Source organism: Castor canadensis, chromosome 2, assembly GCF_047511655.1.
Source record: "Castor canadensis chromosome 2, mCasCan1.hap1v2, whole genome shotgun sequence".
NCBI lineage: Eukaryota > Metazoa > Chordata > Mammalia > Rodentia > Castoridae > Castor > Castor canadensis.
Genome location: NC_133387.1, coordinates 2,641,508 through 2,785,686, shown reverse-complemented (window position 1 = coordinate 2,785,686; position 144,179 = coordinate 2,641,508). Strand labels below are relative to the sequence as shown.

General features: G+C 42.0%; 1 protein-coding gene and 2 non-coding genes across 7 annotated transcripts; 2 read left to right on the top strand and 1 right to left on the bottom strand.

Moving 5' to 3' along the window:
- Positions 1-6,434: 6,434 nt before the first annotated feature.
- On the top strand, positions 6,435-6,628 carry LOC141420943 (U2 spliceosomal RNA). Its single transcript, XR_012445666.1, has one exon. It is a non-coding gene; the product is annotated as a U2 spliceosomal RNA (small nuclear RNA).
- A 19,317-nt stretch (positions 6,629-25,945) lies between these two features.
- Positions 25,946-134,789, top strand: Rbm33 (RNA binding motif protein 33). Of its 5 annotated transcripts, none has more exons than XM_020187488.2 (19): positions 25,946-26,407; positions 40,124-40,202; positions 47,441-47,489; positions 51,310-51,386; positions 53,423-53,738; positions 58,189-58,308; positions 62,407-62,578; positions 67,973-68,181; positions 71,916-72,198; positions 78,559-78,617; positions 99,434-99,566; positions 99,937-100,280; positions 101,445-101,783; positions 103,277-103,564; positions 106,291-106,935; positions 120,824-121,030; positions 122,976-123,164; positions 128,380-128,468; positions 128,864-134,789. In XM_020187488.2, the coding sequence occupies exons 1-19, from the start codon at positions 26,365-26,367 to the stop codon at positions 128,910-128,912; spliced, it is 3,690 nt and encodes a 1,229-aa protein (XP_020043077.1). In that variant the 5' UTR covers positions 25,946-26,364; the 3' UTR covers positions 128,913-134,789. The 5 variants fall into 5 exon arrangements, with proteins under 5 accessions (XP_020043077.1, XP_020043076.1, XP_073916161.1 ...); XM_020187487.2 differs by having other exon boundaries at positions 120,821-121,030; XM_074060060.1 differs by lacking the exon at positions 120,824-121,030.
- On the bottom strand, positions 76,249-76,354 carry LOC141421022 (U6 spliceosomal RNA). Its single transcript, XR_012445729.1, has one exon. It is a non-coding gene; the product is annotated as a U6 spliceosomal RNA (small nuclear RNA).
- Positions 134,790-144,179: the final 9,390 nt, after the last annotated feature.

Sequence of the window (144,179 nt, the reverse complement as noted above, 5' to 3'; positions counted from 1 at the left end):
GCCTTAATGTTTTTGGGTGAATTTCCCCAGAGAAAAACCTTAGTGCTCTGTTTTGGAGTTACTTTTGATTCAAAGGTTGACCCTTAAAAAGTAAGGTAGAATAAGTACAAACTTCCCGCAAAGTCCAGCCCAGCCTAAGAAGTGTTACTAGAAAAAAAAAATGTTATTAGGCAGTTTAAATTCAACCAGCACCTCAAGTTTCTCTAAAAAGCAGTATCCAGCTAGTAAATCAATAGAATAGTGAGATGACCTGTCTCCGTCCTCTTTCTTTATGCAACTAAAAACAGAAACCTAAAAACTTCTTCAGGGTTGGAGGTGTGGCTCAAGCAGGAGACAACCTGCTTTGCAAACACAAACCCCAGTCCCACTAAAAAACAATCCAAAACTTCTAAGAGTATTGCTTTTGCTTTTTGCAAGTTAAAAATCCCAGACTGAGAAAACTGAGGCTTTTAAACACTAGTATTAATAAACACTTATGAGTAAAGCTGCTCAATGGAAAATAAGATAGTAGAATGGGTAAGAATTCACAGAATTCAGAGGATTCTACCTATAAAAGGATGTAGAACAAATGCCTGATTTCCTTTTATCAGGATGCACTCTTTCAGACATGCAGTCGATTTTAGAGACTGATATAACAAGCCAAGAATAAAATTGAACTCTCCACGAACCACTGTCCAGCCCCTGCGTCTGACATGTGCACTGCCCAAAGCATCTGTCATAATGCATGAAACTTTATGCTTTGGCTTGTCAGTTCCTCTGTGTGTTTGGAATGTATTTTGTCAATCCTTTGTTTCTGAGATTTTTCCACTTTGGCATGCAGGGCTCTAGGTTTATCACTTTTATTTGGTGAGTACAGCATAATGTATTTTTCCCTCTTCCTCCTCCCCCTTCTGATTGGTGGTTAGATAGACTTTGTTGTATGCTTTTATTTGCTTAGGGGTTTTGTTTGCTTTTGCTGCCATCAACCTTCTGGTTCATGTCTTATTACACGTGTGTGAGTCTCTCTTTAGGGCATGTACCTAGCAGTGCCATGGCTGTGTAGAACAGAAGATTTCTGCTCAACTTCATTCAATATTGCCAAATTATTCAGCACAATGGTTGCTCTAGTTTATGTTTCTAGCAATGTCTACATCTTCACCAGCATTCAATGTTCTTCCACTTTTAACCTCTCCAAGCTAACAGGTGCGAAGTGCTAGTTCCTTGTTTGAGTTTGCTTATCTCTTATACAAAGTGAGGTTTAACAGCTGGTGAGCCAGCCAGGAGGGATGAGGATGAGGAGATCCTTACTCAGAAGCAGGTGACTTTATTCTTCTTTGACTCTGATAAGCAAGCCTACGTGACTCCTAATCAAATGGAGGAACTACCTTTTCAGTTGCACTATCTCATCCTGGATGCTTATCTTATAACACCTGCACCATTATGGGTGTTAAAATTCACTCCTCTGCTCTCCTGTGTCCAGGAAGATCAAATGATTACTTATCAACTTGTCTTTTGTATCCTAAACTGCAATTACAGGATTAACATGTAAAGATTTGGGGCTCTTTATGTATTTTCTCTCCCTCCTGCCTTCCTCTTGCTTATACTAAGATCATTCTGGTGTTCCAGAGAATTTTGTTATCTTAGCCAGCCCTACCTGGAATGTAACATTTCATAACTTTCAGATTCCTGGAAGACCAAAGGAGGAAAATGTGTAAAAGGGCCTTTAAAAATGCAAGTGACGCTAAAGTCTGCATAAGACCTGCACCTATATGTGGGCAGATGATCTTAATTGGTTTCATTTTGTCAGGAATATAGTTTGGGTTAAAAAACAAGGTAAAACAGAACCAGTAAATAGATGAGGAGCTGTAGAGAAGGTTACAAGTAAGGGAACATTTTCTAGATAAGAAAGTGTTTGCTATAAAAGTAAAGTTTTGTTCTAAAAGTCAAGAGTTGCTCCAAAATGAAGACAGGCGGGTAAAGATAAAACCACAAGGATAAAAGTAAGCCATATAAGGACTGTGGTAGGGTTTGTGATGAGGTACAAGTGAGGTAAGAGAGAAAGAGGCATAAGAAAGTTAAAAGTAAGAGAACATTTTCTGAGCAAGAAAGGATTTTGCATGGCAAAATAAGGTTTTGTACTAAAAACAAAGGACTGTTCAGTGAAAGTGAACAGATAAGGACAAAACCAAGAAGGTAAAAACATGTCACAGGGGGAATGTGGCAGGATTTGTGATGAAGTACAATTGACAGGAAATCCAGTGCTGTCTTGGTGAGTTTATGGAAGGCTCCAAATCCAGTTCACCAAGGTTAGAGAAGATAAAGAGTTGCATGTCACAAGGATGGCACCCTCCCCGCCACACACATCAGAAACAGAGGAGCTCATGGAATGGAGGCCTTTTCCCAGACTTCCCTGTAAGTTGGGAAATGGATAAGAACTACTATGGGGGGGAGGTCTCACCAAAACAGACCTCCTGTTGTATTTGAGAAAAATTAAATTTTCTGGGGAAACTTCTCACCCCTTAGAATTAACCCTTAAAAGACTATGCACTTATTCAACTCTTACCATGATGGCTAAGACAATTGGCTACCACCTATTTCAACAGAGAACAAATGCTTACCAGACTACTTAAATTAATTTCTAAAGCATTTTAACTAACAAAAGTTACTATAACCCAAGGTAAACTATTACTAAATACCTTAAATTAAAGAAAAGAAATGCCCTCTACTGATTAATTCTTAAACATCTCTCCAAAGAGCACACTGGCTAAAGATCTTGGTCCCTCTTAATCCTAGCTGTTGGTCTCAATGTGTCTAGTTGCTGGATTTGGAACTAATAAGGAATTCCAGGCAGCCCCAGAAAAAGGGCTTGGGAGTCTTCATTCTGGGAGAGAGGAAGGGACAGTCCTTTTCCAGATTGTAGTGAGGTTACTAACTGCACTCTGCAAGGATGGAGATATCCCTTGTTGGAGTCCAGTGGTCATGGATTGTATGTAAACAAGAGTTCTGGTAGGCTCCAACTGGATCTTAGGCCCATACCACGGAAGGGAACCCATGTTTGGTACTGTGATCTGGGAAAGCAACCTGTGGCTGGGAAAGTCATAGGCCCCAGCGGGGAAGCCTCTGCCATTGTTGTGTTAAACAGGATCCTGCTAAGGTCTTCTTTAGTATCCTTTAGCCACTGAGGCCCGGGAACAGCTCACTTCACTTGGAATGGACAGCAATGGGCCTTCAGCATATTTTCCAAGGTTACTTATACAGTCCCATCATGGGACTATGGTTCAGGAACTTGGTTGGAAAAAAAAAAAATCTAGGCCAGAAGTGGTGGTAAATGCCTGGAATCCCAGCTACCCAGGAGGCAGAGGTAGGAGGACTGTGGTCCAGTCAAAAACACATGACCCTATCTGTAAAACAAACCAGAAATCAAAAGGATGGGGCATACCTCAAGTGCTTGCTCAGCAACAGAAACAGCCTGACTTCAATCCTTATACTGCCAAAAGATAAAACCAAAACCAAAACCAAACAAGCAAGAAACCCTCTAAGGCTGTGCAGTACACCCAAAGAAGTGGGAATGGGAGATTGATTCCAACAGGATTATTGCTGCTGCAAACCACTGTTAATGGAGAACCTCTTCTTACAATGAGTGGTGACCAAGTGGCAACCCAAATCCAACTCTTGGGCTTCAGAGGTTTTACCTGTAAAGGATGAGTTATGCCGGTCTTTCAGTCAATACCACAGACAAGCATCTTTAACAACCAGGAACATTAGATCAGTCCACTACCTTGTTCTGTTCCGTCACCCCCGTCCCAGCCATCACCTCTCACAAACAGCAAGGAGAAAAGGTGACACACAGGTAGGGCAGGAAATAGTTTCTAAAGAAAAAAATCGTCTCCTCTCTTATAAGAAGGGGCCACACTTCTTCAGGGAGGAATGATATGGGAGTTAGGCAGGGAGTTCAAAAACATGATAGCTGAGAATGATGCCTTAGATGGTGATTAAAAAAAAAAAGTCACATCCTGGCCTGTTTACTTAAAGGAATGATTCATGACATTCAGCAGGGTCTTGCTGACCTGAAGACCCTGAGTCTGTAGGATAATTGGAAAAGGAAAGTCTACCCAAGGTCAAGGATTCTCTCACCTGACATGTGGGAGGAGTTGACATAATCCATCCCCAGAAGTCATGACACATCAACCCAGTTTTCAAGGACTGACCACCTCCATGTCCACAGACTCCCAAAAAAGTTTGAGGTCTTGGGACGCCCAGCACAGCGCTCCTTCTTGAGCCTGGCACTCTTCCACTTGGGCAGTGCACTTTGGTTTTGTCTTCACAAACCAAATCTGCTAAATTTTGTTACCCCAAATTTGGTAACATTAGGGTGACATGGTTTTAATGACTTCATAGCAAAAATGATCTTTATAGTGAGAGGGGAAGAAAAGCTAAATAACAAAGCAGTATAATAAAAGAATTCGTAATGACTGAAATTAGTAACTGAGAAGTAAAAAGGAGAATGGTCAGGGTGAAGTTCCTCCTTCACAGCAGCTTAGCCATCAGGAAGGTCACACACAGATGTCCCAGTGTATAGCAATGAGCTCATGTAAACCACTTGTGAGGGTCTAGGCCAAAGTACAGAGAAAGAAAGGATTCTCGACCCTCTGTACTTGAAACAACGGGCTACAAAGTGGGGTTCCCACGGCCACGTCAGGTTTGACATTTCCTGGAACAACTCATAGAAGGCAAGAAATCACTATGCTTATGTTTAGAGTTCAAGTATAGTGAAGAATAAGACACAGGCAGGACCAGCCAAAACAGCGACATTCGGGTCTGAGAGGTCCCCAAAGGCGAGAGTGCTTTCCTTCCTCCTTTGATGGTTGATGGTCTTCTTGCGGAAGTCCTCGGAGGACTCCCTGCTGGGGTGGCTGGCACGCCTGTGGCACATCTGCTTTGTCTTTAATTCCTGTTTTACCTTTGTCACCGCCTTCCTCTGCTTCTCCACATTGCTCCTGTTGCTTTTCTACCTTGCTTAGCTCGAATTCTTTTTGCCTTTTTCTTTTGTTTACTTAAGCACTTAAATCTACATATTCTCTTCCAAATTTACCCTGTCCTCTGTGTAAATTTTTCACCAAGAACGAGTTCTAGTCACCTCTGGTCTCTTTTTTTTTTTCTTTTCTTTTCTTTCAGTACTGGGGATTGAACCCAGGGCCTTGAATATGCTAGGCACATACTCTACCTCTTAGCCATACTACCAGCTCGCCCTAAATTAGTTCTAATGACTTCTTAGTTTCTATGTGATTTTTAACTTTATCCATGAGTTGTTGTGAGTATAATTCTTAATTTCCCAAACACACAGGATTTATTTCATCTTTTACTATTGGCTCTTGCCTTCATTCCAGTATAAAGAACACGGTCTTCATGATACAAACCCTTTGAAATGCGTTACGCTTGCCTTATGGCCTGATAACAGTGAACTTTTTCAGATGTTTGGTTTGTGCTCAAGTATGACTCCCTAGTTGAGCGATGTTTGCATCATCGTTCACTCTTGTTTGCTGTGGACTCATCAACCAGGAGAGCTTGACGCTTCCCACCACCCTCAGGATTTGTGAATTGCTACTTGTTGTTCTACCAAGTTTTACATAATGTGCTCATTGGCTGTTTATTTAGGTTCCAAAGTTCGGAATTAATTAATCTCCTACTGGAATGGGTTTTTTCATCATTAAGAGTTTCTCCATTTAACTTGGCCACCTGTGAGTTAGTACTGGCCTTGTGTTGCAATTTGGATTCCCTGGGAGGCTGACTTCCAGAATCTGGCATGTCAGGAAGTTACTTAGAAGTACTGTTGGGACCAGCACCTGGCACTAGTGCTGGGCGGAGGGTGCAGCTGGCTGCAATGGTGTGCCCCCCCAGCTCTTCCTGTGAAGAGCTCTGAAGCAGACCCTCCCCTCCAGTTATGCAAAGGGGGCCAAGACTCCGCCCCCCCCCACTAGCCAATCACTGAATGCAAGTGATATAGGGGGTGGGTGCCTTCAGCTGAGATTGCCCAGACAGAAGCAACCGCAGCAGCCAGGGGAACATGACCTGCCGGCAGGAGTCGGGCTTCCACCTCTCTTGCAAACTCTCCTGTCGCTTTGTGCTTTCAGCTTTCTGGACCTTGTGTTTTAGATGTGTCTCTTGTAAATATTATGCAAAGTCCGGTCAGATAAACTGCTTTTTTTTTTTTTTTTTTTGCAGCACTGGGGTTTGAACTCAAGGCCTCACACTTGCTAGACAGGTGCTCTACCACTTGAGCCACTCTACCAGCCCTTTTGGCATTGATTATTTTGGAGATAAGGGTCTCACTTTATGGCCAGGCCAGTCTGGACTGCAGTCCTCCTATTCGTGCATAGCTGGGATGACAGGTGCATGCCATGGCACCCAGACATGGGTTGAGATGGGGTCTTGTGAACATTTTTGTTCAGGTTGTCCTCTAATCAAGAGCCCCTTTTGGCTAAGGTCAAGTGTAGTATCTATTCTTATCAGTTTAACATCTGATACATCCTCCATCCAAGGACAATATATTAAATGGACTGTTGGAGCAGGGAGATGGAACAGAAGCTCGCTCCGCCCACTCCACACATTGACCTGGTATTATAGTGGCAGCAGGAATAGTGCACCCCTTTGAGGATTTAAAACAAAAAAAGGTCCTCCAGGATCTCTGCCTCCTGAGTAACTAGGATTACAGGCCTGAGCCCCTGTTCCTGGCTTACTTGGTGTTTTAATCTTAACCTTTTCATGGACAGAACAAGAACAAAACTCTACACTAGCTATGACATGATTTTATAGTTATTTAGATGTATCCTCACATTTATTTGCTTCTTGCCTAGTTATTATGTCAGATCTTCAGTCAGGGTTATTTTTCCTCTTTTTGAAGTACTTCTGTTGAGGGAGGTTGCCAGCTGAGATATGAGACTCTAAGGCAAATAGCAGGAAGCAATGTTTTATTGTGCCAGCACAGACTCAGCGGACTCGTGTTCAAAGGGGTCTCACCTTATATACCCTCGCAAGCAGGTTACAGAGCAAAAAGCAAGGTCTAATCCATAGATGTTATGTAGCAAGGAGGAGGATCAGAGGAAAACAGTCTAGGCCTGAGTCCTGAGAAAAGAGCAGGGAGGTAGGGATGGCATAGCAGAGAGACAGAACCTGAGAAATCTGAACACAAGGAAGGTCATGTGGCGCTGGGGAGGGGAAAGTCACGTAGCATTAGGGTGAAGTAGCCAATAAAATTAAATATAACCATATATGGATCAGACCTTGCTTTTTGCTCTGTAACCTGCTTGCAAGGTTATAGAAGGTGAGACCCCTCTGTTCTCAGGGCTCAGCCTTTGGACACGAGTCCACTGGGTCTATGCTGGCACAATAAAACATTGCTTCCTGCTAATTGCCTCAAGAGTCCCACATCTCAGCTAGCAAACTCCCACAACATTTCTTGAGGGTTCATTACTGAGATTGCAGAGATGGTGAGTTGTCACTTCCCTTGTCACCGGGGTGCATCCCCCAAGAACGCCAGGAGGAAATCCTACCAGGCGCTAATAGACAGCTTGATCTGGAGGGGATTCATCCTCCCTGCAAGTTGGGGTGAGGGCCTCGGATGCACAGTGGAACCCAGTGAGGTGCAGGAACCAGTGAGGGGAAGGGTGTACTGCTCATTAGACTGGTAAGAACCCGGGTTCAAATTCAGACCTGCCACAGGAGGCAGAAGGGGAGCCTGATCACCTCCCAAAGGGACAACCTAGTAACCTCCATATTTGGGGTAAAACCATGTCTCTCAGGTTCAGGGACTGGTATGGAAGTACTGTGCTGTGTGAGAGTGTGTGAAAATGCGAGCTGAGACACAGCCTAGCTGTAAAGTGAGTGAGGAGTCCCTCCTGCTCTGTGTCCGTCTGGCTGTCTGGTAACGGGAAGAGATGGGTGGAAATCAGAGTGAGCACACTCCCTTGGATTGTATGATTAATAACTTTAAAAAGGGATTTAATGGAGACTATGGAGTTAACTCCTAACAAGAGAAAGGTCCTTTGTGAAGTAGCTTGGCCTGTCTTTGGTGTAGGATGGCCCTCGGGTCATCCTAAAACTGTGATTAATGAAGTTTACAGAGTAATTGTGGAAAAAGAAAAAGCACCTAACAACTAGGAGAATGGGAAAAACCAATAGGCTAAAACTGGTCTTCAAAAACCAGACTTTGTTGTCTATGTTCAGGTAGCAATTTATTGGGCAGACTGAGGAGAAATCAGAGTCTTTCAGTCTTGATGGGTAGCTTTGGTGCCCCAGTTTGCACATCTTCACCCAAAATGGGCATCCTGAAGGAGGACTGAGGCTCAGTACTAACTGAGCTCTTACAAAAATTAACACAAGAAGGATGGACTTGCACTGATACATAAGATCTTGTCTGACTTGAAAGAAAAGGAATGTTGCAGAAGGGTTGTGAATGTAGAGAGAGGGAAATGGAGAAATGGAAACAAAATTGGGATGAGGTCTTCATGGATAAAGTGAAGAGAGAGAGAGGGAAAAGAGAGAGAAAAAATAAAATGTCATGAAATGTTTGGAGACAGAAAAGGATAAAAGGTTTAATACACTCCTTCAGTTGAGTTATGTCTTAAAAATAAAAAGTAAATTAAAAACTTTAGGATTATTAAAATATGCCAAAAATACTAAACTTGCTGGTACCTTTACTTCTGAGGAGCATAAACAGGGAGAACCTACCTAAAAGGGTAAAAATAAAAGGAGCAACTTTGACTGTTGCTGGAAAAAAAACTGTTCCAAAAGGTTGGTGCAGTAAGCTTGGTCTGTATTGAGACAGTCATGAGATGCTTATGTGTCCCTTGCTAATGGCTGGTCAGCTTATGCATCCATCTAATGGTGTGCTCACAGTGTGTGTGTGTAAACATCTTCAAAATGGTTCTTAAAATGCTGCTATAAGGTTAATATGGTACTCAAGTAACAAAAAAAAAAACCAGGGTATTTATTTTAAAGATCTTTGTTATAAATTGCTTAGGCTTTTTACACATAAATATGTAAACATCTTGAGAACAGTTCTTATTATAGAGTCAATGTAAAAATTATTACTCTGTTCTGCTGCTGCTGCTCTTTAAGTAAACAGGTTTTCAAACTTATTTCAATCCGGGGTTTCAATTCAGGGGTTAACACTGGCTTAGGCCAGAGGGAGAAAAAAAAAAAAAAAGGAAGAAGAAGAAGAAAAGGGGGACCACAGCAACAAAAATCTTGGAATTTTGGTAGTTAAAGAAATGACCTTCACATGTTTCATTCTGCCATAATTACAATATGGAATTTAATTCTCTCTTATAATACAGGGGTCTGTTGACAAATGCACTTTCTATAAATTGTTTTTATAAAAAAAGTAATTTTAAGGTTGCTTTCTTTCTGGCTTTTTTTCCCCATACAAATATAAGGTTCTAAGTTAAAAGGTTTTATAAATTAATTTCAACAAGTAACATGATATTAAAGATACTATTTTTAAAAGGAAAAGGAAAAAAAATACTTTGGGATAAAAAGAAAGAGATAAAGACAAGCTCCCCCAGGGGATACAAAATAAGTTGTCATAAAGGTACAAAGTAAGTTGTCATAAAAGATGGAGCTTATAGATACTTATGTAAGTGATTAAGTTGATTAAAATCCAGTTACATTAAAGGTTTTATAAGATCAAAATTTAATGTACTGATGTTAAACTAAAAACTTAATTCTCTAAGCTCATAACAACAAGGCTATCTTTAAAATATTATATTGTTCTTGATAACATTTACAAAAAAATTGTCTTAAAATGGTTTTCGTTTTGTCAAAAACAACCTGGTGCAACAGGTTAATCCACAAATTTGGCAAGACAACAAGAGGCAGCTGAGCACAGGGAGAACCACTGCACTGATATAGGGTTGAGACAGATTTACTTATGTAAAGCAAAGTAAAAAAAAAAAAAAAAGACCAAAGTGCACCCTCCAGATAGGATAAAAAAACAAACTCAAAAAGGAGCACTACACTGGAAGTCAAGACCTCCAGTTTTTACTGGACTCAACAGAGTGAAGGTGTTAGTCCTACTTTCCACATGTTGGATGGAGGGAATTTTTTGCTCTGAATGGCCAGATGGGACCTGCTATTTTAAGGGGGCTCCACTGACTACAGGTTGGTGGGATTCTGCTGTGTGTCATGAGCCATGTATTAATGTCAACAATCTGGGATGTGATCCCTTATCAACATCTGAGCCATGATTCTTGGCCACTGTATTTCCTGACTCCACACTTAGTCCCCATAAATATTTACCTGTGTTCTCTGGTGATTTTTGTTGGGGTTTACCTACTAAGGTAACTGAGTCATGTTCATTTAGGAGTTGGTTTATGTTGGAGTTAACAATGAAGACAGCCATGTTAGGATTAGACCCCTCCCCCCTGCAGATGCTTACCTTTATCTCCCTGGATAGATACCAAGGACAGTTGGGCAGACAGCAACCTAACTACAACTTATCTTTCTTGGTTGCCCAGCAACAATATCCCTTAGTGACCTTCCTGGTACTTCTCCCCCTATAGCTAGCCCAAGCCTGTGTATGGCAATGAGCTCTAGCTCTCTTGCTGGGGTTTCCCTCCACGGGGCTCCTGCCTAAACAATAACCCCTGTACTGGTGTTTGAGCCATCTCTCTGCCTCTTCCATGCCTCTTATTTTCTAACAGTTTATATAAAACTTTCTAGATGACCTCATGGTTAAACAACTGTTGTCTTGGGTGATTCTAATACAGTTGGTCCTCTATATGTGTCTGTGACTGGGCTATTTGGGTTTACTAAAACTGTTCTTTCCCCCTACAATTGATAAGGTTTTATGTTTTATTTTATTTTTTTCCTTTTATTTATATGTGCATACAACATTTGGGTCATTTCTCCCCCCTTGATAAGGTTTTAAACAACTGTTGTCTTGGGTGATTCTAACATAGTTGGTATCCTATATGTGTCTGTGACTAGGTTATTTGGGGTCACTGACACTGTTCCCCCCCCAAATGATGAAAAAAAATCTAAGGTTTTACTTCAAGAACAACTAAACTAATATGTATATATAACCTCTATAGAGTTGCGATGCTGTTGCTGGTTCCTGTATATTAAATATATTTATGTTTTTCAAGTATATCAAGCCTTCTAAAATACAAAATTTAGATGAACACAGTAACAAAAAGTTAATGGTACTGATATACTGTTCTGTTAGCTGCTAAACTGTCCATCAGAATTTTAACCATGACTCTTAAGTTTTTGTCATTACAGCTCTGATCCTTCTGGGACATTTACAATCAAGTCCATGAAAAAAAAAATGACTCTAATAACTACTTAGGTGTCAACCAGATTAGCTTTTCAGACATCTGCTTTTGTTAGATTTTGTTTTGTATTATTGTCCTTGTCTAGAAGCCCACTGCCTAAGAGCCACTCCTTCTAAGCCTCTTTATTTAAATTTGGCCAAAAGGGTCTAGTTGGCACTGACTCCAACCTGATCTACTTGTTACTCCCTCCCAATATGGGACCAAAACCAATCAAACAAACAACATCCAGGAAAAAACAAATCCTGACAATGACCAATCAAGAAAGATCTTCAGTCTAAGGCCATATCTCCCTGAACACACCCAATCTCATCTGGTCTCAGAAACTAAACAGGATCAGGCCTGGTTAGTACTTGGATGGGAGAAAGATCTTCAGAAGAGACTGCCCAGAGACAAGCAGTTTGGAGACAAGGGGGGAATGCCATCAAAGTTCCAGTGGAGTCACTGGTGCCAGACCTCTCAAAAATACCCAAGGCTGAGAGGAATGAAGAAATGGTTCTTATGCATGTGTGGCTATCTGGCATTAAAGCCCTTCCAGACACAAACTCATATTTTTAGACAGGGTCTTCTACTAAAATACAGACAAAATAACTATTTTTACTGGCTCTAAACATGTCCTTTGATGCTTAAAGATGGTGGTTTTAACTCTTCTAAACAATGAGTTTTCTTGGACATAGATACAAGCAGTATATGGTTGCCAAGGTAATTCTACTCAGTTAAAAAAAGACTGGATAAAAAATAAAATAAAATATCCAACAATTAAAATCCCTTTCGTTGTTATCTTGTCTACTCCCACCGCAGTTTAAAGTAGCAGAGATTGCTCCTTGGCTCCACCACAGCCAAGTCAAGCCAGCTTCTCTCGAGTGGGAGTGCGTCCCTGATCCAGCTCCACCATGCCGGGTCACACCCCAGAACCTGAGCGCCCTCCCTCAGCACGACTCTGCTTTCCAGCAAACAACAGGGGACCAAGAACAACTGAACGACTGGAAGCTAGGAGTCAACACTCCAATAGGACAAACAGGTTGTTTTTCACCTCAGTTATCTCACTGTCATGCATTGTCACCCCTTGTCTGTATCTGCTGCTGTCGTTCTCACCCTAGTCTTCACCATAGGCTTGGCAGAAACTGCCCCGCTGACTGGACTCACGGTGGAAGGTTTTTATTTGCTCTCTTCTATCTCTTTTGAGCAGGATGCATAATTACTATTTATTGTTACTGGTCTGGTTTAACAAAGGACAAAATAGGCAGCTCTCCTTCCTAAGGGGAAACTGCCCCTAACTACACCTGTGACACCTGTGACTCTGTAAATTTCACTGTACTTAAGCCACCTATTAAACACGGAGAAAAGTAATTAGTATAAAAATAGACAAAAAGGGTCTTGACCCTGAGCATCTGATGCACCTCAAATCAGTAACTGTTACCCATGAGAGTTCCTCACACTAAGTTTTTCACTCCTTTTATGAGGAGATGAAAAATGAATTTTTCCATCTCTGCCAAAGCTAAAAACTTGTTCCTTTCACTGGCTGAGTCTATAGTCCAGACACTAAATGTCACTTCATGCTATGTTTGTGGGGGAGACCAACATGGGAGACCACTGGCCTTGGGAAAAGGATGACTAATTGCCTTACATGTAATGACGTTATAAAACTACAAACCCCTAAATCAAGATGATGCTCTTTGACCCTAAGTGGGTCCGAGCATTAACGGTGGGGAGTAACGTAGCAGGGCGGAGGATCAGAGGAAAACAGTCTAGGCCTGAGTCCTGAGAAAGCAGCAGGGAGGTAGGGATGGCATAGCAGAGATAAAACCTGAGAAATCTGAACACGAGGAAGGTCACATAGCACCACGGAGGGGAAAGTCACGTAGCACCAGGGTAAAGTAGCCAATAAAATTAAATATAACCATATATGGATCAGACCTTGCTTTTTGCTTCTGTAACCTGCTTGCAAGGGTATAGAAGGTGAGACCCCTCTGTTCTCAGGGCTCAGCCTTTGGACATGAGGCCACTAAGTCTGTGCTGGCACAATAAAATGTTGCTTCCTGCTAATTGCCTCAAGAGTCCCGCATCTCAGCTAGCAAACTCCCGCAACAGTTATATTTAATTTTATTGGCTACTTTACCCTGGTGCTACGTGACTTTCCCCTCCTGGTGCTACGTGACCTTCCTCGTGTTCAGATTTCTCAGGTTTTATCTCTGCTATGCCATCCCTACCTCCCTGCTCCTTTCTCAGGACTCAGGCCTAGACTGTTTTCCTCTGATCCTCCTCCCGGCTACATTTCCTTTAGAGTCTTTTATTGTGTGTTGTTTGCCCCATTTTTGTTCATCTGAGTGTATCTGTATTTTACCTTCATGATTGAAAGATAGCAGCATCCTCAATGGGCAGCTCCTCTCTCTGCACTTTGAAGACATTACTCCTCTCTTCTGGCTGCTAGTTTTGTTACTGGAAAATCTTTTAATACTATAGTTGTCATTGCTTGGTAGGTGGTGAGTTTGTTCTCCCTGACTATTTAAAATATTTTAAATACTTAAATTTATTGAGGGATAATTCACATACAATGGAACATTCCCTTTTTTTGGAAATATGTTCTCACTATATAACTAAGCTGGCCTCAAACTCATGATCTTCCTGCCTCAGTTTGAGATTACAGGCATGTGCCACCACGTCAGGCTAAATGGTCATATTTTTAATTGTATGATTGAGCCTTGATAATTGCATATATCCTTGTTACTGCTACCATAATCAAATGCAGAACACTCATGTCATGGCAAGAATGCCCCCTCTATTCCTGCACAATCTGTCTTCCTCACCCCCACCCCAGGCAGTCTGTTGTGTGCTGTCTCTAGAGATGAGTTTTGCCTTTTTAGAATTCCATATAAATGGATACATGCTATATACTCTTTTGTAACATCTTTGAGATCTATCTATAATGTGTTTATTAATGGTTTGTTTTTTCTGTATTACTAATACTCCATTGTATAAACGTTACAATTCACTCATTCAAATATTGTTGAATATTTAGGCTGTTGCTAAAAGATTGTGTTGTGAACATATAAAACAAATCTTTCATCGGCAGACCTTTCATTTCTCTTGGGTAAAGGCATAGGAGTAGAATTGTTGAGTCACAGGCTGAGTCAATTTTGACTTTCTAAAAACACCGAACTGTCTTCCAAAGTGGCTGTTTTGTGTTAAATTTCCACCAAAAATGCATGCGAATTATAGTTGCTCTATGCCCTCAGAAAAACTTGTTATTTTCTCTTTTTAGTTGTAGACATTTTAGTAGCTGTTTATTAGAATCTAAATGTGATTTTAATTTGCATTTCAACAATGGTGTTTATTGGCTGTAGATATACCTTCTTTTGTGCAGTGTCTGTTCAAAGCTTTTGATCATTTAAAAAATTGGGTTGTTTGTTTTCTTATACTTTGTTCATTTTATTCTCATAATTTGAACTCTCATGAGTAAAAGTGTCTGGCTGCAATCCTCAGGCAGTACCTTGCTTTCTCTTTCTCTTAATGGTGGCCTTCTCAGAACACTCTTTCATCTTTAGAAGCCTGACTTTAAAAGAACATTTCGAATGTTCTTTTATAGTTTATTTTCTGTTCCATTGAGAAATCTCAGGAAATCCAAATGTTCCAAGGATTTTTCTCTTAGAACTTTACAGTAGCAGTTTTCATATTCAGGCATCGAATGCATATGATGTGGATTTTGGGGTGTGGCCAGGGTTGAGGTTCATTTTTTTCTGCATAGAGATACAATTGTTCCACGACACTTATAGGAATGACTTTCTCCTTTCCATTGAATTACATTTCTATCTGTTGAAAATTGATTGACCACATATTGTCTCTCTTCTGGAACCTATGCTTTTTGGTGTTAATTTTTTGCTTGTCTCTACCATGCTGTGTTGACTATTATAGCTGTAAAATAATTCTTAAAATAATGTAAGATAAGTCTCCTCACTTTTTCTTTTTTTCCCTTTAATCAGTGTATTTATTAAAAACATAGACGGATGGTCCTGTGCTTAAATGTCTTTGTGGTTGTGTGCTGACTCCCACAGATCATAGTGATTTGCCAGGGACCCTTCACAAATACCCTCTGGACAGAAGTGAGGACAGGAATGACCGACAAGATGGTGACATGTCACACGCAATCCCCTTAAAACCAACACAGGTTGGACAGTGGAGTCACATTATTGCTAATTACACCCATGCCACAACGCTGAATACCACAGCGTAAGAGCTCCCTGGGGCCCCAGGACGTCCTCCATTCTCCCCAGTAGTTTACAGTTTAGCCATGAAGGGTGGTCACACAGCCCACCTTGTCCATAACAAGTAGGATTTTCAGGCCCAGTCGATCAGAACCTCTTGCACCATCTGGGCCTGATCACTTGCAGACAGGAGGAGAAGCTGGAGCCAGGTTCATCCCACTGAGCACCATGTGTGGTGCCTGGTCTTTAGAGCTGTTGCATTTCTCTAAGACAAGTGCAGTGATGGCAGCAGGCTCATGAAGATGAGGAGTTCCATCTTCAGGTCCACCTCCTCCGGGTCCTGCTTGGGCTGGAGGCCCTCTGTCAGGGGCATCACGGCTCTGCCTCCCCAGCTTCCAGCCGCTGTTCTCTGCTGTCTCCTCCTCTGGGCTGCTTCCTTGATCTTTTAAAATATTGTTTTGATTGTTCTAATTGTTTGGTTTTGCATACATCTCAGAATCTGCTTTACTTTCTTTATCAAGCCTGCAGAGAATGTGACTGGGCTGCATTGTCCCTTAGTTGATCGCTAGGTTGTTGGGGGGCCGGCACCTGGGTGCCACTGGGCTCCAATCAGTGGACACAAACATCTACCCATGTCTTTGGGCCTGTTGGGAGTGCAGTGACAGGACTTGCATGCATTTTATTAAATTTATCCTTCGGTATCTCATGTTTTTAGATACCATTCTATTTTAAATACTTTCTATTGTTAATTTTTAAAAATAACCTTGTATCTGTCAATCCTGCCAAATTCACTTAGTTTCCTAGCTTTTTCTCTTTTGACTATTCCTAGGATCTGTGTAGGTACACAGTTATGCTATATGTGAACACAAGTAGCTGTAGTTATTGCTTCCTGAGCCTTGTCTCTTTTCTTTTTTATAATACATTTTCCCTTTTTTATTAGTATATATTGATTTGTACAAAGGGGTTTCATTGTGACATATACATATTATATATATATATATATATATTACTTTGATCAAATTCACACCCTCTATTAATCTTTCTTATCCCCTCTTATTCTATTTTCATATATGTGTATAAAGTATTTTATCATTTTCATCCCCCTTCATTCTCTTTTATCACCCCCACTCTCAACCACCACCTCCCCTCAAAAAGTTCCTGCTTTAAACTTGTTTCATTCTTTTTTTTTTTTGGTGGAGCTGGGATTTTGAACTCAGGATTTTGAGCTTGTAAAGCTTGAGCTCACAAATCAGGCGCTCTACTGCTTGAGCCACATACCTTTAGTCCATTTTGCTCTAGTTATTTTGGAGATGGGGGTCTTTCAAACCATTTGCCCTGGCTGACCTCAAACTACGATCCTCCTGATCTCAGTGACCCAAGTAGCTAGGATTATAGGCAAGAGACACTGGTACCTGGTACCATTCATTTTTTATTAGTGTATATTAATTGTACAAAGGGATTTCACAGTGCTGTTTCACACATGCATATATTAAACCCTCTTTATTGCTCTCTGTTCCCTGTTCTCCCCTTAATTTACAATAGCTTTCAGTGGGAGGTCTTTTCGTTTCTTGCCTTTTACAATGTTGGAAAGAAGTGGTGAGAGTGGATATCCTATCATGTTCCTATTCTTAGTGGAAAAACACTGTTTCCACCATTAAGTGTGTTTACTTCAGGTCTTAATTGTGTTGTGGAAATTTCCTTCCATTACTGGCTTTTTAAGAGTTTTCAAAAATTGTAAGAATATCAAAGAGGTGATATTTTCCTACTCATCGCATCATATTGGGGGACGTTTGACATCAATATGGCTTACCTTTGGTCACTTCTTAAGACCTCATCTGTCATGTCTTGCCACCTTAACTTGACTAATTTCCTCTTTTTAGACTCAGTTTATGAGAAATGATATTAAGGTTAACTCATACTCAAGGGGAAGAGAATTAAGATCTGGAGGGAGAATTATCAAAAAATTCACGGACATAAGTGAAAACCTCCACAGGAGTTAATTAAATATTTTGGGAGATATGCTTGGAGGCTATTAAAGTATCCTTTATTTCTTTAAAAATGCCCTGCTCATTTCAGCATTCATCTACAGACTTTACAGCAACTATTACTGTGGTGTTGCAACTGTGACTTCCACTTCCCTCATTCATTTTACATGATAATGGAACCCTTTCATCAGGAAGGTGTTCCTATTTCTCCATTTATGAGCTACTCATTTACTTGCATTACTATAAAGTCTTGGATATTTAGTTTATTTTTGTCTTTGAGTTATAATCCAGAGTCATTGTTATTTCATGGCTCAAATTTTTCCAGTTTTGGTCCTTGGGAAGTTTGTGTTTATTTTTTTTAAAGCATGTTGTTCTCTAGCATTTCAAGATGTTGATCTTGCCTAAACTCAGGATTAGTCACTTTCCCCAAAAGCCCAAGTTCCTTTTTATTAGAAACCAAGATCTGGGTGCCATGGCTGCAAGGGTCACTGCTCCTGGGGTCACTTACTCCTGGAGCCAGCACCCCTGGGACCTCTCAGGGGCAAGAGCAATGAAATACATGCATATTAAACTGACACACTGCTGTGATTGGAGGAAGTTTGTCCCCCTGAACTCACACAGGTGTTTACTCCCCAACATTCGATGATAATGGTATCAAGAGGATGGAAACTTAATCCCACTGGTGTTTAGCATGTGGTCTTGGGAAGTGATTAGATTAGGCCTTTGGATCCTGGTGGCTTTATTATGAGAGGGAGAGAGGCCATGCAGAGACACACACGCACACACTCACACCACGATGTGGTGCAGACTAGGGATGCCTTGCCAGAGCCCAAACAATATTGTTTGGGTCTTGAGTTTCCAGAACTGTGAGCCAAAATAAACTTGTTTTTTTTAGAAAGTAGCCTGTGGAGGTTATTTCACAATAGTAACAAAAAGCTCGCTAACATACTCATGTATTCATACATACCCAAACTCATTTCTGTATGCATTTATCTGCATATATATTAAGGTAAACATGAACTTATCTCTTTATCTTAGATTCAAATTCAGCACCACAAGTTTCACTCATGCATTCCCCCTTAGATTATTGTAATCATTTTCTCTGTCTTCTGGTTATTTACATTTTAATTACTTATTTGCTCAACTTTAGTATGTACGTTAGGTGCTCTCGGAATTGCTGATCCATATCCCTGTGAGAAAAAATTACCAACTGTGTACAGTGCCTATACGCAGTTCTTTTTTTCTTTAGTCTTAATGTACCAGTCCCATACCCGTTTTTCAAAGTTCCTAATCTCAGTCCCTTCTCCACTCCCTACAGGTGGACATGGCATGCATTTGGAATGGTTCTTTTATGTGTTGCAGTCTACACTCCATCATGCTCTCCCAATATCTTGGTTGACTTTAAAATTTTTTCATACAGTGAATTTTGTGATGTACAGTTACTTGGGTTTTGAGAAAATCAGAGAGTCGTGGGTCCACTGCCACAGTGCCATAAGGAATAGTCTTACTGCCCTCAAATTCCCTTGTGCCAACCCTTTATAATCAGCTTCTCAACACCAAACACCTGGCAAACACTGACCTGTTTTCTATCCCTATGGTTTTGTGTTTTCTAGAATATAAATGAAACCACACAATATATAGCCTTCTGAGTCTGTAGATAAATGTATTTAAAATTCAGCCATGTTGCTGTGTGAATCAATAGTTCACTCATTATTATTCCTGAGTTGTATTTCATTTTATGAATATACTACAGTTTGTTTACCCAGTCACCTACTGAAAGATATTTATCATTTCTGGCAAAGATAAATAAAGATGCTATAAGCATTTATACACCAATCACAAACATTCACAGATTTTTGTGAACGTAAGTCTAAGTCTTCGGTTCACTTGGATAAAAACCTAGAAGTGGCATTGCTGGATTGTATAGTAAATGTATTTTTAACTTTGTTAGAAACAGCCACATTTCCCAAAGCAGCTGTATACCTTTTCATGCTCATCAGCTTTACAGTTAAGTGTACCTTATTTACAGATTTATTACACGTGGTTTTGACTAAGTGCAGTCAAAAAATAATAAATTTAAAATATCAAAAGAGGCCAGGCATTGGTGGCTCATGCCTGTGATCCTACCTATTCAAGAGGCAGAGATCAGGAGGACTGTGGTTCAAAGTCAGCCTGGGCGAATAGTTTGAGAGACCCCATCTGGAAAAAAAACCCCATCACAGAATTGGAGAACATCATTCTGAGTGAGGTTAGCCTGGCCCAAAAGACCAAAAATCGTATGTTCGCCCTCATATGTGGACATTAGATCAAGGGCAAACACAACAAGGGGATTGGACTTTGAGCACATGACAAAAGCGAGAGCACACAAGGGAGGGGTGAGGATAGGTAAGACACCTAAAAAACTAGCTAGCATTTGTTGCCCTCAACGCAGAGAAACTAAAGCAGATACCTTAAAAGCAACTGAGGCCAATAGGAAAAGGGGACCAGGAACTAGAGAAAAGGTGAGATCAAAAAGAATTAACCTAGAAGGTAACACCCACGCACAGGAAATTAATGTGAGTCAACTCCCTGTATAGCTATCCTTATCTCAACCAGCAAAAACCCTTGTTACACCTTCCTATTATGGCTTATACTCTCTCTACAACAAAATTAGAAATAAGGGCAAAATAGTTTCTGCTGGGTTTCGAGGGGGTTGGGGGGAGAGGGAGGGGGCAGAGTGGGTGGTAAGGGAGGGGGTGGGGGCAGGGGGGAGAAATGACCCAAACATTGTATGCACATATGAATAAAATAAATAACTAAAAACAAAACAAAAAACAAAACAAAACAAAACTGAAAACCTTAAAAAAACCAAACCAAAACAAAAACCCCATCATAGAAAAGGGCTAATGGAGTGCTTCAAGGTATAGGCCCTGAATTCAAACCCCAGCACCACAAAAAAATTTTTTTAAAACCCAAAATTTTAAACTCCTGTGCACATTACACAGCTCAGTTGATTAGGAGAGGCTCTGTCAGTTGGCATTATTGTTAGTTGTGTTGAAATCATTGGGTGATCTGCTGTGTTGTTCCCTACCCTTAGTTTTTTGAATACATGCATCCCCAAAAGCAAATAGTGCCCCAAAAGCATGATAAAATTACGGCAATCCTCCAAGCCAAATATGGCACATAAGGCACTCAGTTTAAGTGATAAAGTGAAAATCTGAGATGTGTTGAAAGTCGGCATGTCCTTAGCAGAAGTTCCCATAATGAAACAAGCATCCGCAGTATTTGGGATAAAGAGCATGAAATGAGTCATGGGCAAGCAGTCTTAATGCGTCAACAGTAATTTTTGTGACAGCAATGTAGCCTCCTGTGTGTATGATACAGGGAAATTTGAGTCCTCAACTCTATGTGTCCTGAGCATTACTGGTTCTTCCTCAGCGGGGTCTCCTTGGGACCATAGATCCATGGATACCAAATGACCTACTGCATATAAGAGTTTTAGATACTCTGCATCCTCATTGGCATTTTTGCTGGTTTTTAACTTTAACTGTTCACAGTGGTATCTCACTGTGGCTGTATTTCCATTGCCCTAATGACTAAGGGCATATATACAACACACTATATATGTACATACAATAAAATGTATATATTTTCATATTCTTATTTGCCATCTGTATATCTTCTTGGGTGGTTTGTGTGTAGATATTTTGCCAGTTTTAAGCATTAGATTGCTTGCTTTCCTATTGAGTTTTAAAAATTCTTTGTTGTATATTCTAGATACTAGTCCTTTATCAGATATATGATTTGCGAATATCTTCTCCAAGTCTATGCCTTTTCTCTGTTTTATTGAGACAAGGTCTTGCTATGTTGACAAGGCTGGCCTCAAACTCATGATCCTTCTACCATAGCCTCTCAAGTCTGGGAATACATTATACGTGGACACTTTCCTTTGTCTTCATAGTGTCTTTCAGAGCAAAAGGTTTTAATTTTGTTCTGTGTTTTCTTCATCATCTTACCTATTTCTGCCATTCCGAGGTAGCAAATACTCCCAACAAAGCCTTAAACCTCCGCAGGTGTCTGTCTCTCCCTAGATTCCCAGTACTTGGTTGATTTGTAACCTTGATTCTCTAGGATCAAAAGACCTGCATTTTTTCTGGTTGTAAGCATGAGAGTGATGCTCCTTCTAGCTGTGTATCTTTGAGATGGAACTGTGAATTTCTAATCTGCGTGTATGACTATTCACTGACTACTTTATTTCAAATGTTTTTTGGCTTTAGAAATTCCACTGCATATCCTCTATTTCCTCATAGGGATGTTTTCCTTAATTTCTTTAGCATATTTATAATAATTATTTGAAATTATTTGCCTGTTACCGCCATCATCTGTCATGTTTTCTCCTACTATGAGTTATATTTATTCTGTTTCTTCATGTCACTAGTAGTTTTTGATTAGATGCTGTACTTTGGAGATTTTTATTTGATTGAGTGAATTTGGTTATCTTCTTTTAAAGAATACTGACCTTTGTCTTGGCAGGTTATTAAATCACTTGATTAGCAATAATTTTCCCAGGAAGGTTTTAAAGCTGCTAGGAGGTGCCAGAGGAATCTTTACTCTGGGGCTGCTTTATTCCTGCCACTACTGCGACCCTTCCTGGATCTCTACTGACTATCTGGGATATTCAATCAGGCCCTTTCACTGTGTCTCCCAGGCCGTGTGAATTCTCTGGGAGTTGTTCAGCTTACAGATTTGATTATTCCTATTGTACTTTTTTCAGTCTTCTGGAGATTCACCTGTAATAATTCAAGGTAGCTCTTTCTCTGCATGGCACCCCCATTACTGCCCCATGTCAGCACCTCCAAACTCTGATCTTGTCACCTCCAGCCACTGAGCCCAGTGTTTTACTGAGCTTCCCTTTTGCCTCATGGTCTAGAACATGCTTTTAGGCAGAAAGCTGGGCAATGCATCATAAGGCCACTGTCTCCTCTTTTTGGGCTACAGTTCTGTGGTCCACTGTTTGTGGGTTTTCCACCCCCTCAACTATATCCAGTTTTCAAGGTGTTCATAAAATAAAGAGAATTCTGTCTCCCAATTATTTTATTATGGCCAGAGGTGTAAGTTTGCTTTGGTTACTTTTAATATCTTCCTTTCTTTTGATGGTTCTGGGGTTTGAACTCAGGGTGTCATCCTTATAAAGCAGGTGCTCCATTACTTGAGTCACGCCTCCTGTCCTTTTATTTTTTTCTTTGAATTTTTTTAGTTTCAGCACATGTATCTAGATGTGGATTTCTTTTTATTTTCCTTAAAAATGGTTCCTGTACCTTTGTATTTGTCTTTTATCAGTTCTTTCACTGGACACAGATGAAAATCCTAGTTACTCAGGAAGAAGAGATCAGGAGGATTGTGGTTCAAAGCCAGCCCCTAGCAAATAGTTCACAAGCCCCTATCTCAAAAAATGATTCACAAAAGAAAAAAAAAAAAGAAAAAGAAAAAAAAGAAAAAGGGCTGGTGGAGTGGTTCAAGGTGTAGGCCCTGAGTTCAAGCCCCAGTACCAAAAAACAAAACCTCAGAAACTTGTCTTTTTAAGTATTTCCTGCTCTCTTTTTCTCTTCTCTCCCTCTGCCACTCCAACAATGCATGCTGTCTTAGTCCATTTGCACTGTTATGCCATAGTCTGCATGTCTTACAAACAGAATTTGTTCCTGACAGTTTTGGAGCTTAGAAGCTAGAGGTCAGGTGCCAGCAGAATCAGTGTCTGGTATGGCCCATTTCCCAGGAGGGAGGGGAAGGGCTCTCTGTAGGGCCTCTTTTACAAGGGCTCATCTGCATCCATGCAGGCTCTGCTGTCATAATTTAACCACCTCCCAAAGACCCCCCACATCTACGCTTTGGGTGGGGATAGGTTTCAACATACAAAGTTTTTCTAGAGCACCTGTTTGACATTCTCATCCATATTCTTCAGCTCACTCTCTCTATACGCTATAATCTGGGTAATCTTTTCCCATCTACCCTGACTCCAAAATTCTCATAAATGTGTCTCATCTGTGTAACTTTTCCTTTGGGTTTTCTTACTGTAGTAATTGAAGCTTTAAAAAAATGTTCTATATGGTTCTTTTGCCTGCAATAATTCTTTTTCCTATGAAGTAATTTTAAAAACTTAAAAGTTTAACACTGAGTAAAAGTAAACTTTTCTTGGGAGCCACCAGAGGATATGTTGGTGATGCCCATTTCTCGTACTTTTGGGTGCATTTGTTGCAAAAACTTTCTTCCTACATGTTCATTCCAACAATCAAAATCAAAACATTAACCTTTTCATATTCTTCCCCTCTCATCTTCAGACCCTACTCAGTTTCATTAGTTCTCTGAAAAATTCAGTTTAGTCAGTGCTGTAAGTGGTTGTCATGACTCTTCTTCAGTCTGGAATTCTGCCTCACCCCTTCCTTGACCTTCATAACTTTGATGCTTTTGAAGGCTATAGGCCAGTTACTGTGTAGACCATTCTTCAATTTGAGTTTGCCCTGGTTTCTCCAAGATGAGTCTGGTACATGAGTAGGTATCTTTGATCGGATTATCACAAAAATGATGCTGTTCTCTTGCATTCTGTTAGTGGCACACAGTTTTGTCTTATTCCATGACTGAACATGTTTCTTTTGATCAGTTAAGATGGAATTTCTAGTTTTTTCTATTGGAAGTTATTCTTTTTTAAGTAAACACCCTCCCCGCCCTGGACGAATTGTTTTTGTAAAAATTTCAATTAATTCTTTTATTTATATTTGCTTAGACACATGGTCGCCTGGTTCAGTTTTTTATTCTGTTATTGTCCTTGTTTAATTTGAAGCTATCTAACCTCTGATCTAACCAGTGGCAGTCCATTAACTATGTCATTTTGATATGTCAGTTACTATTGAGTGCCTCCTTTATTTCTGGAAGGAAGAAGCCCATCCAGGATCATCTTGTACTTTCCATGCTATCGCCCTAAAATCAGGCATTTTCCCAAAAAGAGTTGGTTTCCTTTAGGGTATGGTATTTAGAAGCCAAAATTGAGGCACTAGTTGTTCTTACTACTTGTGGGCTGTTGTTTTCTAGGCCCTCCTGGTGGACAGAGGTAGGAAGTGCACCCACCCGTGTACACACAGAGGCATAGACACATTTATTATCTACAGGTGAGGGAGTCCTGTTACAACATCCGTCTTTTAAACCCTACACTAGTTAAGAGTAACCTCGCTTAGGACAGCATAAAGATATGGCTTCTCGCCAAGTGTTTTAAGGATTGTTCAGTGCTCTGAAATCAGACTGCTGCACCAATCAGAGGTCATTTTTACCACAGGCAATGTTGCTTCATACCACAGCTGACACTGCACCTTTATCAGGTTTCTGGAACAAGTCATAAAGTTAACCCAAAGTGAAACCGGGCAATAAGGAAAGGAGCTTATTAAAGTACATGTTTAAAAATTTTTCCAGTGGATGTCTGATTTTTAAAAGTTTATAGAGATGCTAGCCCTAGTTTTTTTAAGGTTGTTTATAACTGAGATGACTGTCTTTCCTCAGATAAAACATGGCCAAAAAGATTCACTCTTGTCCTAAAAAAAAAAAAAAAAATCACATCAGTTTTAGGTGATTTGTAACTCTGCTCTATATAACGATCAAATTATTGCATCATTGTGAATTTTTTTGAGGCATCCTTCTCAAGACCACCACTGAAAGCATCTTGAAGACATCTGAGTTGGGCATTCTGTCCTGCATAGAAAAAAAAAGGCATCGAGTTCAAGCCATCTAATGTGTTAATGTGCTGATGGAGCCCTAGTTATTCAATAAGGTCCCTTGCAAGGCTTATTTTTAATGGGGGAGGGGAGCAATGATTTTACCAGGTTGAATTAAAAGACAATTTTTTTTGGAGACAGGGATTTTGCCAGATAGAATTACAAGATTTTTTTCTAAAATCCACCGATTTTTGGTTCTTAGATGAATACTGCTTAGGGTATTAATCCAAGAACACTTAGGGTCCCCACCATATTTGAGGGAAACTTCAAGCACACAGAAGTTGGCCGTTCTACATTTAACATTTTCTCGGCCACCGTGAGCCAGGGTGGATGACCTCATCCCACGCCCTGCCTCTCTCCGTCCCCGCGGCGTGCGGCGACACGTGTGCACCTGAGCGCACCTGCCCGCCAGCCCCTGGCGTCCGAGGCTCGGCGCGGCCCCGCTTCTCTTTCCGGTAGCCGCACTCACGGCCATGCAGTCTCTGCTTCAGACCGGCCCCGCCCGGGCCTGGATTTGCCCAACCGCCTCCTGCAGTCCCCTTTCCTTGGCGTCACCTGCCAGGACTCCGGCTGAGAGCGCGTGCGCGAGCGCGGCGCTCGCGGTTCGCGCAGAAGCTGAGCCGCGCCGTTAGAACCCCACTTCCGACGGCAGACCGGCCGTCGTAAAGCGCGGCTGTGCAAACTGCTGCAAAGCGCTTACGACAGCACCAGAGTCGACCTACGGCCTGCGGCCGCCCCCGCCTCCCTTTAAGCCTTGGCGTTTCTGGCCCGGCGAAAGCCGTCTTGGCACGCCTGACCGTCCCTCGTGCTGCCGACTACTCGGGGGGCCACCTGGGCTTCTACGTCTTCGGGCTCCCCGTCCTCCCGCCGGCCGGCCCTTCCTCCCGCCGGCCCCTTCCTCCCGCCTGCTTCCCCCCTCCTCCCGGCGTGCACCGCGGCGCGGCCATGTTGCCGTAGTGTTGTTTTCTTCCTGCGGAGGCGACGGGCCGCTGCGGACCGCGACCCGCCGGCCTTGCCTCTGCCCCTTCGCTGGCACTGGCCCGCGCCGCTCCCCCGGCGCACCGGCCCGTACCAGCCCCGTCGGCCCGCCCGCGGCTTGGGGGACGGCTGAAGGCCGGGCGCGGCGAGCACTATGGCGGCCGCCCTGGGCGCAGGCGGAGGAGCAGGCGCCGGAGGTACGTGGGCCGCGGCGGGCCGGCCGCCCGCCTGCCTTTGTGTGGGGCCTTCGCCGCCCTCCGCGCTGCCGGGCGCCGGTGTCCGAGAGCGTCCGCCCCGGTGGCAGCGGGGCGTCGGGCCCGGCCGGGGAGGGCGGAGTGCGCGCCGGCGCGGCCCCGCATTGTCGGGCCGCTTCCCGCGGGGCTCGTCCGCGCGTTCATCGCCCCAGGAGGGGCGGTCGGCGTCAGGGGTCGGCAGCAGTCGGGGGAGCGGCACTGGTTGGGTTCCCGCGGGGAGTCTGTCTTTCTGCAAGCGTCCGCTGTACAGAGAGAGCACCTGTCGCTAACGGGTTCTGGGTAAAATCACATCTTGTCGTCGATTGAGGTTTTTTTTTTTTTTAAATGTGGTGTGGGTTGATTCTTAGAAGCGACCCTTCAGGGATGAGTTCCAGAACCTCTACGTAGGAGACCCTTGGATGGCGAAGCCATTGTCTGCAGTTCGTCCCTCTCCCGCCTCGGCCTCCTCTTCATTCAGTAGCCCTCTGTTTTATTCAGAGTCCTTACTTCAGCTTGTAATTTTCTTTCTTTACTTGCCTCTTAAATCCGTCGTCGCCCCAGTGCCTGTAAGCCCCACGAGGACAGGAATGCCTGTGAGTATCGCGTGCGTTCCTAGTTCCTGGCGTGCAGCATGCGCTCAGTGAAGATTTGACAAGCGAATGAAGAAGTAAAGATCAGAATGTTTTCTTTCTGAATCTGGAAGGAAATTACACTTACATCCTAAATTTTGTCAGTTAATTTTTGTCTTGCCCCAGTATAATTGACTTCTTGTGTTAAATTAGAAGTATTTACATTGTTTGGTGATGTCTCCTTTACATCTACACGTTGTGAATTTGTTAGATATCTGAGTTTAACGTATTACCTAGCACAGTGGCTCGCAGGCCTCCTTTTTTCTTTTTTTTTTTAACGTGCAGTTCATAGTAACATGATTGACACAGTGGTTTAGTCATATATACAAGAAAATGTCAGGGGACAAACACCACTGCATACTATGTACCGTGCTGGTATTTTCTGTTTCATTACATTAAATACAGGGTGGTGCTGGGGGCGTGGCTCAAGTGGTAGAACACCTGCCTAGCAAGCCGGAGGCCCTGGGTTCAAACCCAGTACCTCAAATAAATGACTGTTAAAATGCAAGTTGTAGAGCAAGGCATGGAGGTGCATACCTGTACTCCAGCATTTGGGAATCTGGGGTGGGATAGTTTGAGCTTGAGACCAGCCTGGGCTGCATAGTTGAGATGTCTTAAAAAAAAAAAAAAAGTAATGTGTGTGACCTAAATTAATTTCACAAACCACTGAATAGTTTAGTATGTCAGTTTAAGATTAAGTGGTTTGTAGTAAGTAGATAATTTTTGGGGGAACTGTGGTTTCAACGCAGGGTCTTGTACTTGTTAGGCAAGCCACATCCCCAGCCCAGTTTCGCTCATACTTTTTTTCCCCCGGGGCTGGCCTCAGACCAGGTTCTGCCTCCCAGTAGCTGGGATCACAGGCGTGTGTCACTATGCCCAACCCATAAGTGGTTAATGTTTACTAAATAAACAGGTCTTAACTATCCTGCAGGTAGCCAGAAACTAATGGAATCTCTGGGTAGCCAAAATAAATGTCACAAAGTAAAGAATAGGAATGTTTGCTTAGATCCAGAGGGCATTATACCCTCCCCTTTTGATAGCATTCAGTAAGTCACTGGCCATTGCAGCCAAATAATACCATAGAGGAATGGCAGTGCTGGCTTTCTTAACCAAGCAACTCTTCCATACTGAAGACAAGACAGGCACAAGTGGCATTCTGGGGACATTTAGTATAGGAGCAGATAGTTCAGTCAGTTTCAAGATCTTCTAGTGCTTCCTTACCACAAAATACAAAGTAAAAACAAAAAAAAGTCATTGCATAAGTTTTAACAAAAACCATATGCCTAATGTGGAAGTAATGATTTTAAAATGGTTAATGAGGTAGTTTGTGAACTGCTTTAGAAGGGAGTGCATTCTCTCACTTAGAATTTATAACAGCGTGTTGGGGCCTTATTTTATAGGTGAGGAGAACCAGAAATTGATGTTTTAATTTTGTTTCCTAGATGAATCTTACAATTGGAATTTTTCAGACATACCCAGTAGTAGAAAGAATAATGAACCTGTGAGCAGTAAGTAAGCCTGCCTTATTTGTGGATTTTTTACACACAGTTCTGACCAAGCCCTGTCACATAAGTAAATAAATGAAACCAAAAGAAACCTTAAAAACAAAAACTTGAAATTTCTCTAGCATGCATTCTACACCTTGGCTCAGTTAGTCTGGCCTTATAGTTGTGTTTAATTGTGTGATCTGGTGTTTTCCTACCCTTAATTTTGTGAAAATATGGCTCACAAAAAGCAAGGTAAAAGTTAATTTAAGTCATAAAGTGAAAATTTGAGATTTGTTGAAAAGCAGCATATCTTTAGCAGAAATTGGGTAGTGTCGGGAAAAATGAATCAAGCATCTACACGATGTAGTGTTGAATTCCGTGCATTCTGATCATTCATGGTTTTTTCTCAGCGGTGGGCTCCTTGGAACCAGATGCCTGCAGATACTGAAGATCTATTGTATCCGTCACCCAGCTTCAACATTTATCAACAATTTGTCAGTCTACAAATCCTTGACTTCACAGTGGGATTATGTTCTGATAAACCCACCTTAAGTTGGGATATTGTAGCTCAAAAAAGCATTTAATACACCTACCTGCCAAACCTACCACAAATGTGGTCAGAATATTTAACATTAGCCTATAGTTGGGCAAAGAAAGCAAGGGGAAATTTGAACTGTGTAAAGCTGGCTTGAGAAAAGACCAGAATTTGAAATGTGGCTTCTAATGAACGCATCACTTTGGCACAAGCTTCTTTTGTGGGGGGCGATTCTGGCACTTGAATTTCAGGCCTTGGGCCACGTGCCCCAGTCTTTTGTACAGTTTTAAAGCTGAAAGTTGAATCCTAAGTTGGTACCATCTGTATTCATTTTCCTATTGTCCACCTCCACTTTGGTGATCTCAAACTTGTAAAATTTTACAGCAAGAATAAACTATAGTGAGAACCTAGATATTAAACCATTTGTCTTAATTTATAGTCAAAAGGAAGATAGTCCAGGGAAGTTCTGCAATCTGTTAGGATGAAAGGTGTACAAGAGTTACTATGTCAGTGTTCTTCCACTGTGTGTGTTTTCATCTGTCAGTATGTAGTAGGCAGAAAAAATGCAGTACAGTGCAGAAGCTTCTTATTTGAAATTGTTTAGTGCTAAAATTTAGATAAGGTTTCCTGGGTTGGAAGTTTGTGGAACACTTGAATCCCCAGTGGTACTGACAAATGAAGTATTTTCATGTGGATAGTTGGGCTGGTGGAGTGGCTCAAGTGGTAAAGCACTTGCCTAGCAAGTGTGAGGCCCTGAGTTCAAACCCCAGAACTTCTAAAGAAAATAAAATTTCACTTGTGGACAGGACAGTTACCTATGTGGGTGACAAGTTAATCCTAAACACTTTTTCCTTGAAGATAATCTTTCACAGTTTCTTAGCTCCCCCCAAGAGAATCTGTGGATGAAGGAAAGAACATCTTGGCTCTCATTTCAGCAAGGACTCCTTTTAGCATTTCTTGTTGGAGAGATCTATCTACAGACTCCCTAAGGCTTATTTATCTGGGAATATAGTTTGAAGAGTAATTTGTCAGATACAGAACTCTTGGTTGACAGTTTTCTTTCAGCATGTTAAGTATGTCACTCCACGACCTTCTGACCTCCGTGGTTTCTGAGATTGCTAACCTAATCAAGGATCCCTGTGTAAGGCGAGTCACTTTGCCCTTGGTACTTTCAAGATCCCCTTTAGCTTTGGTCTTTGATGGTTTGATTATAATGTAGGTTGGATTTCTGCGTTTATCCTGCTGGTAGTTGAACTCCTTGGAAATGCAGTAAATGTGCAAGTTTTTAGCCATTGTTCAAGTCTTTGCCGCTGTCTTTTGGCACTCCCCTAATGCTTTTGGTACACTTGAAAATGTGGATCGGTTCCCTCGGTCTCTGTTCATTGTTTTTCTCTTCCAGCTCCTCAGAGTGCGTAATTCCAGTACCTTACATGCTTCAATTTTGGAACTGAAAACTAGCTATGTTTAATAATACAATGTCATTTGGGAATTTTAGAATGTGTCTCCTCTGGGTTACTCTTTGATTATTATGAGCTTCCTATGTCTTTTCTAAAGTAACTTCTAAACTAATTTTGCAGAGACTTCTTTTTGTCCTGTGTGGTTACTGGTCTTTTTTTTGAGGGGGAGGGGAGGGTAGTACCGGGTTTGAACTCAGGACCTCATGTTTGCTAGGGAGGTGCTCTATCATGTGAATCACCCTGCCAGCCCTGTTTTGTGTTGGTTTGTTTCAAGATAGGGTGTCTTAAAATATTTGCCTGGGCTGGCTTCTAGCTGAGATCCTTCTGATCTCTACCTCCTGAGTAGCTAGGATTACAGGTGTAAGCTACTGGCGCCCTACTGAAGTCTCCATTCTGTTATCAGAGATCTGACAGACTTTCAATATTTGGAGCCACAAAAGAGTTAAAAAAAAAATACACCTCCGTCTTTGCAAATTGGCTCTAGCTGAGGCACTTCTTCATTGTTTATGCAGGCCACCTGTAACTCTGCCTTACTCACCTTCTGCTCACACAGAGGCCAAAACACAAGTGAGGAGCACTAGGGGCACATGCCCAGATTTGGGAATGGGCATGTGCTCCATACTCGAGCCCTTCAGTTTCCTCATGTATCTTCCTGTCCAGCCTCCTTTTTTGCTGGGCCTTTTTATTCTTTGTGTTGTTTGCTGTGTGCACTGCCATTCTCTGCCCCAGGTGACTCAAGGTAGTATATGTGTTTGTGTTTAAATGCTTTCGACAAACACTGCCTTGGTTGTTACTTCAGCCTGAGGGAGTTCCAAGGGGGTAAAATAAAGACAGCCCTTAAGAGTTGACTCCTCAGGGAGCCAGCAGACAGGTCACAATGCATTCACAGATTTTTAGAACAGACCCCATTAGCCTTAGTCAGCTGCCCTGGAAGGGAAGCTGATTTCACTGGGCACTCTGTGAAAGGGAAGGGGCTGGGGTGTCAGGCTGGTGAGTGAGCAAAAGGATCACAGCACACACTCCCTTACTGCCCCTGGCTCATGCAAGCTTTTGACGAGATTCTACAACTCCAGAAAGTTGGTTCTGGCACTTTTTTCCAGCTTAGTGTTTGTTGACTAGGTAGAGGGATAAGTCTGCTCCACCATGTTTGGCTCTGTCGCTTGCCAGTTGAAAGAATTTTAGTGAATGTAGTTTATCAGAAATGAATATAGTCACCGTTTTCATGGGCAGTACACCCTTTTCTATGCACATGTAAGTTGTGCATACACTGACATAGTGTGCTCTGTAATAATTTTAATAGAATCCTACATTCTGCAGTTTGCTGTGTTCACTTGGGTATCTTGCTCTGTCAGGAGGTGAGAGGTGTTTGCAACCACCGTTGCTGTTGAGGCATTTTCCTGTGAGCTTCTCAGTCACCTGCTTTTTCACTGTAGTGTGTAATTCTGCAGTGAACATCTGTAGACAGGTCTTGGTGTGGCTGTGCAGATATTTCTGGAGGATAGGTACCTCTAGAATGGGAATTACTGCGTTACAAGTTTCACATGTTTAAAATTTGAATAGCTGTTTTCAAGTTGTCCTCAAAAAAGTTGGTACAACTTTATCATTCCACTAGCAATGAAAGTACTGTTTTCTGTACCTTTCTAAAATCATCTAAATTTTTGCTAATCTAGATGGAAAAATGGTCTCAGTGCTGTAATGTATGTTTTCCTGATTTCTGGTGCTGAAATTAAGCATCTTTTCCATGCATTACTTTCAGTTAATTTTTTCTTGTGAGTTGCCTGTTCATGTACTTTTGTCTATTTCTTGTAATTGGGCAGTAATGTCTTTCTCATTTTTAATAATTCTTTTTGTGTACTATGCTAGGGTATTGGCTTTTTTGCCCTGTATGTTTTAAATTTTTTACTCTCTGAGACTGGGTATAAAGGTGTTCTCCTGTATCCCAGTTACTTGTGAGGCAGAGGTCAGGAGGATCATGGTTTGAGGCCAGCCATGGACCATACATAATTGAATTGGTATAGCTGTGTTCCATAAATGTTTATTTACACAAATTTGCATAAATCTGGACGAACATGTGGCAGGCCCTATGTGGCCCATGGGCTGAAGTCTATCAATCTGTTGACTAGACAATTGCTGGAACCCTATTCCAAGTTAATGTTCTGTAATGTTTCTGATCCATGTCCAAGATTCTGGAAGAGAGGAGGAAATGATGACAGTGGCAAATACAAGTTGCTGCATTGTAGATGTCAGCTGCTCCATGTTAGACAGAAAGTTGTAGCAGTTCCAGTAGCTGTCTTTTAGTCTTGTTGAGGAGGATGATTCACACCCCCAGCCCCGAAATGTCAAGTGCAAGGTTTAGATTAGGAGACTGTCCACACAAGATGATGTTGACCACTTGCCTTGCTCAGTGCCCTGTGCCTTCAGGCACGCATTGCTCTTCCTCTAAAACTCTGGATTGATAACGCAGACGTTTTCCCTTTGGTTCTCCCTAGCATGGCTCGTTACTGTAAACTGCTGTGACTGATAGAAATTGGAAGTTTAAAAGGACAGAAGGGAAATGACTGGAGAGAGCGCAGGAAGAGTAAAAACAGGCTTACAGGGCTCTTAGCATGCCTCTTAGGACTTCCAGTCATCATTTCACTGACTATAATGCCGTTAAGGTTTCCATGATGTAACGTGTCAGAATTGCTTTCTTTTTTGTGGTACTAGGATTTGGACTCGGCTTCAAGCTTGCTAGACAGATGCTGTACCACTTGAGCCTCTCCATTGCTTTCCTTTTCTTTTTAAAGGCTAAACAATATTCCATTCCATATGGAAAACATTTCTTAAACCCATTTATCCCTTGTTAAACACTTGAGTTGCTTCCACCTTTTGGTTGACATACGTAATGCTACCATGAATGTGGATATGAAAATATCTTTAAGTCCCTGCTTTCATTTCTTTGGGTGTCTACCCATAGATAAATTACCACACCTGATCTAAACTAATTATATCTGCAAAGACCCTATTTTTAAATAGGGTCACATTGTGAGGTTCTGTGGACAGGACTTTCAATGGGCAGGACTTTTTGATGGACACTGATTGTGATATGCTGAAAAGTAAATATTTGATCTTTGTTCCTAGTTCTTGGCTCAGAGCTTTCTTCTATGCTAATGAGATGACTAGAGAGGGGCCCTAGATTGTTTCAGGATGGGGGCTAGTTGTCAGAAAGATAGTCACATGTTTAAAGGGTTAGAAATGTCACCCTCAATCCCTGTCCTCCTAGGAGAGAAGGTTGAGGGGAGTGACAGCCATTATTAGTAAATGATTCAGTCAGCTGTGCCTTTGTAATGAGACTGCCATAAAGTCCCCAAACCTCAGATTGAGGGAGATCTGAGACTGAATGGGTCAGTGTGTTGTGAGGGTGGCCCTTGTCCAGCCTCTCTTGGTCATCTTTGTAATATCAGACGACGACTTGACTTGCCCACTGTTGTGGATTCAACAGTCGTTCTACATCAAATTCCCTTCAGTTCCAGCACTCCAGAGTTAGGGCAAATCCTACATATTCAAGGCTCAAAGTTCCACCAAACCCCGCTAAAGATGCTGACTGCAGAAGGGGTGCCCAGGCAACCCACACTTCCACCTGAGTTCAGGTTCTACTAGAGTGCACAGGAGCCAGGAACACACTGTACAGTATTGTGAAGATTGTCTCCTAGCCTGGCTGGTTTTCATTTTCTTAATGGTGTCCTTTGGAGAATAGGTGTTTTAGATTTCGGTGATGTCCAGTTTATCAGGTGGTTCTTTCATTGATTTGGTTTGCTGTCACCTGTAAAAAATCTTTGCCTAACCCAAGAACAAGTATTTTCTTTAGTGTTTTTATGAAATGCATATTCAGGATTATTTGTTATCACTATTATTTTACATGTGGCTCTCTATTGTTCTAGCTCCTTTTGCTGAAAGGGCTGCCCTTTGCATCCTTGTAAATACTTGTCCATATATATGCAGGTGGATTCTGAAAGGCTGTTCTGTTCTGTTTTTCCATAGTTTGACTACATTTATGTGAATAACAAAGTTTTTAATTACTGTTGCTTTCTAGTAATTCTTAATGTTAGCTCTCCAACATGTTCTTTTTAACAGACATACTGAGTATTGTAGGTCCTTTATATTTCTGTATAAATTTTAGAATTCACGTTTTCAGCTTCTACAAAAAATGTTGCTGAGATTTTGATTGGGAATGCAGTGAATCCAGAGGTCAGTTTGGGGCGAACTGACATTTCAGCATTTAAGTTTTGGCCTGTGAACAAGGTATAATCACTCCATTTAGGTCGTTAGTTTCCAGTATTTAAAAAATTTTAATATACAGATCTTCTACATCTTTAGTTAGGCTTATTTCTTCATCTTTCATACTTAGGCAGTTACAAAGAATTTTGGAGATTCATTTTCCAGTTCATTATTTATACATAGAGTAGTTGAATTTTGTAAAGTTATTAATCAGTTTTGCGGCCTTGTAAACTCACTTAACTGTTTGGCCTAATGTATGTTCAGGAGAAAGTTCCGTGTGCATTTGAGGAGTATTCTGTGCTTGTTGGGTCAGGTGTCCTGTCTTTGGGTGTTAGGCCTAGTTAGTATATGGTATTGTTCGAATGTTCTTTTTCTTTATTGATCTCCTATCCAGATATTTTATACAGTATTGAAAGTAGGGTATTAAAGTCTCCACCTATTGATATAAAACCTTCTATTTTTCCTTTCTGTTTTGTCAGTGTTTGCTATATATATTTTGGTGTATATGTGTTTATTATATATTCTTGATGAATTGACCCTTTTGTCAGTATACAACATCCTTTGATTTAAAAAATTTTGGATTAAAATCTTGTTCATGTGCTATTCCTGTTTTATCTGCCATTACTCTCTTTGATTACTCTTTGCGTGGAATGTATTGCTCTGTCCTTTGAGTTTCAGTCTGTTATGCCTTTGCGTCTAAAGTGGGTCTATAGTAAGTAGTATATAGTTGTCTTTTTTTGTTTGTTTGTTTGCAGTACTTGGGCTCGAATGCAGGGCCTACACCTTGAGCCACTGTACCACCATTTTTTTTTGTGATGGTTTTTTTCAAGACAGGGTTTTGCAGACTGTTTGCCCCGACTGGCTTCTAATTGTGATCCTCCTGATCCCCGTCTCTGAGTAGCTAGGATTACAGGTGTGAGCCGCCGGCACCCAGCTGGGTCATGTTTTTATCTGCTTTACCAGTCTGTGGTATTGCAGGAGATACTACAGTAGGAAGTGCCAGCAGTCTGTCCAGGATTATTGAGTTGGCAAGAACGGTTGTGGTACCTGCTTTGGAACTTGGTAGGCTAGTTGAACACTTACAGCCTCCACAGGGGTACCTGATGAAGAAAGGTTGGTATTATCTGAATTTTGATGTTTCACATGGTGCTACTATTCCCCAGCCCTTAGTACCGTGGCTGGCAGCTGTGGGGACAGTAGCTACAATCATAGTATAGCCTGCTGGTTCTAGGGAAGGCAGGAGGGATCTTGTCCTTTGAAGATTGGGGTTGAGTGGATTTTTTGCAGCTTTTGGTCCTTAATGGACATGACACAAGATTCCTGGTTACTTTATCCTGTCTCACTGAAGTGTTGGTCCTTTTTCCTTACTGGAGACATTTAATGAAATCTTTGTCAGGTCACTGACTAACTAGGGAAGATAAAAGAATAGAGACTTCAAAATGACCACATTCAAGAAGGAATATAATAGTCTTTGCAGAAATGGTTTGGAAAAGTCACTAATGAAATGGTTAAGAGCCTTCATTAAGTAATGGCAGTAGTCTGTAGACAGGGGAGGGTCTGATGATACTGCAGTTTTAAATGAAAAATTACGATACACACAAAGAAGCCAGGAAAATACAGTCCATTCACAGGGGAACCACCCAGGGTAAAGTCTACACATTGACCTTGCAGACAAAGACTTTGAAGCAACTGTCTTAATTATGCTCTGATTGCATTAGGAAACTATAGGCAAAAAATAAACAGAAACCCCTAGAATCTGCAGAACATTGTGTAAAGAAATAGGGGATAATAGTAAAGACAGATTACAAAAGAGAACAAACGGAACTTTGTTTCTGGAATAAACTTCCTGGAGGGTTCAACAGCAGATTTGAACAAACAAAAGAACAAAACTGGAGGGCCACTGAGATAATCCAGTCAGTGAGAAGAAAGGAAAGGGAAAAAATGAGCAGAGCCTCAAGGACCTATAGGACACCATCAAGTGTACTTAAATATATGTGGGGTACCCAGGAGAGAAGAGTGAGTGGCAGAACAATATTTAAGGAAATGATGACTGAGAATTTCTCAAATTCAATGAAAGGTATGAGTCTGTACATTCAAATACACTACAAAATGGGTAGCTTAAAACAACAAATTTTTTTAAAGCTCAGTAGACCAGAAGTCCATGTTAGAGTTTTAACAGGACTGAACTCCCATTGAAAAACTGTGGGTCTTTCATAGCTTTTGGTGGCTCTTGTAGGAGCATCACAAGATGTCTTTGGTCTCTCATCTCCTTTTCTGTCTGTCTTTGGCTCCACTTGGCTTTCCCCTCACTTTGTGTCTGTCTGTCTCCAAATTTTCCTCCTCTCACCAGGACAACAGCCATTGAGTTTACTGTGTTCGTTAATAGCCGGTCTATCATTTTTAACTTGAATGCATTTACTTTTACACCTTATTTCTAAATAAGATGACATTCAGAGGGGGCGTAAGCAGTCAGCATATCTTTTTGGAGAATACAATTCATCCTGTTACAGAGGGTCTGCTAGCAACAAATACCTTTTTATTGTTGCCTCATGCTTGCTAGACAGGCGCTCTACCCCTTAAGCCATTCTACCAGCTCTGTTTTGTACTGAGTACTTTTGAGATAGGATCTCAGGAACTATTTGCCTAGGGTTGGCTTCAAGCTGTGATCCTCCTGATCTCTGCTTCTGAGCAGCTAGGATTACAGGCATGAGCCACTGGTGCTCCGCTGTGTTTCTGTTTTTCTGTGCATGTTGTTTCATCTTGTTTTTCAAAAGACAGTTTTGTTGGATATAAGATTTCTTGAGTTCTTTGAATATGTTATCCCACTCCTCACTGTCTTTGTTCTGCTGGGAATCAGTTGTTACTGCAGTTCCCCTGTAAGGGAGGATTGGTTTTTCTCTGTTTCTTTCAATATTTTCTCCTTGCCTTTGACTTGGAAATATTTTGACTGTATAGGTCAATATTTTCCAATACATTTTATGAGTATTTAGGCATTTCTTCCATTGTTTTCCCTGCTTCTCTCTGTCCTCGTTTCTGGCACTCCTTTGACAGTGTATTGGGTGCTTAATGATGGCCCACATGTCTCTGATGTTAGGTTCCTTTTTCCTTTCTGTCCTGCCAGTTTAAATGTACTCTTATGTCCCTTTAGTGAATTCTTTGTTTTTTTTTTGTTTTGTTTTGTTTTTTTCAGTTTGAGGATTTCTGTTTGGGTTTTCCTTGTCTTTATTTGTGTTCTTTATTTGGTGTGGCATTGTCATACTTTCCTTTGGTTCTTTGATCATGGTTTCATTTAGCTTTTAAAATGTTTATGGTAGCTACTGAATATTATTTTTTTTTCTGTTAAATCTGGTAGTTTCACTGGCAGTTTCTGTTGCCTGCTTTTTTCCCAGTGGATTATGGGTTATTCTTTTTTGTTTCTTTGATGTGTTATGAATTTGTTGTTAGAAACTACACATTTTAGATAGTGGGACAGCTATGGGTCCTGGTCTCCCTACTCTCCCTCTGGGCGGATTACTCTTCTTTGCTTGTTTACTAATGGTGCCTGTTAGTCACCCATCCTGTCCTCTCCATAACCCAATCCTTCCCCTGCAGTATGGCGCTTCTGCTGTCACTTCTTGGGTACCTGGGTCCACAAGTGAGACCTGGTGGAAGAGGGGCTTTCCTCTCACTGACACTCCCAGAAGTGAGTCTCAGCAGCAAATAGATGAGAGTGAGAGAAGTAAAGAAGTCCTAGCCCTTAGCTGGGAGCTTAGTCAGGGAGACCTGTGTTAGAGTCAGTCTTGCTGGCCAAGGGAAGTTGGAGCTGGTCCTGGCTCAGGGACCATGAATTCTTGCTGCGTTTATAATCAAGTTTTAGTATATTTCTGTAATGAGTATCTTTTCATTTGTTATGTGTGTTTAGAATCATTTTCAGACACTTTAAATGGTCTTTAATCAGTTTTTTTTTTTTTTTTTTGGCAGTACTAGAGTTTGAACTCAGGGCTTCATTTGCTAGGCAGGCACATTTGCCACTTAAGCCATACTTCAAGTCCCTAAATGGTCATTTTTTAAAAAAATGGTCTGGGTAAGAGTTGATAGACTACTTTGTTAGAACCTTGGTGGTTAATTTCCAGCCACAGGCTAGAAAAATGTCTAAGGCTTTACAGGTGTTTGGGTTCTGTGGAGCATTCCACCAAGGGGAGCCATCTGCTGCAGCTGGGCAGGACTTTTTGAGCAGGTTTAAGATGAGAAATTTAATTGCAGTGCCTGGAGTTTCCTAATAATAAAGACAGTTGTATGAGGGGCCTGTTACCACTTCCTATGTCTTAAACTACAATCTCACTTAATCTTTCAGTAAATTTATGAAATAAATTTTACAGAAGAGGGAATGAAGTTCCCTGAAGGGCTTTACTCTTACAGCATTTACTCTTCTGCATTGTCCACCTCTGTAGTGGTCACTTGCTACACATGGCCACCATGCACTTGAAATGTGGCTTTTCCATGTTAAGATGTGCTGTGTGTGAAAAGTATGCACTTAGTATGGGAAAATGTAGAACATTCATTACTATTTTCTGCATTGGATCCATGCTATAATAATATTTTAGGTATATTGGATTAAATAAGGAGATTGTTAAAGGTGTACTTACCAGTTTTTTTTTAAATGGGGGGTACTAGAAAACTTAAAATATATGTGTTGCATTATGTTTCTGTTGCTCAGCCCTTCTCTATTTCCTTAAATAGTCTTAATAGTATTTGTTTGCCAGGCACCACTGGCTCATGTTTGTAATCACAGCTACTTGGGAGGCTGAGATTGGGAGTATCCGGGTTTGGGGCCAGCCTGGGCAAATAGTGCACAGGATCCCATCTCCAAAATAACCAGAGCAAATTAGACTGGAGGTGTGGCTTATGCTGTAGATCTCCTGCTTTGCAAGCATGAAGCCCTGAGTTCAAACCCCAGTCCCCTCCTCCTCAAAAAGTCTTTGCTTTCTATGATTAATTTGGAAAAAATGTGCAGTCTACAAAAAGTATTATAAAAGTCTCTTCAATTTATGGCAAATTAGCATTTTTTTCCCTTCATGAAATAAGAAGCATAAATTTTAAAGCCATTATTTTATTAAGGAAACATTTTATTAAAGTTACTGTTTTAAAAACTGTTCTGTTAGTAATTTTTCATGCCTAATAGTGTTCAGCACATTTTTAAAAATTTTTAGTTAGGGAATTTTTTAATCTTGAAATGTCAGTTCAGGAATCTTTAATCAAGTTGATTTTGTAGCCAGTTATTTGCATTGTGTCTGTCTTGAGTTAGCAAAACTGACATAAATGGATTTTTCTTGTAGATGATGACTTTGACCAATTCGATAAGCCTGGTGCAGAACGGTCCTGGAGAAGAAGAGCTGCAGATGAGGACTGGGACAGGTACATGCTTGCTGCTGCTGGGAGTCTGTGGTGACATTTTTTGATCCTATCACTGGTATAGTATACATAGAGATCTTACTGAAAATTGTGTGCTGGTTCCCTGATATATCCCGAGTGAGCCTCCTTTTAGGGCTAGTGTGAGGGCTCTCCAGGCACTACACCTTGTGCCAGTTCTGTATGGGCCAGCCTGTACAGAGCACGGGCCTTCCATGTCTTTCCATGTTTTTACTCAGCTGTGGCATTGACTTTGTGGATACCCAGCACCTTTATTGAAGTAGTTTGCCATAAATACCCAGTATTTGGCTAGACTTTAAATTGTTGTCATTCTAACATGTGTTGATGTTAATTTGCATTTCCCTGATTGCTAGTGAAGATGAAAGTGCCTGTTCAGGAGCACACATGCATACATGGTATAGAAGAATCACGATTGTGACAGACGTCGGTCCAGTGGGTGGGCACCTCTGACCGGTTCCACTAGGCTCGAGGGTGTATGAGTGGGGAAGTGCACAGTGGGGCTTAATTGGGCTGGTGGGGGTGAGAATGCTAACAGTTCTTTTACAGCCTTCTCGAATACAGTATTGAGAAGATGTAGCAATTGCCTTGGACATGCAACCAGAGTGTTTAATAATAAAGGTTAATAGGTTGGATAAAGATCAAACATGTACTGCAGTGAAAAGAATACCTGGTTTCTCTGTGAAAGCAGCCATGTCCCAGAAGTTGTGCAGAGTAATCTTTAGTGGAAACTGACTCTTGTGATATACATAAGGTTGGCTGCTCTTCAATGACTCCTTCACTGTGTTACTAAAGATCCCCCAGAGAAGGAGTATGTATAGCTAGAAGGAAAGGTGTAGAATGAAGAATCAAATTGTACATTTTTGGAAACTGAGAAGCTGCACAGTCTGCCATTTACAAGATGGAGATGCTGGAAATCTGTGTAGTTCAGTCCAGGTCCCAGTGGGAACCAGGGGAGCCATTGATGTTAAGTCCTGGTCTTAGCCAGAGGCTGAGATCCAGGAACACTGAGAGTCAATGGAATGAGAATATGGGTTTTACCCTTTTTGGAGTGTTGCATAAGTAAGAGGACTCAAGTCCTGACCCTATAAAAAAAAAAAAAAACCAAGGCCAAAAGGCTTGGAGGTGTAGCTCAAGTGATAGAGCACCTGTGTAGGAAGTGCGAGGTCCTGAGTTCAAACCCCAGTATCACCAACCCACCTCCCAAAAAAACAAAAGGTTTTTTCTTTAATAGATCAGACTTATAATCTTTCTTTTCTGGATTTTTATTTTTTTTAAAACTAACATAAAAAAATTATTTGGAAATCTTTATAATTTATAAGAAAGTTGCAAGACTTAGCACAACTCCCATTTGACTTTTTTCAGCCTCAGTAGCCACTTCGTCTTGATTTCCTTCCTTCCTTCCGTCTCTGTCCATCCATCTGTAAATATATGAAAATTTTTCTTTCCCACACTATTTGATAATAGATGCCATTTTCTGAATGATTGTGTATTTTTTAGCATGTGTTTCCGTAGAATGAAGACTTCCACGTATGTGACCATTGTGTAATTTTCAAAATGAGACATTTAAGAATTTTTGTCAATTCCAGTAATAGCCTTTATTTTTTTGTTTTCTTTTTCTTTATTATTGTTCTGCTGGGGGTACATTGTGACATTTACAAAAGTTCTTAACAACATACCATAGTTGAATTCACCGCCTCCATCATTTTCCTTTATCCCCCCCAGTGATGTCTGTTAAAGGCGGGGAAAAAAAAAAAGAATTTCTTTTGTTCAGTTAACCGTTCAGTTCAGGATCATATGTGGTGTTTCCACCTTGTTTCTTACTGTGAAAGCACTCTGTAGCTTTTGTCTTTGTGACTGACATTTTTGAAGAGTACAGGACATGCATATGTAAAATGCCCCGGGTCCCTCATGGCTAAATTGAGGTCGGGTGTTGTGGTCAGTAATGCTGTGTGTCCATGCAGTGTCCTCAGTGTTTCCCTTCAGGAGGCACACAGTTCTGGATAAGCTCCTTCAGCTTTTTGTCCTTAAGAAATTTTCCCCACCCTGTATTCTCAGTATGTCCTGTATGTTTCTGTCAAAGTAAACTTTTTTTTTTTAAACAATTAGATACACAATTTGCCTGAAAATTGATTAAACTAATTTGAGTTTTAGTGTTGAGTGTGTTGGTACATGCCTGTAATCTCAGCACTCCAGAGGCTGAGGCAGGAAGATTGGGAGTTCCAGGCCAGCCTGAGCTACATAGTGAGACTGTCACAAAGGTAAATAAATTAATAAATGAGTTGAATTCTAACTTATCAAGAATTTCAAGCTTATGTGGACACAGAATAGCAGTGGACCCTATGCACCATCCACCTTCAACAATTATTAGCTTATATCCAGTTTGTACCCTCTCAAGTCAGACATCTTTTCATCTGAAATATTTCAGATGTGTCTCTAAAAAGTAAAGGACTTACAAATACAGCCACAATAGAGGTGTCTAAGAAAAATTCCTACTATTAATATATGTCTTAGTAGTGTTCACATTTCCCTGATTGTGTCAAATATCTGTGTGTGTACAAATTAAATACATAATATATATTTATATATATTATTATATATATTTATATATACATATACATTACATATATACATATATATTATATGTGTATATATATTATATATATTATATATATGTATATATAAATATATATTATGTCCTCATAGAGGGTAGATATTGCATCTGTACTTTTTTATGTAGTTTTAATTGGGTCCGAATATGCTATAATTGATTGCTAAGTCTTATAAGTGTTTTTTCCTCTGTCGGTTCTCTGCTGTGAGCGTTCCATTTCTACAGTGAAACACTTGAGATGATTAACGTATGAAGGGACAGAATTATTTTGGATATGGTTAATTTAGACCATGACTGAGCTGCCCAGTTGCCTTGGGCCTCTGAGGAGGCAGCACATAATGGTGGAAAGCAGGTGGCTTGGCAAAATTGATCACTTTATGCGCAAGGTATATAAGGAGCAAGTGGATGAGATCTGGGTCCTTCCCCCACCTAGCACTACCCTAGGGACCGAGTCTTTAACACATGGGCCTTTGGGGAACACTTACTGAAATCATAGCAGTTTCTTTCCTTGGAGTTTTTTGTGGAAGAAACAAAGTAGTATGTCTTCTATATTTTTTCCCCTGTAATGGGGTTTGAATTCAGGGCCTTGAGCTTGCACAGGTGCTCTACCACTTGAGCCATGCTCCCCGCAGAATTTCTGCTTCTGCTGTTTGTATTCTCTGAGGTGTTTCAAGTATTCCTTTACCTGTTGTATTTTTATGCAAGTGAATAGACGTAGAGGTTGGTCAAATGGAAATTTGAGTTTGGGGAGGGGTAGGAATGTGGATGTCTCTTAGTGTGTTATGTTCGTCCATTGGGGGCCGTACATGTCTGGTACAGTGATAATAGTCCATCTTCTCCCTGTAATGTTTCTGTAAACCAGTTGCTTCTTTCAAGGTACAGATTAGATAGGAAAGAAAAGTGACTGGTTCTTCTGTTTTGTTTGCCAACTTTTAAAGTACTTAGCTTTAATCTCCATGTGTGAGTTTTGTTTTTGAATCATTTTGAAATCATAGATTTAAATACCAGTTTTGTTCAATCCGTTGTAGTTGTAGTCATTGTCTTAGTGATGGTCATACTACCCAATTGAATCCTTCAGTTGGACTGTATACTGGTTGGCTTAAGTGTCCATTGATGTGACTTGAATTGTCTTTGGCAGCTGTCTCTAATGGAATTTGTTTTTGATCATGGTGTGAGACAGGGTTCTTTTTTTTTATTATTTCCCTCAGTAGGGATAACAGTTGTCCCAATGTTTATAAACTAGCTTTTCCTTCTTTCACTGTTTTCAGTGCCATATTTACGTATGTAAAGATTCTATGTCACATGTGTTTCTTCGATGTCTTTAAGCCTAAAATAGCCTCTTCTGTATGCTGAATAATGGAGAACTTTGGAAGTTTAGAATTGTGATTGTTCCAAAATGCCCTTGCTGCTACATTGCATCAATGGAAATTTTGAAGAATTTGATGTTGCTGAATCAACATGTGAAATTTTTTAAAGTTTTTAAAAAGATGTGCATGGCAAGCTGAGCGCACATTCAGAAGGTTTGAACTGAAAATCATTTTAATTAAGGGCCTGTTTACAAGGCAGCATTACAGAACTGAGTAACTTTCAAGTACCCAGGGAGGGGCAGTTTTCGCCAGGGGAAGACATGGTCACCTGGATCCCTGGTAGAGCTATGAGGGGTGTGGTGAAAAGGGAGGGGCCATTTTCTCCTCTCTTACTTGGTGAAGTTCTCTCAGTGCCTCCTCGTGTCGTGATGTATCCAGAGCCAAGGTGCGGATGGCTTAGGTGAGCTGTTCCTAGAGGACACGTCCAGGCCCAGAGTCATTTGGTGTAGGGAGGACATGAGGTGAGGGACCCTTGTACTGTTACTTCTGATTCCGAGAGGCTGTGGGCCAAGTGTTTTCTTCCTTAGAAATGTGTTTCTCGGCTGGTGGAGTGGCTCAAGCTGTAGAGTGCCTGCTGGCAAGCATGAGGCCCTGAGTACAAACTCCAGTACTGCCTACCCCCCCCCCCCCCCGAAAGAAATGTCTTTCAAGACACTTCTGTTTGTAAGTAAATACATACTTGCTTTCAAAGAGCTGATGTTGTCTCTAGTTTTTGATAAAGAGTGTCTGCCAAAAAGGTTGTTCTTACTTAAGTAGTGATTCTGGTGAAATTGTTAGTTAGGAAACTGCAGTGAGACCCAGGAACCTCTTTCTCAGTGGGCGCTTGCTTTGTTTTTGAGAGCAGTTTCTGGTGGTTATTGGTGGGGAGCTTCATGGTTATTACTCATCCCTCTGGAAATGACTTGGGTGGCCATTTACTTCCAGGAGTTTGTTGTTGGTTTTGGTAATGGTCAATGTAGTTTTGGTAATTATATTTATTTAATAAATTCCTTCTGGTGCACATCTTCTGTGAAGATTCAGCTTGATGAGGACAGCAGACAAGCACATTTATTTCTTTGGGCTGAGTGCATGGTAATTGGGATTTGCGATATTGAGATTTGAACTCAGGGCCTCACACTTGCCAGGCGGGTGCTCTGCCATGTGAGCCACTCTGCTAGCCCTTTTTTGTGTTAGGTATTTTTGAGATAGGATCTCACAAACTATTTGCCCAGGCTGGCTTCAAACCACTATCCTCCTGTTCTCTGCCTCCCCAGTAGCTAGGATTACAGGCATGAGCCACTGGATTTGGACTCTGAAGACTCACTGTGAGTTTACCTTCTGGTGTCACAGCTTTCTGGCATGGTGACCCGGGGCAAGTCATTTAACATCCCAGAGTCTGTGCTTTTACCGTTGAAAGATTAAGTATCTACTTGATGGGGCTATCATGTCAAGTTAAAAGCTAGTTAATACTTGTAAACCACTTAGTACAGTGCCTAGCATATTAAGTGTGCTCCTTTACTCTTGATCTCTAATTTATGCTTGTTGTCCTGTGGGCTGAATCCTGCTGTCCTTTCCTGCTTTTTTCATTAGTCATGGGAACAAGTACAGTCCACTCATTTTATAACTGATGGAGCTATTTATCGTCTTTTAAAAATGTTTTGGGGCTGGGATCGTGGCCTCATATCAAGCAAGCATGAGGCCCTGAGTTCAAGCCTCAATACTGCCTCTCCTCCAGTTTTTTTTTTGTTGTTGTTGTTTAAAAGAGAATAGGGAGTCATTAAAGACTTATTTCTTATTTCCAAATGCTTTTCTTGTCAGAAAAAGGTACAAATTCTTCCCAGTTTTTTTGCTTGTATAATTACCAAAACAAGATCTTATTACTGTCCGAATTAGTGTACCCTAGGAAAATGATTTACCTTCCATTTCCAGTTATTTAAAGATGGTATAGAGGAGTGCTTATCTTTTGTGTGTTTTGGTCCTCTAGAATCAGATTCTCAGATAGGGCTGTTGTGAATTCATTGACTAGACAGCTTGTTTTCCTGTCTCTGGAGGATAATTGTGACACAAGGATACACAAATTGCACCTGATAGAAGTTGGTGGTTTAAATATTTTGGAAGGGACTGTGTCTCCTCTCAGCGCTATCTTCCACAGGCCTGTGAAAGTTGTCTTTCAGGGGCTCATCTTTTCCTGCACCTGTCTCTGTTGTGTGCAAGTTATTTAATATCTTGTCCTTATTTTTGTCTCTAAAACAAGGATAAAAGACTTATTGCCTGGCAACTGAAAATAACTAAGAAGGTCTTCAGTGCATAAACTAAATGGTTTGTTGTTAGGTTGTTTCTAGTTCTAAAAGCTTTTGCATAGAGGTGTGTAATTTTAACTCTACACATACATTCCTAGAGAGTCTAGAATTGTGTAAAACAGCATTCCAAAAATGAATTTTTTTTTTAGTAAAATAGTGCTGATCTCTCAAAAACTATAGAATTTTATAACTGGAGGCCTTATAAAAAAGCAACAATTCTACTAAGAGCACTGATGCAGTTAAACCTCTATGGTCATCTGCACCTGGGATCATCCTCATTGTAATTGTGCTTCTCCTTCTGTATGTTGGTCCTTAAAGACTTCTGCTTCTAAAAGGTTGATTTTCCCAGAATTAAATGTGTAATCCAGTGGTAGCACTCTGTCAATCAAAAAATTTTAAATACAGTGGAAAATGTCTGACTTCTTGATTGACTAAAGGTTCTCATTTGAATGGTGAGAAATCCCAGTAATTTCAGATCAGAGGTATGCTGGAGAACATGGCATGTGACCACAGTGAGTTCTACACTACGCAAAGATGTCTCCCTTAGTCACTGACTTTATAGCCTCATCATTGATTTAAAATTTTAATTTTTTTCAGTTTTTGGCAGTTTGGTGAGTGTCAAATGGTTTCTTTTGGCTTTGGTTTTTATCTTTCTGCCTAATGACAGCGAGCATCTTTTCCTATTTCATCAGACATTTTTAAAGATAGGAAAAACCTGTTAGTTCTTATATATAATTTCTTCTTTTACTGATAACTCAACAGGTCTGAAGATAATTCAGACCTACTGATGTGCAAAACTAAGATCAGAAGTCCCATGAGTCACCTCCTGTATTGAGGCTTCCCGGTACTTGAAAGACTGGTCCCTATGTGTTTGGAAATGTCTTTTCATTATTAATAAAGAAATAGGAAAGCAGAGCAACTTCACATGAAAATCCTCAAACCCTCATTAGATTTCTTTTCCCCCCGCAGTGAACTTGAAGATGACTTACTCGGAGAAGATTTGCTGTCTGGCAAAAAGGTAAGAAATTAAAACAGTAGTCATTTACTTGAACTTAAAACACAGGAACACATCACTTATACTTGGACTACATTACTGGAAAGTTGGGGATATGTCAGTATTTTATAAATTGAATTGTTTGTTTGGTTTGCTTGCTAGTGATTAAACCCGGGGCCTTGCTTTTGCTAATCTTTTGCTCTGTCATTGAGTTACACCTCCAGCCCTGAATTGCTTTTGCAGATGCTCAGAGCTAACTGCTTGTTGGTAAATTCTCTGGTAATTTTAACTCAAGCAATAAATCCTTTGAAGCAAACATTTTAGTTTCTACTGTGTCCCAGGCACTCTAGCAGGTATTGGGTTTGGGGCAGCAATAATATCAAACTTCCCCTTGTCTCAAAGGAATGTACCATGTGGTGGTTTAATATTTTGCACACTGGTTTCAGAATTGACTTTTGGTAGCATTCACAGATAAGCTTAAAGATAAACATACTTAAATATAACAAATGTTTATGTAAATAAGATTTACAAGTTCTCATAGGTTTTTCTCCACCTTTTTTGTTAAGTAAAAACTTTGAAGCAACTATTTTAGTATGTGTATATGTATATATAATACACCTACCAATGTATTTTATAAATAGAACATAAAACTAATCCAGGCATGGGTGGCTCATGCCTATAATAATCCTAGCTACTCAGGAGGATTGCTGTTTGAAGCCATGCCGGGGCAAATAGTTTGTGAGACCCGATGTCGAAAAACCTTTCACAAAAAAGGGCTGGTTGAGTGGCTCAAGGTGTAGGCCCTGAGTTCAAGTCCCAGTACTGCAAACAAAACAAAACAAAAACCAAACATATAAAACTGGAAATGTGAAACAAGATGAAAGTGAAATTTTATTAACAGTTTAAGAACACTTGGTATTCTCAGTTAATACCAGCATAGTTCCTTATTTTGTTTTTAAAAGACTTAAAATTATGGTGGCTTCTTACTGTCAATAGTTACACTAATGCTTGTTATACTTTCAGGTTAAGATTTGCCTGTAGTATTAATGGTCTAAGCCTGCATTTCAAACATCATGGTTTCTAATCTGCCTTTTTAATCTTGATCTTACACTAGAAGAAGAATCTGCTCTGCCATTTTTCTGGCACCTCACTATGCTGCATTATTAGCATTTTTCCTAATATGTGACTTTGATTTAGAATTCTTTCCAAGCCAGTTTTTCTTCCTGTGTTCTGTTTTGTACTTAATATTAGTCTGATATGGCTTAGCTTTGGACTTTTCCTGTTTCAACCCATGATGCCTGGGGTACTCAAATCATAGCAATTAAAAAACAACAACAAACACCAGAACTTTTACATGGACGATCTCAAGCATAGAAAAAAAGAGAGAACAGTATAATTTATCCTCATGTGTATTTCACCTGGCTTTGTTAACTTTCAGTTAAAGGTACTTTTGTGTTATCTTTATCCATTTCCTACTTCCTGAAATACTCTGAAGTAAATCTCAGATAGCATGATGATATTTTAGTGAATATTAAAGTGTATGCTTCTAGGATACTTTTCTTTGTAAGTTTCCATAAAGGAGAATGGCCTCGGGATGTGAACATTTGAAGGTTCTTGTTTCATATTGCCAAGTTGTTTTGTGGAAATGTTTGATCAGTTTGTGTTCCCAGCTTCGATGCTGCTTTATAAAAGGAGTTTTTGTCATTGTGATTGATGGGAAATAATCAACCATCTGGTTGGTTTAATTTGTATTTCTTTGATTTCTTGTGAGATTGTACCTTCCTCCAGGAATTTATTTGTGAGTTTCTGGCTACAGTGTGTGATTGGTGTCTATCTACAGGTGCCCTAGCTGCCTGACCTTTCCCTCTGGAAAGTGCATGGTGAAGGGCACACAGGTATGCCCCTGTCTGGAGAGGATTTTATTCCCTCCTAGCAGAGCAAGGCATAGAGCTCTTAGGGAAGGGGGATCATCTGTGTGGAGTAGGGATATTGAGAGGGTCAAGTTTCAAACACATAATTAAAATGCAAGGATGCAAATTTAGGATGAAAAGAGGCTGGTATGACCCAAGAATTGGGTTAAGATTGAGATGGAAGTGGACTGCCAGTTTGTGGGATTCCTTCCTCAGCTTCTGTGTTTTACCTTGGTGTTACCTGGTTTGCAGGACAGGTGTTCTTCCGGCATACCAGGGACCTCTGTGTCTCTCCTTTCAAAAACTCTTGGCCCATGGAAGTTCCTCCTTCAGAGCATTGGAGAGAACCTTTTTTCTTTTTTTCTGCTTTTGTCCTCATGGGAAGAATGGCCTATCTGTTTGGAAAGACTGCATCTGCCACCACTTTGTCATCTTAACTGGACCTGAGTGTCCTGCAGGCCATGCTGGTTAGAACTCTCTCCAGCTTATTGGGATGTCCTGGAATCTAGTTCTGCCACTGGGACTTAGCCTAGCTTTCTCTGGGAGTCTAGCTTTTCTTGTGATGTCTCCTATGTCTGCTACTTGGTAGGTTCAGAATTGAGAGAGAAAGACTGATTCCTCAGGTGAGATTTGAGGACGGTCAAGGCCCACAACATCATATATTCCTTTTATTTGTCTGTTAGTTTGATAAATTATTACTTCTGATTATTGACAGATATTTAACACAGTGGACTTTGGCTGTCAGTTAATTGGTAATTTTTGAGGACATCCTGAAGTTCTATTTATTGAATCGGACGGTTAAAACTGAGGTTTGTCCCTGACAGGCCTGGCTTAGGCCTGCTAATAGCATCTCCTTTCACTGTCGGATGGCAGTTTGGAAGGCAGGTTACATGTCAGCTAACAGAAGCTTCGTTGTTGTCTACGCCCACACCACCCTGAATGTGCCTGATCTTGTCAGAAACTTCGTTGTGTTTTGTTGTCATGCACATCCATCCTCCCCGCAGGGAAACTGATTGTGTGATATGTTCATCTGATCATAATAAATCTTGGGACTAATAAAAATACTACTAAAATCAGTTATTTTTGCCTGTTAGGATCACTGTAATAAGAATATGCAATTAAGCTTACAAAACCTATTGTATAAATGTCCAAAAGACTGATTGTTTCATCTAATTGGAAAATCAAGTCAGTCTATCTGTCCATTAAAAAGTATGTGAATGTACAAATGTATATGTGACTTTGATTGCCTTTTGGAGGGGCAGTAGTAATGTATTACTACTCACATTTTATACATGTGAGTAATTACGATAGGGAGGGAGCTGTGAACCCCCTCCCTCAATCTAGAATATTGGAATTCATTTAATGCAGTAAAAAGTAGATCTCTCGTCTGTATTCCCAGGCTGCCTGGCTTTCATGAGGGGTGAATACACAGCCCTGTTAGGACTGAGGAACGGAGTGACTAATGTTGAAAAAAAAAAAAAAAAAAAAAAACCCAAAGTTATCATGGTCTGTTACTATTTTAATTTGGTGATCCAGTTACCTTTAAAACTGCTTATTTCTAAAGTTATACTTTGTATATTACATAATTATAATTTTGGATATGAATGTTAAATTTAAGTCATATTTTAAGGACATCACTTCTTTTTTGTGTATAGTAAGGGAAAATTCTTTGAAAGGCTTCACCCAGAGACATTTTTCCTTCTTTCTTTTGTGTTAGAGTTAGGATGACTGTGATGATTTTACTTGTACTTTGTTGCCTGTCGGGAAGGGGCACCCAGATGCCCTGTTGGGGTCCGTGCATTGTCACACACTTTGAAGACCTTGTGGATACAAGTGTTTTAATAACATAGCATGAATTAGAGACACCCCTTCACTGCAATCTTGCACTTCTGTAACAAGTGACACACATTAATTATATTTCTTCCTTTAATTAGAATCAATCAGATCTGTCAGATGAAGAGCTGAATGATGATCTTTTACAGAGTGATAATGAAGACGAAGAAAATTTCAGGTACTCAATATTAACTCATTAAGGTATTCTGTATTTAACTAAATTGATAGCAGCCATTTACAATTATAATGGGGAGTGATTGAATAATGTGGGATTCTATCTTTAAAATAGACTTACATTCTAAATGATTTGGAGACCATGTGGGTTGTTCTGGAAATAGATAGCTGCTTGAAAGCAGAGTAGACCTTACATTGAATTTCTGTTCAGTGCAAGATAGATGTATTTTGTTCTTTAAAAAATTACTTTCTTGGGCCATGCAGGGTGACTCCTGCCTATAATCCCAGCTACTTGGGAGGCAGACAAGGAGGATTAAAGTTCGAGACCAGGCAGGGCAAAAAGTTAGTGAAGCGACATCTTAACTAATAATAAGCTGGGCATGGTGGTACATTGCTATAATCTTGGCTACTAAAGGCGTGTACCAAGGACAGGCATGCTGGCCCTGGACAAAAAAGTGGTACGACCGTATTTGAAAAATAACTAAAGCAGAAAAGGGCTTGGGGTGGCTCAAGCTAGCAACTGCCTAGCAAGCACACAGGCCCTGAGTTTAATCCCAGTGCTGTCCACATTAAATGGGGGGAGGGGGAAGGAGAGCGAGACAGAGACAGACAGGGAGGAAAGGAAGAAGACTTAGTAATACCCTGGTAGGTGAAAAATTTTTTTTCAGTTTTTCTTCTTTCCATTTGTGGTTACTGGGGTTTTGAGCTCAGGTCTTTCCTCTTTGCTAGGCAGGAGCTCTACTGCTTGAGCCATGCCTCCAGTCTTTTTTGCTGCAGTAATTTTTCAGATAGGATCTCTGGCTTTTTTGCTGGGGCTGACCTTGGATCCAGATCCTCCCTCACACTTGGGGTTATAGGCTATATGTCACCATAGCCAATTTGTTCTTTGAGATGGGGGTCTCACTAAATTTTTATGCCTAAGCTGGCCTCAGAGCACCATCTCTGCCTCCCAGGTGTAAGTCATTACACTCGGTCCAAAATTTTTTCAGTTTTATAAGGAAACATTGGAAAGATATAAGCAGACATCTTGGTTATAAATGTAATTAAGACATTGTCATGTAGTATTGAACTGTAGATTCGTAAAAGATTTTCTAACATAAAGTGAATTTTTATGGGTAAAAGAGTTTTAAATTGTTCTACCAGTTAGGTAAGTTTCAAAATCCATTCTTTGACATCATTAATATATTTAGATCATTTGAGTTTGGTTAGCCTTGAAATAAATCTTTGGAGTATTTTTTAGCCACAGTGGCTTGAAGTGTATGTTTTAAATTCACTTTTTTGTTAGAACTGGATACTTAATGTGTGTGCGTGTAGATTTGCACAAGCTTACATTTTAGATATTGCATGTTTACTGTTTTGTCTTTTAAGTGTTATCATTTGATAGGTAGACTATCAAATTACTATAGTAATTCTGTGTGTGTGGTTTTAAAACCCTCTTTGTTATTTTGCTTAGAAATTAACCTCTTTTAAATTTTGAGTCAGTGTTTCACAGTGTAGCCCAGGCTGGCCTTGAACTTGTCACCCTCAGCCTTTCCAATGTTGGAATTACAGGCATGTACCATAGTGCTTGGCAGAAATTACCAATTATTAAAAGAGATACTTGAGACTATTCTTGTGAACACTGAAATGTATTTCACATAGATTTTTGATATTTTGATTTTCCTAAATGTGAGTTTATGCTTTGCATCGTAGATTTTACAAAGAAACCAAATTGTTCTTAAAATCCCAACTGTGATTTTCTGATTCTAGAGTAAGACTCTCATTTTCAGTTAGCAGTCTTAGGAAACAGATTCCATCCTTGGTATTCTGTAAATGAGTCAGACCTGCTTCCTCTTCTGGTTGGCTTGGTTCTTTCAGTCAGACGGCATAACAGCTGACAAGTGCAGGTGCTGTGGCGCTGGCTTAGTGTGGTACACAATGCTCTGCTTTTGCCCACTGTTGGAGTAGAAGTACATTTACCAGTTACTCAAATAACTCATGCACTGATTTAGTTTTGTGTTCCACTCTCAGCAGGTATTTTCTTTGTGTTTTTGTCTCTAGTTCTCAAGGTGTCACAATTAATTTGAACACTACCTCCGGCATAGTTACATCATTTGAGCTGTCAGACAACACTAACGACCAATCTGGAGAACAGGAATCTGAGTATGAACAAGGAGAGGATGAGCTGGCCTACCACAAACCTGACAGACAAGAATTGTACACTCAGGAGTACTCAGAGGAAGGACAGTATGATGAAGGCCACGGTGCAGAGCTGACAGAAGACCAAATAGAATATGGAGAAGAGCCAGAGGAGGAGCAGCTGTACAGTGATGAAGTGCTGGACATCGAAATCAATGAACCTTTAGATGAATTTACAGTGAGTCTTTTCTCCTTTGTATGGCCACAGATAACATAGCTTCTTGCTCATAGGTTTCTAGACTGATTTGAAATCTATTTACCTCCCCTGGGAGGGAGGGAAATTAGACCTTATTATCACTGTCTGCCAGTTTCTTTATCTGAGCTATGACAAAGTTTGTGTTGACAGCTTGTTTGGCCAGAGGTAATGCTTCTTTGTCACTCTGGAAGGCTGCAAAGAATTGTGACCTTGAGGATTGCACCCTAAGGAAGAAAACAGCTTTGTGTGGTGGCGATACACTGTCAATTGTTAGAAGTACTTAATGCAGAGCTTTTATCCAGGCTTTAGACAAGATCTGATAAAGTCCTTCTAAGGTGAAAAGATTATTGACCTGCTAAAGACATCTTTAAGGTGCTAATATTCCAGAGTGATTGATGTGCTGTTCATTCATCTTTTTTGTAACTGAGAACTGTCTAAACCTGAATAAAGAGATTGGAGGTTAGTTTAGGAAATGTCACACATAATTTGTTATCTGTAATCAGTAAGCAAAGATTGTGCTGATTTTTATTTCAGAAAGATGGTTTTGGTAGGTAGTGTTTGCTTTCTTGAAGTTGAACCATTAGGAAAGACAAAGGTACTGGTATGACATTGCTCCTCCGTCTAGTGTTTCACCATCAAAAGCAGTTTGTTTTTTGAAATAAGCACTTAATGACATGCATGGGAAGGATGTGACCTCAGCAGTTGTAGAACCTTAGGGCTTTCAGTGCACCAGGTCCCTTTGAAGTGGTGTGGCTGATGGCCTGGAGCCCTTGGTGTCCTGGGAGTGGCTCCATGCAGTGTGCACTGTCATTTGAGAAAAATGGTCAAAAGTTACTGAGTCTTGTTTATTTGTATGTCTATAAGGTACTTTTGAAAGGGATTAGTTAAGTGGAACCTTAGAATATTTAGTTCCACTCGTGATTATGCTAAGGTGTCTCAGTAGTTTGAAGTTTGATTCTTTCTGAATACTTGTTCTTCAAAAAAGGCCTTTGTGGTTGGGTCAGTAGTCATGAAAAGGCATCATGGAATGTGTCATCTTGACAGCCCTTCAATGACATGTTTTGGTAAGCAGTCCTTCATAAGATGGAAAAGTGTCTTCTGGTATATTGGTATATTTGTGTACTTTGTTAAAATTGAACACTAATTTAAAATGCTTTTTAAGCTGTATACCAGTGGCTCATTCCTGTAATCCTAACTACTCAGGAAGCTGAGATTTGGAGGATCATAGTTTAAGGTCAGGCCGGACATACTTTGTGATACCCTATCTCCAAAATAACCAGAGTAAAATGGACTGGAGGTGTGGCTCAAGTGGTAGAGCACCTGCTTTGCAAGTGCAAATCCCTGAGTCTAAACTCCAGTCCCAGCAAAAACAAAGTAATAATAAAAATAAATAAAATGCTTTTTGAAAATTAACGCATACTCTTTCAAAAATGTGCCTGTTTATTTCCTAGCTATAGTAGTTTATTATTTCTACTCATCAGTAACATAAACATTGTCTAGTCATCTCCTGCAATTCAGAGCAGTGTCTCTTTACTGATTGCTGTTCAAGCACTGGGACAGAAATACTGCTGAACCATAAAAAAAGTGAAACTGAGCCCTGCTCATGAAGGTAGGATTTAGGGACACATAACCGAGAAGTGCCTGATGGAGTGAGTATGTACAGCGGTGTAGGAGCTATCTCCCTTGGTCAGCCTGTGGAGCTGTGAAGAGAATGTCTTCTCAGTGAGGAATCTCCTCTATGCATTCCACTGTCCAGCTGAGGCTACACAAAGGCCCCAGCTATAGTAAAACTCACTGTGACTTGCCAGTGTATTGTAGTCTTAAGATTCAGGTACTGGGAAGAATAAAATATGGCCATTGAAAAATATTCATACAGGTCTTCCATATTACAATGAATTATTTTTTTCAGAATTACAAAAATCTTTAAAGTAAAATTTACTTAGAAAATCTGAGTGTCCTGATGTTTTCAGAGTCATCAACCTCAAAGGTGAGGGAAAGTAGCTGATGTCTTTATGTGAGCAGTCTCAGCTCGCCCTAACATGTCTGGTGCTGCAGCCATCCTTTTCTGTTGGTAGTTTCCGCTTCTGTTGAAGTGAGCTTGTTGGGTGGGAACGGGTGTGTGCAGAGTTACACTGTACAGTGCTCTACTCTTCTTGGGGGTGGGGCTCTTGCTGTCTTTCTAGACTGTCACTGATGCGTACATTCCTTATTTATTTCTCATCAGACTTGGACACATGAGTAGATTGTGTACCCATGTATCCCAATGGTATGTAGTTTATTAGATGGTTTAGTGGATTCCTTGTCCTAGTTAGCATTTGCTAACCTGCTCTCTAAAGCCAAAATTAAACTCTGAAGTGTGAGCACCTGCCTTCACCTGTGAAGTTACGTGGAGGGCAGGTAGGGCATAACTGACTGTAGGACCTGAAAACCACTGAATTTACAACTGGAAGGGATACCGTCACTTAGAAGGGTAGATCCAAAGATGCTGAATGTGGGCAGCACAGCTCTGGTTATCTTTCTTTTCATCTTATTCATTTATTTGTTTGTTTATTTATTTATTTATGGGACTGGGGTTTGAACTCAGAGCTTTGTGCTTGACCCACATCTCCAGGCTATTTCGTTCTGGTTACTTTAGAGATGGGATCTTGGACACTGTTTCCCCAGGCTGGCCTTAGTCCTCTCTCCTGACCTCAGCCCATTTGCTAGGATTACTGGTGTGAGTCCCTGGTGCCCGGCTAGTAGCAAGGTCTTTAAGTGTGAATTTTGCTGGTGTTACTCTTCCCCCCCATTTTTTTTTTTGTTTGTTTGTTTGCAGTACCAAGCCTTTGCACTCATGGTTTTGTGTTTGCTAGGCAGGCTCTCTACTGCTTGTCATGCCTTTAGCTCTTCTTTCTCTGGTTATTTTTTCCCCCGGGTTGGCTTGAGCCATGACCTTTCTATTTTACACTTCCCTCTGGTGACAGCACTTGTCACCTCGCCCAGATTATTTCCATTGAGATGAGGAGGGATGGTCTCACAAACTTTTTTTGCCCTGTCTGGCCTGGAACCTTGAACTTGATCCTCCTGATCTTAGCCCCAAGTATCTTGAGATGATAATTACATGCCACCATGCTCACCATGCCCAGCTATTGTTTCAGCTGGGGGGGTAGGGGCTCTAACTTTTTGCCCCACTGACTTCAAACTGTGATCCTCCTGTTCTCAGTCCCCAAGTAGCTAGGACTATAATTGTGAGCCACTGGTGTCCTGCTCCTAGTGCTGTTCTTGAGACTAAATTGTGATTTCATTTTAAAACTTTTGTATTCTTATTGTAGTAAGGGCTATTGCTTAGTAGTCAACATAATAATGGGTAATTATTTGTTGGTGATATACTTTTAAGTACAATCAGTGTATTTAGGGCTTGTAAAATTCACATAAATTGAGTTTTCATAAAACTTTACAAAATTTCACATTTATAGTTGATGTCAAGGGCAGCAGGTTTTTTTTTCTTTCTTTTTTTTTTTAGCATTAAGAGGCTAAGGAATGGGCTGTACTCCATTGTACACTGGCTGAAATTTTGAGTAGCATCTCTGGCTTATTTGAAATCTGACTGTGTGCCAGTGAGTCCAGGATAGTGGTGATTGTTTTTCTGACAGGATGCTAATAGTTTCTTCTGGAAAGTAGAGTGTACTCTTTTCGGATCATCTTGAGAGGCAGTTGTGGGACCTGATGTGGTTTGCTCACTTGGAGACAGCTGCGTTTTTGGGGGTGTGGATGAGACTGTCATACATACCATGCTGCAGGATGCTAGGATCTGTAGGATACTCATTCTTCTAGTGTTGCCTGCTTGGTTAAAGGGCTTACTTTATTGCAGGCCTTTTGCAAGTGACCAGGGAATCTGAGAAGCCTGCCTGTGCAAGTAGAATTGGCTCATGTTACTCACTAGTAATACAGGAACAGCCTTGCTTTGGCAGTTTAGTAACCTTCAGCCAGCTTGCCTGCTTCCTTCCAAGAGCCCAAAAGGCCTGCTGTGGGTTTGCCCCTAGCATTTCATGCAAAATCTGGAGTCTCACAACCTGTGATTTTCAAAAAGCACCATGTTGAATTGAATTGGCCACACTTGTTTTCTGTTGCCATAAGATTGGTGAGAATTGGCATGATTTTATCCCTCCTGCTGCTGAGCTCCTCTGTGCAGTTCTCTCTCCCAAGGCTGCTTGTCTCAGGGTTGATTTGAGGGAGAGCTGTTTTAACAGGGTACCTGGACTGAAGCAGAGCCCAGGTCACTAACTGCAGGCAAGGACTAGGAAGCATGGTGCACATTGTCTGTATGAATGCAGAGAGGATGTGCTCTGTGCTTTATGCTCAGTCAGGTAGTGGCTGTAGTCAAATTTGCTAAAATAATTCAACAAACCAAAGCTTCGTGAGAAAACCATTTTTTCTCTTTAATGGCCGTTAGGATGAAGAATACTTGCAGGCTTTTGGTGGGCAACAAGGGCTGCGAGCACAGGAAGACTGTGTGGCTGAAGATGACTTAGATGAGATAACTCATTCCCAGGTTGCTCCTGAGACCCACGAGGTATTTGCTCAACTTCTCAAGTTTCCTGGGTTGTTTTCCTTCCAGATTTAAAATGAACATCTTTTCAGCATTAGTGAAAAGTTGATAGATCTCTTTTCTGAACTATCAATATAGTTAAAAACTGAAGCTTTCTAGACTCTTAGGCAAGTAACTTCTGCTGTGCTGTGGTTTCTGTGGAGTTTGTGCCTCTTTGAGTGTTAGTGTTCTAAATGTTTTTGGGGATATCTCTCAAAAACATGATGAATAAGTTAGTGGTTTGAAAGCAGTGTTGTAATTATTTTTAATCAATTAATATTAGTTAATTTGAACTATTATTAAAAAAACCCACAAGATTCCCATATTTAGGTTCTGCCCTAGGCATTGAGGAGACTAGAATGATGAAACTTGACTCTTGCCCCTGCATATGTGGAAGACACCACAGACTCCATGGTCTGTATAGAACATTTATGTGTGTTCTCACACTCTGTTTTTTAGACACAGGCAGATATCAGGTCCATGGGAGGTATATGCTGTATGAATATGCTCCTCTGAACCTGTGAATTGTGTTTTTATTTTCTTAAATTTATCTTTTCATAAGTAGAAAAATTTTAATTTTGATGATCAAGTAATTTTATTACCTAAGAAATCTTTGCTTACCCTTTGCAAAGAGTTACTCTGTTTTCTTCTGGAACTTTAATGCAGCTAGCTTTAGTTTAGGACTGTGATCTGCCTCAACTAGTAGGTGTGTGTGTGTGTGTGAGACCCAGGATATGTCTATCCATTTGTTCCTCCACTATTTGTGTATAGACTTTTCTCCCATTGGATTGACTTAGTGATTGTGTTGAATCAGCTGACTGTTGTACGTTTCAAGTCTTTTTCTGGTCTCTTGATTTACTTTTATGTCTTTATGCCAGTACTAAACAGTCTTGATTAGTGTAACATCAGGTAGTATAAATATCTTAATTTTGTTCTTCCTTTGCAAGATTATTTTGTTTATTCTTGGTCCTTTAAATTTCCATATAAATTTTAGAATGCACTGGGTACTCATTCATATCTGCCAACATCAATTCTATGAATAAACATTAAAACTTTTGGAAACTTTAGCTGTGTTACAGCTTTTGGGGCTCCCCCCATTTCAGAGGTCTATGTATTGAGTTAGAATGTTGAATTTTCCTTTAACACACTAAGGTCACAGGCTTACTTCAAAACTCACTTAAGAACTTCAAAATATATACATGTCTGGGATCTTGGTCTCCATTGTAAATTCTGATTCTTTATAAATATATGCTTGGTAAGACCTGCATGCACTCTCCTTTTTCAGGTGCTTTCACAGTGGTTTCATATGCATACTTTATTAAGAATCAAAAGTAAAGCTGAGAGTGGTTGTGTGCACTTGTCATTCCAGTTATGGAGGGAAGAGTAAATATGAAGATCAGTGGTTAGTATAGACCAGGCACAGGGCAAGACCCTATCTCCAAAAAAAAAAATCAAGAATAAAAAAGGCTGGAGGCATGGCTCAAGCACTACAGGGCCTTTCTAGCAAGTGTGAAGTCCTGAGTTCAAACCCCAATACCCTCCCTCCCCCCAAAAAAAAAGAATTAAAAATAAGTCAAGTTTTCAAAATAAATCAGTAGTCAAAAATCAAACCTTTGAATATTTTTGGTGATGTCTGTAATGAAATCAAGTTTAAATAAATACATATTTAAATTCTTATACAATATGATCTTAGGGTGATTTTTATGTAGAATTTTGCTTGTAAATGGAATACCTCGGTAGTATATGTTTAAGACTATGCGGAAGGTCAACATTTTGGCAGGTAGATTAGTTAATTAGTCAGTTCTATAAGCTACATGTCTTTTTTCCTTCCCCCTTCCTTGAGCTCTTATTTAGAATAAGGGCTACTAACCAGTGACTTAAAAGATGAGTCTGGCTTAGTGAATGCTGTCAGGTGGCTGAAGGTTGGTGAATGGTGTCAGCCACACTTGGATGTTGGCGTCAGTTCACAGTTCACCTAATGCTTGATGTGGTTCAAGGCTTAACTGGGCTTCAGAACTTGGACCAGAAGTTTGTATTCTTGGACAATTCTACCACCCCAGAAAATATCTCAGGTTTTCCTTTGTAGTCTTACCACTGGACACCAGTATACTTTTGTCTCAGTGCAATGTAAGTTTTTGAGATGCCTTTACAGTTTCATCCCAGTTGTATGGAGTTCCCTTTTCTCTGTAGATCTGTGGTCTTCCAGGGTTTGATGTAGTCCATCTCATCCATTCACACACGGAAGTACATACAGGTGTTTCCAGTTTGGATGATCCTGAATACAGCCTGAACATTTTCCTATAGGCTTTTATTTGAACGTAAGTAATTTCTCTACAGTAAATACCTGAGAGTAGGACTGCTGGCTCATAAACTGAAGGTTTTTCTTTTTCTCCTGGCAGACTAGTATTTGTTTCAAAGAAACTCATCTTGTTCTTTTTAGATTTGTAGTTGGGAATTTAGGTGCAGAATAAGCTATGTGCATTTGAGGACTGTTGTGGCTTACATTAACCTTGTTTGGAGAGTCATTGAGCTGTAATCACAGTGAGTAGTTGAATTTCAGATAGCTGCTGTTACTGAAATAACTACAGCAGAATCTTTGCTTTGATGGCAGCAATTTATCCTTCTCTGTGGTCTTACTGCTTAGTGGTCTGTGATCCCAAACATTGGCTTCCTCTAGCAGCTTATTAGAAAGTAGAATCTCAGGTGCCACCCTAGACCAGCCACCTCAGACTCTACTTTTGAACACGATTCCATTGCTTGGAGTACACAGTAATAAGGAGCAGCGCTGTCCAGAGCATGTGAAGGAATGGGGCAGCACGTGCCTCAAGGGTGCTACTGACTCTTAATTTCTGGTGTCCAGTACCGTAGAGATAATGCCTACAAACCAACGAGTACCAAGATTCTGGCACGGTAGAGTGCTCCAGTGTACTGAACCTCAGAGTACTGAAAGGTGACATTGTAAGCATTAGGCTGTAAATGAAGTTCTAGTTTACAGCCGTCCTTTTCTTTTCAGGTATTTTAGGGTTTGTGTAGAGATTGTGTATTTGTAATTGATCTTTTTATGTAGTGATTATTGAAGAAAAGAAGAATGCAAATGATTGTGTCATGGGTTTACTTTTTTTCTTGTGCATTTTCTAATAAAGTAGCTTGTCTTGGTTTCTGTTAAGAGCATATAACATTTCGAAATTACGAATCATGAGAATGAGGAAGCAAATTCTGTTTTCATTAAATGAGAAGTGTTTAAGTGAGCATCATGCTCAGTAGGCACCCTATCCTTCATCTGAGAATGGGTTATGAGACTGACTTGAGAGGAAAGTGACTCATGTCTGCAGGAGCTCATGTGATGCTTGCCTACACTTCAATATGGGGTGAAGTAGAGGCAGTTCTGGGGGCAATACTGATGTAATACAACTTGTTTTTAGTGTGAAGCACTGACTGAAGAAAATAATGGTTTTGCTTTTACCGTGATCAGCAGCAGTAAGATAATTTTAGATACAGAGAGAAGTAGAGTGATGAAGAAAGAGCTTGGAGGTTGGAGCAGTACAAGTAACAGCAACCCCAACTGCTGATTTGAACTCAAAGTAAAGTGCTAACTAAGAGAGCTATGAGCTGTGGAGCCTGTGAAGCTGGACAGTGACCGTCATTTAATGCACATTGCCGTGTGGCTCATATGCTAATCAGCTCATAGAAGCCAGTGTTAGTCTAAATGCTGTGGATTAGAAGTGTTAACCTTATGCTGAAATTATACTCCATTTAAGTTAACATTGAACTTTGTTTGCTGTGATCTGGATTAGACTGAGCAATAGGTCCAGAGGAATGTTGGGAACTGAGTCTGTGATCTCAGGAGTGTGAGTAGCAGCAAGGTGTGGGATGCTGTATGTCTACTGCATATAGGACTCAGTGTTCTCCAGTATTTATTTTCCAACATAATGCTTGAAGTTGTTTCTGCCTGGAGTCAGCTTAGTGTTTCACATGGCCTTATCATACAGCTCAAACAGCTTAAAATATTTTAGCATTATATAATATAAATTTAAATGAATATGGACTTAAAGTCTCCCTGTTTGCTTTCTGTCTGCCATGTAGGGAGGTATGGAAACTCTGGAACTCCAGAAGGATGTAAAAGAAGAGTCAGATGAAGAAGATGACGATGATGAAGAATCTGGACGATTGCGTTTTAAAACTGAAAGGAAAGAAGGAACTATTATTAGGCTCTCAGACATAACTAGAGAGAGAAGGAACATTCCAGAGACTTTGGGTAACTTTTTTTGCCTGCCTTCCATCCTTCTTCATTCCCACTTCCGATTCCTAATAGTGTTGTTACGATTGATCACACAGGAAAAGAAAGTGGACTGTCGGTAACTGTGGATGCCACCCAGAGTGTGTATATGAATGAGGTCTGTGCTGCAGTGCTGTGAAGGTCATTCTACAAATGACTGTTGTTTCTGGACTAACAGTGTTTGAACAAAATAGTTAAGGTTGTTTACTTTTTAAGAGTTTTTCTCTCGGAGTCTGGCCTGGAGCTACATTTTCTTATACCATGTGTTCTTGGCTGGTCCTGAGCTGGTAGCATGGGGACGTTGATGGCCACTGGCCTTTCCTGAGACACTCTGTCTAGAATGCCAGGACTAATTGTGGACCACACTGGTTTAATTTTGAACTTTTAGTGTCCTCACAGCCATCTGTTTAAAATTTCTTTTTCTTCAGTGTTTAGTGAGGTGATTTGTTTATGGACATAACTAATTGACTATCACTCTGAGCAGGTTCAGCTGTGGTAGGTCTACCACAGTTTCTTACTAGCAGTAATAGCCCCACAAAGTGCACTGTGCACTTTGTGTTCTTTCCCACCAAACTGACTTTCATGTTTGAGTGAGCATCAGAATCACCTCACAGCGCTGAGGGTGTAGCTCAGTTATAGAAGCACTTGCCTAGAAATTAGCCCGAGGTCTTTGCTAAAACATAGATTTTGGGGCCCACTCTCAGACATTCTGATTTGCTAGTCCTTGGTGGTGTTTAGGAAAGTTGCATTTCCAGTGCATTCTCTGGTGTTGCTACTCGTGAGTCCGGCACACACAACCACCAAGATGTGATCCTTGTTCCAAGAGGAGGGCAAGGGGCACGGAGCATGGCGCCATACCTGTCCTTGTAGTTTGGTTTAGATAAAAGTCAAAATTGAGCCCTGATTAAGTACCTCTGGGTATGGAACCCAAGGCCTCATGCAAGTTATGCAGGTACTCTGCAATGAGCCACACCCCAGTCCATACCTTTATTCCTTTCATACAGTTTGTGATGGTTTTTAATACAAGCATGAGCATCTGTCCAGTGAGCTGCTCTTCTGATGGAGCTTTACTAGGCAGGATCTCTGGAGACATTACGCCACAGTCTTAACTTCTCTCTTTTCCCTCTGGTTTCTTCTTTTCTGCCTTGTGGCTCTAGGTTTCCTTAGATTTTTCTAAAGTTACTGTATAAAGTTACCAGTTAGTATCAACTAAATTTCTGAGACATTTCCTAGAAGCTTAATGGTGATTCTAAGATAAAGGAAAGGTCCTAAAATAGGAGGTAAGAGAAAACAAAGTGTGTTAGCAGGAGAAACTGATAATGTAGCAGAAGAAACTTACTGGAGCACAGACATCTCAGTCTTGGGTTAGGATAGGATGAACAATGGAAAGAGTTGTGAACATGGCTGATGCTGAGAGCAGTGGGCAGCAGTGGAGGTGCTTCTTGAGCTGGGGAGGTGTGGGGAGGTGTGCTGCAGTGGGGGAAGGGGAGGAAATGGTGGGGACTCATACTTTTCTACTTCTTGCTCTTAGGCTTCATTCTCTGGCTGTGGCTTTGACTGCACAAATGTAAAACCTGAAGTATGAGAGCATAAATGAGCTTTCATGGGTAACTGTGAGTTCAAGAATATTAAATCATTTGAGAGCCAGCACTAGGGATGAATGGTGATCTTTCCCCTGTGTGGCCAGTTGTCTCTGGCCACTGTGTGGATCACCTTCCTCTTCCTGCCACCCTCCCCTGATTCAGGCTGCCTTGCTGTTTGTGCCTGCCTCTGTGTTCATTTTACCTCCACTTAATTAGTGGTAAATATCCTTATTCTAAAATGTCTGGCTGGCCTTTGTTGTAAATTTTGTTTGATTCTTCTACCTCTTTGTTTTCAGGACCTCTGCCTGTTTCCCTCATTTTAAGAATCATTTATACTTTTCTTTTATTCCAAGAATTTCCATTGCATTGTTTTTTCTTTTCAAGGCATTCTGCAGCTTTGTAGTCAGGTTGTCGGGAGACAAAAGGCTGGAAGGCTTGGTTCACCTCTCCCCCCTCCTCCTGCAAGTCACATCCTTTGAATTACGGGAAGAGAGGGTTCCTTAGAGGTAGAGTGGCTACAAATGTAAACAGTTTGATTATTTACTATAGTTTTAAAGAGTAGAAAAGGACTTAAATGCATTTGTGTACAATGTGGTTGCTTGGCTAGATAGGCAGATGAAAGTGGTGCTTAAAAGAACCTTTTCTGTCCTGTATTTGTAAGTCCTGACTTAAGAAAGTGAAAACATGAGTTTTCCAATAACTGTAAGCTATATAATAACTTTCCAGTGCAGAAGGATTTCTCCATCCATCAGAAGGTTGGTTTTCTGAAGAGTGAACTCCCTGGTAACATTAGCACTGTCCCCAAACAGAGGCCAGCTGCATAGAGGAGACCCACTGAAGAGAGTGCGCTACAGGATGGCTAGAAATGTGCATGAATTGACTATCACCTGTCAGTTTATTTGTGTACATTTAGTGATACAGTAACACAAATAATAACTCAGGATAATAATTGCACTTATTTCATTGTATAAAGCTATTTATTTAACTACTTTTTGTACTGATATTAAAATATCTTACTCCCAGAGTTCATATGTTGTCTCATGATAGGTATTTTTTTGAACTTTTTTTTTCTTCCCATTTTGATACAAATGAAAACAGTAGCTTTTTCCTTTGGTGATAGCGTTGGTGAAGGTTGAAGACATCCCATTTTTAAAAGAATAATCGAATGAGACTGTAATCTACATTTTCAGACCCTGAAAGTTTGAAGTAGTGAGTCCTATTCAGAATCTAGAAGGGAGTTTTGGTCATGTTTAGCCTTTTTTTCATATTCAGATAAAAGATGGCATCCTTAAATATGAAAGGCATTAAATCATGTACATAACATTCTTGACTATTAAGTGACCTAATGCACAATGGTTGATTTGTATTTTGAATTCAGATTGGATTAGAAATAAAATTTTGGGTTTTCATCTAGGTTAGAATCTGTGAATTGGTTAGGTTTTTCTGTCAACCAGGATTCTGGGGTTAAACCTCACAGAAAAAGATTTGAGTGACTGTTTTCTCAACTTTCCCAGGGATGGTAAATGACATATTCAGAAGATAAATTAGTTCATTTCATGAAAAGGATGCCTCAGGGTGTAATTTCTTTGTGGAACCCAGTTTAGAAGAGTTGGTAGAACATGGATATATAAAGAAGTGATTTATTTTGAATGAAAAATGTTAGTAACATTCTCTACAAACAGGACGTCATTGACCAGTTCCCCTCAAGTGTGAGCTTTGAAGTTCAGAGCTGTCAATTCTTTTGGAGTAGACCTCAGATGGTCTTTGAAAGTATGATGAGTGGGAAGTGAAAGGTTGCACTTACTTCAGTTAGACATCTTCACTATTTTTTATTCATTTATTTCTTTGTGGTGCTGGGGATGGAACCCAGGGCTTTGTGTATGCTAGGCATGTGCTGTACCACTGACCACTGACCAACATCCTCAGCCCTGGCTAGACTTCTTTATTCACAATCTGTGAATAGACTTCCAGACCTTGTGAGACTAAGTCTCACTGGCACATGTACTATGTTGAATTGTTTTTTTCTTGCTTTAACCTAAGGAGCCTGCTTGCTAACACCTACTCATTCAATGTTCTTTTGAACTAATATCCTTTAGTTTAAGGCAAATGATCTGTGGGAAAAAGATTTTTGCCTAGTGACAGATATTTCAAGATTATTAGTGCTGACAATCACATACTATGGTCCTTGTGTTTGCATGGTTTTAAAAATTTCTTGATTCATTTATCTCGTAAAATAAGTCCCAGACTGTCGTTTGCTAACTATTATATAATTATTTGCATACAAATATGTTCTTAATACTGAAGAGAGGGGCAATACACTATAAAACTTTGTTATACTGTGTTATATCTCTTTACCTTGAAATCTGGACATAGTTCAGAAAACACTTAAAGGAAAATTAACATTTCAGTTGAAGTTACAAATGTAATTTCCATCCTGTCATATTTTAGTGACCTTTTGTGACAGCTTGTCTCAATTGGAGGAAAGCATTTTTACTTGCTGATTAAAGATGTCATTTGAAACCATTTTATTACTGAGGATAGTGAAATTAATCTTGGCACTCAGAACCACTGGAAAAATAATTGCTGATTCACTGCATAAAATGTGTATGTGAACCAATCATGTAGTCAAGATTAGAATAAAAGTCTATGCTGGTTAAAAGCAGATTAATTTTTCTTTCAAATGGGGTCTGGATTCATTTGAAGGGGAGAGGAATACCTCAGAAAAAATTTCAAGAAAATGAAATGTAGTTTAGAGATTTTGGGAGAGTTTGGAGATGACGATGGAGTCCAAGGTAGGAGGTGAACTCTGGTGATATTTAAGATTTACCCTTCTCCGGGGAAGAGGGCATGATAAGGCTCTCTCTGGTATTTAATGATGTCTTTAGAAAATACACATAATGTAGGATTTGTCACAATTAAGATACTGTAAAGTAAAAGGACCTTATTTGGATAAAAGGGTTTTTTTTTTTCCCCCTTTGGAGCTTAGACTGATATGCCATTGGAAGCTTCTTGGGACCAGTACCCTTTTTTTTAAATTGTCTGAAGTATGGGGCAGAGAGATGAGTGGCTGCCCAGTACTCCAGCAGTGTTTTCATCAATGATCTTTTTCCTGTGTCACATTGCTGTCCTTTCATAAGTCCATGTCAAAATATATGGGTGTAAGAAGCCTTTGTCACAAAATGAAGTTTTCTTATGAATATAAAATTCTGAAGTGAAATAGAATTAAATGAGCTTTCTGTTGTTTAAGAAATTAATGATTTTATTTCAGAGTAGGTTCATTAATAGCTTTGTTTTCCAATGAGAATGACTGGGAACTTGTTTTCCTGAGTGTCTGTGCCATTGGGTATTAAGAGCATTCTCTTCCTGGCTTCAGTAAGAGCTTTGGCTGATGTAGGACTGGAGAGAGAGCGCCTGACCAGTGTCACTGGTCTTGAGAAGGCGGAAGTGAATACAGAATGCTAAGCAGCTTAAAGGCAGTGGTTAAGTGTCATGCCAGCTACTTCTTCTTAGCTTCACTTAGCGCATTGTTGTGACCTCAAATGAAAATACTTTAAAATGGGTAGATGATACTTGTATTTTATTGCACAGGAAAGCCTCTGTTCAACATATCTCACCCTTGAGTGTGAGGGACATTGATGGTGTCACACTTGCTCCTGTTAGCTTAGGAGTTACTGTGGGTGTAAAACTTGCTGCCCAGGCTCATGGTCACTAATTTTTTTACTGTTTCCTCCCCTTGAATCTGTTCTTGGCTGTTGGAAAGTGTCTAATACTTGTGCATGTTTTCAAACAGAGCTTTCAGCAGAAGCCAAAGCTGCATTGCTTGAATTTGAAGAGAGAGAGCGGCAGCATAAGCAGGGACGCTACAATTCCCGGCGGGGAGGAAGACGAGGTGGCTCTCTGATGTGTCGTGGAATGGGAGACCAGAGAAGGGAGAGCAGCGAGAGGGGGAGGTTGAAAGATCACAGGCCCGCCCTGCTTCCTACACAGCCTCCTGTTGTGGTAATCTATAGTTTTATTCCATTATTTGAAAACTTCGAACAGTAAAAGCATGCTTGTGTGGGCAGCATGGTTCATGGACACCTCTTAGTCTGAAATTAAAGAGAAGCTATAGCAGTAATAGCTGAAGTTTCTGCTTTTTAGTCTGTACTAGGATTTCATACATAGTTTCAGAAGTTCAGGCCTCCAGCAGTCCAGCAGTCACAAATAACCCCACACCTCAACTAGTTCCACAGAAGAAGTGGTGGCCTAATGGTGACCTGCCATGACCAGGCTGCAGTGGAGACCTGATCTTTTTCCTGCTGCTCAAGAGATGCCCTCCTGAGTACACGTTTTCTTTATGCACTCTACCACAGGCTTTTCCTTAAATAATTATCATATCCTACTCACAACAATTTTTTCATAATTTTGGAATAAATTACATAATTTCAACTTAAGTTGATTTTTTTCTCTTTGCTGTGGGACATCTTACAAGCAAAGACAGGAATTGTGATTTTAGTTCTTTTGTTACCTTAAGGATTTTATGTATTTCTCCTTCAGAAGTCGGTGTTTTGTGAAGAAGCACATTTAACAAGGGTGTGTCCAGCAAGGGCCATGCACCTTTCTTAGGTTTTGATCTGCACTTGGCATCTTTGTGGAAATGGTTTCAGAGCCACTTATTAATGAAATAATGAAGTAAAAAGGATGACTTTTGCTTTTGCAGCAAAGTCCAGTTTTGATGTGCCAGCAGGAAAGAGGAGTAGGTGGACTAATAGCACCCTGAGAGTTTGGGTACACCACTGCACACACCACTGTTAGTTCTTAAGACTCCATGGTCAAACAGCCTGGACTTTTAGCTTCTTAGTCTTTGTCCTTCCTTGACCCCTGTGCCCATCCTGATCCTGTCCCTGACCAATATGAACAGCCAATTCAGTTATTTTGGCCTCCTGGGGAAACAACTGCACACAGGCTGCATTTTGCATAGTTGTGTCTCTGTGGTCCTGGAAAGTCACAGAGCTCCCTGTTTTCTCACTACAAAGAGAGGGAAGACATGTGTCACCTTCTTCCTTCAAAGAGGTTAATGGAAATGACTGACCCATAAGTTGAAGGTGACCTGCATCCTGATGATGGAGCTGTGCCTCTGGACTCTGGATCTGGGTCTGAGCAGGTGTGGACTGTGATGAACAGGGCTGTCTGCACTGAGCTTGCTCTTCCTTACACTGTCCCTCCCCTACACATCATAGACATGCTTGATCCTCTTTACTCTGCACCCAATGCTGCTCTGTTCCCATGACCCGTCACCCCTACCTTCTGGAAGGAATATTCTTGGCTCAAGTCTCTGTTTCTGTTTGTCTCTCAGTTGGTCCCTTGCTGCCAGATTCCATTCTTCTCACTGTCCTGAACTGTGCTCTTAGAGTAGTCACTCTGCATGTGGGCACCTGTCCCATGGACCACACACCCCAGGGCCTCAAGCACCAGGGTTGCTACCTTTTTCTTGTGCCACTATTTTTGGGCATATTCTCTTTTATAGCTGTCCCTTTCTCTCCTTCTCCTTCCCTCCCTTCTTCCTCTCTGTCCTTTTATCCATCCTTCTGTGCAGTGTGATGTTACCATATATGTGTAGGATATATAAAGATTATGTTAAGCTAATTAATACATTTCTGTCTTCTCACATTCCTACCCTTCTTTTGTGAGAACATTTAAAGTCTCTTTAACAGTTTTTGAAATACCCTTTCTCTAATTATGTTCTTAGGGTTTGCTCTTCTGTCTGAACAGAATTGAATGTCTCTGTATGTGTCTTGTCCCCACCTAATCTCTTTCCAGCTCTGATTTCTCCATTTTCATACCTTTCCACATGGGTGTTTCACAGGCTCTCAACTCTACTTATTTAAAATCACACAAGCCAGGTGTGGTGGGTGGTGCATGCTTGTAATCCTAGCACTCTGGAAGCTAAGACAGGAGGATTGAAAATTCGAGGCCACCCTTAGCTACATAGTGAGTTTGAAGCCAGCACTGACAAACATAGCGTAGCAAGACCCTGTCTCAAAAACAGCAGCAGTAAAAAACCCAGCCAAACATGGTGGCATAAGCCTATAACTCCTGCTACTCACGAAGTAGGGGTAGGAGGATCGAGAGCTGAGGCCTGCCTGGGTAAAAGCACGAGACCCTACCCGAGAAACAAACTAAAAGCAAAAGGAATGAGGGCAGGGCTCAGGTGGTGCAGAGCTGCAGAAACCCTGAGTTCAAGTCCCAGAACTGCCCAAAGAAAAAGAAAAAAATCCGCAGAACAAAACAAAGCCCATAAAGGATCTTTCCTTAAAGTCCCATCATGGTCTTAAATTATGATCATGTGATGGCAGTTGTTTTTGGTTCCATCAAAAATTTACCTCGGTGTCCCCATGTTGGCTAATGTGCTCTCCATGGGGATCATGCAGTGGTGAGTGAGATAAGCAAGGTCCCCACTCATGTGCAGCACAAGGTGATGAGTTGAGAGAAGGGAGCACCCTGGCTGCTAGGAGCAGAGAGAATGTTGGTTTAAGTTGGTTCTGGATGCAATTTAGAAGTGTCTCAGACCTTGGCTATCTGTATATTCACCTTTAGTCATGGCCTGTTGACTGGCTTATGTTCCTCACCGTGTCCTAGTTCATCTCATGCTGCTGTGAACAGTTGTCTTCCTACCACAAACATCATCAGGGATTCTTTATCACTCATGTTGTATCTTTCCCTTGAAATTCAGAACCCCTCCATAATTTGGCATCATCCCAGGGAAAACTGCTTGTTAAATTAGATGGCCAAGTTAGATGGCCAAATTAGGAGTGTTCAACTGCTCATTAGCCATGTGGTCAGTTTGATCAGTGGTTAAAAGCAAAACTTGTGTAATCAGATTGTCTGAATTCTGATTGCAGTCTTTGCTTCCCAGTTACTTGGTCTTATAAAGAGGTTAGTAAAGAGAATTCACTCCCTGGGGTTTTCAGGAAGTCGTCCACTGCTCCCATGTTGGCTCATGTAGGAGGGCTGCAGGATGCTCCCTAGCTGATGCTTAATTCTTTCTCTTCCCTGTTGGAAAAATAGCCTTGAGGTCTTCTGACACTTGGGTTGTACTTTTCCTGCCCCACTCTCCTTCCTTCTCTTTTTGCTGCTGTGGCCATACTGTTGTCTTCCTGCTGAAGAAGCAGGTTGTCTTTCCTCCCAGGCCTTTCTCAGACGGTCTGTTCCTCACCTTGTGAGGCACAGAACATTTGTTCCGTCATAGGCTGGTGTGGATGCCACTGCCTCAGGGCAGCTCCCTTCCAGCATGGCCCTCTCCAGCCCAGGCCTTTCCTTGGCCCTCGTTTCCAGGGCAGGCTGCTTGTATGTGTTTCTGTCTGTCTCTAGGACTCTTGGAGGAATGGGGGAAGCAGGAGGGCTGGCTGGCTGTGCATTGAGGTAGAGGGCATTCTCTGTCCTTTACTCAGGTGGTCAGCTTTGTTCATTATGGGCAGTTTTGTTTGCTGGACTGAATTTTTTTCTTTCAGAATCATGCTAGGTATTTTGAGACTACTATTTCCTCCCTCTTTGCCTTGGACTAACTATGAGTAGGCACCCTCTTGTGAGTAGGTGGAGCAGCTTGTCTATCCTTTGGTTTGTATTCAAGTTGTTACTCAACTTATTTCTTAAAATTTAGAAGTTATTAATGTGAGTTCATAATGTACCAGCATTCTTTTCCTTTTCTGTTAAATGTGGATCTCTGTGACTTTTTCTTTTTTTGTGGTTTGTAGGCTCACTCTCCAAGATTAATCCCTCCTCCACAGCCTCAGCCACCCCCACCACCGCCACCACCTCAGCAGCAGCCGATCAGAAGCCTGTTCCAGCAGCAGCAGCTACAGCCCCTGCTCCCCCTGCAGCACCCACACCACCCCTCCCCACCGCAGGGTGTGCACATGCCCCCTCAGATCGAGGCCCCAAGAATGATGCTCACCCCACCACCAGTGACCCCGCAGCAGCCCAAGAACATCCACATCAACCCGCACTTCAAGGGGACGGTGGTGACCCCTGTTCAAGGTATGTGCTCTGATCTGTTACTGGGGCCCTGCAGCTGCTGTGCATCCAGAGGCTCTGACAGTGGCTTTATGGGAGTCGCCACAGTGCAGACGAGTCTCATGCTCAGGTTTGTGAGGTCACATTATTGCTTTGGTTCCTTCTCCATTCACCTAGACAAATTTTACCTCAGTGGTCAAGTTCATTTCAAATTGTTGGTCTCTTTATTTTGTGGTTGAGCAGACGTACTGAGAAGATTTTTGAGTGTAAAGCACATCCTGGAGATGGTTGTTGAAGTGCATGTGCTATTATTTCATGTGTCTCATGGGTTGAGTGTTGGAAGTGGTGAGTGCCCTTCCTCAGTTCCACTCAGTGTGTCATGCCCAGTTAGTTCCTGTCAGTTGGTGGGAAGGTATCAATCTGTCTTACCAGTTATTATTTGTGACCCAATAACTGCTGGCATCAGGACAGAAGGTTGGTCCTGGAGCTGGTAGCTATTGGGAGCAGCTTCCCTGAAGTGCACATTCCTGGGTATGTCTGATGCTGATTGTCCTGCTGCCTCACCTGGGCTGGAGAACAGAGCAGGCAGCTTTCTACAGATGTGCTCTTCTGCACAGGTGTAAGCAGTCCACTCCCAAGGAACACAGTAAAGAGGGCTTATGTAGCATGCTGGATATGGAATGGAGGGTGGTGCATCTTCACTGGGGTGATTGGGTCTTCACTGAGCTGGTGCTTTTTCATGCCTTGGGTTTGAGTAATTAAAGAGAGACAGAAGTAGAGGCAGTTCAGTCTAGGTGGGGTCACGTTGGATCCATCCCAAGGACTTTGACTTAAACTGAGGAGCAGCAAGGCTGGTTGGAGTGGCCCATCCTGCTGCTGTGGTTAAGGGTGCCAGGTGGATACTGGTAGATTAGATGTTCACCTGGAGGGGTGGACATCTGAGATGAGGGGATCGTATCGAGACATGTTTGGAACGTGTTAAATCTGAGATGCCAACTAGCTGTGGCATCTCAGAGCCACTTGGGTCTGCACTCAAAGTACAAGTTGGGGCATATCTGGCATGTAGAGCCCCAGAGGAGGCTGTCCATATATGGGGAGGGACCTGGGCACTTGACATGAGAGTAGGGCAGGAGGGTCTGGCAGAGGCACTGAGGAGGAGGACTGGGACTGAGAAGACAAGTGGCTTCACTCAGTGGTGGAAGATGTTGGGATTTTGGCACTGGCTGGCAAAGTAGAAGAATAGGGAGAGCTTGGCTCAGATGACCCAGAGTGGGAGGGCAGTGTGTTCACGGGCTCTGCATAGTGTTGCCAAAAGGAGAAGGTTATTGATAGTTGGTAGGGAAGTGGGTTTGAGAGAAAGTCTTTACTTAGGATGGGAGAATCTCATCCCAAACTTAAAGATCTCAGTGAGAGCTTGCCTAGTAGGCCTGGTATGCTAAGGTGGGGCTGAGACAAGGGGCTGCCACAATGAACACAGTGGCTGGCCAAGTGTAGGGGGCAGCAGATGGAGGGGTTTTGTGCAAGTTCTTTGCAGTGGCCTTAGTTTTCTCAGTGAATGGCAAGCTGTGAAATGGGGAGTAGGAGAACATCGAGCAGTCTGAGGAGGGAAGTCATGCAGTCATCCTCCATGACTGAAGAGCAGTATGCTGGGGTGAGCAGGGGTTAGCCTGGAGTTCCTCACCAGAAGTGAGAGCAGGCAGTGTCTCCAGCTGTGCTCACCTCCTGTGATAGGTTGTCATGGACAGTTGGGTTTACAAGCAGTAGAAGAGTAAGCAGGGCTTGTAATGATGGGGCCTGGAGGAAGAGATGGTAATGAAGATGTAATTGTTGAAGTCCTAGACCTGGACAGCGAGATGGGGGAAGAGAAGGTGGTACTGAAAAGTGGACTGGTGGAGATTGCAGAAAGGACTGTGGCAGTCCTTAATGAGGTGGTCACTAGGATCAGTGGCTGAGGTGACCTGGGGCTAAGAGGCAGTGTGTTGGAATGTGCAGACAGGTCTGTTCTGAAGATGGTGGCAGTGATCCAGGAGCCAGACTCTGAGGCACAGGAGTGCCTCATGTCAGGTGACATGAGACTGGGAAGGAGCCCACCGCTCAGGGAGAAGGCTGTGAGAGAAGAATAGCTGCCGCTTAAGGGTTCTCAGGGAAGAGCAAGAAGGTGCAGGGCCTGAGGGATGTTGATGGGGACTACTGCTGGCAAACTTGGAATTCCAGTAGTTACTTTAGAAAAATGTCAGAAGTTGGGAGAAAGCCTATAAAAGGTTTTGGGTGTGGAGATGTCCCTGCCTTTGAGCTGTCCTGACATGCACAGTTAGGAGCACGGTGAGGTTATCCTGTGCTCCTAGAGCAGAGGGCTGTGACACTGACAGGTTCTCCCTGAGTGTGGCAGGTTAAGTTAGGGCTGTTCTTGACAGTGTCTGGGTCACCATCAGGATATGGTTCCTGATTACTCCAGGCTATTGGGCCTGATCCAGGAACATAGGTGGTGAAAAGGGTCAGTTTTTCCTTTGGTCTTGCTGACTCTTCCTCAGTAACTCCCTTGCAGATACTCAGGTACAGTCTTGGCCCTTCCCTGTCTGTATTGGTCACTTGCGCCACCCCCCTCCCCCACTGTGGCTCGAAGCCACACACACACACACACACACACACACACACACACACACACGCACTTCCCCCCGCCCCAGCACTGAGTCATGTCTCTCAGATGTTGCATGAATGAGTGCACACCTGTCTGAAGGGAAATGCAGTATCTCATTAGCAAGTCTTTACATATTATCTACAATTGCTTCCCCAAATTTAATTTGTCAGAATAATTTTACTTATACCAGCATCTGTTGTTGTGCATTTCCTTATGAAATTCAGTTGAAAATGGTAGTTGGTAGATGCACAAATTCTCTTTAATTTAATAGTAAAGTAGTAAGAGAACTGTGGAGTAGTAGAGCTGTAGGGAAAGCCTCAGGATGTCCTCCAGGTATGAAAGAGGTGTCACTTGCTAAAAGTCAACAGTCTGGGAATACAGAATGCAGATGCTGCAGCACAGAGTTCAGTGTAATTAAGTAAGCTCAGGGTCCACTTGAAACCCTTGAGAGCCAGGCTGGGCACTCATCTCTAATCCTAGCTACTCAGGAGGAGGAGATCAGGAGAATCATGGTTCAAGGCCATCCTGCAGCAAAAAGTTAGTGAGATCCCCATCTTAATCAGTAAACCATGCATGATGGCATGTGCCCTGTAGTCCCAGCTGTGTAGGAGGATTGCATTCTGAGGCTGCCCTGAGCAAAAACACAAGACCTTATCTGAAAAATAACGAAAGCCAAAAAGGGCTGGAAGCATGCCTCTTCCTTAATGCATAGGAAGCACTAAGTACTGAGTTCAAACCCCAGTACAGCCAAAAAAAGAAAAAAAAAAAACCTTTGAGAAGCAGTTATGTAGACTTTGCTATCATGAACCCAGGAGCTTTCTGTGCTACGTGTTCCTTGTCTTTGACATACCTTTGACCTTCAAAGGTGCAGTGACGCAGTGGAGAAGGAAGGCCTGTTTACACGTTATGGCAGGGACATTAGTGGTAATTACTGAGACCTCATCTCACCCCATGAAAAGCCGGGCATGCTGGTGCATTCCTGTCATCCCAGCTATTTGGAAAGTGTAAACAGGAGAACCTCAGCCCAGGCCAGCCTGGGCATAAATGTGACCCTATTTTAAAAAAATAACTAAAGGTTTTTATTGGGTATGCTGGGTTCTTACTTAACTGTTTGCCTAGACTGGTCTTGAACTGTAATCCTCCTGGTCTCTGCCTCTTGAGTATAGGAGTATAAGGTGTGAGCCACCATGCATACTGATTCTTAGTCTTTTTTACTCATTTGACATATATTTCTTTTTAAAATTTTAACATTTTTATTAGCATGTATTAGTTTTACAGGGTGTTTTATTGTGACATTTCCATATATGCTTACAATGTACCTTGCTTAGGTTTATCCCCACCATTGTTCTCCCTCATCTTCCTCTTCCCCTACTTAAAATGATTTCAGCAGGTTTCATTGTTGTATTGTCATACAAATATATAAATTACCCCGGCCAAAAGATATGGACTGCTTCATGAATTTGCATGTCATCCTCGCAAGGAGTCATACTAATCCTCTCTGTATCATTCCAGTTTTAGTATATGTGCTGCAGAGGTGAGCACTGATTCTCAGTCTTAGGCAGATAAAAAGTGCACTTAAAAATATTTTTAAGTTAACGTTTTCATATCTCTCAAGGGCACCTATTTTCTTCTTGAATGAAGTGTTCCATTGTATTGAAATGTAACCAGCTCTGATGGAAGTTCAGCTTGTTTTCCAGGTTTTTGCTATTTCAGTTATTGTAATGAATTGGAAATTTATTCCATGAAATATACAGCTCATTAAGGGTCTTAGATAGTAAGTACTGAATTTTCAAGGTCAAGGTTCATCCAGACTGGTTGAAGGATTACAAGTTTTAAGTGGTGCTTGGGGATGAATTGGGTAGCTGTGTCAATAAAGGGTGGTATGCATGCCCTGGGTGGTCTGACCTCCTACTGCACACCTGTTCTCGGCCCTTGTCTGTCTCTGTATGTTTTTCTTTTTAATTTAATGTGTATTCTTGGAAACAAGAAAGAAAAGGACTGATACTTTATCAAAATTGCCAGTTCATTAGAGGCTCCTGTGTGAGAAACCTGCTCATTGAAATCTGATTCATCCCAGAGATCCCTTCTTGCTTATTGTGCTCAGTCGCCCAGTTAAAGACTTGATGTTCTTGCCATGTTATTGATTGAAATTGTTATAGAAGTGATAGGTGTGATATATAGTTCTAGAAGACTTGAGTATTTTATACTTGGCTCTCAATTTTAAAACTAGTCTTATTGCTTTATATGTAAGGTTTTTTTTCTTTTTCACCTTTCTTATACTCTTCTGAGATCAGAGATAGTCTAGTTTTTTATTTCTTTGCTTCACAGTCTGATAGTTCACATTAGATACATAATACTATACTGATTACTACCTGTGTAGAATTGGGTCCTCTTAGATAAAGCCTTGCAGATTGACTTATTCTTTCTACTCGCTGAATTAGTCTCAAGGGGGGTAAGACTTCTGCCATTTTTATATTTTGTAGAATTTCAATCACACTTTGCTTTTGATCAAACAGTGGCATGGCCCATACATACTATCAGTTTAGATTGAACCCATGGAAGTACGATGTTAATTATACTTAATATCATGTAACTTCAGGTATGGAATTCCTTTAGTAATCATAGTAAACAAAGAACTTTATCCTAGGATGATATTTAAAAAGTGATTTCAGTTGAGTCTTAAGACGTATTAGGTATACATTTCTCATTTCCCAGAAGCTTCTTAAAAATATGCTGCATTGTAAAATTTGTTTTATGTGTATTAGTTTGCTAGGGCTGCTATAATATGTACCACAGGCTGGGGTCTTGAGCAATAGAAATTTAACTGGAGACTGACATCTAAGGTGACAGTTTAGGGTAGACTGGCTCTCCTTAGCCCTGTCTTTGTCTTGCAGGAGGCCACTTTTCCCCTCATTCCACTCTTGGTCTCCCCTCAGTGTGTACACATGTTTGTGGCTCAGGTTCCCCTTCTTCTAGTCAGATTGGATTAGAGCCGACCATAAAGAACTCACTTTACCTTAAGTAACTCTTTAAAGACCTTGTCTCCAAAGTCATCAAATTTGAAGTTCTGGGGGTGAGACTTTAACATACAATTTTGGGGTAGGGTGGGAAGGACACATTTTATTCCTCCACACTTGATCACATGAGAACAGCCCAAGGTATGGGGTGAACCTCTCACTTTTCCTGCTAAGAGATGTCTTGTTAAAAATGATTTGATTCCTCTTCTGATACATTGATGAGTTCTGCTTGTTTAGAAACAAAAACAAACTAAAAGTTTTAGCATAGATTGTGCATTGGATCATTCTTTGTAAGGGTATGGAACATTTTTCACCAGTTCTTATTCTCTCCCTCTCTCCTTCTCTCCTTTCCTCTCTGTCATGATTTGTATGTGATGGTGTAGGAAATATAACTGGGGTTAGCTTGGAGAACTGGATGGGGTGTGGAAAGAAAATTAGGTTTTTTATTTTAGAGGAATTTTATTTGTTGTAAAATACTTTAAGTAGTAGTTTTCTTAAAATTTAAGCTTCAGCTTTTGATACTGTGTGCTGGGGAAAAAAAAGAACAACTTCTGCTCTCTTCTCTCCTATGGAGTTGTTAAAATACCAAGTGCTTGGCTGACAGTAAAACTTGAGGTAAGATTATGCATGGTGCTTGTAGTGTACATTTTGTACTGGACTTGGTACATTGTCTTCCTTTCTGGTGGGATGTGAACTGAAATGATTGTAATGCAAGGTGTTTTCTTGCAGTGCCCTTGCTGCCAGTTCCGAGCCAGCCGAGGCCTGCCGTGGGACCCCAGAGATTCCCAGTGAGTAGCAGCTGCTTCTTCTGCTGTGATGGGGAAAAGCACACATTCACTAAGAATGTTAATACCACACAGGCACGGGTTCCAGGCAGCTGGAACAGTTGTGAGGCTTGGTAAATGTTGACAGGGATCTGTGCTGTGGAAAGTGTCTATAAAACACTTAAGGTCAGTGGGTTTTTGAGAGTGGAGTGAGTTTTGTTTAACTGTAAAATTGTTGAGTAGATCATCAGTGGAATGCCTTTTGTCTTAAAGAACCTGCATTCTGATTTCCTTACCTGCTCTGTGTTAAAGTGGGAAGGGAGGCCCTTGCTTTCAGAGAGTGTGTGCAGGTGCATGGCATGCATGGGTGCATACGTCAGTTGTAGGCCATAAAAGTGAGAGCCTATCCAGAGTCCCGATGAGCCATTTCTTTTATTCTTTTACATGAACGTTTCAGCTGTAAAATGGATTTAAAACAGAGCACACATTCATGTTCTTACCACATCCATAACCAGAAGAAGAGTGTCTGTTAGCCACTTGTATTTAAGTATGTATAGTTCACTTTGTTTGAATTCTTGGTTTGATTTGTAGTGTGTTCTACACATGAATTCTTGTTCTTTTTAAAACACAGTTTGGAAAAAAAATGAACCAAACAATAAAAGTTTAACATCATTTATGTGTAAACCAGAGAGAGTCTGATTTTCTAAATGACCTGTATTGGCTTTGATACTTAAGTAGGTAGCATTTATATATGGCATTCACCAAGCACTTTTAAATGAAGAACTGCCATCTATTAGCAGGTGATTATTCAAAAATAAGCTCATACTGTATTTCAGGTTCTGAGTAAATTTTGTATCTTTTTTTTTTTTTTTTTTTTTTCTTTTTTTGGTGGGACTGAGGTTTAAACTCATGGCTGCCCACTTACAAAGCAGGCGCTCGCTCTACTTCTTGAGCCACACCTCTAGTTCATTTTGCTTTGGTTATTTTGGAGATGGAGGTCTTGTGAACTACTTGCCTGAGCTGGCCTCAAACCATGATCCTTCCCATCTCAGCCTCCCCAAGTAGCTGGAATTTACATGTGTGAGTCACTGGCATCCGGCCTGAGTATTTTTAGAAGCTTTCTTGATTTGTATTTATTATGTATATGATGTGGTTTCTAAAGCTGGTTCCTGTTGGTCTCCTACCTATATTTAGCTAATTTTTTTCTTTAGACTATTCATCAAGTTGTAAAGATTTGTTATTTTTAAAAAATTTAAATATCAATCCCTATTCAGAGCATTTGTCTAAAAAGTTTTATTTCTTGCATTATCCAAGGATAATGTATGACTTCGGTCATTAGATGCATTTCTTCTGATGAATTACTGTGTTCACTTGTTTCTTAAAGCACTTTCATAACACTTTAAACACTTTTTCCCTTCGTAGGATGTTGTGAACATCTGTGTTAAAACCATCATTGACTAGTTTTCATGTTTTATTTGCATCATAGGGAAAACATTTGATGTGGAAAAGTACAGTTTTCAGAAATAAATATTACACTATGTACATAATTTGATATTTTTGTAAAGAGTGTTTAGCAACATAAAATTAGAGCAGTCACTTGCAATTTTCACTTACTTGTAATTTTCATTGTGCAAACAGAATTTTATCTAATACTAGAAGGAAAGCTCAGTAGTTTAGAGATATGATAAGAGGGAAATAAAAGAATGTGAGAAATTGGACTTATTTTTAAGTTATAGAATATGCTCAGGATGTAGTAAATATTGTTGAACTGTAATTGGAGATGTTCCTGCAAGCTGTAAAGCTGTGCTTTGTTTTTGAGCTGGGAGGTTCTGTGGGTAATAGGAAGTAGCTGGGCTAGAGATCAGTGCTCTCTGGAGCTCATCATTTACTGCTGTTTAGCATGGTTGTGTCTGTCTGCCAAATCCAGTTGCTACATCTGAAGCTGAGGTGAGGGTGAACTTGTGCTGTAGAAAATGCAGTACTCTACTTATTTCTGTGATCAGCCTCCCATAGAGAAAATAATCAGATGGGAACCTACAGTAGAGGCACGTTTGTGTTTGTAAAAAGTCCTTCACAGCACTGTTCGTGTGGGACATAAACTCTGAGCACCTCCTGTTGTTTTATTTAAGCCAGAGTTTGTTAAATAAAATTAGCTTTTTGCCCTTTCAACTACTACATTAGACTTGGCTGCTATGACTGTAAAGGATCTAGTTTATGCAGTGTGCTCTGCATAGTGCTGGTTCTCAAACTGGGAAATGAACCAAGTTTGATTAAGTTAAATCTAAGTTGTGTCCTTAATTTTCACCTGAGTAAAATTATAAAAATTGTGGTTTCACAAAGCCTGTATGTGTTCTGGCACTTCTCTGTAGTTGGGGTTCAGTCAGTATTCATTACACTAGAGTTTTCTTTATAAGATGACTTACACAAGCAAGGCATACTGGTACATGCTTATAATCCTAACACTCAGGAGGCATTTCTCAGGAATTGTGAGTTCTAGGCTAGCCTGGGTTGCATAGTGAGACCCTGTCTTGAAACACCAAGAGCTGGGGATGTGTGCTAGCCCGCTTGCCTAGCACATTCAAGTCCCTGAGTTTGATCCCCAAGCACCACCAAAGAGAAAAAAGAAAAAGACTGCACAGCAACACATACACACAAATTAATAAGCCAAATTAAGCCTTACTTCAGATTCATCAGAGGATCTAGTTGAATCATTGTATTTCAGTTTGGAAGTCTTTGTGCCAGTTTGTATGAAATTGGCAGTTGAGCAAAGCATGGTTCATGTGATCCCGTCTTTCCCCAGCTATGTCCTTTTAAATGAATTCTCTTTGCTCTGATAATAGATACTATCCTGTGCAAAGCTTCACTCAGAGTGCACACTAGGCTCCCCCTGTCGGTGGAGTTGTTAATTTACTCATGTTGTATATTATCTGGTTAATGTCTGCAGATAAACTTGAGTACAGAGCCCCAGTCATCCTGTGCTCGATGGTACAGACTTAGCCAAGGGCCTTGAGCACACAGAAAGTGTGAAATGAGTAAGTGCAAACGGGTTTATTATCCAGTTATTGTGACATTTATCAGAATGGCATGCTATGCAGGGTGAGGAGTGTAGAGAAGGGATTATATTTTCATTTTTGTAGTTTTTACTTCTTTTGTTGCATTAAAGAATATGTAAGTGAATTTGCACAGTAAAATTATGTGGTGCACGGTGAACTATACAAGGATTCAGCTCTGTGTCCCACTGAATAAAGAGAAAAAAAGGGCAAACTATAGACAGAAGTAGCACTAGCTTTGTAGATTCTAAAGCATCCAGGATGCACTTGGCACTCAGGCTAAGGCTTGCTTTCTCTTTCCCAGCAGTGGTAGTAAACTTTGCTTGCTTAAAATTCAGTTTTGTTTGACAGTTATATGAAAACCTCAGAAGCACTTAATTTAGAACCAGTCTGTCTTAGATATTTTCCTGAGAGATATGCCTTCGGTTTTGACGTTGTTTGGGATTTTTTGTTGTTGTCGTTCCTTTGTTGTGGTGGTGCTGGGGATCAAACCCCAGCTGGGCAAGCACTCCACTGATGAGCTGAACCCCAGCCTGGGCCTCCAGTTCTCCATGATTAGCAATCACAGAGAACTCCCAGAAACCTGGTTTGAGACACTCTTTTTCATAGAATTGTTAGCATTTTTAAAAACTTGAATCTTAGACCAAAATACAGTTTTCTGGCTATGCTTGATGTACTAAGATTAATATTTTAATTTTCCATGAATGAATATTAAAGAATTGAGTAGACCAGTTTTAAAATGAAGATTTGAATGTAAAGTGAGAACTGCCATAAGACAGGATCCTTACTTTTTATTGTTTTGGAAGATACTGCTTTAGCTCTTGGCACTTGGGCCATGGGTTCTTTGTGTTCATATTTCTGCCTGGATGTGATTTCTAACCCTTTGTTCTTATTGATGAGTCCTGTAAAGTGCTTTGTAATTTTAGTCTTCAGTTATGGATACGGCTGTTAGTGCTGGACTCTGAAATGTTTATTCTCAAACTGTTATTTCCAGTGACTACTTTTCCAAATCAGAGTTATGAATCTCTAATGCAAATATAAATTATATCTCAATTGATCCTTGTAAGAGAAAGACTTTTCACCGTCATTTCTACATGAATGTCCATCTGAGTGTGTAATGTATTTGTTACTTAAGACATGAGTGCCTGAACCAGCTAACGGGCATAGGAAGTAGCACATACTCTGCTTCATGGGGCTTCCTTTCCAGCTTCCTGGGTGTCTGGTCTTTCTCTCTGGCTCCCCACAACCTACCAGTCCACTTACTGCATTCAGGTCAGAACCTCCAAATGTAATTTCAGAAAACATTTGTTTTTGTTACAGAGAAGAAAGGATGGGGTTGCTAGTTTACCTTACATAAACAGTCAAATTCTATGTGTTGGTTTTTATTTGAATTGTTTTCAACTCTAATTGCTTTCTATTTCCACAAGTAGACATGTTATTAATATGAAGTTATTAAGCCCTTTTCTTATCAGTAAGTGTATGTTCCAGTCATGTGTTTGCCCTCAAAGACAGTTTGCTCCAAGTAACACTAAAATGTCAATTGTTGAAATATTTTAAAGGGTTATTTTGAAATTCTGACAAATTGTTTTCTTTTTCAGTCCAATTGCTGCTTTTGTAGATGAATCTCAAGTGATCCACATATAAAGATTCTTGAACTATGGTATTTTAAAACTGATTTAGTCCTTTGGTTTTGCAGTGGTGCACTGGGTAAATGACAATATTTCAGTTAACTACTTAAATACGAAGTTGTTTGGTCGTTGAATCATTTTTTTTTATGTACTTAGCTATGTATAGAAATCTTGGTGCAATGTACATGGAAAAACATGTAAAATATTGAAGTATCTTCAATAAACATCCATTTATAAGTGTAGGTGGCTGGGGTCATTCTTGTATGTACATGACCAGCACTTCATCACTTAATTGCAAAGATTCCCTCAAAAAACAACAGAAAAAAAACCAAAAAAAAGGTGGTCATTCTGCTTTTAGTAATGTTTTCCCAAACAGGGGAAACAAAAACTGAATCGTGTACTAGTATTAGTGCCCTAATACTGCCAGAGTCCTGATCATTGTTCAGTTTTCAACATCTGATTTAGTCAAGCCCTGAGTTTCCCAAAGAGTGCTCTCACATACCACATGGGTTGTTGGACACTTGTCTATAGAAGAATATAGTTCCGTACTTTTATAGCCAAAATCTGATCTAGGGTGGTTGCAAACGGCAGCCTGACTCCCAGAGAGAATGCACAGTTATGCCCCTGCAGTTGATTGAATCATTTCTTGATACTCTGTTTTTAAATTAAGAATGAAAATTGTGTAGGTTTAGAGTTGGTCATCTTAGCAGCTGCATTATTACTTGGCTAACCCCAGCAGGTGAGGTTAGTGTGTGTGCTATCTCTGTGCTGCATTGTGTCCGGGGAGTCTGTGTGGCGCGTGGTCTCAGATGCTAGTGATGGAGGCTTGCTGGTGTGTCGGAGTGCCATTTCCTGCAGTCATGTCTGTTTCGCTTCCATTACGGCCCTTGCAGATGAGAGTGCAGACCTTATTCTCTTCAGGAAAGAAAGTTTTCCTTTTGAATGCTTCCTGTTCTTACAACAGGCCTGTGATGCCTTGTAATTATTAGCACTTAAGATAGGGAAGGAGTGATGGGCATGACTCTTATCAAATCTCTGAGCAGTTGCAGGAGAATGAGGTAGGAGATCTTCCAGCTGTCAGACGCTGTCAGGCTTGTAAAGGACAGTGCAGTTTAAAATGCAGGTGACACAATACCCAGCATCCCCCAGTTGATCAGGCACGATTACCATGCATTATCATGCCATCAGATTTAATCATATCATATCAGTGGATTTCTGCTGCAGCAGTAACAGGAGTGGCTAAGCACAGTGGCAACAGCTATTACAGAAGGTGGTTTGTCAGATTCAGTAACCCTTTAACTTGCCTTGCAACTCTGTCGGCATGCATGGAGAGATAGGGCTGCTTGAAGGACAGGGAGTAGTCACTGAAGCCCTATAAAACTAGCTTCTTTAAATTACTATGTAAAACCTGCATTGTAAGATATGATAAACTATTTTGCTTACTTTTTGGATAAGTAAAACTGTTACATTGGCAATAACACTTTCATAAATCCTCTTGAGATACATAATGCCATGTAAGTAGACTTAAACCTTTAGTTTACAGTTGTCAATCTGCAATTTAATAATTTAGCCTACTAATGTTGGAAAGTAAGTAGCACAAAAGTCTTGGAACTCCTCCTTCTCTGCAGAGAAAATCTCTGTGATCTGGTGTTTGTGCTGTGTCCTATGAAGCATACCAGTTCTTTTGTTTTATTTTGATACCTATTTTCCCAGGAGGTTTTGAAGATCCATAAATCTGTTTAAATGCTTTAGATAATGTATTTATTTTTTGTTGGTACTAGGGTTTGAACTCAGGACCCCATGCTTTCTAGAAAGGTGCTGTACAACTTGAGCCTTTCCTGCCTTAGTTATTTTTTGGTTTTGTTTCAGATAAGGTCTCTTGACTTGCCTTGGCTGGCCTTAGACACAGTCCTCCTGTGTTTCCCAAGTAGCTGATTACTGGCACAGGCCACCACTTCCAGCTTTTTTGTTGAGAGGGGGATCTCACTAACTTTTTATCGAGCTTGGCATTAAAGTGAGATCCTCCCACTCTCCACCTCTGGAATAGCTGGGATTATAAGTGTGAGGGGCCCAGTTTATTGATTGAGATTGGGTCTTGACAGTTTGAACCAGGATCCCCCTAATCTCTGCCCTACTTTTCCATAGATGCATTTTTAAGATAAACTTTAAAAAGTGTCTTAAAAGTATGAAAGGCAAGTCTTCCAAAGATAAGAATTCTTTTCACTTAAATTGTAGTCCTTTGGATGTACTGGCCTATGAGTTTGGTCTGTGCCTACCGTAGGTATGACCAAGGACCGTTTTTGTCACCACATGGTTCTTTGCTACCCACCCCAGTCCCTTAGTGTTTTGTTGTTACAGTTTTGTGATGGCATGGGGATTGGCAGCATGCTGTGTTTGGGGGCTGGCTCTTTTCATAGAGCACTGTTCATCTAGGGTGTTGTGATCCTGCCCCTGTTGATTACTCTGTGGTATGATAGGGTATGATGTACCACATCCACTCATCGTTCCCTACAGAGTTGCTGGAACATTTGTGTGAACATAGCTGTTAGCACATGCCTCAGAGTGGGACTGTGGGTCGTGCAGAAAGCATATTACAGGTTGGAATTTTAGCACAAACTCTATGCTTTCCGTTGGTGTGGCTGACACCACTACTTTGCTTTTTCAGTTGGTTCTTTTTTTAAAGGAGGAGTTACAGCCTTTCTGGAGCACATATGTTGAAGATTAAGGGTGAATGAAAAAATTGCCAAATGATTGCTGTCGTTCAGGTTTTGCTTAAAAATGTGTTCAGCAACTTTGTGGAGCAGAGATGTCATTAGTTTTCCATTTCACAGATGAGGAAGCTGAGACCTGGAAAGAGTAATTAATTGCTTAAGTTCAGATCACTGTGGGAGGCAGGATTGGAACCCATGTAGTCTGCAACCAAAGCGTGTTCCCTTAGCTTTTATAATGTACTCTTCCCTAAATATCAAAATGCTGAGTTGAAAAGTGGAATCCAAGAAGCTGAACCATAATTCTGCAAGACTGTCATGGTCCCTAGGTATGCAGGTGGGGCATTTAATCCTAGGTGTAGGGCCTGTCCTGGTGCACCTGTTTGGGGAGGATCATGGCAGGGTAGTGCAGGAGCATAGGACTTCTTTGTGAGAGAATGTAGGAGTCTTTGCTAGATTCAGCAAGAGCAGTACTTTATACTACAGGAAAGCTTTTTAGCTTGTAGTGAATCCTATAGTTTTACTGTGTGAACCAATAGCATCATCTCACTTAAATCCATGTAGTGTTTTTTTCCTATAATATGAAGTCTAGTAATGGCACTGGGTATGCACTTCTTCAGAATGTTTACCATGTGTCTATAAATATAAAAATACTTTCTAAGAAAATGAATATAGGTATTCAAATGAGGCACAACCTGAAAGAAAAAAAATCTATGGAAAATGCTGATATAAGAGGATTAACACTGTGATAGTGGGCTGCAATTTTAATTATGTCAGGGGTCACTGATGGTCTTTATTCTTTGAATTTAACCCGTTTAATCAGAATTAACTCAGAGGTGTTCTTAAGTGTCAATTGGCTTCTTATATAGTTCTTTGCATTTTAAATGAGATTAATAACTGAAAACATGATATATTGTAATTTATTGAAAGATTCATGAAGTTTCAATGACATTGTTAAGGTATTTAATTAGGCTTATTAAAACATACCAACTGACCCTTTTAGGGAAGCTGATAAGTCGCATAATAGCTGTCGGAGCCTTTTTATTCTCAGCTTTATGCGATTAACTTTGTGCTAAGCAATTTATGCAAAGTTTCCATCTCTTTTCTTGTAACTGAATTATCAGTTCTTCCTGAATAGGATTAATATAGATAACATCATGTAATTAACAAGAGATGCAAAAAAGTGAAAGCACAATTTGTGTAAGAATTATAGGGGAGAGAATGGTAATTTCTTACCTTGGATTTTCAAAGGGATATAAAGAAAAGGAAAACAGGACAATTATTTGAAAGGATTAAAGTAGTCTTTCATTCAAAAGGTAGAATTATGTTAGTACTAAAAGTTCTGTTAAGTGATGTAGTTACAACTCACTAACAGTCTTAAAATAATTCTACATTTAGTAGAGGAAATTGGTTATTTATCATCGTTTGTACACATGAAACAAGAGGTGTCACTAAAGGAATGAACATTGGACCTCACACCGCAGGTTCCATGGCATTTCTTGACCACAGATCTCAGCAGAGGCCTTGTGCTTAGGTGGAAAGAGCACTTCCTGACCATGAGTCTGAAGGTGCAGGGTCTGGGCTTGACTGAACTGTCATTCGTTGGTGATGGAACCGTGGGCAGTGCACGATGAACTCTGAACCAGAAATACTTCATGCCATAAAGAAAAATGGCTTGTTCAGCCTGTTTCTTGGTGCTTTGTTTATATCAGGTCCAATATTGTTCTTGGTTTGTGTGGGTGAGGATCTGAATGAAGTTCATGTGACAGAACTCAGTTAACAGTGACTTGAAAAACCAAGGATTTTATTTTATTTTATTTTGGCATAAAAATGAGAAAGTTCTGGTTGGTACGGCAGCTCTGTCCCCCCCCCCCCCCCGCCCTTTTTTTTTTTTAATTTCTCTCCAGAGATTACTTGAATACCCTTGTCTATATTCCAGACTGATACAGGGCAGGAAGCTGTAATCCTCTTGGTAGACCACCAGGGGTCCTAGTCCTAGAGTGGTTGTAATTTGGGCTGAGCCTGAGGTCAGCAGAAGCAATGTGCATTTGTTCACCTGATTATGTTTGGGCTCCAGGGAAGCAGGACAGGAAGGGGATGGAGCAGGGCTCAAGTGTGGTTTCAGGCAAGAGTCTTGAACCTCAGCCCAGTCCTTGGGGGAGAGCCCTGGAACATAAGTTGTAACTTAACATTGTGAGGTAGGGACAGCATGCCATGGAGGGGGCTCTTCTCTCCCATTGTGTTGGGCAGTCCTTGGAGAAGCAGTGCCCATAAGTCAGGGTGGTCTTTGTAGCTTCTGGGGATGTGGCTCTGGCACCTAGAGGAACCTTGGGAATGGCCCCAGAGCGTTAATCCCAGGAGTAACCATAGGAGTAAACTGACTTTATAGCCCAGGATTTCCAGGGCTTGGCACTGCAGTATATTTCTCACTTGGGTCACAAGCCAGGTCCCTATGCATCTGCTCTCTCTCTCTCTCTCTCTGGCCTTCAGCGGCCTCTGTTTTCACAGGCAACTGGGAGAGATTTGGAGATTGTTTGTGGGAGGTTTTGTTTAATTTTCCAAGTCTGAGTGTGCACACGTCACCTGTGCTCATGTTTACTGTACCAGAACCAGGACTCATGACCTTGTAGGTCAGCATCAGCAACAGGATCATGTAATGTCGTTTTTTCCTGCTGGCTTCCATGAACTGACATTAAGCTACTTTCTAGCACTTGGGAAAATTCGGAAAATTATATACACAGATGCCGTAGTATATAGAGTTTTGCCATTGTGCAAACTTCCTCCTGCTGTCTTTTACTCTCCCTTAAGCAGTTTCCACTGTAGCAAGTATAGTCCCATTTTATCAATGTGTATTTATATTTAGAATTTAACCCAGCAAAATACCTTGATGTTGTGTGTGAGTGTGAGTAATTAGTGCTAAGCACAGTCTTTGAGGAAAAGAACCTTATCTAATCCTTCTGGGTGGTTTTGTGAGTTTCATGCCTCTATAGGCATTTGACTGTTCAGTTGGATCTACAGTAGAGCCGGGGAGGCTGGCAGGGGTTGCGTGCCTTTGACCAATGTGGAGCTACAGTTGTAGTCTCTAAAAATCAGGGAGATGGTTGCAGAGAAGAAAGCAATCTCTGTGTTTATCTCCCTTTTCTTCTCTAGTGATATTACATAAACTATAATGGGGATTAAAATTATTTCTGTCATAATAATCCAGAGTGTTGGGATCTATTACTCTTCTGCCTTCAAACCCACAGTTATCCCAGATCTTGGCTTGTGTTTGGTTCTAGTGCACTGTGTGTGTTCGTTTCAGATCCACTTAGCTTAAGTGCCTCAGGCAGGTCGTTGCCCAAGGATTACCTAACAGTCTTCCTTCATTTCTTCATTATGCCATGCAGTAAATGTTTGTGTGCTTTGTGACCAGTTAAAACTACTAGATTTAAAATGTGAAGCTGGGATTAGCTTGCTGTTAGAAATAGGAAGTTTATTCATTTCTTAAATATTAATGACAGCCTGTGTGCCAGGCCCTGTGCCAAGCAAGAAAGCACGTTAGTGTCTGCAGCAGACGTGGACCCAGCAGTTGAAGGGCAGAGACAATTGGGCGTGAACTGAGAGGCTGAGAAGACAAAACTTCTAGGATTTGATGGTACCTTATCTATGAAGGCTTATTTTTTTATTCATATGTGCATACAATGTTTGGGTCATTTCTCCCCCCTTCCCCCACCCCCTCCCTCTCCCCCCTGCCTCCCCTCTCTCCCATCCACCCCTTGATACCCTGCAGAAACTATTTTGCCCTTATCTCTAATTTTGTTGAAGACAGAGTATAAGCAATAATAGGAAGGAACAAGGGTTTTTGCTAGTTGAGATAAGGATAGGTATACAGGGCGTTGACTTGCATTGATTTCCTGTGCACGTGTGTTACCTTCTTGATCAAACCTTTTCTCTAGTTCCTGGTCCCCTTCTCCTATTGGCTTCAGTTGCTGTAAGGTATCTGCTTTAGTTTCTCTGCGTTGAGGGCAACAAATGCTATCTAGTTTTTTAGGTATCTTACTTATCCTCATACCTCTCTTGTGTGCTCTCGCTCTCTGGATAGGAATTCCAGTACTGTGTTGAATAGGAGTGGAGATAGTGGGCATCCTTGTCTGGTTCCTAATTTTAGAGGGAATGGTTTCAGTTTTTCTCCATTAAGTATAATGCTGGCTGTAGGTTTGTCATATATAGCTTTTATAATGTTGAGGTACTTTCCTTCTATTCCTAGTTTTCTTAGAGCTTTTATCATGAAATGGTGTTGGATCTTCTCAAAGGCTTTTTCTGCATCTATTGAGATGATCAAGTGGTTTTTGTCTTTGCTTCTGTTAATGTGGTTTATTACGTTTATTGATTTTCGTATGTTGAACCACCCCTGCATCCCTGGGATGAAGCCTACTTGGTCGTGGTGAATAATCTTTTTGATGTGTTGCTTAATTCGGTTTGCCATTATTTTGTTGAGGATTTTTGCATCAGTGTTCATTAAGGAGATTGGCCTATAGTTCTCCTTTTTGGAGGTGTCTTTGCCTGGTTTTGGGATAAGTGTAATACTGGCTTCATAAAATGTGTTTGGCAGTTTTCTTTCCCTTTCTATTTCGTAGAACAGTTTAAGGAGGGTTGGTACCAGTTCTTCTTTAAAGGTCTGATAGAATTCAGCAGAGAATCCATCAGGTCCTGGACTTTTCTTTTTGGGGAGACTCTTGATTGCTGCTTCAGTTTCATTTTGTGTTACAGATCTATTCAGGTGATTAATTTCCTCTTGGTTCAGTTTTGGATGATCGTATATGTATCTAGAAATCTGCCCATTTCTTTAAGATTTTCAAATTTATTTGAATATAGGTTCTGAAGTAGTCTCTGATGATTTCCTGGACTTCCATGGTGTTTGTTGTTATCTCCCCTTTTGCATTCCTGATTCTACTAATTTTGGTTTTTTCTCTCTTCGTTTTAGTCAGGTTTGCCAGGGGTCTATCGATCTTGTTTATTTTTTCAAAGAACCAACTTTTTGTTTCATTAATTCTTTGTATGGTTTTCTTGGTTTCTATTTCATTAATTTCAGCTCTTTTTATTATTTCTCTCCTTCTATTTGTTTTGGGATTTGCTTGTTCTTGTTTTTCTAGGAGTTTGAGATGTATCATTAGGTCATTGATTTGGGATCTTTCAATCTTTTTAATATATGCACTCATGACTATAAACTTTCCTCTCAGGACTGCCTTTGCTGTGTCCCATAGGTTCTGGTGGGTTGTGTTTTCATTTTCATTGACTTCCAGGAACTTTTTAATTTCCTCTTTTATTTCATCAGTGACCCATTGTTCATTAAGCAATGAGTTATTCAGTTTCCAGCTGTTTGCATGTTTTTTGTCTTTACTCCTGTTGTTGAGTTCTACTTTTATTGCATTGTGATGAGATAGAATGCATAGTATCATTTCTATTTTCTTATATTTGCTGAGGCTTGCTTTGTGCCCTAGGATATGATCTATTTTGGAGAAGGTTCCATGGGCTGCTGAGAAGAATGTATATTGTGTAGAAGTTGGATGAAATGTTCTGTAGACATCAACTAGGTCCATTTGATCTATTGTATATTTTAGATCTTGGATTTCTTTATTGATTTTTTGTTTGATTGACCTATCTATTGATGATAATGGGGTGTTAAAGTCTCCCACAACCACTGTGTTGGCGTTTATATATGCTTTTAGGTCTTTCAGGGTATGTTTGATGAAATTGGGTGCGTTGACATTGGGTGCATACAGGTTGATAATTATTATTTCCTTTTGGTCTATTTCCCCTTTTATTAGTATGGAATGTCCTTCTTTATCTCATTTGATCAATGTAGGTTTGAAGTCTACTTTGTCAGAGATAAGTATTGCTACTCCTGCCTGTTTTCGGGGGCCGTTGGCTTGGTAAATCTTCTTCCAGCCTTTCATCCTAAGCCTATGCTTATTTCTGTCGTTGAGATGGGTCTCCTGTAAGCAACAAATTGTTGGGTCTTCCTTTTTAATCCATTTCGTCAAGTGGTGCCTTTTGATGGGTGAATTAAGTCCGTTAACATTAAGAGTTAGTACTGATAGGTGTGTGCTGATTCCTGTCATTTAGTTGTCTTAGTTGTTTAAAGGTTTGATTGTGTGTACCTAAGTTGAAGTTACTCTCTACTGTCTTGCTTTTTCTTTTCCTGTAGTTTGGTGCTGCCTGTCCTTTCATGGTTATGTTGGGTTTCACTTTCTGTGTGCAGAATCCCTTGAAGAATCTTTTGTAATGGTGGCTTTGTGGTCACATATTGTTTTAGTTTGTGCTTATCATGGAAGACTTTTATTGCTCCATCTATTTTGAATGATAGTTTTGCTGGGTAGAGTATCCTGGGGTTGAAGTTATTTTCATTCAGTGCCTGGAAGATCTCACCCCAATCTCTTCTTTTAATGTTTCTGTTGAGAAGTCTGCTGTGATTTTGATGGGTTTACCTTTGTATGTTACTTGTTTTTTCTCTCTTACAGCCTTCAGTGTTCTTTCCTTAGTTTCTGAACTTGTTGTTTTAATGATGATATGTCGTGGGGTAGTTCTGTTTTGATCTGGTCTGTTTGGTGTTCTGGAGGCCTCTTGCATCTGTATGGGAATATCTTTCTCTAGATTTGGGAAATTTTCCGTTATTATTTTGTTGAATAGATTACGCATTCCCTTCACTTGTACCTCTTCTCCTTCTTCGATGCCCATGATTCTCAGGTTTGGTCTTTTGATGGAGTCAGTGAGTTCTTGCATTTTCTTTTCACAGGTCTTGAGTTGTTTAATTAATAGTTCTTTGGTTTTTCCTTTAATTACCATTTCATCTTCGAGTTCTGAGATTCTGTCTTCTGTTTGTTCTATTCTGCTGGATTGGCCTTCCGTTTTGTTTTGCAGTTCTGTTTCGTTCTTTTTTCTGAGGTTTTCCATATCCTGGGTCGTTTCCTCTTTAATGTTGTCTATTTTCGTCTTGAGTTCATTTATCTCTTTATTAATCGTGTTCTTTGTTTCACTTTGGTGTTTATACAGTGTTTCTGTGTGACACTGTATATCTCTATTTTGTAAATCTCTATTTTTGTTGTCTTGGAATTTCTTGAGTGTCTCCTGCACATTTTGGTTGACCCTATCCAGCATCATCTCTATAAAATTCTCATTGATTACCTGTAGTATTTCTTCTTTTAGATTGTTCTTGTGGGCTTCATTGGGTTCTTTGGCATAGTTTATCTTCATTTTGTTGGAGTCTGGATCTGAGTATCTGTTTTCATTTCCCTCTGGTTCCTGTACTAATTTTTTGCTGTGGTTTCCCTGTTTTTTCTGTCTTCCCGTTATTGCCCTTGGTGTTGTTATTGTCCCTGTACTGTGTGCAATTAAGTATTTTCTAGCTTGTAGTAATAACAATGGTAATATTTAGAATGGAAGGGTGAGAGGAGATGGAAAGCAAAGAAGTTAAAGAAAAAGGGAAAAACAAACAAGTAGAAAAAAAAGAAACAAGTTTCAAAGATATAAACAGGGAGAGTTAGTGTACTAATCAATAGTAAGCTGAACAGGCATTAGAGAGGCAGAGAAAGGATTGAAAATAAAAGATAAATAAAAAAATAAATAAATGAAAAAAAATCTCCAAGTTCAAGTTCAATAAAGTTCAGTCTTAATAACTTTGGTATTAGTTCCTCAGCCTCCAATCCAGGAGATGTGGTCTCAGAAGTAGTTCTGTGGTTGTCTCATCAAAGGGGAAAAAAACTAAAACAAAACAGAATAACACAAAACAAAACAAAAAAAACCCACAAAGTGTCCCAAGTTCAAATGCAATACAGTTTCAGTAAGCTTTTCAGCATGCAGGTGTAGTTCGGTTGTTTTCTCATCAAAGGTAGGGAGAGAGAAAAAAAGAGTCTGGAGACAGTTCTGAGAATGGCATCTGCAGCTGTGGCTTGCCTGCCCGCTGCTGTCAGCCTGCTGTTGCTGGAGGTGTTATTTATGCAGATCTCTGGGGTGAGCTTAGCACTCACCTGGCCCTGCAGGCTTTGTTTGCTCAGAGTTCTTCTGTGCCCGATGCCACTACTTACAAGCTTTCCCCTTTCCAAGCACACTGGGGGAGGTGACACTGCACCCGCTTTCTCAGGCGGGTGTGTTTAGTTACAGCTCACGTGGGAAGTGGGCCTTCCCCCCTCTCCTGTGGAGTTTTCTTCCACTGCCACTTTTACAAGCTTTCCCACTCCTGATTGCTGGGCATGTGCTGCTGCTCCTGCCTTCTCCAGCCGGCTTGTTGTGAGGGATTTCCCCTCCCCCCCTTCAGCGTTCAGGGCTGAAGACACGCCTTCTTTGCTACATGTCTTTTTTGTTGTTATTGCTTATTATTCGTTTTCTCTTTTTCACCCTGGGTGAGGGTCGGTCTGTCCAGGGGGCTATGCTGATCTGGCCCAGGGTTGTCTGTGGGAGTACTTTGTGCTGCTTAGCTCACCTTGCGGTCCGCATCTTCCTAAGCCGTCTGGGCACTGCCGTTTGGCGGCAGAACTGGGGCCCTCTTAGTTTCTCCATTTAACGTGAAGTGGAGATGCTGTGTGCAAGCTGGAGGTGTGGAGGAGTCAAAGTTTTGCCTCTTCTCGGTGGTTTTTCCTCTAAGGTGTATCTCCAGCGTCTCTCCAAGATTTTAGTTTAGGAGGCACGGTTTCTGCTTCTTCCCTCTAGCTGCCATCTTGGAATCCCCCTAAGCTTTTTTTTTTTTTTTGCCTCATAAGGAAACGTATTTGTCAGAAACTGCATGTTTTTTTTTTTTTTTTTACAGTCTGAGCTGCCGTCAGCACAAATTATAATGACTTTTGTTACTTGCTGGATATTGTGCTAAGTACTTTGCTTTCCACATGAGATAGGTGTATTGTTATTCCTGTTCTATAGATAGCAAACTGGGTCCCAGACAGACTGACTGCTTAGGCTGGAGCTGGGAGGTGGCTGGGCTGAAGGACAGAGCCAAGACAGCTGTCATTCAGCTCTGGACTCTGCTCCTCAGCCACTGAAAGTGGTGCTTTCTCAGTGAGCTATTAGGGGTTCACCCAGAAGTCAGAATCAAGTTCTGATTGAGCACTACTGATGAGTTTTTAAAAGGTATCATATTTCACTGAGGGAAAAACTATAATGAGAGAATTTAGGGGCTTTGTTACGTATCACACACATTTTAATGCCCGAGAACATTCAGTCACACAGCACGTGATTTGGTTGAAAGTCTGGGGAAGAGGTTTAAAAATACAATATTAACATTCTAAAAGAGTGTGATTTGAGATACCAGTGTATTTTCAGTTTAATGCAAAAAATGTGTTTTGGAAGTTACGAATACTTAAAATAGTCTTCCAGGGAGTCTGATAGTACTTAAGAGACCTGAAAGGTAATATGCCTAGATTATAGGCAGCTTGAAGCTTATTTGGAAACTATGTATATCGGTCTCCCTTAGTTCCTTCTAATGCAGTGACTAGTTCCTGTGAGCAAAGGATGAAGGGGGTTAAGGAGAGTGCTTTTCCCTGATCTCAACCTGTGCAGAGACAGAAATCAAAACGTAGTGGGCCATCCACTCACAGTGCAGTGGGAGCCAGTCTGCTTTCCCAGTTACAGTTTGCCTTATCTATAATGAGAAACCTCTCTTTGGAGGACTTGAAATTAACTTTCTGATGGAGGGAGGGAATGCAGGTTTCTGAAGACCATGCATAGCTACATGACCAGTGCTGTTGAGGTGAGACTCAAAGCTCTGCCCTACCCTCACCAGTTCATCAATAATGCAACTTTTTCCTAGAACTCACCACCCTTTCTAGTTCTCTGTGAACAAACCCAGTTTCACGTATCAAATCACAAAGACAGAAAGGTTAGGGCCTCTTTCCACTTGTTCTAATTATGACCAAAATTGTGGAAGTCAGTGAAAGGAAACTAGCAGTCCCTAGATTTTGTCAGAGCAGAGAAGGGCCAGCCCCGAAGCCCTTGTCTTCTACTTACTGACAGTGCAGAGGGAGGGAGCTCTAAAGCAATGTTTTCCCTGCAGTGAGTCACTCCAGGACTGGGGAGGAGGGGAGAGGAAGCTGAGTGAGATAAGAGAACTCAGCAATGTGTTAGTAGTTGTGTGTGATTGCACAGTGATTGTGAACATCGGTAAATGAGGCTTTGCTGTTTACCCATTGGTCAGACTTCTGTTTTGAGTTTAAGCTCTTTCCACTGCATTTTCATTCTGTTTTGACTAAAATTAACTTGTAGGATTGTCACCTTGGTGTTGAGTGTTGAAATATCTGATGTGGATGAGTGAGCATAATATGATTTAAAAATACTGTTTAGTGATGTGATCTTGACTTTGGCCAGTAATTTGATGCCATAAATTTCTGATTCTTGGCTGAGTGTTTGAGGTAATGGATCTCCTGTGGGCAGTGGGTGACAGAACTCACTGTCCTCAAGCCAGAACTCCTACATTCTGCCAGTGGACCCAGGATGCCCAAGCCCCTCTGGTCCTTGCTGGGAAGTAGATGCTTGAAAAGCACTGGATCCAGACTGTCTCTTCTTGGAGTCAGAGGATGGAAGTCACTGCAGCTGCCCCCCATCAGTGTGGGGCAGGGAATCTGAGGACCTACTCCCCAGGCTCCCCAGGACATCATCACCAATCCAGATAACCAATACAACCTTCTGGTGAGCACCCAAAGTGCCAGACTCTGGAGGCCAAAACTTGAACCTTATTCAGGCTGTCCCCCATGCTCCCCCTCCCTGACCCAGGCCTGGTGCCACCCCACACTTGACATCACCAGCCACCCTTTCACAAGCCCACATATATTGATAGCTCCACTATTTCTGAGCTGGGTGGGCCTTATGGCTCTGATGGTCCAGTCCTTGTTGGACTGTCCCTGACAGGTGGCCACTGTCCTGCTGATGGAATCTATCAAGGTATTAGAGTTAGCATGGTAAGTCTGCTCAGTTATTTGTGTAAACAAAACTAACATACCTGTCAGTGCCCATGACTTAATTATTTGAAGAGAACTCTCATTTGTCATCACACTTTAAAGGTTAGAAATAATTTTTCATGATTTTAGATAGGTATTACTTTAGTTTTTCTATTTTTAAGCTAAAATATAAAAATACCTGTTTTTCATTTGAATTTTTTAGATTCTAAATCTAAGCAATTTCTTTTGTCTTTTACAAATAATTAGCTTGTTTCAGGTGGGTTACTGCCCCTTTCAGCGTCTTAGTAGAATAGGCTTGCTCTTTGGGTTTCACTCTTCTCAACATAAATTATCTTAAAGAGTTTTTTTGTATTGGTCTGCTTGAACTTACCCCCCTACAGGAAGTGTAGTTTAGTGCACATCCAAACAGCTTAAGAGGAAACTCTGTCCACTGAGAAAGGGGCTTTAACTCAGGCACAGAATTGTTAGTTTGCCTGGGTCTGAGACCCCTGCAACCATTCAGACCATCTCACAAACCAAAGGATAGGCTTTGTCACCCCAAAAACAACATTTAAACATTTTTTAAAAAAATGCAGCCCCTGTGATTGCTAATTTATTGTTCTCAGGGATGTTTTTGGTTTTGTTGCTTTTTGTGTGGTACCAGCCTTGAATCTGAGGCTTTGTCCTTGCTAGACAGGCACTTGCCCACTGGAGCTATGCCTCCAGTTCCAGAAAGTTTTGAAATTCCTTAAAAACGTGTAGCAGCCAGGCATGGCAGCTCATAATCTGTAATTTGGGCGCTCAGGAAGCTGAGGCAGGAGGATCTCCATTGTGAGATCAGCCTGGGCTACACAGGGAGACCCTGTCTCAGAAAACCAAACAAAAGCATGTTTGAAAGCACTTTTGTATAGGTTGAGTATATACTTTCTTGGAAATGTTTAGGACCAGAAGCTGTTCAGGTTTTGGAGTTTTTCAGATACTGGAATGGTGACCATGGACTTTTCCCATTGAATATCCGTAATCCAAAAGTTTGACATCTGAATGAAACTTTGAGTGCTAATGGCTCAGTCATTTTAGATTTTCAAATTCAAAATGTCCTGACTAAACATGGAATGCTCATGCCCTGCCTTATAAATAGAGCACTTCAGTTACGTGGTAGATGGCAGTGTCATTTTTGGTAGATGTGCACATGTGATCACGACTACCAAAAGCTCCATCGCAAAGGCTTAGGAAAAGCATTTGACCACGGCTGAGTGTGTCACAGGTGTTGTCTCTTTAGTAGCACTTGCTGCTTTGCTTGTGTCTGAGTTGAGGTTCTTTGCTGGAGTGGAAACCAGTGCATCTCTTTTCTCAGACTTTGGTGTGGTGAGGATTTCCTTGGTTCCGCCCAAAGTAGCAAACATCAGCTGCAGCATGCGTTGTCTTTTCTGTTCCATAGCTTTGAATAGGTTATTCATACTTGTGTTTTATAATGATGCAATATTTGTGTTTTAAACCTAATTTTTAAAAATGATTTTTAGTTAGCCAGTGGGCTTGTAGGCTTATGGGCTTGTGGTTTATGGAAGCGTTTGTCTCTGTGATAGTCTTACAGTTCCTCCAAAGAAACAGGCTTTTAAAGGAGCCCAAGGGCATGTGGAGTCTGAATAGGCATTCCAAGAGTATAAAAAGAAGATACATTAAGTGATGAACAAGACACTACAGATTAATTTTATGAAGAAGAAGTATGACTGTTAGAATTTGAGAAATACCGTTAGAAGATGAGGTAACACAAGATTAAAATTGACTATTTTGATGATAATTTAATAGTTACTTATTTTTAAAGCAAAATTGTTTTAGATATTGTTTCATATATAAATATGGTGGCTTTAAAAATCTCCATACTTGAAAGGCTAGCTGGAAAATGTAGAGTTCTGCTAGGAACATGTAGTTATAGAAAAATGTTAATTTATAAGAGTTAAACTTTTTCTTACCCAACAGAATCTAAATGTGTAGTATTTCTTTTATAGTAACTTGGCTTTTTAAACATTTGCACTTTTCTGTTGTGTTAGAAGTTGCTGATTTTTGTTATGGTACAAATTGAATTTATGCTTTTTGAAGTAAAGCAGTTCATAGTTGAGTGTATGCTGTGTTAAGTAGGTAGCCAAAAATTAGCATCTTTGAGAAGATAAATGTCATGAGTGTTCAGAGTAGACAGTAGTCTTTTGGATTCATGGGAAAGAAGGTTGGTAATTGGGGTTTCAGTAAACTTAAACAATTCTCAAGGTGTGCTAATAATACTAAACCATTTATTAATCTCTTGATGCATATTGAGTTTTGACTGTTGCATTATGACGAATCACTTACTTTATAAAATATCATTTACACATGTGGATTTGTATGTGTATATTTATGTCTCTCTAAACATGCATACAGAGAGAGGGAGGGCAGGGCAGGTTGACCATAGGAGATAAGTTACTTGATATTTTCAGAGGATAGCTTAGAATCATGTCTGCATTTCTGAAGATTACAGGATGCTTTTCTGTCTTTCACCGTTTTCCCTTTGTTGTTCTTTAGGGCCCTCCAGAATTTCCACAGCACACACCTGGACCTGTTCCCAACAGTTTTAGCCAGCCCCCACGACTTCCTCTCCAGGACCAGTGGAGAGCCCCACCCCCACCCCAGGAGCGAGACCCTTTCTTCTTGGGAGGTACACGAAGGATGACTGGCACAGGGTGACATGACAGAAGCAGTTATTATGCAAACTGAAGTTTTTAACACTCCACAGAAAAATTGTTAATATGGCAGGGGTTTGTACCATTTTGTTTCTACCTATCATTTCACATTCTAAAGCTGGACTTTTTTGGTATCTGAAATGTGAGAATCTTACACAAAGGGGGAAATTGCTTATAGAAAATGATTTACAAAGCAATCTAGAAATAGGAGGCAAAATCTAGAATTTTTTCTAAACATACTCTTGCAAAATGTGTAATTTTTGGTTACAGGAAGATAGTTCCCCAAATTGTTTATCTAAGAAGTCTGTGTTTTTTCTAACCTGAAGTTCATGTGTTGCTGTTCAGTTTCAGGTGAACCAAGGTTCCCCAGTCATCTCTTCTTGGAACAGAGAAGCCCCCCTCCACCACCACCTCCCCCTACACTGCTGAATAGCAGCCACCCTGTTCCTGCTCAGAGCCCCTTACCGTTCACTCAGCCTGGACCAGCGTTCAATCAGCAAGGACAACAGCCAGTATTCCCTAGGGAGAGGCCTGTAAGACCAGCCCTGCAGCCCCCAGGTCCAGTGGGGATCCTGCACTTTAGCCAGCCAGGGTCAGCAGCCACCCGGCCTTTCATTCCTCCTAGACAGCCGTTCCTGCCTAGCCCGGGACAGCCGTTCCTGCCCACACATGCTCAACCTAACCTGCAGGTGTGTCCTGTGAGCCAGTCCTGAGGGAAACTCTGTGTGTGTCTGGGTCTTTGTCTTGCATTACAGTGAAGTTTCAGATTTTCATTCTAGTTTGTGGTTAAAGAATAAGGGTATTGGTCTTAAAATTAGCTTTACTACAGAAAAACATTCTTGATGATACTGTTACCTCCTAAATATTAGGAGAGATGGAAGAAGTGATTGTCATTTGGGGGGAGTTGAAAAATGTCATTATTCAGAATTTTTAAAGGATGCACTACTAATGAAATCATGACATGTCTTGATAATGTATTTGCTTGCCTTTGTAAGCTGTAAAAGGTTTACCTGTGTAAATAAAGTACTTGGTCAAATTATGTTCTTCCACTAGGTAGCAAAAAGGTCCTTTTTGGGGAAGGAAACTGTTTTCTGTTCCTTGGGATTTGTCAGACTTGCATGTCCTCTGCTGGTAGGTGTGTGTTTTGTGGGCTGGCATGAGTGTTTGTGACATTTTTCTTACTCAGTATACTACTGTTTGTATTTTAAGTTTGCTATTAAAGTATATAGCTATGGTGCTCTTGTCAGCTCTTTAGAAACACATAGGACATGTATCTAAGACAAAAAAAGGAAATGACTGTAGTGTAGACTGTAGTGTCAATGAAGGATTGAATTTTTTTTAAGTTTTTTTTCTTCTTATAAAAAAATACAATTAGTTAATCTCCATTGCAGAAATACTGCAATATAGATAAGTTTAAGAAAAGGAAATTAGTGCCTAGAAGTAGTCGCCATGAACATTTGGGTGTATTTTTTCAGTTCTTTGTTAAAGCAGTGTGTCCTCAACCCCATGCTCTTCTCCCCAGTTGACATGTCACTGAGCCCTATCAAGCACACTGTGCAGGGCTGCCTTTCACACTGATGCAGAGGTTGCCTGTCGATGTTGATTCAGGAACTCTGGTGGCATAGTGCCATCGGGAGCAGACTTGAGATTATGCGTTTACTCACGTCCTTACTTACTTCCTTTAATAGATTCTTTCTGGATAGAAGAGACTAGCGTTTGAGGTAGTGTAATTTTCAGCAAGAAATCCAAAGCAGCGTTGTAGTGTCGCACAGTTTTGGTCTTGTGTTGGACTGCAGTATAGTATATGTAGTACATCTGGTTGTGAACGTTGTTTCTTTCTTTTGGAATGGAAGGGGCCATTGCATCCTCCATTACCGCCGCCTCATCAGCCACAGCCGCAGCAGCCCCAGCAGCAACCCCCGCACCACCAGCACCAGCCCCCGCACCACCAGCACCAGCCTCCGCTGCAGCCTCCACTCCAGCCCCCACATCAGCCTCCTCCCCAGCACCAGCCTCCCCCCCAGCACCAGCCACAACACCAGCCGCAGCAGCACCAGCACCACCACCACCTTTCCGCCCCTCCTCCTCTGATGCCCATGTCTCAGCCACAGTTTCGGCCACATGTGCAGACTGCTCAGCCACAGCCCAGCAGCAGTCGGATGCAGTGCGCCCCACGCCAGGGGCTGCGACACGTGAGTATCACATGATGTCTGTCTTCCCCGTGGCTTCCTTGGGAACCTTTTAACTTGCAGAACCTGAAGGGTGCGATTTCTAAGTTATATTATTTTCCAGTTTTTATTTAAATTTATATGTCATGCATTTTCTGAAGTGAAAGTAAGTCTAGAAAAAAAAGACTCTGGAAATTGTTTTCTTGACTACAGAAATTAATGACTTACCCCTTTTGTGTCTTAAACACTGTTAATGTTTACTTCAGCATCTTTCATCTAGATATTTCTATAATGACAGCTATTAATTAATACACACATAACTTAAGATACTTTGGGGTGATACTCTACCCTTGTAGGTGGCTTATTTTTTTTGACATAGTAAATTATCTTGACTCTCTGGGCTCTGAATCAGTAAGCATAGGAATTCAGGAAACTATGCTGACTGTATTCTCATAGGTACCCTCAGGGTCCTGGGAACACAGCAGCAACAGAGTCCTGCCTACAAGGAGCTTATATTCAGTTGTGGGAGAATAACTCGCATTTATTTGTGGTGTTATAGTCTCAAGTACTATCAGCAAATGTGTGGCTTGTAATGCATTGAAAAGAACTAGGAAATAACATATAACTTGAAGGTAAAAGTCAGGAGTCATTGCCGTGTCTTCAATTAAATAACATTTCATTTTCAGAGAGGACAACAACAACAAAAAAGCAGTTTAGTATGGCTAATGCTCAGAGATCTGTAAGGTGTCTTTTTAATACTCTTTTACCCTTGAACTTGAAGCATGTCTGTGAGCTACTTAAGACCTGAATTTTCCTAATACTTGCCTATTTCTATCTTAAGTAATGTTGTGACTAAAAGATGTAAGCAATAAGAAAGAATTTCTAGATAGGGAGAAGTAAGTGTCAGAAGCCTTGTGTCTTTGAAGAGAGATCTTCAGGGCTTGGAGCTCAACCCCAGACTGTCTCGTGCACTCCTGACCTCTTGAGGTGCTGGTTCTGTGCCAGGTGTCCCCAGTATGAAAGTGACTTAGAATCTTCACTTGGACAGCATTTTGTGGGGCCTTTCTCCTCCAGAGAGCTTTTGTAGGACCTTGACTTAGTTCTTGGTTCCTCTCCTGTTCTCCTTAAATTTAGGTCACTAAGTAGAAGTGGTACGCTGTTGATCTGGTTGATTTCTTTGAGGCAAGCAGAGTGCCTTATGTCCCCGAGAGTTGTGTTAAAAATGTTAGTCCCCATACTGAAGCTGCACAGAAAATTGAGTGGTGTGAGTCCTGTAACCAGGCGTCTGTCTATAGGTAAATACAGTACTTTACCAATTCAAGTCCTTAGCATCAGGGTACCCAGCAGCATTTATGCATTTCAAAAAAATATTTGCAAAGGAAAAAAAAGTTTCCCCCAAAAGAGAAGTCAGAAACTAAAGAGAATGATCTGTGCTACTTTTACTTCATGATGCATCTTGTTTTGTTCCTCCCAGCAAGTCTCCAGTTGTAATCAGAATTTCTTTCTTTTTGTGTTAGAATGCGACATCTCAAAATGTAACCAAACGGCCCATGCAGCAGATGCAACCTACTGCTCCCAGAAACAGTAATCTTCGTGAATTACCCATAGCGCCATCACACGTTCTGGAAATGAGTGGCAGCCGCTGCTCCTCCACGCCTGCAGCTCAGGTGAAACCCATCGTCAGCACATCCCCACCCACGAGGGCTGTGGTGACTTCCAGGAGCTCACAGGGAAAGACCGAAATGAAAGTCAAGCCGGTTAGTCCTGTGGCTCAACCTCAGGAAGAAGCAAAAGCAGAACCAGAGGTAGGAGTTTTCCTCATTAAAAGGCAATAGTCTCAAACAGGAAGCTACATACTGCCAACTCGTACCCAGTGAGCCAGTCACAGACGCCTCCCCTCTTCTCAAGTGGGTCCTCCTTTTAGTCTGCCAGCTGTGTTCATAAGAGGAATACTGTATTCCCACGGTTTACAACATCAGACTATATATGTTTGCACAGTTGTTGTATTAATAGAGAATCAACATATTATGCCAGGGCTTAGAAGTTTTCTCCTTCAAGGACTAAATTTCAGTTCTTGTAGTTTAAACCGTTATAATTATTCAACTCTGCCATTGGAGCACAAGGCAGTTTATAAACAGTTCTCACATGAGAAGATACGCCCATGTTACAGAACTGGATAGCAGGCCAGAGTTGGTTGTGGGCTGTGGTTTGGCGGTCCCTCATGTGCACTGTTAGGTTTCTGTGACTTTGTTTTTGTTTCACGTTGTAGACTCCTGGAAGGTAGGACCACTTTTACTGTTGAGCTTCAAGATTTTGAGGGGTTTGGTTTGGTGTGAATATAATTATGTATATGTTATTGCTAGTTTTAAAACACATGCACAGTGTTGTAAGTAGAAATTGAAAATACAAGTAAGTATTTTACATGGTTTTTAATTTGAAGTCCTTGTCTGTCATAAACCTCAACATTCTTATGTATTGAATGAAGATAAAACGAGGCAGGGTATGTGGCTGGGACTTGATTAGAGGCCAGTACCCAGAACTCACGCCAGTATTAATCAAATGCATGTAGAATGGCATGAGGCGGCATGATGGATTAGCTTTCAGTGTAGTAATGATGGTTTGGAGCATTTCCTTAGATAAGAATCTAGGCAAGTCGTACTTATTTCGTTTTATGAAAATTAGTTATCACTGCTTTTATCTTTCAGTTGGTTAAGTTTTTTTCATTCAGATTTTCTTAACAGTTGTGATGTAATGTTACCAAATCAGAATTGTAAACATCAAGCCCCAAAATACTGAGATACCATTTAATAACCTCCTACTGGAATAAAGGTGACTTTTGGCTTGATAATCAATATATGGAAAAAATAATACAGCTTTACTAACTGGATTGGATGGTTCATAAAGAAGTCTCTGCTAAAAATTTGATATGTCTTTAGTTTATATAGCTAGTTGTAACTCCTGTACTTTGGCTGATTTTGTTCAGAAAACTTAAGTCACAGACACATTTCTTATATAACAGCAGCTAAATGGTAATGAAGAAAGGACCTTTCAGGCATATCAGCAGCCACTTCTGCTCTTTCCGTGCTAGTTCATTGAGGTAGATTTCTAAAGAGTTCTCCTGTAGATTACTTTAAACAGAGTTTTTGAATGTGAAAGGGAACTTTTACATGTTGCCATGGTATGAGTCTAGTGTCTTAATTTGTTTTATTTTAATATTCTGTATACACAAATGGAACCAGGATTATACTTTCTAATTTTTTTAAAGAAATGTCTTCTATTTGTTTTGCTTATCGAAACGTGGCTTGCTCTCTTATACTCATTGTAATAATGATACAGTGAGGGATGATTCTGTCTTGATGGAAGTCTTTAAAGTATTTGCCTATATTTCTGAACATACTTTAATTCTTTCTTGTTTGTTTGAGAAAAAAGCTAGCAATAGTAATTATTTCTGTTTAGAGGCAGTGCATCTAAGGTCCCGTTAGCCTGTCCACAGCTCTGCATGCTGTCTGCGCCCCTCTGCTGTTGAACTGTTCCTGTCTTCTCCCTCAGTGTCAATTCTTGCCCACTGTGCTACCCTCCCCCTGCTTCAGACGCTGTGTTTGAAATCTGCCCTAGACTTTAAATTGGATGACTAAGTCCATCAGGATTGCCTCAGGGCTAACCAGCACATACATATCCCACTGACTGCCCTGTGCTCTTACTTATAACTCCCCATTGATAAGGTTCATTCAGATTTTAAGACTTGTAAATAGGTGAATTCTAGGTAGAGTAAATAAATCTGTTACTTTTTATTTTTTTGGTAAAGGACCTGTGTTTAGGTGATTTAAATAAAACTATTTTTTTGGACACTTAGCTTTTTATAAACTTTCCTCACTGGGTGGTTTCTAAAGAATTCTTTTTATAAGACTTTCAGAGTGGTTTGGGACTGGAATATTCAGGACATTCCTTATATACCATTAATATTCCAATACTGCAATTGGCAACATTTTGATTCTGAGGAGGGTGCATTGAGTTCAAGGTCAGAGAGATTGGCTTGTGCTGTTCATTATAACCAATTATTCTGTGACAGATGAGTTTGAGATCAGGCTGAAAATTCCACCCAAAAATCAATAGTTCTAATCAGGGCCTTTCAGGTCATTTACACCCCACCTTTTGTTGGTTTGTCAGGGAAGAGCCAGATAAAACCCGTGTGACAGCAGGTCCTCTCGCTACTGTTGCCATTCCCATTCGAAACATATTTTGATACCTTTAATGAATAGTTCAATTGGTTTCAAACTCATAAATGAGTGGAAATCTTCATTATTTCATTTCTAATATTCTGATAAGACTTTCCAAATTAGCTTTAGCTGTGTAATACTTTCCCCCTCCCTAGAGGGAGGAGTTATACTCAGTCTTTAAGCAGATTTTGAATGCCTTCTTTCAAACACTAAATTGAAAGGTTTTGGGGATGCATTTGCTTAGTTTGTCGAAATAGATTGGAATGGTCACCTTACCATATATAGCCAAGTAAACTGTGCATTTTCTGTTTTAGTTTCCTGATGAAGATGAAGAGACAAGGCTGTATCGCTTAAAGATAGAAGAGCAGAAGCGCCTACGAGAAGAAATCCTGAAACAGAAGGAGTTACGCCGGCAGCAGCAGGCTGGTGCCAGAAAGAAGGAACTGCTGGAAAGACTTGCTCAGCAGCAGCAGCAGCTCTATGCTGCGCAAGCTCCGCTGGAGCAAGAGGAGCAGGCGGCCGCACCCTCCCCTACCAATGGCAACCCACTGCTCCCCTTTCCAGGTGCACAGGGCAGGCAGAATGTGAAAAACAGACTTCTTGTTAAAAACCAAGATGTGGCTGTTGCAAATATTCCGCCCAAAACATCAAACTTTGTCCCATGTGGTGCTAATGTGCAGTATCAAGGACAGCAGGTGAAACCACTAAAGCATTTGAGACCAGCCAGGACAGTACCTCAAAGTCAAGCTCAGTCGCTGCACAAAGTACTCCAGATCAAGCCTGCAGATATGCAGGAGCCCCCACCCTCTCCACAGGCAGCCCGAGCAGCGGCCCTCCAGGGCCGGCCTCAGGACATAAAGCCCGGAGTGAAGAGGACTGTCATGCACCGGGCCAGCGGAGGTGGTGGAGATGGGCCGCATGTCAACTCCAAAGTCAGGGTGATTAAGTTGTCAGGAGGGGTAAGTAGACAAGTTTTATGTGCACCTCTTCAGATCCCTTCTCAGAAAGAGTTAAAAATGATCTCTGTGACAACCTCTAGACCTTTCTTTACCTGCTGGAAGTTGGTGTAAGAATTGTCATTTAAATTCTGCTTCCATGTGGGACCCACGTTGTTTATGTTGTCTCTTGAGTCACAATGAAAGACCAGTGTGACATCCGCAATTACACATTTCTCAGTTTTAGCTGCTTTATGTAGATAATTTGTGATAAATACATGATACTGAATTCAACAAATTTGAACCAGTTTGTTATAGACAAACTTAAACCATCAAGTTTGTTGTAGCAATAAAATTTCCTTTTACACAAAACAATTTCTTCTGTATACCTTTAGATTCAGTGAGCACCTGTGAGCAGAGAAGGGAGCTGTGTGTGTGTGTGTGTGTGTGTGTGTGTGTGTGTATGTACACGCTTGCTTGCGTCTGTCTGTCTCCACTTTCAGGCAGCATCATCCAGAGACTTTTGCCTGCTTCTGTCTTCAAGACTTGCTCCATTTTATCCTAAAGGAGTAACAGAAGTCTTCATTGAAATCACATCTGATCTGACTGCATACTTGCAAAAGTGGAGTGTGCCTGTCCCTCATTCCTTGTATTTTTTAATAGTATCCATTTCAGATCATTTTCAGTAAGGCACAGGAATTGTGGTTTTCCAGTGTAGCTTGGATAAGAAGTACTCTTAAAATAAGAAGTCCCATTACAGAATGTTCTGGGAAGAGGGCGCTTGCTTCCTTATTCTGCCATATTTCCTTGTTTAGTTACAGTAAATAACTTACATCTTTTGCTTTAATTACAATCAGTTCTGTAATAACTGATACAATCCATGGGCTTCTTGTACTCTACTAATTGATACTCATTGTATGCAAATTACATTACAAACTTGAGCAAGTGGAAAGCTGTAAATACGGGCTTTTAGAGTAAGCCAACTAGTAGTGACTGCCCTAAAACACAAAATATGCACATTGAAAAAGGAAGTGACCTCTGACTGCCCAGCATGGAAGCAGTGACACCAGAAATGTGAAAGAGCAGCAGTTTGGCTTTTGGTTAGCCAAGTTTCAGTGTTGTTATTTCTAGGTTTATAGACTAAAAACAGTGTTCTTTTTCCTGTGTAGTATAAGAGACTTTGTATAGAATAATTTATTCTAAAAGTGCCAATATTAGAATATTCAGTAAGGACCTACAATTTTGTTTTATCTGACATCTATTTATTATGATTCAAAATGTTAAGCAGATGAAGTATAATTACTTTAATAATATGAAACTGTTATCTTGAAATGGCAACCCTGATACTCATCGGTTTCTACAGTGGCTGTGGCCTTTTAGCTTTGGGCCTTGTTTTCAAGCACACTGTGTTAGTCTGCTTCATAATCTACTTGGTTCTGAATGCCAAAAGGAATGTGGCCCCTGCTGTGAAGCAGCCTTTCCCACATCACTGTGTAGGTGTACTGCCCCCCACAGTCTGGCTGTTTCTGCCATCAAGGAGCAGTACTACAATTAGAAAATACTTCTCTGGTCAAAAATGTTGTCTACTTAAACTTCTTTTTCTCTAATCCCCACCTCCCAAAAAATTTTTTTATGTGAGACCTATTCCAAAATTGTAATATATAATCTCAAATAGGAAAAATAAACAAGGAACTTTTCCAAGAAAATAGTTCTCTGTCAATCCAGTACTTTGAATTGGTTTTTCATCTCTCTTTTCAGTTCTTAAGTATTAACTGACAAACACATGTGCATTTTAGGATTTGTTCCAACAACTCCTCCAGTAGCCACTTCTGACAAATCAGGAGGTATGCCTCTTGCTGGTACCTCTTGGATGTGTAGTATTTCCCTACTGACTTGTGTGTGGGCGGGAGGGGGTGGGGGGCCGTATTTTTAAGAGAATATTTTAGTTGCCAGTCCTTATTTCCAGCAAAGCAAAAAGGAAGCAGTTGTATCAAGTACTGGGTGCAGATACTCACTTGGCTTTCACGTTTACCCTTGCTGGTGCTCGGCATCTGTATGCCAGTCTTTAGGTCTGTCTTATTAATGCTCAGTCATGTGCTCTGCCATTTAAGAGCCCAGGGCTGAGCCAGGCAGCACAGCCAGGTGCTGACTGGGGATTAGCGATTTGGGAAGGAATAATATGTATAGTCTGTGCCTGCTATGTAGACTCGCAGGTATGTGTTTGGGTTTCACAGTTACCTGTTTAGCTAAAGCATCTCATGTTGGTCTGTGCTCTCCTCCTGTTCTGCTGGGCACCCTTGGCTTCTTTACCCTCTGTTGTGTGAAGACGCAATATGCATCTCATTTATAAGTTCTTAGAAAAATCCCTCCCTTCTTTCCAACCTAAACGTACGTGACTAAACCTAATGTGGCCATCAGAATGTTTCTTTGCTTCAGTAGTCTCCTCCTAGTAGTCACTCTCTAGCCATCCAACAGCTTGTGCTGGTGGTTGCCCAGTCCACATCTGTCCACAAGACTTCCTTGAGGTTCTTAGTGCATCGTGCCAGTGAGGCTTCCTTGGCGTGCTTAGGCTGGGGTAACAGTGTGAATCAAAGCTGAGTTCTCTTTTATCTTCCATGTCTTGTTTCTTAAATCAAAGCATGTATCTTTGGGATTTATTGAACTGGGTTTTTGAAAGGTGAAAGAGGCCGAGTCTTAAAGCAGGTTTTAGGCCTTCCCATTCACTAGTTAGACGTTATACGTGAGGTGACTTTAGTTCATCCAGTCACAAGATGATTCCTAGTCCTTGGGCATCTGTCCTCTTTGTTAAAGCTACATAGGGAACGTTTTCATAAAGAATTTCATAAAAATGATTTCTTGGTATTATTTCTTACCTCATCATGATGCCTGGATCATTAGAGTGTGTAAAGCTTGGAGAAGATTCTTCAGTTTGTCCAAGGACTTGTCGTTGGCATTGTATTTGCTGTTCGCCATTTGGAAACTTCTCTTTGAATGACCATGCAGAGCTTGCAGCCCTACCCTCTTGGTCCATGAGCTGACCATCATACGATCATCAGAGCAATCTGGTTTTGGGTGCAGAAAGACCCATAGTTGTGTGTCTTTGATGCCTTTGGGACTCTGCACAGTCATTTCATTTCTCTGAACTTCAATTTCCAGCCTGTAAATGAGTTAATAAGATTGCTATGAGGAGTTGGTAAATGAACACTTCTAGCAGGTAGAAGACCCTTCATACATTTCTGTCTTAAGATTGCTCTGGAGGCCCCTTGGTAGAGACCTGTGGTTTCAAGCTGGCTCTCTTTTTGGCTCCTCTTTTGAGCTTGTACTCACAGAGCCTGGATGAGACAGAGGCTCTGTCTGATCCCTGAGCTAGTTCGCTAGCTCAGGGCCACACAGCTAAGTGGTAAAGTTAGCCATTTAGTCGTGGTTTAGTTCTGAGTCTCATGCTGTTTGCCTTTACTTGGAATAGTTTGCTCATTAGCTGCTGCTTTTCTGTAACATTACTAAGAATAGTATTCTACTGTATGCTGGAAATGTACTTGACCACTTCTGTGTGAGTCAAATGAATTTTATATTTAAAACTGAGGGGAAAACATTGCAGGATTTGGAGATTGAACTGTTTTGGCGGTACTAGGGTTTGAACTTGGCCTTGTGCTTGCTAGGAAAGCGGTTTACCACTCGAGCCACTCCTCCAGCCCAGGGCTTGGAAATTGAAGGAGACTTTTTGCTAAACAAGCTAATCTATTGCTCTTTATGTGAATTATTCTTCTATTTTGCTGTCTGCATTTGATAGATGAGATTACAAAGGAACGAATTAGTGCTGCTTATAGTGTTGGATATCAGCAGATACCACTTCTAAAATGCTGTGCACCCTTCTGAATATTGTTTATGTAAGTAGCAGTTTTATTTGACAGAATGCTCTCTTTTTATTATTTGTAATATAGTCTCCATCTGCCCATTTCTTAGAAGGCTATTCTTAAGGACTTAATTTTAAGAAAGCAAAAGAAAAATCTTACTCCTAATTTTGGTCGGAACCAATATATATGATCCCCCTCCCCCCAAAAAAAGCAGACTATATTGACGTGAAACTAGAGCACATGTAAAGGATGTAACATACTCACTTGATGTAAACTTATTGTAGTAATTAATCTTCAGTCGTTCTTTGAAATCAAATGCAGAAGAAGGATCTAGATGGTGCCTGTCCCAGGCAAGTCTTCAGGAGCCGGCAGCCGCCACTTTCTGCCTCTGAGTCATGGGAAACAGTCTTGTCTTGAAGTGATCATATCTTGGCTTCCAGTTTCCTTCTGGGGGACCCTGGTTTCCTGGCCCCAGCAAGCCCATTTGTTCACCAGTAAAATGAGTGTCCCATCTCTTTCCAGGATGGTAGTCAGGAGTAAGGGTGTGGCTAGGTGAATTGAGCAGCACAGGGCCTTAGGCCTGTAGTGGCTCAGTAAGTCTCACAATACTTACTTTTACTGTAAGGCAGAAAGAAGTTTCTTCAGAGTGGCTGTTTATAATGTTCTCTAAGAAAAGGAAAGCAGGTACTTAATTCAATGTTATTCTGATCAAGGTAATGAAAGTTTTAGGAATTTGGCAGGAAATTAAGTAAAAAGTCCTTTGTTCTATGGGCCACGCAGAGAAGTTGTGAGAAACGGGTCACCCTAGCAGGAAAGCCAGCTGGCCAGTTGTGATTTTCTTGTTTTGTTTTTAAAAAGGCTGTCAGAAGGCCCCATTTACTTGGGGGAGCTTGCTTTCGAAGGCTGGACTGAGTTACGAGCTTCTTCCCCTCCTGTCCTCTCAGCAGGTATTCCCAGATTTTCTTCAGGGAGGTGGTGTGTATATATCCAGTCTCTTTATGGGCTTTATTTTGTTAAGACCTCACAGAGAAGTTACAGGAGTAGGATAAGGCACTCCTGGCACCCTTTATAGCCCTCATCCGGCATTTGTGTACATGGTGGCTTTTGTACTTTGCCCTTGTCTCTCTTTTTGTTGTTTCACACATGCTTGTTTTTCCTAGATTGACAGTGGGCTGGTGACACTGGGCATTGTCTCAGGCCAGAGGCGTGCTCCTTATCCGTGGTGCAGATTGTCACAAGGCCACCAACCAAAGCATTTTCCCTGGGCTCAGGGCCATCCCATGGGTCACAGTTCTGCCTCCTGGTCTAGAGCAGTTGCTCAGCCTTTTGTTGGGCTTCTTGCCCTTGGCAGTTCTAAAGAACAGAGGCCAGCAATTTTGTGGAATGTCCTGTACTTTGGGTTTTCCTTTGCTTCTTCCTGATCACTTTGAAATTGTGTGAGTTTGACTGGATGGCCACAGGAGACACTGTGTCCTTCTCAGTGCATCTAGACAGGCACTTGTACAGGATTGCTGAGACAGCCCTGTGGCTGAGTGAGGTGGTGATGACCACCTCTACTGCAGTAGAGTAGCTTATGGAAGTGTGTGGTACAGCCGTGAGCACCTCCTTCTTACAACACTCCTTTTGTGCCTATAGGCCGTTGTACTCCTGGTGTGATGACCTGGTCTTCTCATTTACTTGTTCATTTACTTACTTCAGCGTGGGCTTCTCACTTTCGGTTGTATGCAGTGAACTATACTGTCATTACTGACCTTGATGCTGGTGCTGTCCTTGACCTGACAGTGAGAGAGCCCCTGCCTTAGGTTACTGTGTCCCTGGGCAAGTCTCCACCGTCCTCTGAATGGGTGTTTACTTCCTTGCAGGAGGGTATCATGCTGCATTGGGGTCCCTTCTCTGCATGGTTCTGGACTAGTCCAGTCTCTAGGAGGCTCCATTCCTCAGAGTGGAGAACAGGTGCCAGGATGCTGTGTTCTTCAGCATTCCCTTGCTGTGACAAGTTGAGATAATCAGCTTGAAAGGAGGAAAGGTCTATTTTGGCTCACAGTTTCCTCAGTGACCACAGTTTCATGGTCACTATGTCTTTATCTCTTTGGGTCTCTGCACCATAGCACATGGTGGTAGAGAAGACATGCCCACTTCATGGCAGCCCAGAAGTACAGTGAAGAGCTGGAAGGAGGTGGGGCTCCCAATACTCTCTCAAGGGCATGTCTCCAGAGGCTGGGAACCAGGCCTCCACACATGACCTTTGGAGGCGTCTAAGATCCAGACCATAACAGGTGCACATGTTCTTGGTGTGCACAAGAACATGGTCTAAGATCCAGACCATAACAGGTGCACATGTTGTTGCAGCCCTCGGCCCTCAGTGCAGGTCCCTTCTTCCCTCAGGGAGCTGCAGAGGGAGAAGGAGGACTTGGAAAGCGGCTGCTAGAGCTAACTGGATTTTGTACATGTGCATTGCTTTTCTGGAAACCTGTCATCAACAGGGGGAAAAAACAAAACAGTGTCCTTTTTGCTGCATTGTTTTCATTTTTAACAGATTGTTGTAGTTATTTGATAGTTACAAGAGAATGAAACATTGCTATTTAAATATTTAAAATGAATCCCTCATCTTTTGTCGGGTGGGGGTTGCCAAACCATGCACCTTTGGCAGGAAGCAAGGCTGGATGTGGGGCGGGGTGGACTGATGGGGAGGGGAGCATCTTGAAGGCCTTTCCTCCCTGGCAATGTCAGGGTAAGCTGAGTTGGTATTCTAGATTTGGTTGTGCATTTCAGTAAGCCTGTCTGCCTTTCTGAGTTATTCATGGAGGAAGAACAGTGTTGGTACTAGCACTGGAAAGGTGTATTTATACTGTGCAGGGCAGGTGTCACAGCACCTATAAGCTGGGGTTGAGGCATTCTGCATTAGTGGTGCTTGAACTACATACAGAAGTAAAACATAGCCCCCACCCAGCACAACAGTAAAAATAAATCAGGAAGAGGAGGAAGTTAGATCATAAGCCATTAGCCAGCCAATCATGTATTACACTTCATTTCAAACACACATGCTTGCCTGCACACACACACACACACACACACACACACACAGAAATACACACAAAGGTAGTTTCAATTCATATAGTTACTCGATTTAATAATGTATTCAGAAACCTTGAAGTGAAAATTTCAAACTCTAACGTTCAGCCAACAGAACATTTTGTTAAGTTGCAATTAACATTAATAAAAATAGTTTGTATTAAAATATGAAGTGGAACTCATTTGTTAGGTGCTAACCAAGTTGTGTACAGTCTGTGAGTAAAAGGAGTGAGGGGATTTTGTGAGTAACAAAGCTTCTGAGTGGAGAGGAAGAGGTAAATGGGTCAAGGAGGACAGGATGGAAAGGATCCTCCAGGTAGAGGAGAGCACCTGCCAGAGGTCCTGTGGCAGCTCCTAACTGAAGGAAGGTCATTTGGCTGAAGTGCAGGGGTTAGTAAGCCTGGAGTTGAGGCCTTCTTAGGCTGTCCTGAGTCTTGATCCTTAGAACAGTAGAAGCCACTGAGAAGTTCCAGCAGAGGGATGACGGTTGATGTTCTTGCCTCGTTTTGCCTAGTTAACTACCAGTAACTCGGTGTGTAAGTTTGCTCTTGTTTTTAGAAAAACAAATGATTGGTAGTCAGTATTTGCAGATTTTGTTTTTGAGTTCTGACCTAAGCATAAGATTCAACTCCTGAGTGTCGAATTTAGAGATGAACAGAGATGTTTGTTTTATTCCTCACAAATCATCTATCACTTTTTGGGAACTAAAAGGAAATTTGGGGATGCAGTTCTTCAATTTCCTGCTGGACTGGGATTTGCTACTTCTCCCCCTTTTGCTCTCTGGCTGTGCCAGTGTTTTGTGTCTCTGGCCCATGAATTCCTACTGTTACTCAAGATACAGCTACAGGGGGCTTCTGGGGCCAACTTCTGGCCTGCCACTTATCTGCTGACCCCTGATCCTGTTCACTGCTACTACTCTGGGGAGGCTTTGACCTGCTCTTGCACGTTTGTCTCCTGATTTAGGACCCTTGGAAGGACCTCATAAATATTTAAGAAACTTAAATATAGTTGAAGGTATCCACATGGTTCAGCATTTCTTCTGTTAAAACATCAAAGGAGGAAGGCGCACAGTATTCCGAAGACATCTGAAGATGACAGTAATAGTTGTTTCTGTAGACATTTAAGTGATAGCAGAAAGTGAGCAAAGTTGGAGGAAAACCCAAAATAACATTAGTTCTTTTAGCCATCTTTCCATGCAAAAATTTATTATCTCCTCCCCAAACTTCTTTATTTGATATGCAAAATCATGTATTTGGCCTTTTGAATTTTGTCCAGTGGCAGTTCTGCTATACTGATTGGGTTGGTGGGGCCATGGGAGTGTTATTATGGGAAGCCATGCTTGGCTTCCAAGCTCACACAGCTCATCTGGCCAGAAGTTAGCTTCATGAGGCGTCTGGCAGCACCTGACTGGGTTAATTGCAGGGTTATGGTACAGAGCTGAGAGGACCAGGTGGAAAAGACACAGACATAGTCCCGATTCCATGTCTGCAGGTGTGGAGGACAGGGCCTCAGAGTTCTGGGGAGGACAGATGCAAGGGGAGTCTGCTGTGGACAGACAAGGACAGGCACCTGGAGCATAGTCCCACAGAGCTGCCCCCGCCAGCTCCTGTGGGTAGAGAGAGTTGCAGAGTTGGCTGGTGGAGGCCCATGGAGTCTCACCCACAGGTGAGGGGCCATAGTTGGAATGGCCAGTTTCATGGTTCTTACCCTGCCCAGGAAGACAGCACCTCATTTCTAGTGATCCTTCTTCCCTTTTCCACTGGTAGGTCTTTGCTATCCAACTCGGAAAATCCTGGATATCTGATCCTCTCAGAGAGTCAGGCCTTTTGGTTTGTTCTTCCAGAGACCTGTTAATTTTGCGTTTTAAAGATTGTTCTCATACCTAACTACTCTCAGAAAGCAAATTGTCAGGAGAACAAGCACTTGAATACCTGCATGTTCTTAGCATATCATAAGTTCAAATACATGTGCTAAGCAGTGCAACCTGGGGGTCAGGAGTCTTGTCTGCTCTGGTGTCTTGTGCTTGGCCCATGTGACCCCTTTCCAGAAGGAGGTAGAGGCAGCCTTTTAGATCTCAGTTGCTTAAGGAAGATTTGCATGCTTCCCATTATAGAGGATAATTTATTAGAGACAGTAAATGAACACTGCACATGGTTTAAGTCCTTCCCTGTATCCCATTGCAGTGGCTTAACTGGGGAATTGACCTGGGAACCTTTAGGAGAGTTAGCTTCTTTTATTTCTTTACCTTCCCTCTAACCCAGCAGTCTGTAGTGGCAGAACAGAGGAGCCTTAGATGTGTATGTATTTAGAAACTTCCTGTGGCTTGCATATCATTTATTGTGCAGATCCTGACCAAGCATCACAGAGATTGTAGGGATAGGCCCTGCATTGTTGTCGCTAATAGAAACCTGTGCGGTGAGGGCTGGGGCTGCACAATCAGCAGCATTGCCGTGACAGTGAAGTGTGGCCTTATCAGAAGGGGGATTCATGAAAGGTTGCTCTGGGACACCACACCACTGTCCTTCTGTGTGTCCTGACAATGTTATCTGTCCTCTCAGTGCGGAGTATCAAATGTCTGTCATGAGTGCAGAAATTAATTTAATGTCACCTGAAGACATGCAATTAATCTTTTAGAGGTTTTCATAATACCTTTACAGAAAGAGTTGCCAGTTTGGCGGATTTGGATTTTGGGGTTTTAGAAAAAGATAAGGAAAATTAATTTTTCATCAGGGTTAATACAAGCTAGCAGGGCCACAAAGGCTGAGGAAAATGGTTGGGGAATTTGTCAAGTGTTGTCACTCCAGAATAATGCTGCTTAACGCCTGATAGGTATAATCAAGGGTTGAGATTTCTATGGAGAGGGATTAATCAATTTGCTTGCTACTGAATGCAAGTCAGTGATACCACTTCTTCATGGGGTTTAAGAATGAAAATAAGATTTGATCTGTCAAATTGGAAGAAGTCCTGACAGTATCAATAGGCATTTTTATCTGTACATTTAACCCATTTGTTATAAATAAATTTGTCCTGCTAATGTTGGTGGCTACAAACCTCATGTTTTTGTAATGATTAAGGTGATAGTGTCTCCTGAGCTTACTTAATTCAGATAGCGCCTCATAGATACTTTAAAAACCAAACACTAATTTAAAGAGGCACTTTACTGTATTCATTAAAAAGTGATCATTCATGGGAAAAGGCCACCAGTGAGTTTGCAGTTTGAAGGTGGCTACCTTCTTTCCCTCACTTGTTTTGGAGGAGTGGAAGATGATCAGAACTGCAGCCAAACACACTGCAGTGTCAGAGTTATAGGTCCAGTGCCCTCTGGAGAAAGTCTGTCTCAGCACACTGGTTTTTCTGGTTGTCCTCACCACGCTCATTTGCTTACATTCACATAAAAGCTTGTAAAATTCCCAGTTGGAGTCAGCAGTACTTTAAAATTTGCATAACTAAGTTCTGATAATTCTGGGTCGTTTGTCAATGCTGTAACTATGTGCATAGGTTTACGTTTTTGTCCATATGTGCATGAGCGTGGGTTTAAAAATGAATTTGTGGGTTGACCATGTCCTAGTGTTAATCCAGGAATTCAGAATTTCCCCTAGAATTAGCTTTTCATTATGCTAAGTTGAAAGGTAATGTGTGTTCTCTTAATTAGGAAATGCGTTTCAGTTTTTCTTACAAAATGAGATAATTTTGTTTGTATTTAAGCCTTTCATGCTCTTCAGAAAAAGCCTAAGCACAGCATGATGGTTACTTAACTGGAATGATTTCATTGACTGGTGCTTTATCCTTTCTGTTTCAGTTCTTGCTTAAAACTCTTAGGAAATATGCTAGTGTATGCTCCTCCCCAGGATGCAGTGTGCAGTCATATCTTTGGCACCACAGAGCTGTTCCCAAAAGGTTATGAGGTTCTCTCTAGTTTATGTATACTTGAAATTTTCCATGCTGAGACATTATTAAATTCAGTGACAGATCCATGTATAAGAGTGAGTAATCTACCCACCTTCATCTGGGGAAAGGGATGATGATAGAAAGTAAGGAGGGCTAAACCAGCCTTGCATTTCTGGGCTGAGTCTTACTTGGTCCTGGTGTGTGGCACATCTTCTGTGTTGCTGGATTGAGATTGCTAAGATTTTGTTAAGCCTACTGTTTGTTTGTTCTCCATGTATGCTTATGAGAGAGATTTTTAGTGATGTCTTTTGACGCCCATGGCTGTTTGGTAAGGGTTAGTGCCAACCTGAGCTTAGAGAATGAGCGCTACATATTTGGTAGAATTCACCAATAAGGCAGTTTGGGCCTGTGTTTTCTTTGTGCAGACATCTTCTTTATTAATTGGATAGCTTTACTTCTTAGAGGTCTATTCAGGTTTTCTTTTCTGTTTTGAGTGAGTTTTGGTGCCTGTGTCTTTTGTGGAATTGGTCTGTTTTATCTAAGTTGACTGATGTGTTAGCACACAGCTGAACTTCGTAATATCCTTTCAGCTTCTGTAGGTCTATGTGATGATCCCCCCTTGTCTCCTGATTTGGGTCATTTGTCGTGTCCTTTTTTCTTGGCCAGTGCAGTTAAAGGAATATCAGCTTTGTTTCTCTCAAAACCACCTGTGGGAGCGGATTCCTCCTGTTTTTCTGTCTCCTTCGCCATTGCCTTTTGCCGTGATTATTGTTGTTTTCTTCCTTCTACTTTGAGTTTGAGAGGGAAGGCTAACATCTTGAAGGGGCTTAGATTATTGATTTTAGATCTTTCCTAAACTTTGATGTGATGTATTTTTGTTTTTATTTACATTAAATAAGCCTGCACAGAAAATAATTTATATTTATTTATTTGTTTATTTTTTATAGCACTTGGGTTTGAACTCAGGGCCTACACCTTGAGCCACTCCACCAGTCCTTTTTTGTGTGGATTTTTTCGAGATAGGGTCTCACAAACTATTTGTTCAGGCTGGCTTCAAAGGGCGATCCTCCTGATCATTGCCTCCTGAGTAGCTAGGATTACAGGTGTGAGTCACTGGCGCCTAATGGGTGTTTTTATTCTTATTTCTTAGCCAGCTGCGTAGCTAGCTTAGTGACCAGCCAGAGATTAGGAAGAGGTTCTGCTCAGGTCCCTGGCTGATGTGTGGAGAGTGTGCCTGAACCTCGGAGGATCTTTGAGGCCCAGAATTTCCTCATGGGTTCTAACTCCCAGCAGATGTACTGCTTGTTCCAAACATGACCTTGGCTGGAGGCTCAGGGGTCTCCTGGATTCCAGGCCCTGGGGCCCTGCCCAGCCTTGTGCACACAGTGCCCTCTGACCAGCTCAGCCATCCACACCTCCGCTTGCTTTGCTGCTGTTGGTGGTTGATTGCGGCAGCTTTGTCCAGTTTTATGCTGTTACCTGGGAAAGAACAGATTTGCCACCTTCTTCATTCTGCCATGGCCAGCAGTTCTGTGCGCTTTGACGTTTTTAATCTCATCTTTTCTTGGGTCAGCCTTCCTGGGAGACCTTCTCTTTGCAGGGCCCTGCCTTGCACTAAGTGTGTAAGTTTAGGGCATGTCTTGAGCCATTTTCTGTTGCTAAAACAAAATACATGAGGCTGGGGCTGGGCATGGTGGTGCACACCTAGAATCCCAGCTGTGCAAGAAGTGGAGAAAGTTAGTGAGTTCCTGTCTCAGAAAATAAGCTGGGCAAGATGGTATGCATGTAATTCCAGTGTCCAGGGAAGTGGAAATAGGAGGATTGACATTGGAGGCCAGCCTAGCAAGAAGGTAGCAATACCCTAAGTTGGCAAGAAAGCAGGCATGGTGTTTCACAACTGTAATCCCAGCTATGTGAGAGGCAGAAGTAGGAGGATGAGAGTCTGAGGCCAGCCCTGAGCAAAAGCAGGCTCAGGCTAGTTGAAAAATAAACTAAAGCAAAAGGGGAGAGGTGATGCTGAATGTGTGGTAAAGTACAAAGGCCCTGAATTCAAACTCAAGTGATGTTAAAAAAAAAAAAAAAAACCAAAAAACTGAGACTGGCACTTTCTAATGAATACATCTTGGCTCAAGGTTCTAGAGGCTGGGAAGTCTAAGACTGCAGCATCCAGTCGAATTCTGGTGAAGGCCTCGTGGAGAGAGGCAGGCGGGCACTTGCACTTTCTAACAGCCTGCCCTCATGACATGAACCATTCTCCTGGGAACCACATCCATCCCTGATCCAAGCACCTGCTAAAGGCCTCACTGTTTTGCCTCCTAGTACCACTGTCTTGGCAGTTAAATATCAAGTTGACGGCTGGAGGGGACAGACTGTCCACACCACAGAGGACGGGTGGGGTGTGGGTCCTGCCTGTCCCAAGCTAGCCACCATGCCCCCTCCTGCCACAAGGAGGGTCTGTTCAAGAACGGTTTCTATAAAATAGAACGGCGAGACTGGGGCTTTCCACTCTCTGCCCTGCCCTCCAGCGACTCTGCCTGCTTCCCAATTGGGCAGCTGGTGGTATTGGAGTTCTTAAGCTCAGGTGCTGCATCCCTGGCTGTGAGAGATGCACAAAAGGCCTGGGGCTTCCACGGGGAGGAAGGCTCTGAGCTCCAGTGCTCACAGCCTGGCCAGCAGAGCCAGCTGTTTCCCCACTTGCAAGGGGCTTCAGTAGGAGCCCCAAAGTTAAAAACACTCACTGCTCATGCAGACTGTGAGCTTTGTGTAGGAACAGTCAACACTTGAAAATGAAAAGTGCCTTTTGTGTATGAAGTAATTTTAAAGTTAAGCATTTTGTGGTAGAAGCATCCAGCACTTGCTGTAATCACAGGCCTCTTAAATGGATACAAGTAACTAAAGGAGATTTTAATGTTTTAAATTTCAAAAACACTATTCAGTCCTGACCATTTCCCAATGACAAATTTCCCTACTGGCTTCAGTAAAGTGGCAGGTTTGGTTTTGTGTTTGTCTATAAGGTTTTGGTTGCAGTTTGTACTATCATGTCCCCCACACTAGGGAGTAGGACACTGACCCATGTGCCATATTGTTGGTTTCAGCAGGGAGGAGAGAGTGATGGCTTTTTTCACCCAGAGGGCCAGCCCCAGCGGCTTCCTCAGCCTCCAGAAGTGAGACAGCAGCCTGCCCGCAAGGTGACGCTGACCAAGGGGGCCCCTCAGCAACCCCAGCACCCATCCATGGGGCCCCACGTGCACTCGGCTATTCCTCCAGGGATCAAAAGCATCCAAGGCATTCACCCAGCCAAGAAGGTACTACCCGCTGTTTCCCTGCCTGCAGCTGGAAATGGGGCCCTATTCCCTACAGGTTAGCTGTTGCCCTACTGAGAAAGAAAGGTTGACCTAAGGTTGCTTCCCTGACTTGCAGTGCCTGGGACCAGGTGGGACTCTTGTTAGTAAGCAAGCCATTGTTTCTTGCTCTTGGATTAGAAACACATTGACATTTTCACCAACACCATTTCCTTCCCCGACTCCAGCAAAGGACCCATAGCTAAGAGTGTATCTGTGGCTTCTACTCTGCAGATAGCTCTGGGTGACCTGTGTTGCCTTCATTTCCACTCAGTGACCCACCAGGGATACCCAGATGCAGAGCTGGGGCTCAGAGAAGGGAGACCAAGACCTGTGGAGATGGAATCATCTGAGGAAGTGGCAGAGCTATAGCTCCTGGCTCTTAATCCTCCCCTGATCCTGGAGAGGGGTGTCTCCCAATCTGAGCTTAGTCTGTCAGGTCAGAAGCTTGGTATCCTTGCCCTGCTCAAGGAAGCCATCTTGGCACATTTCATGCAGAGCAGTGATAAGAGGGTACGTCTTAGCCTCTAATGAGGGGGTTTTGTTTCCCAGGATACCTGACCACAGGGTCCTCCAGGATGACTGACCAGGCAGATAGAGGGCAGCATGACGTGTAGATCATTCTGTGCACAGTCTTATGCACTCTTTTATCAGATGAGAATCAAAAATGACTCCATTCTGTAGCAGAAGATAGATGTGCACATGCTGTTTAAGTGATAGCTCCAATGACAAAGTGCTGTCATCTTTAAAGATCATTCCAAGTGTTCCCATGGTCATATGACAAGGAAGACTTTAGACAAACGTAAACACTTGAGTTTCTCAGTCCTAACTTCACCTACACTCCTGTAACTGAGAATGGTGATGTTTTCTGTTGGGTTTGAGCTATTGTGAGGACTCTATATGATCTTCCATGCAGAAGGTTGGCGTCTGGCATGAGTAAACAGGCACACCAGTGTTGATGTCCAGCCAGGATCCCTTACATCTGTGGCGTGTTGCTGATGTAGAGGAGCTTGCTTCACAGGAATGGCTGGCACCTCCTGCCAGCTGCAGGGATCAGGGGCCTTCTCCAGCTTCCCTCCTGTGGTTCCTGTTCATGCCCTGGGCTTCCTTTCCCATCTCCACTTGACTTTCTCTGCCTTTCCCTGTGAGGACTAAGGAACCATTTTTGCCCCTTTTTACTCAAAGTGTAAGGTAGAGTTAGGGTAGGATGTCTGAAAAGCCTGATGTGCTTCAGTTCCTCTCTGCCTCTGCATTCCCGGCTATCCTGAGCTGGAGAGGCTGGCCCTGTCTCTCTCAAATGGCCTAATCTGAAGAAAATGCTGGAGATGTCAGCAGCTACCTCTTTTTAAAGGCTCCTTAAGCAGTGGTTCTGAGTCCCAGGTGGCTTTTAAAAGTGGTACTTTTGGAGCTCTGCATCTGACCAGTCAGCAGATTGTGTGTGTGTGTGTGTGTGTGAGAGAGAGAGAGTGTGTGTGTGTGTGTATAGCATGCAGCTGCAGCAAGGCTGTTTCAGAGCCGCCTGCCTTGGATGTTTTGAGATCAGCCGAGTTGGACCCCTGAATCTGTAACTTGTGACTACTGGGTGGATTCAGCCCCATGCAGAGAAGGTCCCCAGAGAAACTGCTGCTGCTCCAGAGAAGAGTGGGCTTGGGGCAGTTAGTTACTCTTAGCCAGTGCCTGAGCGCTCATAGGATGATGGCAACTTTCTGAGTCCCTCCAAACGTGGCTGCAGGGCCCTGCAGGTCTCAGGCTTTGTCACCTTCCTCCAGATCCTCACCTAGACTTGCTGGGTGTTGTTGCTCACAGGGTATCTTAATGGATTCTAAGTTACTTGCTTATTTTATATCTTGGTAACTGTGGAAATGACCCAGGCTCAGACATCGGAATGCCTCTTCTTTGTCGTTGACAGGCCATCATGCACGGACGAGGCCGAGGAGTGGCAGGTCCCATGGGCCGGGGGCGCCTAATGCCGAATAAACAGAACCTGCGGGTGGTGGAGTGCAAGCCACAGCCTTGCGTGGTGTCTGTGGAGGGGCTGTCCTCATCCACTACAGATGCCCAGCTGAAGAGCCTGCTGATGTCAGTGGGACCCATCCAGGTGGGTTTCCTGTGGGGTGGCAGTGGCACCACAGTTGGTCATCTCCCCAAAGGAACCCTTTGGTGGCCAATGTGTGTGTTAAAATGGTACTGGAGAAGAAAGATGCATATCTGTTGTGCACACTGGATTCCAGAACTTTGCCTCAGACCTAAGCTGTGCAGATGCTTAATTCTAAATGTTAGGAAAGAAACCCTGCAGCTGAGCAAATTAGAATTCACACGTGCACACATATCTGTACATGTTTTATTTGTGATAATGTCTTAAAAATGTTAAAGTTCTTAGCCTCCTTGTCCTAGTTTCTTGAAACAGAGCTACAAAGCTCAGTTTAGAATTTACAAATGTGACAATAACTTGGACTGTATTTTTAGCTCTTAATTTTAAGATTGGCTAATTCTAGTACTTTAAAAAAAAATCTCTGCAAAGCTGGATATAAGTGAAATAACTGAATATGAAATGAGCACAATTCCTTGTCTGCTGTAAACCAGCCATACAAGTGACCATGTTGAGAGGATGACTGGCCTTGCCTTCATCACACACCCAGCACCACTTGCAGGGATTGTATCTGAGGGCAGAGCATATGAGATACATGTGTAGCAAAAGTTTAGGACATGCAGCAAATGGTACATTTCTGAGTAGTACAAAGCACTCTCTTATTTTACAGCCTCTGACTGGGGCTGAAATAACTATAGTATGTTTCAGACCCCTATCTACTATTGAGAGCCTAAAACTGAGGAGTGTTTAAAACTCTTCCTGTTGCTTAGATTATTTACGTTTAATTATAGCCACCTTCGTTATGGGACTCCTAGAGAGGTAGTTAGATTTAATTTTTATTTGTATTTAGTGCTGAAAACTTAACCCACTTTGTCTCCTACTTTTGAGAACAGGTTCCTAGTGATGCTTTGGGAATGTTCGTCAGCTGTAAGAGTCCTTGTGTTCAAAAATAGATGGTTTTAGTTAGGTGTGGTGGTTCATGACCATAATCCCCAACTACTCCAGAGGAGGAAGCAAGAGGATGGCGAGTTTGAGGCCAGCCTGGGGAACATAGCTAGCCCCTGTCTTAAAACAAACAAAAAACAAAGGTAGTTTCTAAGAAATTGATTGTAATACAGATTAATTTATAGGAGAATTGACAAAAACGGGTTTTGGATGCATTAAAAAGATGTTACTGTGCTTGGAGACTCAAAACAAGTAGTGACTGAAAATTTTTGGTCAAATAACATTTTCTGCTGATTCCAGATTTCAGGGCACTAGGGCCTCGCCCACTGGCTAGGTACCCAGGACCCTTATGCTTCCTGCAAGGGCTGGTGTTTGTTTTGTAGGATTCTCTTGTCTGCTGGACTTGCTGTTGTTTGCTTGTGGTCTGCTGGCTCTGGGGTCTTTGCTCTTCTTGGTCATCTCTGTTACCTGGCAGGCACTGTCTGCTTCTCAGCATTGCATGGGACTCACAGGCCACGTACCAGAGTTAGCCCCACACCATGAAGCCACTTGACCTCTGGCTTATGGTCTTATTAACTGAATTTTGTACTTTGGAGTTATATAGATCTAATGGCCTTTTTTTTTTTTTTTCCAGTTCTGAAAAGAATTAAAGATCATGTTACAAAGTTTGATTGGGGCCACTTAAAATTCCAACAAAAACAGTGTTATCAGTGGTTTTATGAGAGGGATGATCCGAAAATGGGAACGTTTTCTAGGTTAGGTTACCCTTGAATTGAAACAGAAGGTGCCATGTTCATGTTATATGCCACGTTGAAAATTCCTGCAGACCACCAGGCTGAGTGCTGAGCTCTCAGCAAGGTGTTTTCTTCCTACCCCTGAAGCAGAGCACTCTCAGTCTGCCAATTTAAGTGGGAGTGTATAGATTTTTAAGCATATTGTTTACAAAACACTGCATATCTTAATTAAAAGGAAGAATTGATACAACACTGTTCTTCCAGTACTTAGTGGCTAAAGAAGTGCTATTCCCAAGTGTGCATTGGAAGAAACTGGCTTTAAAGGGGGTGATGCTAAGTAGCCAGGGCTTCAGATCACAGGATCTTTCTCTGTGCTTTGGGATATGGCACCACCTAGTGTTCACTCACTTAACCACAGTAATGGTGTTGACCAGAAGGGACTCCTGTTCCTTTGGGCCTTGTAATCATAGAAAATCTAGTGTCTGCATCTTAAACTGTGCTTTTTAAATCTGTGGAGTAAATGAACTTTCCTCAGCATGGGAATGACATTGCAGCCACTGCTGCCTTTAGATTAGTATTTTACTTCCTTACACTATATTCTTAAGCCTCTATAGATCAAGGGAGAATGGCAACACTTTGTAGAAATCACATAACCAAAAGGTGGGCATGTTGTGAATATTGTAGTATGTTCTAGCATTTCAGATGAGAGAGGGTATAGTAGAAAGGGAACTGAGATAACTCAAGAGCACTGTTACCAGTGAGTCAGAAGGCAATTAGAGGAGAAGGGTGAATCAGAGAGCCTGTGACTCTGCCCCACCCTGGCTTGCTCCATCCTCAGAGAGCAGAACCAGGTTGGTCCTTAGGTTGGGAAAGCAGGTTCATTGTAACGTCTGAGGTTTCTTTGCTGAAATATATTTATTATCCTGTTTGCTGGGGTTTGCTTAAAATCGTGTTAAAAAGAAAAAACTGCTTTTACTCTGGTAATAAAACTAGAGAATGAGAGCGAAGTGGCTCCTCACAAACACAGGAAGTGAGTGTGTTTCTATCTCCCCTGTTGTGACTCTCAGGGAGGGGGAGACCAGCACCATGAATGAGCAGTAGTTTAATAATAGCTGGAGTTTCCATCCTACCTCTGTGAACCAGGCACTGCTCTTCCCACTTTCTGTTTTGACTTAGTTATTTCTTCCAGCAGTCCTGTGATGCTAGATTGAAACACTTAGTTCAGGTTTGGCTGTTGCACCAGCACTTTGGAACTCAGCCAGCTAGAGCTTGGGCTTCCTGGTGAGACTGAATCTAGATCCCAGTTTTGCCTTGTCTTTGGGTGTGACATTTGGGCAAAGTACTTCACTTGCCTGAGCCAGGTTTACTGAATCTATAAGAATGAGATAAGCCTCAGGTTTCCACATTGAAGGGGTTAAATAGGCTAGTCTGTGTGGCAGCCATGCATGTGACTCTCACACAGAATGGACACTGAGTGAATGTGTTCTTTCCCTGGGGCCCAGCTACATGCGTGGGAGCTGCAGTTTGCCCAGTGGTAGACTTGGGAGTGACTGCTGACTATAGGCCTAGGGTTCCCTCACTAAGCAGCAGTGCCCATCAGTGTACAGGGGCTGTTTATAAAATTGGTGAGGGCCCCAGTTGAGGGTCACTTACCAGGAAGGGGTGAGAAGAGGAAGTATCTGCCTCCACGGGTCCTCGTACTGGCTCTCTAGGAAGTGTGGGTAGCTGGTGTGACCGGTGGGGGAAGGACTCTGGTAGACACCAGAGTTGGAGGTCAGAAACACGTGACCTCCTCTTAATATCAGACCCCAAACTCTTAAGTTGATACAGGAAAGAGTAGGAAATACTCTGGAGTTAGTAGGTATAGGTAAGAACTTTCTCAATGAAATCCCAGCAGCACAGCAACTAAGAGATAGCATAGATAAATGGGACCTCATAAAACTAAAAAGCTTCTGTTCATCAAAAGAAATGGTCTCTAAACTGAAGAGAACACCCACAGAGTGGGAGAAAATATTTGCTAGCTACACATCAGACAAAGGACTGATAACCAGAATATACAGGGAACTTAAAAAACTAAATTCTCCCAAAACTAATGAACCAATAAAGAAATGGGCAAGTGAATTAAACAGAACTTTCTCAAAAGAAGAAATTCAAATGGCCAAAAAACACATGAAAAAATGCTCACCATCTCTAGCAATAAAGGAAATGCAAATTAAAACCACACTAAGATTCCACCTCACCCCTGTTAGAATAGCCATCATCAGCAACACCACCAACAACAGGTGTTGGCGAGGATGCGGGGGAAAAAGGAACCCTCTTACACTGTTGGTGGGAATGTAGACTAGTACAACCACTCTGGAAAAAAATTTGGAGGCTACTTAAAAAGCTGGCCATCGATCTACCATTTGATCCAGCAATACCCCTCTTGGGGATATACCCAAAAGACTGTGACACAGGTTACTCCAGAGGCACCTGCACACCCATGTTTATTGCGGCACTATTCACAATAGCCAAGTTATGGAAACAGCCAAGATGTCCCATCACTGTCGAATGGATTAAGAAAATGTGGTATCTATACACAATGGAATTCTATGCAGCCATGAAGAAGAACAAACTGTTAATCATTCGCTGGTAAATGGATGGAATTGGAGAACATCATTCTGAGTGAGGTTAGCCTGGCCCAAAAGACCAAAAATCATATGCTCTCCTTCATATGTGGACATTAGATCAAGGGCAAACACAACAATGGGATTGGATTTTGAGCACATGATAAAAGCGAGAGCACGCAAGGGAGGGGTGAGGATAGGTAAGACACCTAAAAAACTAGCTAGCATTTGTTGCCCTTAACGCAGAGAAACTAAAGCAGATACCTTAAAGCAACTGAGGCCAATAGGAAAAGGGGACCAGGAACTAGAGAAAAGGTGAGATCAAAAAGAATTAACCTAGAAGGTAACACCCACGCACAGGAAATCAATGTGAGTCAATGTCCTGTATATCTATCCTTATCTCAACCAGCAAAAACACTTGTTCCTTCCTATTATTGCTTATACTCTCTCTACAACAAAATTAGAAATAAGGGCAAAATAGTTTCTGCTGGGTATTGCGGGGGGTAGAGGGAAGGGGCGGAGTGGGTGGTAAGGGAGGGGGTGGGGGCAGGGGGGAGAAATGAACCAAGCCTTGTATGCACATATGAATAATAAAAGAAAAATGAAAAAATAAAAAAAGAAACACGTGACAGCAAAAGTAGCACTACTGTGGATGGCGTGCCTTTCCTGACAGGTGAGCAGAGTCCCAAGGAGACATGGTGTGTCTCCATGGCTCTTATAGCTCAGGCTGGCCACTCACTGAGTGATTTGCCTATTGCTGGTTTTGTGACATGCAACTTTGTGCTCACTCTATAGAGTTTGATTTTTCATAGGACAAAGAAGTTCTTTTTCTTCTTAACATAGCCTGAACTCCAGTTTTGTATTGTAGCTCTTAACTTATGAGCCTTTGCATTTTATATTGCAGTGTGATGTTTAAATGTTCCTGTTTTCTTCCTCTAGAGTTTACAAATGCTTCCTCAGCAGCGGAAAGCCATAGCAAAGTTCAAGGAACCAGCCCACGCGCTAGCATTTCAGCAGAAATTCCACAGGTAGCCCATGTGTCCTCCAGTGGTGGGAAGAGGGAAGCTCAGTTGCTGCCTGCTGCAATAGGGTGTGGCAGGAACGTGGACCAAGAGCAGACAGCCTGTCTCCTTAAAAGGCAGTGCACCCTGTTGTGGCCTGGAGAAGCCCTGTTCTTCTAGATCTCCTACTTAGGCCTCTGTGGCTTTAGGTTTTTTGTTGTTGTTGTTGTTTTGTGGGTCTGGGGTTTGAACTCAGGGCTTTGTGCTTACAAAGCAGATGTTCTACTGCTTTAGCCACGCCTCCAGTCCTCCTCTGTGGCTTTAGATAAGAGGGTCTCATTCATTCTGTCACTTCTGCCCTCCCTGGTGAATTGACTGTTGCTTTGTGCAGTTGGCATTGATGTCTGTTTAAATCCTCACAGGCACATGATCGACTTGTCCCACATAAATGTGGCCCTGATCGTGGAGTGATTTCCATGTTCCACAGGAGAGTTTGACCTCACACTGTACACACTGTGGAATTTCTTCAAGGAAGCTGCTGGCTGGCCGGCGCAGGATCCCCAGGAGCACAGGTCTCTCCACTCCACAGTCTGCCAACTGTTGTCCAGAGTGCCAGCTGGCCACAGGGGGATTTCAGAAGAGCTAAACTGACAGGACGTGAGCGGAGTCTGGTGTCAGATTGCTTCCAATTCTGTTGTCTACAGAGCTCCAGTGTCCTTTCCTTTTGTTTGCAAGTGCTCACAATGCATGTAGACCTTGTTCTTCGTGATCCTCTGTATGATCGGTCGGTCACAGTGACTTAGATTCAGGAAAGAACATCACCGGCATAAATTCTAAGTAGTTTCCACAGCAAAGAATACTTGATAATGGTTGCACTTATCTTCAGTGCAGGCTAGAAAAGAGCGTTCTCAACCATCCTTGACTGGAGTTGTCTCCTCAGAAAGCCCTCAAAGGCTCTGGTGAAAACATAGGGTAAAATTTGGGTGATTGTCAATTGACACGTGCACACCCTGGAAAAGCCAGGATGTGAGCGGGTAGCGGGTGGTTGGGAATAGTGCCGTGGAAGTGGCAATTCTGCTTCTTGTGAATATCTCTAAAGCGCCAGCTGTGCATTCCTGGTTCCCAGGTGAACTCCCACCTGTTTACCCTCTCCCAGACAGGCAAGTGCTGGCTGGGCACAGGGTTTTCCGCAGCCCAGGGTGAGCAGCTCTGAGACCTCACAGGCGGCCCTCTGACCTAATTGCCTGCCACATGAAGTTGAGGCAAAGCTTGAAGAGCATCAGACCTGTTTGGGTTTTTCTTCTTTTTTAATTGCAGCCCCAGGTGGCATGTTTGTGTCACTGGTTCTGTGACATACACTGTCGGTGCTTTGATTACCTTCGTTTTGGAGGGCTTTTGAGAACATGCCATTTTCCACGCAAATGGTAGAGACATGCCGGTCTCACAGGACACTGTCATCCAGGATAAGTGTGTCTGTCCTCCTGTAGTCATTCTGGTAGGATCCTTCAGGTCAGACATGCTGTCCACGTGCTAGGTGAACAGTGCCTTACTGTGTTTCTGCCCACGAGAGAGATAGAGTGTCAGTGTTTGGGACAGATTCTAAAATGCGCAAATGACCCAGGACTAACTCAGACTTCTTAGCTGTACTTTAGACCTGTGATTTCATGTCACATTTACTATAGTAAGACTGAGGGAGATAGAAGCCTGTTCTCACTTCTTAATTCTGGTTAACCCAGCGAGGACTAGTGTGAGCCTTGAAGCTCTTTGGAGCCACCTGTAGGAGCTAAGCAGATGGGCACCGAACATGTAGTGGCTGTTTTCCACAGCCCAAGTTATATGTTATGCTTTCAAATTCAGTTACCAATATTAAGAGCTAGAGAGGAATATTCGGGGCCCTGTGAGACTTGGCGTAGCATCGATTCTGAGATGACCTCAAGTCCTACAGGGAATGCTGGGAAATTTGGATGGTTGTTTGGATTCCAGGAAAGAGCAGCACTTACAGGATGTCATAGAAAACCTGCTGCTGTGGTGCCACCTCAGTCCTGGAAGTTCTGACTTTTAGCAGGCACCAGTCCATCCATGTGCTGTCAGCTGGTCAGTAGTTTGACACAGGTGTGTTAATATGTTAAAAGGTAGATTATTTGGCTCAGTCCACAGAGAACTTCATTGAGTTGATGAGTTGATGAGTTTGGTGGCCAAAGGCTCTAGTTAAAGGAGATCTGGACCCCTCAGGGCCCACTGGGCTGCGAGAAGGCTTACCACCCAAGTCTTAGGATACAGTCAAATGAGGTTAGCAAGCTTTACCAATTTCTCTTAGTTTGATATTATGTTTTTACGACTCTGAGGCTGCTTTTGTCTCTGGAAAGTCAGCACTGAAGCGTTGAAGGTAGAGTTAACAAAACAAATTGTTTTGGGGCACTGCTGTACAAGACAGGCTTTGGAGTTACTCTCATGGCTGCTCTTGGCCTTTTCTGAATGTGATGCGGTACCCAGGAGCATGTGTGCATCTAACTGCACACATGGGTGGGCAAGTGAGCTTTCTCTTACTGTGTGTCCTGAGAGGCCATTAGCAAAGTCAGCTGGCCTTGCACAAAGCACCGATTAGCACCACCAGGCACAGTCCAGCCTCTCAGTGCACACACCACCAGTAGTGGGCTCTCCATGTCAGGCAGGCGAGGGCTAAGGCTTAGTTTCCTTGAAGGAAAGAAGCAGAATTAGAAAGTAACGTTATTTTCACTTTTGGTGCACTTCTCACAGTGAAGTCAGACCATGCACCTGGACTCTGATGGAAGATCTGCTGCAACCATTATCTTTGTTCTTTATTTATCATGCATTTAAAATGAGATGCAGAAGCATTAGCATACTGTGTAAATATGGACCTTTTAAAATTAAAACGTTATTGGAGATGCTTTCAACTCAGCAACGTCTTAACTATTTGTTAGTTCTTTTGTGTTGTCTTATCAAAGTTTAATGGAGATACTTCCATAATTGTTGATGTGTTTGTGTACATTGGATTTTTATAAAGATGGTAGTAAGTAATACATTTATCCTCATCTGTGTATTATTTGTTCCCAAATTCAAGAAGCTTAAAGCAGTAAATATGGATATATCATACAAGGTGGATCAGTAGGTGATGGTGTGGAGCTAAGTTACTTCTTTTTGCATTGTTTATTTTGTGCTGTAATGTAAGTTCACTTAGCTGCTTACCTGAACATAACCTTGCAGTACCCCTGGCCTGGCCACACTTGTGAAATCCTTATATCGATACTTTTCTTGAGGATAAACCTCAGCTCTTCTTCCTGAAAAGAAACTCTGAGGTGCCCTCATCCTGGACAGGCAGCTTCCTGCTTAGGTCCTGTACCCAGCCCCACTGTGGAAAAGGGGGGATGGACTGGAGTGGGAGTGGGAGGTGGTTTTGCCATAACCGTTTTTAATCCTGGTAGCTCTTAGTGGGATGTGTAAGGGTCCTGGGCAGTTGCCTGAGTTGCTTCAGGAGCATTTCTAAATTGTGACAAAGACTAGGCCCTGCACCCAGGGAGGGGCCTTTGCTTTCACAGCCTCTGCCTGATGCTGCAGACAGAGGCAGGGGAGGGAGGAACGGCAGGCTGGTGAGTGGGGGAGTCTTGTAGGATGGGATGTCTGTGACGCACATCTCTGACTGGGACTCCAGGGGTAGTCCTGCAGTCAGGCCCAGAGCTCCAGGCAGACAGGCTGTGGGTGGCACCCTTAGAAGAGGGCCGCTATGCTGGGCTGGTGCTGGCTCTCCACTTGAGAGGGCTAGGTAAAGGGCCTTTCTCAAAGGATTGGGCTTAGGCACCTACCACTTTTTCTTTTGTCTTTTGCTTTTTGTTTGTTTGTTTGTTTTTCTGTTTGTTTTGCCATTTGTTTCTCTGGTTTTATTGGGAAGGTAAGCTGAATGTACTCCTAGACCATTGGACTGACACTAGTTGAAGGCAGGTCTTAGTGACTCAGTTGCATAGTTCAAAGTCTGTGTGGTGGCTGATATTGTTCTTGATCATTCTTGGCCTCTGTTTGTCCTCTTGCTGTTGACAATGCCTAGCAGTCAGCTAGCACATCTTAGTGCTGTCCCTCTGGGGCCCATGCTGGATGTCTGTGCTTTGTCATTTTACTGATGCCCTTCCTGGGAATCAGCTGTGTTTCCTTCCCTCCCCACTTGTAGGGCTGAGTTCTGGCTTCACAGACTTTAATTTTGACTCCCCTATAGTAAGCTGCAGCCTTCCTTGCCTTTGTGTTTATTTGGAGAGAGAGAGAGAAGAAGGGTGGGAACTTGAAAGGTATTGTTGGTCCCATAAGAAACTTGGTCAGGTGTGCTGAGAGGGAATTATCTGATGGAGTGTGTAGTATAGAAGGGACCAACACCCCTCCCCACAAAGGAAGCTACAGAAACTTAGACCAGTAGCAGGGCAACTTTAGATACTTCACTGTTTTTAGTGAGCTTTTCATTTGATGTTTAAACTATTTTCAGAGTTGTGAATCAAGTGTTATTTTGACATTTTTAAATATGAACTCTCCAAAGGCATTTGGCCTTGATTTATTATTAAATCCTAAGGATTTTATGTAAGGTTTTTTTGCAACCTAGTTTTTATCTTTTAAAATGGCTAACTAGTAGGTACATGAGCCCATGGTCTTGTGTACTGGAACCAAAGCAACCCACTGATTCATATTGGATCCCCAGGTATACCTCCTGCTGGTAACATGTAGTTGGCAAGGGACTTTGTTTACACAGTCACCTGCCTTTTCTAGAAACTGTGCTAACCTCACCCTCCAACATGTGTTGGTTTTAATCTTTTAAGCAAGGTGGGCAAATAGAACAGGTGCTATTAGCAAGAAAGTTCTCAAGTACTTGTTTTTTCCTTTTCCTTCTAACCAATGAAAGCAGAAAGGTTTTATGTCAGTGTTCTCTTTGGTTGCACTTCATAGTAAATTTCAAAAGGTTTGTAGAAAAATGCAGGTCCTGTAGAAAGATGCATCGTGTAGCTTTTTATTTAATGTGTCCCGCAGATGAGACAAGCAGACAGGTGTAGTGTTAATGCATTCTGGGTTTGACAATTTAGTATGCTTTAGAAAGCAGAGCTCTTGGCATTTTTATGTGGTTTTCTGCTAAACTACTTTTCATTTTAAGGGCACACACAGTGGAAGCTGACTTTTAAAGGGAATATATAACATTTAAACAACACACTGCACATAGCACATGCTGGCGTTGGTGGCCGAGGAGGGGATAACCACTGGTTTTCATAATCAGCTTTGCTTTTCACAGGCTTGGGATCCAGAACACTTCCTCTGCGAGGATTTAACTGTTTGGTTTTAATTCCACTGTTTGATTTTCAGGTACAGCAACAACAAAGTCAGACTTCATTTCCTTTCATCTTTGAGCTGATTTTCTTCTCATCACTGTTCTTCTGTCACGAGGCCAAGTCACCACTGAGCTCGAGTTCCCACCTTCTCTGCTCCTCTGTCCTGGCGGAGGCTCTCTCTGTCTTCTCACTTAACAGCTCCTTTCCCATCTGAGCTTCTGACTCTGTGTCCCTGTCCCCACCCCCACTCTTGCCTGCTCTTACCTCCTCCACTTCTGGTGCTTCCATACACTGCACTGCCATCCCAGCCCTCCTTCTTGCTTCGGCCCAGCCTTGTGGTGGTGGGGAATGCTGTCTGTCTCTGCACCTCTAAACCTTTGCTTTGGCAGGTCTCTTCTTGTTTTCTCCTCCAGGTCTTTGAAGAGAATAACATTTGCTTCTGTTCTTTCCAGTTTGGCTCTGTAGGGTGTGTGGCGACCCACGGATGCCGGCGTCCTGCACCATGTGGTTTGGCGTCATTAACCCCCTGCTTTTGTTTTTATCCCTCTACCTTTGCAGGACCGGGGCATGGGTCAGTGTTAGTGGTAGCGTGCTCTCGTTCTGCTTGGAAGTGGTGGCCATGTGGCCATTGTGCTGCTCTTGCTGACTGTGATCCTAGTCACCTAATGTGTGTGCGTCTCCCTGCTGTGGCCCGGCAGTTCGGAGGCCGACTGGGGCGCCGTGTTGACTAGGAGCGCACTGACCGGTTAAAAACCAAGAGACGGCCACCTTGCTTTCCTCTGGGCTCCATCTCCTCGTGGTCCCGCCAGTTGCATTCCACTTTCCTTTGTGGGCATGAGATGGCTGTGTTTTGCCCCATTGTCACTTTATGTTAACCACTTTTGGATTTTTTCAGAAATGTGTATGTGAAGAATAATAGTGACATAGGTGAAAAGAAAATGTATTGATGTATCGTCTGTATGATTTCATATGAAAACTGTGCTTAAACTGTACTGTAATTTGGAAAGTGTCAATAAAATATGTTTTCACTCTGCCTTTTCTTTTGGGTCTGTCGTGGCACATTCGCTTTGTGTACTGCTGACCCCGCAACAGGACAGTGGTGTGGGCTGATAAGTGGAGCCATGTGAGGCTCGAGTTAACCACCTGTCTTGTCTGCATGCCATGGGTCACAGGACCTGAAAAAAGTTTAAAAACATTTGCATATCATTTTTGCAATTTGAAAATATATGTCTAATACTATATAAAAGAGACCAAAGACAGAAAAAAACAGTCCCTGCCCTCCTTCCGCCCAGGCTTCCACTCTTGTTTATGCAGATTGTATGTGGTTTGCGATCACAGTTGCCACTTCCTGTTTATTGGGGTCATAAATATTTTTCTTTTCACTGTAAATTGCTCATAATCCATGGCCTATTTTGAAAATAAAGTATTTAAAAAAATAAAGCAGCTCTGCTTCCAGGAAGCTTCCAAGGAGATGACCCAGATGTGCAGTGTTCAGGCCTTGCACCCAGCTAGCTGAGCCTGGTCCTGGTGGGTTCTGTCTCTGCTGTTCCTGTTCCTGCAGTAGCACACTTCCGTTTTGTCCCTTGACAGACAGGGAAGCTGTGTGGTTTACCTGACTGGGGACTTCAGTGGTCTTCCTAGTGTAAGTGCGCAGGCCGGTGGCTGCAAGTGACAGAAGTACAGATGGGGGCAAAGCAGCACCCTTTCTGGTCATGCCTGTTGTCCAGGTGGCGTTGAGTGTTGACAGCCAATGAGAGGGAAGCAGGGAAGCCTGTTCACCAACACGTCCCACACGTTTGCTTTGTAGGTTACTCTGTCCTTTGTGCTGTGTGGGCAGTGGACCTGTTTTGAAAGTATTTCACCTCTGCACAGCTCATGTTTCCATTCTAGCAACACCAACCAAAGGGGATGGATCACACAGTACCTTCCCACAGCAGGAGTCATTGATGTCTGCTCACGGGTACCCACAGTTGAGAAGCACAGGTGTGTGAAGACCCACCGGGCTCAGTGGGGAGCCTGGGCATTTTCACCTCAATGTCCAGGCATGCCTTGCCCTTAAAGTTGAACACTTGCTCCCCAGTTTCCATGTCTGAAAAATGTTACCTTATTTTATTCTTCTCTTACAGTGCAGAACTCCTTTGTAACAGTCAAGTAATACTTAATAAAATCACATTAAAATCCCGGCTCTTAGAAAATCAGTAAAATAAGCTAAGAAAAGCAGAGAAAACGCAAAAAAAGTAAGAAAAGGATACACAAATAAGTGCAAGGGGGAAATTACCAATAAGAAGGACTTCCATATTGTAGTAAAATATAAACAAGCTTTATAGCTTGGTCACTGGAGTACACAGTTCTCTGTGGTATTCAGCACTCAAGGACACACACAGGCTGAGCTACAAAGAGATACTCCATTAAAATGGTAACCAGAAGAAAGCAGACCCAACAGCCTTTTAGACAAAATCTATCACTAGGTAAAAAGCAATAAAATGATAAAGCAATTCATCAAGAAGAGGTTATCTCTTGTGAATATATATGCACCCAACATTGGAGCACCTAAATATAATAAGCAGATGCAAAACAAAAGGGAAATAGCAATACAGTAACAGTAGAAGATTTTAATATCCCACTTTTGACCATGGGTATATCATCCAGACAAAACCAAAAGGGTAACACGAGTAACACTGTAGGCAAATGAACTCAACAGATGTGCAAGGTACAATTCACCCAAAAGCAGCAGAATACGCATTCTGCTAAATACACTCCAAACTTTCTCCAGGATAAACCAAAAGAAGTCAACAAATTAATATTGAAATCATATCAAATACCTTTCCTGACTACAATGGTAAGAATTTAAAAGTAAGGAGGAAAATTGAAATTGCTCACAAATAGGTGAAAATTAACACTCGAACATTCAATGTATCAAAGAAGAAATAATTCAGAAAAGTATCTGAGACTAAATAAAAGGAAACAGCACACCACAACTCATGAGATGCAGCAAAGGCAGTTCTACAGGGGGAGTTGACAGAAAATGCCAACATTAGGGGAGAAAAAGATCCCAAATGAACAACCACGGCACAGCTCAAGGAAGTAGAAAAGAAGAGCAAAGTAAGGCCACAGCCAACAGAAGGAAGAAAAAGATCAGAGCAGAAATAGATTAAAATAGAGACGACAACTGAAAAGATCAATAAAACTAAGAGTTGTCTCTGAAGAAAATAGAATTGACAGAGGAAAATAAGGGAAAGGACTCATAAATTATAGAGGAGACATTACAACTGATACCACAGAAAGAGAATCCTAACAGACTACCATGAAGAGTTGAACGCCAACACACCTGGTAAACTCGAAGAAATGGGTAAATTCCTAGAATAGACAGGAAGAATTGAATCACGAAGAAATAGGAATATGAGTGATCGATAGCAAATGAGGAGGTCAAATGGGTAACACACCAGGCAAAACCCCAGGACCAGATTTAGTACGAGAATTAACCAACCTCAAGCCTCCCCCAAAAAATAAAGGTGAGGGAACACGTCAGAGTTCTTTTTACAACCCAGCATTACTCAGACAGGATGCTCCCCACCCCCTGCCCCCAAAATTAAAAGTACAGACTAGATACAGAATAAGCATAGACAAATCCTCAATAAAATACTAGCAAACCAAATCCAACAGCACATTAAAAAGATCATACACCATGACCAAGTGGGATTCATCCCTGGCAAGTATACATAAATCAATAAATGTACAAAATATTCACAGAACAATAGAACGATCATCATACTGGGTATGGTGTTACACACCTGTAATCCCAGTATTCTGGAGGCAGAGGCAGGATGATCACAAGTTTGAAGCTAGATTAGGCTACATAGCAAGATGGTCACACACACACAAAAATGAGCATGGTGGTTCAAGACAATTCTTGCTACTTGGGAGGCAGAAATCATGGCATGGTGGCAAATGCCTGTCATCTCCAGCTATTTGGGGAAGCACAAATAGGAGGATTGCTGTCCAGGCTGGCCTGGGTATGAAGTGAGACCCTATCTCAAAAACAACCAACACCAAAAAGTAATAATAAAAAATTATAATTGCTGGGCACTGATGGTTCATGCCTCTATTCCAGCTACTTGAGAGGATGGTGGTTTGAGGTCAGCCTAGGCAAAAACTTTGTGATACCCCGTCTCAACCTATAGCTGATACAATGGAACGCACCTGTCTTCCCAGTGAAGGTGGGAAGCATAAAATAGGAGGTGTGTGATCCACGTGGATCTACGCAAAAATCGAGGCCTATCTCCAAAATAACTAGAGCAAAAAGGACTGGACATATGACCGAAATGGTAGAGCATCTGCTTCAGAAGTGCAAAGTCCTGAGTTCAAAACCCAGTTCCATCAATCATCACAATAGTCATGAACTCAATAGAGATTATAGTGCATCTATAAACCTTTGATAAAATCCCTTCAGTGATAAAAATGCTTAACAAGTTATGTGCAGAAGGTGTGTACTTCAGTACAAGGAAGGCCATTATTACAGGCCCTTAGAGAATGCTGCACTCAATGGCGGAAGTCTGAAAGCTTTTCCTCTCTGGTCAGGAACAAGATAACTCTCACCACTTCCATTCAACATACACCCGAAGTCCTAGCCCGAGCAAGTAGACAAGAAAAAGAAAAGTCTTCCAAATTGGAAAGAATAAAATTGTTTCTGCAGAAGACATGATCTTATATGTAGAAAACCCTAAAGACTACCAAAAACACTCAGGACTCATAAACAAATTCAGTGTTAGTTGCACATCTATAAACTAACATGAAACTGTCTGAAAAAGCAATTGAAAACCAATTCCATTTATAACAGTATCATAAAGAATAAAACAGGAATAAGTAATACCGAGGAGGTGAAACAACTGAGCACCAAACAGAACGGTGGCTCATGCCTGAGTCCTAACTACTCAGGAGGCAGAGATGAGGAGGATCGCAGTTTGAAGCCAGCCCTGGGCAATTAATTCTGCAAGACCCTGTCTCGAAAATAGGGCTGGTGGAGTGGCTCAAGTTGTAGGCCCTGAGTCAAGCCCTATTACCACAAAAAAAAAAAAAAAAAAACTGCACTAAAGACTATAAAATATCCATGAAGGAAATGGAAAAGGGCATAATAAATGGAAAATAATCCTGAGCTCATGCCCTGGAAGGGTTTTTGTGCAGACTGTCCAAAATGGCCTGCTGATTCAATGCAGACCTATCAAAATCCCAATGGCATTTGTCACTGAAATAGAAAAAAATGCTTAAAATTCCCATAGAACCACAAAGGTCCATGAATAACCAAAGCAATCTGGATAAGGAAAGAGGCTTGTCCCTCCCAAGCCTCATGAGATGGGTAAGCTCTATGTCACCAAAAGTGACCACAGCAGCTGGCTGGACCCCACCCCTCTGTCCACTGTCTCTTGATGTCTGGAGCCTTCCCCACCACTGACCGTGGGTCAGCCTTGGCACATACATGCTGTCAGCAGCTTAATCTTACTCTCCCTAGCCTCCTGGGCCTTGAGCAATTATTCCCTGGCACTTACTGAAAGCCAGGAGGGAAGACTTCACTCCGGCCCATCGTGGCAGGTACAGGGGCCACCATGGGGTCTTTCGGATGGGGAGAGTGATGAACCCAAGTTCAAGCAGAGCACGGGCAAGTGGGGTTACGGTGACCGAGCAGGGCAGGATCAGCGGATGGAAAACTAAGAGGAAGTGCGGGGCCTCTGGATAAAGTGACCTACGAGGATTCTTGCTGAAGACTGCCAGGTGACCAGCATCACTGAGCACTGGAGGATGAGGATCTCCATCACATACGGGGTGATCAGGTATGGAGGGGGGAAGGTTCTGGCTACACTGACTTAGCAGGGCTCTTGGCTAAAACTGGACTTTCCCGGGAAGTGCACAGATGGGCCCTGGAGAGGGACAGAGTCCCTCTGTTTGGCCAGAGAATTCTTGTCGGACCAAACTGCATGATTTTCTTGAAACAATGGACGCAAAGCCTGCAATAAGAGCTGTAATTATAGGGCGGAGTTCTTGCCCGCTGTGTGCCTTCTTGGTCCGGCCAGCCCCTGAGGCTACCCTGTCCCCTGTGTTACCTGAGCCAAATGCAGCACGCTGTATTGTCCTGTTACCAATTGGCTGCCTGGGGATGCTTCTGCGCTACATGGATTGGAATCATGGGTAGCCAAGGAGAGATTCTTACAGTGCTGGTAATCTCAGACCCTTGGCAGGTTTTGTAGTCCTATCTTGGGCTTTCGTAGCCATGAGCAGCGGCCACCAATAGCAGCAAGAAGTAACAGGTGATGCCTTCTAGTGTTACAGCTGTCTTATGGGCCTTGGGTCCTGTGCTGGGACTCTAAGCCCAGTCACTTGTCTAAGTGACACGTGTTCTAGCTCTCAGGCCTAGGATGTTGGGATCCTCGACTCTTACGGCTTAACAGCTTTCTGGAACTCTCTGGCAACCAGGGCATGGTTTCTCATCCCCAGGTCTTGTCTTCCTTCAGCCTCAATTGTCTGTACTCTCCTGCCTTCTCCCGACTCCTGCTGCCCCTCATTGCCTTTGCTGATTCTGCTCTCCGTTGTTTTTGTCTTGGCTACTTTCTGGTATTCTTCAGTTGCCTTTCACTAGTGCCACCCTCACCACTGCCACTGTTAAAGCACACTGCTATTGCCTCTGCCACTGCTGCCACCATCCCCTTCGCCTTTCTCTGTGTTTAGCCCCCTCTGCCACAGATGAAGATGAAAAGTAGGTAAGGAGAGAGCTCTCAAGAGAAGTCTTTACTCAGCCTAGTGCTACAGCACCAGGAGGCAGCATGAGAGGGTGTCCTGGCTGCCTCACAAAGGAGCTCAACAGCCTGCTTATGTAGCCAGAAAGGAGGTGTGGCAAAGATGCCTCCCGCTGCTATGCCAGCTCCTTCATGCAAAGAAAGGACTGTTTTTGCAACAATCCTGGCACAAGCCCCCGTGCAAATAAAGTACTGTGTTTGTACCAGTCACAGGCCTTCTGCTGGGCCACCAGGGGAAGTGCTCCCACTCTGGCCTGGGTGGAAATGGTTGCAGGGTCATGTAGAGCTCACCCAGGCTTGAGATGGCAAAAGTCCAGTACAAGCCCTGTGCTGGGAGAGTGCCTTCAGCATCACTGGTGTGTTTCAGCAGCTGTGTTTGTCAGGTAGCTTCCTCAAGGTGTCTGTGGACTGTTCAAAGTGGCCATCATTGGCAGAGGGCAGGAGGGCAGTCCTTTCCTCAAAGCAGCCAGGGTGCAGAGAAGGGCCTGACAGCAGTCAATTAGGAAGTCAAATCTTTCCAGCCCACAACATCTTAGCTTATTTAAAGGGAAAATAAACCTTAAAAGGGGTGCTTACGCTGAGCCTGTCATTAACGTTAGCAGTGATCTAAGTGCTCTCACTGTTTAAGTCCTGACCCAGTGCTCAGGGGGGAGGTGGGTTCCCCTAATCTTCCTCAGTCCCATCCTGGCTGCTTTGCTGCTCATTTGGCCAGTGATCGCTAAGGAAAGTGAGGGTAAGAAGATTGCAGGGTGATGTACATGTTTGGAAAAAGCACCTTTTGTCAAAATGACAGTATTCACCAAGGATTCCCAGCATCGCTACCTGGACAGTGGTGCACACCTGGCATCTCCATCTGCTTTCCTTCCCCTTTTGTCTACTTGAGGATTCTGGGTCTTTCTGATCTGGTGATTCTGAGCTCCATTTCCTCCACCGAGTGTTCCTTTCTCAGGTGGCCCTTGCACCCTGGTTTCTTGGTTGCTCTGCCCCTTCTTTAAAATGAGCTCTGAAGGGCTGCACTCTGGCTGAGCCATGCTCACCTGTGCTCACCTTGGCTCACCTGTGCCCCTGCCTCACCTGCACAGCTCCCACAGGTAGGGCTCCAGTGCAGGAGCTCAGAGGCTTGCTCCACTGGGCTGGACTGCCCGGGCCAAACACAGCTGGCAGGAAACAGAAAGCGAGGTACTACTTACGGTCTGGGGAAGGATTCAACCAAGATCTGAACACAAAGCATTGGCTAGAATCTCCCTGCCTGCCCAGGCATTCTGACCACTGGTGACCCTCCTTCCCACTGGACCAGGCTCCTGCGGCTGAATCATGGTTCAGCTGTGCTGGAGCCTGAGCGGGTCCTCAATGGGCAGAGGGTCAAGGTGGACCCCAGATCCACTAAGAGGTAGAATTCTGACCTGGGTGTGAGCAGGTGCAGCCCAGTTGGCCTCCCCTCCACATGCAGGTCTGTGCACAGAGCAGGTTTCTGTCAGCCTCCACACCCTCAGCTGCACAAAATGCTTGAATGGATGAGAGCCACGGTGGGGCAGGGTGTGTGTGTGGGGGGGTTCTTCTGTGGTTTCTGGAATTTAGTAGTGTGCTAGAATTCCTACTGCTGCCAAGGAAAGGGGTGAGGGGCAGGAATGGCTCAAATACAGCCTCTTTGCTCTGCTCTGGACTTCAGTCTACTAGCCATGGGGTGGGGGGTGAACCTTGGACCTCTCCTGTCCCCTCTCTCCTTGTCTCTCCCTCTCTTTCCCTCACCTATTTCCTGTCTCTGTCTTCTTTTATGTCTCTTTCTCTCCTGCCTCTCTCTGTATCACTGTCTCCTGTCTTCCCCTATTCTTTTCCCAGACACCCCCAGGGACCCAGGTAGACCTTTCCCAGGGGTGTCTCCTCTGTCACTCCCATTGATTATAACAGTTTGTTAGAAAAGAACAAAATAGGTTAGCAAATAATTTTAAGATATAATCCAGTGAGTTTTAACACATTCCTCGGTTTCATGAGTCAGTTTCATCATTATGACAGACTGTCTGAGCAAAATGACCAGGGGAGGAGAGACTTTCAGGCCATAGCTGCTTGGCTCCATGGCTGTGGGCTTGTGTTGGGGCAGGACATCAGGGAGGAGAGGGTGTGGTAAAGCAAAGCTGCTCACCTACCTTACATACCTGCAGCCAGGAAGCAGAGACAGACAGACAGACAGACAAGATGTACACTTCAAAGGCACGCTCCCAGTGACCTTCTTCCTCCAGCCAGGTCCACATCCTAATACCCATTCAGAATGCACTCATCCATGAAGGGACACATCGGTGACGCTCCTGAGCTTGTGTTAGTCTTTTGCTCCCCGCCCCCATTGTGGGGAAAGGTTTCAGCCCATGACCAGTTGCCTCCATTTCTTTCAGAGCATCAGGGTGGAAGGGCAGGGTTGGGGGGAAGAGCTGCTCACTTCAGGGCAGCAGAGAGAGAAAGAGACAGAGGCCCTGGGTAAAATAGGGTCCCCAAGGACAAGGACACCTCCCCTTGCAGTGACCGACTTCCCGACTTCCTCCAACAAGGCCCCCTCTCAGCCACCTCCCAATAATGCCATCAAGTCGTGTTTCCATCATGGATCGGCCCTTTGAGGAAGCCAGAGCCCTTACTCTACAAAAGCCCTCAGCTGCCAATCACACTTTTAACACTGAGCCTTCAGAGAACATGGCAGATTCAAACCATAACTGCCCTCGTGATCCAGTCACCTCAACAGCGCCACCGGCTGGGGGGAGCTTCATGTGCAAACTTACAAGGATGTAGCCCTGAGTTTAAACCCCCCAAAATAAATAAATAATAAAGGAATAAAATTTTAAAAAGTGGGCTTGGAATATAGCTCAGCAGTTTTCTTTTTGCAGGAAAACAAAGCAAAAAACTAAACTTACTGAGTATTACACACTCTGTAACCAGCGCGTTCACATCACTGAGATTTCCCCTCCTGCTCCCAACTGAGTCCTCCACGGCTACCCCAGCCTCCTCTCTGCCTGTACCCACCCATAAATTCATGTCAGTTGTGATGTCCTGCTGGCTACTCATGGAGCTGGCAACTGGTGGAAGGCCTCCATCTGCTGGTTGCTGGGCTGTGAGCAGAACGCAGCCGTGCACAGTCTTCTGCGTCCTTTGACTTTGGCAGGGTCTGTGACTCGCTCTTGCTTTGTGATTAGAGTTGGGGCCAAGTCACAGTCAAGGAAGGAGCAGAGGGGCCAGAGAGACTCCAGGTGAACCTGGCCTTTGCCAAAGTCTCAATTATAAAGATGAGAAAACTGGACTCAACTGGACCACCAGCCTCACAGCCCAGCACCTGTGGCTGTTTTAGTCTCCATGTGGCCACAATCTTCGTTTCTGTACAAGAGACAACAGTGACCACAGTGACAGCCCCAAACACTCCATGTTGGTCAGCCCACGTCCTTTGCAAAGCTCAGTCCTGTGTGGGCTTCTCGGTCTGGTAGCGGTATCCCTGCAGAAAGAAGAGGAAGGGTTCTTCTTGCTTTGCTCAGGTGTGCAAAGAAAGGCACAGCCCCTGTGTTCCCAGCGCATGGTTCCAACACACATGGCTTGCCCCAGAAGGGCTGGAGGTCTGATGGAGGAGCCTTTCATCCTGGTACCCCGCTGCCACTCTCAGGCCC

What these genes read in the sequence shown, in the direction of transcription:
- Rbm33 (XM_020187487.2), top strand. Translation starts at nt 26,365, where the DNA reads ATGGCGGCCGCCCTGGGCGCAGGCGGAGGAGCAGGCGCCGGAG. An exon ending in AGACCCTTTCTTCTTGGGAG is followed by an intron (nt 99,567 to 99,936) that starts GTACACGAAGGA and finishes GTTGCTGTTCAG; the next exon opens with TTTCAGGTGAACCAAGGTTC. An exon ending in TGATTAAGTTGTCAGGAGGG is followed by an intron (nt 106,936 to 120,820) that starts GTAAGTAGACAA and finishes TGTTGGTTTCAG; the next exon opens with CAGGGAGGAGAGAGTGATGG.